Source organism: Cannabis sativa, chromosome 8 (genome assembly GCF_029168945.1).
Source record: "Cannabis sativa cultivar Pink pepper isolate KNU-18-1 chromosome 8, ASM2916894v1, whole genome shotgun sequence".
Taxonomy (NCBI): Eukaryota; Viridiplantae; Streptophyta; class Magnoliopsida; order Rosales; family Cannabaceae; genus Cannabis; species Cannabis sativa.
The window spans coordinates 45,959,548-46,082,076 of record NC_083608.1 but is presented as its reverse complement, the minus strand read 5'-3'; the positions used below and the strand labels follow the sequence as shown (position 1 = coordinate 46,082,076).

Here is a 122,529-nt window from a genome sequence, read left to right as displayed (position 1 = left end):
TGGGTTTTAAGATAAGCTTTGTACTTTTAAGAAGTGATTTTTTTAATGAAGAAAAGAATATCATTATTGGAAAATTTTTAAATAGGTTTAGAGGAATATAATATGGCACTAATCTCATCTCACAAACGAGAATAGATAAAATTAAAAAGATTTAGACAACGTACTCCATCATGAATATGAATTTTGCCCTAAATGAAAGATAAAGACTAGAGATATTCATATAATTCGTAATTTGTGGTTGCAAACTTTAATTAGTTCGACCAAACTATTTGAGATCAGATCAAATAAATTTGGTGTGAATAATTTGATTAATCCGAACCGTTTTATATTTTTTAGTTCGGTCACGGTTTTAGAAATTTCGATAGCAGTTCAAACCAAATAAATCTATATAATTATTATATATATACTTAATATATATATTTTTTTAATAAAATGTTGATATTTGAGTACAAATTTAAGTAGAATATTAATATTGAGTTTATATTATTAAGATAATAATTTTTTATTGTTATTTATGTATTATAATAAACTTAAGTATAAAAAAAACAAAAAAAATGAACAATTATTGTAAAAAAAAAAAAAAAGTAGAACAACTACGAAATACAAATCATAGTTCGAACCAAATCAATCTGTGAATACCCCTAGACAAGATAACACAAAGAATTATGGATAGTAATAGTGATACCTGATTAATTCTACGTATATCAAAATAAGTTTTTTTCGTTATAAAATAATATTTTGAAATATTTTTTAACATATAGATAAAAAAATTTATTTTAATTTAATATTAAATTGTGTATTAATTAAATTTTATATATTTATCTTATATAGGTGCATTTTTATTTCACTCACTCGATCGTACTAAAATACAAGAATTTCAAAAGCTATCAACAAATAAAAGGTATTTTGTAATGAGCTGGAAGTGTTGTTTGAGATTTTATAGCTTTATCATCTAAATTTTTGGGGGTAGTTTTGTCTCAAGTGGCTCGCGATTAGATTTCTGCAACTCATGGTTTGGCAAAGCATGTCCTTCGTTCAAACGATGAGCTATCCTGATTCGAGGAGGTGTCATCGTCGATTGTGGATTGTTGCATCATTAATCATGTGTGATTTTGATCACCACGTCAAAAAAAAAAATGTGTACTATCCTTAGAGCACCCCCAACACATTCTCTACTCTATCATTTAAAATAAAATAATTAATAATTATGCCCTCTAAACTTTCGATACTACCTGATACTAGCCTCTAAAATATACAACTTGTTAAAAATTCCTCTTAAAATATAACAACTACATAATTATGCTTGTTCTGTTAAGTTCTATTTCTTCTACTGTTAAAAATTAGTATTTTTACTCCTAAAACTTTGACCAATATAAAATTTTACCCCATTTTATTAAAAAAATTAATTTTAAAAATTATAATGTTTGAAAAAAATTAATAAAGATGATTAAAAAACCTGATAAAAATATTAAAAATATATTAAGTTTATTTAAGAAAGAAACCTAAACTATTCTAAAAAAAATTATTTTCAAATTTTATTATATTTAATATGTATCTTAAAAATTAAATTAAAATTATTGAAAATCTAATAAATAATTTAAACAAAGTAAGTTTTTTTAAAGAAAAAATCAAGCTTATTTATATATGTATATGAACTCATGTTTTAAAAACTAAAGAAAAATAATTAAAAATTCAATAAAGATAAAGATAAAAAATTATTTTGAAAAAAATTTAGAAATCAAACTAAAAAAATTATTATATTTATTTAAACAAATTTAGATTTTGAAACAAAATTAAGCTCAAACTTGTTCACGTAAAATATTATTTTTACAAAAAATGAATTTTTAATATCCTTTTTATAACTAAATGGATTTTTTAATAAAAAAAATAAATGGTTTTTAAATCCCTTAATTAGTTTTAAAATTTTAATTTCTTTTTTAATTATTTAGAATGATTTTTTTAAGATCTAAATTAATTTTTTTAAAATTTTCTAAACAAATATTGAATATTTCTCTTTTTTATTTTGAGGGGTACGATTTGACAAGTATTACTAATTTATGAAAAAAAAAATAAACAAAAAAAAAACTTTCTTGAATGCCAATATAAATAGATGGTCTATCTAAACACTCCTTTAAGGGGTGTCTTGTAGATTTTTCCTAAATTATTTATATTTATAATTTTATCAAATTTATAATTAGAGGAAATATATTAGTAAATATTATTGATAGTTTGATAAATTTTTGAAAAAGATAAAAGGAAAATATAATTAACTTGATTTAGTTATTTCTAGTGTAAATATTAAAAGATATAAAAGTATTATATTTTTCTAATTAATCATGCATTTTTATTAATATAAAAATATTATATTAAAAGTGAGATAAATATAAAAATGAATAAAAATTGGTATAATTACTAGAAATGGTATTAGAAGATATTTTTGCTTCATTGCTCTTTAAATTTCCAAAGAATCTTTATTTTAATTTTATCATCTTCTTTTTATTTCAACTTTGAAAGAACACCCAAAATTAACAAGTGATTATTCTTCAGAATCTTCACTAATTTTATTATTTGAAAAAAAGAAAAGAATTAACAACAACAACAACAACTCATAGTACTGAAAAGTTGGTTTGTTCCTGTAGAAGTTGTCGGTGGTATGGATAACATTAAATGCTTTTGTTAACTCATTTAGCACTAATAAGAGCATCACCAAGGAGGCATCAAATTTGGTGATGCAGTAGAATTAGCCCTCCAACGTAACATCAAATTTTACACTAAATTGCTGTGTGTGCTACAGTGCACGGCATATATGCCGTGCACTGTTCACACGGCATTTTTTTTTTTTTTTTTTTTTATAAAACTAATTTTTGTATATGTCTATATTATTAATTGTATTTATTAAATTACAATGTGTCTTTTTAGTCTTTTTTTTTATTAAAAAATTAATATAATAATAAGGAATATTTTTTTAGTGTAATTTTTGGTGTTGTGGTTGGAGTGAAGATAGTTTTTAACATCAAATTTGGTGATAGTGTGACACCATATTTGATGAGCTCCTTGGAGATGCTCTAATTCCTCATAGTTTGGCTCTAATCTTAGTTTGTTTATTATGTTGTTTTTATTCTTCACTACCTAATACCCTAATACCTATTATTCCTTGTCTTCTTCTTTCTCTTCTCTCATGTAAGAAGAAGAGTTTCATTTCAAAATAATGAATCAAATTCACTTTTCAATTTAAACCGTTGATAAGAGCTAATCTAATAATTAATTCCCATAAGGGTTTTTAAAATTAAAGTTACTCAATACAAATTTCTTAGTCAAACCCATGATTAATAAATAAGTTATCTCTATTGTACCTTTTATCTTTGTGTTATTATATTTAAAACGTATCATATTATTATTCATTTCATTGGATCCTAGCATAAAACCCCAAAAAGCATCCAAGAGAAACGAAAAATAAAGCCTACAAAAAAAAAAGGGTAAAGAGTAATAAATGGCTGAAAATGTTTAGCCAAAAAGGGAGAATTGAAAAGGAAATAACGGCCATATAAATTGAAATGTGCTTAATAATCATGATCATCATCATTATACTACTTTCTATTGATATTAGACATAGTATGTGAAAGTATTAATTACCTACTTACTAAATCCAATTATAGAGTTTAGTATTAAACTTATTACCATTTTGATGAATCAACTCTAGAATTAATTGAATGACTTAAAGTAAAAGGAGATAGTAATTTACAAATTTCATTTACCCTAAAATATATTTTAGGCGGCTACTGCTAGTGTTTGGGTTCTTCGAACCAAAATAATAACTCTTACTATATCGAAAGATGTATCTTACAATTACCAATTCGAATACAAATCATAAGCATTACAAGTTTTTATAAAATACAGTGAATCTTTACCCTAATCAATCAAATCCCTTAGTTATATATATCCCATTATGTTAATGACGAGCTCACTTTAATACTTCTCTTCAATTTGAAATCCCTTTATATCTGATGATGAAAACGTAACTAAAATCTCTTTAGTCTGAACTCGCGATCTTCAAGTCTTCATCTGGATCAACACCACAAAATTCATGAATCATACATGCAAAATTAATAGAACAAATAAAAGGAAGAATACAACAATCAAAGCTCAAAGTTCGATAACAATAATCACGAAATGAAAAATTAGTTATCTCCACAAACAGTAACAACTCATATATACTGAAATAGCTAAGTAGTAATAAAAAAATAAAACGATGAGAGTTGTTAACAATAAAGACCTAAAAATAACTGACATAGATAATATTAATACACACATTTCCAGTTACAACCGACAAACACCCTAGACACAATTGGACAAAATCTGACATAAAAATACTTAGATCTTACAGTATCCAACACGAGATAGTACATCAATTCAGGAATAGTTAGCAATTTTTCACAATAAATATTAAATTAAAATATATATATATGTTCAGATAATTAATTATATCAATAATAATATGATATCTTGTAAGGGATATTGGCGGCTAAACCACCTGAACTTTACGGTTTGTAACACTTAACCACAAAAACTGAATTTTTGGCGGCTAAACTACCTAAACCCTGGTTCCGTTTTGCTCTGCACACTTCCGTCCAAAAATCACAGTTAAATGCCACGGTGGACTGTACACGTGTACACACTTGTACACGTGGCAAATTTTTAGTGGTCCACGTAATATTAGTTTTAAAAAATAATTATAAATATATTAAAAAAATAAAATTAATTTTTTTTTCTTATTTAATTTTTTTAATTTAAAAAAATTAAAAAATTAATTTTTTTTTTTTTACTTTTTTTTTTTTCTTCTTCTTTCTTCTTTCTTCTTTCTCCTTTATTCTTTCTGCAAAAACCCTCCAACGCCAAACTAACCCCAAAATCAGACATGATCAAATGAAATACATGTTCAAACACAAAAATTACAAATAAAAATCAAAGTGGGAAAATCCTAACCAGGGAGGGCAGTCATGGTATAGGAGGCAACAAGCTTGGAGACTTCTCTACTTCGACAAGGCACATCCGACAGTTATCGGTAATGGAAAGGCGGCTATGGTAGCAGAAGCGTGGAATGTCAACGTCGGCAACCTCGCAGGCTTGCAAGACAGTGAAGCCCTTGGGAATCTTGACTGGGTAGCCATCGACGAAGACCTCGATAGCGTCTTCCGGGTTGGGTAAATGGACTCGGGCACTGCCCACCGGGGTCCGCAAAGAAAGATCTGGAGTGGGCTCAGGCTGAGCCTGGGCGGCCGCCAATTGGTCGGTATTGTGGAGCTACGGTGTGGAGGATACGGCCCTGGTGAGGAAGAAACCATTTTTGTGGGAGTTGAGTAGCCTAGAAGCTGAGGGTCTTATGACTCTCGAAGCTAGCAATCCCAACCTGGTGAGGAAGAAAGAAGAAAAAGAAAAAAAAAAAGTAAAAAAAAAAGAAAAAAATTGAATTTGTTAATTGTTTTAAATTAAAAAAGTAAATAAGAAAAAAAAATCTAATTTTTTAATTTTTTTTAAATATTTATAATTATTTTTTAAAATTAATATTATGTGGACCACTAAAAATTTGCCACGTGGACAATCCACCGTGGCGCTTAACTGTGATTTTTGGACGGAGGTGTGCAGAGCAAAACGAAACCAGAGTTTAGGTAGTTTAGCCGCCAAAATTTTGATTTTTGTGGTTAAGTGTTACAAACCATAAAATTCATGTGGTTTAGCCGTCAATATCCCTATCTCGTAATAATATTCATAATAAATGTGCTTATAATAATCATCATTGTAGTATCCAACACAACCACATAATATCAATTTAAAGATAGCTAATTATTCTTTACAATAAATATTAAATTAAATATAAGTAAAATCAAATAATTAATTGTATCTACATAGTATAAACACAACTAGTAATACTACTACTAGTATTCTTTAGCATTTACTCTATTTTTTTGGTACATTTGAAAAATGTGTAATAATTTTGATTGGTAGGAGAGGGTGTCCTTTTGTAACTATATAGGCTTGTACATTTGTCACACTGAGAAACACAAACTCAATCAACTGTCGGCCAAGAGTGAAGAAGGCTTGTTTTGCTTTGCTTTGCCTTTTGCTAGTTTTGGATTTTGTGTGTGCAACAAAAAAAGTCACATTTCTTCTTCTTTCACTACTCAACTTTGTTTTTGAGCCGTTTGAATTTTGAATATCAAAATCTTTCTTTTTTGAACGTTTGTGTGTTAATTAATGAGTCAAATTGGTTGGTATATGTGGTCCATATTCATCTACAACATTTTTGCATAGTCACACACACTAACCATGGTCACTAAAAAGTACTGAAAAGAAAACATGTTGAAGTGTCTTTTGTAATAATTACGAGATTTAACTCTTAGTTTAGTGATTCTAATCTATGAAACACTTATTTTTTAAAAAAAATAGTATTATTTTATATTTTAGATTTAATTTAAGTACTTAAATTTAAATTTATAATAAATAAAAATTTCACTTTCAGAACTATAACACTTATTAAATTTTGACCCCTGAATTATTTTTTATTTTTTTAAATTCCTTCAAATTATAGAAATAACTACAAATTTATTTATTTTTTACAAACAGTTTTCTGATATAATGACACGTTTACTATACAGTATTCAGAATTAGAATAAATTAATGAAGAAATGTAACTGAATAAATGAAAAATAATCAGAATCAATATTTATAATATGTTGTTTACTAAATTTTTTTAGAAATGGAATAATAGCGATTTATCTTGTTTACTTTATTAGAAAACGCAATCGGAAAGCTTAAATTGACTAAATTGCCCTTTTGAGTTAAACTATAGTACATGGTAATTATTTTGTAAGACATATTTTAAAGGAAAAAAATATCATTATATATTTAATATTAAAAATAAATAAAATTCATTACCCTGAATGACATTTCTTACAAAATTAGTGAAAAAAATATTCCTTTGCTTTTATCTCTTATTTAATCAAATTCTCTATTTCTTAATTTTAATAATGTAAGTAAATAAATATAAAAAAATAATTACTTACCATTAATTCACATTACTTGAAGTACTGTAATTACACATAATCATAATATTTTACAAAATTTAGACATATGATTTTTATTTTATTTTTCTTTGAGTGTAGTCTCTTCACATACAGTCCCTTTATTCAAATTTCTTCTTCATTGACTATAGAAGAAAAATAGTAAAGAAATATGACTTGCTTAATTATTCCTTTATTTATTATAATTAAAATAATGTCTCTATAATATTTATTTATACATTAGTGCAAGTAGACTATGTATATGTAGATATTTAGCAAAAACTCTTTTGTCATTATATTAGACTATGATATTTTAAAGATATTATTATTTATTTTTTTGATTAACTATTTTAAAGATATTATTGATTTTCTCTAGTTAATATAAAAACAATTATAATAACTAGAAACTAGAAGAACCCTTAACAATTTAACAAATAATAACTTAATAAGGATAATGTCTTGGTTCTTATATATACAATTGCAAGTATATTATAATTTATAAGTACTGCTATATCATACTATTTTTAACCAATACCCACTTTATATATTTTTAAATTCCAACTTTAAACTATTCTATAGAACATTTCTTTTTGTTCTTAAACTATATTTATTATATATTTATACATATTAAATGTTACATCAACTACTATTTAGTAGCATGGATATTCTCTTACAGATCCTATTAATCCCATTATTTCTCTTTAGCACGTTTCAAACTCTTTACTCTTTACATCATATTCTTACAAAAAAAAAAAAAAAAAAAAAAAAAAAAAAAAAAAACTCTTTAAATCATATATATTTATGAAATAATAAAATGTATTTCTTCTTATCCAAGCTAATTGAAAAAGAAAAAAAAAACTTGGTGACTACTCAAACAAACACAGCCCAGGGCAAATATGTAAATCCAACATATATAATTAAAGAAAGAAAGAAAAAAAAATTGAAATTTGAAGGTTGGCTTAAATGCCAATTTTTCATTTGAAAAAAGTAAGGGCATATCAAAATTGGCTGGCATATCACTTTCTTCATAAGCTACAATGTCCATATCCATTGTTTTACTATGAAAATCAAAGCCTAAACAATCACCCTTAGGTAGCGATCGATGTTGGTCGGCGTAAACATTAACATTGTTATTACTATTTTCGTTCCTTTAATATAGAAAGATTTAACACTTTTTTTTTTTATAAATTTCTGATAAGTTGTGTCGCGTTGAAAAGTTATAAATACAATTAAGAATCACTAAAATAAAATTAAGATGTAATGAAATTTTAAAAACCCAATAACTATGAATGATTACAATACTCCTCTTATATTATATGTAATACAAGATTATGACTTGTTATTCTAAACCCCTTCTAATTAAATTATTATTAAGAAGAAAAAAAAAAGGAAAAGAAGCAAGCAAGTTGTGAAATTGGTTTGGATATGTAATGTGATATATGGTTGGTGAGATTGGTTGTAATTATAAGTTATGGAATCAACATCATCATCACATTTGAGCTTTTTGATGAATTTTCACATGTATATTGTTTTGGGGGAAGGTTCCTAATTTGCTTATATATGCATGGATTATGTGTGTGTGTGTGTAGAACAAAGACATGTGATTCCCAAATATTTAAATTTTGCTCAAGGCATATATAGTAATCAACTCAATTAAAGGCCAATAATAATAACACAATAATCATACCCCATCATAATCATTCTTATTGATTTCCAACAACCATTTTTATTATTACTGTAAAACAAATTATGGCATGGTATGGCTTCTTTTTTTTTAAAAAAAAAAAAATATGGCACAATTAACTTTATTTATAATAAGCTTGCATTAATAATATGTGAAGCATGGTGTTTTTGTTTGTATGCTTATTCAGAAACGGTCTAGGACTATGTTGGAGTAGTCTTTAATTAAGACAATTAACACGAAAGTGGTTGAATACTCTGCTTTTGGAGTAGTCTTAGATGACATATAGCTAATCTTTGCAAGAAATTTATTGATGTTTCTTTTGTACATTGTATATGTTAAAGAAATTTATTTATTTGGGATTATAATTGGATATGTAAAATATGTATTAGGTTATGTGTTTTATTTTGAAATAAAGTTTTCGATTTAAGGACATGATTTTAATATGTAAATTCTAATTTGACAATTTTTGATTTAATGAGGTGTCAAATTAAAAATAGTTAATATAACATTTGGTAATATAATGGGTGATGTTTTCTATTTTTTGCATCCTATTTTTTTGGATTCCTGAATCTTTATCATTAGAAAAATAAGGCTTCATAGTTATTTGATGCAAAATTGGAAGATTATACTCTTTTTACAATTAATTAGTACGCTTCCGTTATTCTTTTATTTTATTGTTAGATTTATTATAAATTAATTAGGGTTTAGATCCAAATTACAGTATTCTACATGTGATATTAAGAGCATCTCTAAATTAATTTTTGAGAATTAATAATAATATTGATTTTTTATTAAATTATTTTTGCATTTAAAATATTCGGTTAAGTGTTTATACTAAATATATATATTTTTTTTTTACTTTGGTTGTAATTGTTTAATTACTTTGTGCTGCTGAAAATTTATTTCTAGTTCAATTGTTAATTGCAGCATAAAGTGTATATGCTATATTAATTTTGCATTGTGTAATCTTTTAAAATTCTTCAAATTATGCGTTATTAAATTATTACATAGAGCTTTTATCATGTGCGTTAAGCGATTAATCTCTTTTGGAAGTGATAGTATATTCTCGTTTTCGTTAGTTGGTTCAGGTGAGTTTGGACAATAAGGAAGGTATTGGTGACTCCAACCCTAAAGTGATGGATCCATGCCAGCCATAATCATAATTTGTTATATCATTCAACAGATTTATTACGTCATGACCTCTCCTTAACAAAGGCCCTCCAGTTACCTTTGCTCCATAATCAACCCAGTTAAGTCCATTATAAAAGAATAGAGTAAAACACCCACTTGAGAAATTAGAATAACATCTCTCTCCAAGCTCCTTAAATCTTCCCGAGCAAAATAAAATGATTCATTGTGTTATTGGACAAAATTCACAAAATATAGCATTTGAATTTACCTTGCAGGTCAAACACATTCAAGTAAATATTAGTAAAATTAAATAAAAGAAAACCAACGTAGAATATAATTCAACTATATTGATATAAACTAAAATAGTCCCTGACAATGACGCCAAAAACTTGTTGTGATAAATCCAACATGCAAGTATGCGTATCGTTTGAATAAGTAATACTCAGATAAGTGAGATCGTTCCCACGAGGACTGTAGTCAAGCATCAATCAATTGAATTCTTGTTTCTATTTGCAATCGAATTAATACATTTTGAAACTAATAAACTAAGCAAAACTAAATAAAACAAACAAATAAAAAGGTTAACAATGGATGTGAAATTAGTGATATAATTTCAATTACTTTCATTACCCAATTGTTAATACTAATTAATCATTCTTCTTCAAAATATAAATTAACCTAAATTCTTTTAATATCATAAAGGTCCTAACTTGCATGCTAACTACTGCATCTCTGAGATAGAACAACATACAATTCGTATTAAGCAATAATCTAACAATTACATAAGCAATGTTAATACTCCCGTCTCACATCAAAACCTATGTTTATTAATTTAGAGCATTCTCAATACTCACTTTTCAAATTTTGTATTGAGATCATAGATCATGCATAAGGTGGCTAATCAAACACATGTAATAAGCAAAAATATGAATAAATTACAATACTAATTCATGGAATATTCTTAATTAATATCCATCAAATCCCTAAATAGGGAGTTTAGCTCATAATCAAATCTATAATTAAATTAAACACAAATAAAAACATAAAAAATCAAGAGAAGGGAAGAAAACTAGATGGAGGATTGTCATCGATTGCCCACACTTGCTCCAAGAGCATTCTTCTTGTATTTCTAGGGTTCCATTATTATCTCTCAATAATTTGCGATCCCCTTTCATTAAATAAAGTTTTTTTAACCCAAAAACGAGAAAAGATGAAGTTCTCCTTGACCTATACGGAGTCGGCGCTGCGACGACGGTAGAAAAGTAAAAAACGAGCTTTTTGTAGTCCCTCGTCGTGGCCACCGAAAGCCTCGCCGCGGCCACTGGATATATATTTTTTTTGGCTTCGACCTCTCTCAGTAAAATATGCATAACTTTTGCATACGAACTCTAAATGAGCTGATTCAAGATGTGTTGGAAACCTAAAAAAGATATCTAAAACTTTTATGTTTTGAATTTTTCCAAAATCTAATCAGAACATAGTCGAATTTAGGCTTAAAGTTTTAGTTTTATTTAATTGTAAAATTTTCTCTATTCTATAGATCACTATTTTTTTAAAATTTAACCAATTTATATATTTCAAAGTGTCAAAATCTGAAACTAAAGAAAACAAGCATAATTCTATTCCAAAAAGTAATAATAAAGAATAAAATTAACTCTAAAAATGACCTGAACAATAAGCTAAAAATAGCCTAACAGACACATGTTCCAATCCTGACACTAGTGTTTCAGACTCGAACCACGACCCCAAACCCGAACATAGACCCGCCTTAAGTAAAATTAACAAAATAAAAATGAAAATGAAGTTATTGAACACATTTTTATTTTTTATTTTTAAAATTAAAAATAATTATGAAACACATTATTACTTTTTAAAAATATAATATATTTTTTTTTTTGAATAATGATTAAATTTCATTAAATTAAATCATCCAAAACTAAGGATTCAAAAACAAAAGGTAAGGAGTCCCTACTAAAAGTCCGGTCAGCCTCAAAAAGAGAAGATCGCACCAAGGCATGCGCAACCTTATTAGCAGACCGCTTAGCAAAATTAAAAGAAACAAAATAAAAATCAACAACCAAAGTCATACAATCATAAAGAATATGGCCATAAGGAGAAGCCATATGTTTGAACTTTTGCAAATCATTAATGACCCTTAAACAATCCGACTCAACAACAACCTATGACCTTCCATTCGCTTTACTCCAAGGGAGAGCTTCCTTGATACTAATGGCTTCGACGATATGAGGTTGCAAAGAGCCATCTCTAGATAAACTTCTGGCCCCTAAGACCAACCCCGCAACAGACCTTGCAATCAAGCCCAATCCATACTGCCCATGGGCAGAAAAAAGTGCACCATCCACATTAACTTTGACCAAAGGAAAATCGGGAGCTGTCCATCGCTCCACTGGTAACGTCATCGTCCCGGTTAAGCATGCATCTGTGACATTAACTTTTTGAGCATTAAACCACTCAACATAATTTAACTTTGCCATTGCCACTACCTCACTTGCATCAGGGTGCTTGAAGGTCCAAACCAACTCATTCCGACGATTCCAAATCGACCAACAGACCATACCAGCCTTAAGAGCCTCGGCCGAGTTCCACAATACCAACCCCGCTTCTAACCAACTCGAGAACAACATTGCATCCGACGCCACCCCAGTAATTGGAACCTTGCTCCAGCAACTGCTAGCAAAAGAGCACCGCACCAACACATGCAGAATCGTCTCAGGAGCAGCAAGGCAGAATGGACACGTTGCAGCAATTGGAACATGTTTTATGGAGAGATTAAACCGAGTTGGGAGACTGTTGGTAGAAGCTCGCCATAAAAAATTAAGAACCTTTAGAGGGAGCTGCAGCTGCCATAATATAATATTTAGTTTCATTTTTATAATTAAAAAATTAAAAATGTTACCAAAACAAAAGCCCTAATTATTTTGAAATAAAAACCACAACACAAATAAAACATAATAGGAATCGGGTCGAATAGTCCAGTTTGTATGTGGGTTTCTAATCAAATAGCCCCCCAAACCCTTTTCTTTCTTCTTCTTCTCTCTGTAGCAAAAGCCCTAGCCTCGAACCCAACCCATAACCAACTCCTCCAAGTGTCCGTACAGAGCGAGAAATCATACCCATGGATTTACAGCAGAGCGACTTTGATCGTCTTCTCTTCTTCGAGCACGCTCGTAAGACTGCCGAAGTTGCCTACGCCCAGAATCCTCTTGATGCTGATGTTCGTATCTCTCTCTCTTCGTTTCTTATTCATTCATTCTGTTTTATCTTTTATGGCTTCGATTGCTATTTGTATGGATGATATGAGTCATATGACATTTCCCATTTGTTTTGGAATGTAGAACTTGACTAGGTGGGCTGGAGCTCTACTGGAGTTGTCTCAGTTTCAGAGTGTTCCGGAGTCGAAGAAGATGATTCAAGGTATTACTTTTTAATTTGTGCTGATTTGTAACTTGCTGTAGTTTAATCGTTAACGCGTTTGAAGATTGAAAATAATAATCGACTTGTCTATAATATCGTTCTCGATCGTTGTCCCTAATTTGGGCTTTGAAACTTGTTTGGTTCTGACTTCTGAGAAATGAAACGTTTTTTTTAAGCTCTTTTTGAAATTTGGGTCATGAGTTTCTGATTGTGGGAAACGAACTTTGATTGCTCAGATGCAATTACAAAACTTGAGGAGGCATTGGTGATTAATTCTAAGAAACATGATGCCCTTTGGTGCTTGGGAAATGCTCATACTTCCAATGCATTTTTGACCCCTGATCTCGATGAGGCAAAGGAATATTTCGATAAGGCTGCAGTGTACTTTCAGCAAGCATCCGATGAGGTTTTTCTCCTGCCAAAGGCTATCATGTGTTTCTATAATGATTTGCTGCTCTTATATATGGTTTGTAATATAGGCTTGTTTTTCGATAATAGGAACCAGAGAATGAACTTTATCGCAAGTCTTTGGAAGTGGCTGCTAAGGTACGCTCTACTGTTATGTACTATGGGAAACTCCTTGTGCTTTTTGCTGTTGACATAGGCGTTTTAAATTTTTATTCTTTTACAACGGATATGAAAGTTGGATGGTTATATTTTATTCTTGTGGATTTAACAGTGGTACTAGAATGTAGCTGAAGAGAGGTGATGGTCATGTCTTATCATTTTAGAACATTTGGCATATTGAATTAGATATTGAGGTCATAGAGTGTAGGGAAAATTGAAGATGTCTTCACGTTTACAAGTGTGGTTGTACTTTTTTTTCTCCAAAGGTTCATTTTGAATGTTTTTGATCTAGTTTTTCTTGTAGATATAGGTTGAATTGTTGGACAGGGTTGCTGAATGTTACTGGACAGTATTTTTTCCTGTCCAGTAGAGCATGAAATGTCATAGTTTGGAGGCACTTTGTAGGGAATTATGTTTGTAGTCCATTTTGATTCCCTAGTCAACCTTTCCTTTGGTTATAAACACGGATTAAAATTCTTTCTTTTAACACTTTCTAATATGTAGGCCTTCCATGCTTCTTGATTTGGAATTTACTTAGGGAGAATTGTTATTATTAACTATGTACCATAACTGAAGAAGGAATGGTTAGCAGTTCTGCCAGCAAGCCATATATCTTCAAAGTGGTTGAGACTTGAGACCTAGATTTAGCCTCGTGTAATGTCATTCTCTAAAGTGTTTTTTTGGTAGGGACATGGCTGAAAGTTGTAGTTTTTTATTGAATCATCTATATAACTGAATGCCTTTAGTTTTTACCCCAATGACTATTGCAATCTTTTGCTGTAAACTATGGTTTTCTTATGTATGTTTCAAGCTTTTGAGAGAAAATTTCGTTTAAATATAGCAAACTCAACTTTATAACTGTTTGTTAAACTCATCAAACTTCGCTATTTGATACTCATTCTAGGCCCCAGAATTGCATATGGAGATCCATAAGCACGGTTTTGGCCAGCAGGCAATGGGAGCTGCAGGTCCTTCTTCTTCTTCATCATCAGGTGCTAAGGTAATACTTGAAACCATCGTTTGGCTTAAGCTACCATTATAATTCTTTTTTGGGAGAAGCGGTCTATTGGTGCATTCCTGATCGAAACTCTTATTTTGCAGACTGCAAAGAAAAAGAAGAGCAGTGATCTCAATTACGATATATGCGGATGGGTAATCCTTGCTGTTTGCGTTGTTGCTTGGGTAGGATTCGCAAAGTCACATGTGCCTCCTCCTCCACCGCGATAAGCCAAAGGATTTGTTTGGTCTTGACATTCGGTGCTTTGGTAGAGTGTTTTTGGAGATTGAGCACCATTCATGAGCTTTTGGAGGCTTTGAGCCCACAGTGCATGTAGAATTTAGAATCACAGTTGATTCCAAGATTTTTCACCTCAGTAAAGATTTTCACCATGTAATTGATGAAATTATATTCAGCATTTCCCATATGAAATATTGATTTTTCAACAGTAATTATATGGTTACAAAATTATATATTGTTAATCAACACCAATGTGTTCGGTGCTACTATGAATAAGATTTTATTTTGATTGGTAATTGAGATTCATTTCCCTGTAGAAAGTAGAAACTCAAGACCTTTAATTTGTTTGGTGATAATTCATTTCTTGCTTAAATGACATATTATGTAAAATTCATCATGTTATTTGAATTCATTTGTTAAAAATTCATTTGAATACTTCGTTTTGTTAGTTGAATTGGTTTATTAGTAGTATTAATAACTTGGGTGGGCATCAAATCGAATCAAATGTTTTTTATTTCGATTGTTATAATCCAATCAAATTATTAATAATATTGCTATTGTTATAGACAAATCAATAATAATTAAATATAAATTATTTTCTTAATATATGTTATATGTAATTTGATTCCATTAGTTTTTAGTTGAATTTTGACATCATTTGCTATCCAATCTAATGCAATCAAAATTATTTAAAAAAATAAATTAGATTTGTTTAGTGTAATTAGATTAATTTAGGTGCCGTTTGGTAACGCTTTTGTTTTTTAATTTTTTAATCATAAAATGAATGTAAAATTTTTGTTTTTAGAAAACAAAAAGTACGTTCTGTAACTATTTTTGTTTTTCAATTTTAAAAATAAAAAACAAAAGTGTGTTATGTAAAGTTCATTTTTATATTTATTTTTTTATTTTATTTACGTCGGGTCTATAGGTCCGGAGTCAGATTCGGTTCAGGTCAGAGGTCGGGTTTTGTGCTAGGGTCGTGGGGGATTTGGGTCTGATCGAAGTCCAAAATATTGATTAAGAAAAAAAATGTTTAAAAAAATATTGAAAGTAATTTTTTTTTGTTTTTGAAATTTTGATCCTCAATTAAAAAATTGAAAAGTAAAAATATTTTTATAAAACATATTTTTGAAAAATATTTTTACTTTTTTATTTTTAAAAACAGAAAACTGATTAAAAAAGTGTTACCAAACACCACCTTAAACGTTAAATGTTGACTACTACTACTAACAAAAAGCAACCTACAAAAGTGAAGGGGAAATCAGACATTGGTGGACTGAGACTGTATTAACTCGGGCTCGATTATTAAGGCCCAAACCCAAAACCCCATCTTCCGTTCTCCACCAACTTCCACAAAACGACGTCGTTTTCCCAAACCAAGAAAATCCTGGAATATTCTTGCGGAGTTGTACGTGGATGATTATCATCATCATCTTTAAGCAGTGATGAAGCCGAGTCGAGTTGAGTCCGTGGCCTGTGCTTTGCTCAGCTCTGGCGCCAAAAGCTTCAGCTGGGAGAGAGAAGAAGAACAAGGAGATGGCGTCGTTGGATACCCAATTGCACTTTCTCAATCACACTGAAGCATTATCATTCTCCTCCCTATCTACGCTCTCCACGCGCCGTCTTTACTCCAACTCATCTCAATCTCAACTTTCCTTCTGCACCAAGAAACTCCCTCGCCTCAAAGTCTTAGCCTTTTCTGTTAAGAGAAGCCCTAAGCGTCTCAAATATGCAACTCCTCGTTTTACCAAGGTCCTTTCTCTTTCTCTCCACCTCCCATTGTTAATTTAGTATTTTGCTCCAATTTTAATTTTCAGCTCAGTCGAAAGTTTTGAATGTCAGATTTTGAAATGCTCAGAAACAAAGTTGCAGTGATCATTGATTGTTTTTAACTAGCTTTTGTGATAAGACTCATAGTTGTTGAATTGGAATTTGGGAGAGAAAGTATTGTAACTTATATAATTGGATATATTAACTTGTTCAGGAAGATGAATTGGTGTATGTTGAAGTTGATCCAGCAGGAGCTGATAGCTGGAAACTGGAACCAGTTGTTGATCTTTTAAAAGGGGGAGCTGTTGGGGTCATTCCTACTGACACTGTGTATGCTATACCTGTTACTGTTACTTTCTTGCTTACTTTCACTCTGTTTTCTACTTAAGGGAATAAATAATGGGGGATTGGAAATTGGATGCCCTTTATTCATGTGTGACAGACCCAAATTATGATTTTTATTCAAGCATTGCTGGTGCCTAGCAACTAGAGGTGGCCCCTTGTTAGCGATATTCCACAAAAGTCAATTTTCTTTTCTAATATAACTAAAATGTTACCAATTTGCAGATAGTTTCTAGCAAAAAAAAGAAAAGAAAAAGTGAAAAATGTAACTAGGTCTAACACTTTTGAATCAAGAGTATTGCTATGTTTTTTTCAATGAAGATTATTATTATGTTACATTTTGAGATCATGGTACCATTATGTGCCATTGAAATACTCAGGTCAAATTGATAATTTTGATAACTTTTTGCTAAACACAAGATCTAAAATGGCATTGACCTTTTTTATCTTTCAGTTCTTTGTTATTTAACATTGAATTTAAGTTCATATTCAATCTGTATGTGTTTTTTTCTCTTTACTGTTTTCTTTATTTCATCTTGAGTTTGAGTTAGCAAAATTATTGGTTTGTAGGTATGCCTTTGTTTGTGATTTGAGAAACCACTCTGCCATTGAGCGACTTCGAAGGTAGATCTTATAGTAAGACACTAAGACAGATTGATCCTCCGATTTTTCTAAGTCCTCTTTTGTTTTCTCAAACATCATAAACCCCTTCTTGACGAGGCTCTTTCGTGTTTTTCTCTTGCAGAATCAAGAACATAGAACCTCTGAAGGCAAGTTTCATTTGCTTCCTTTAATAAGTGTTCGAAAAAAATGTTTCAGCATGGAACTCAACCAGACACCGGTCAAAAATGTGCTGTCAAACTTGTAATGTCACAAAGTTGCTGTGTAATAAGTTCATGATATTAATTTTGTAATGGTAATGCTGCCTGCCCATTATCTCATTATTTATTAAATTTTCATGAACATGGTCTACATTATTTGCGCAGCCCCTTAGCATTTTATGCCACTCCTTTCGAGACATAGATACATACACAACAGGATTCCCTCGAGGTGATGGTCAAGGCCACACAAGCGTATTCCGGGCTGTTAAGCAGTGCTTACCTGGACCTGTAAGTGTGCTCTTTCATTGTTTTCTAATTTCATTGTGTAGGTTCAATTCAATTGGTTCATTAGATCTTTTGAAATGGCAAACTTTGATTATCTAAGGCAAGTTTGTTTCTTACAGTACACCTTTATCTTAACGGCTAGCAAAGGTTTACCTAAACAGTGCATAAGGTTTGGGACTACAACTGCAAAATATGCTTCGAGGAAAAACGTAGGTGTTCGTATACCTGATGATGCAATATGTCAAGCAATACTAGAGAAGATGGAGGCTCCATTGATATCTACAAGGTAGGTTGATACATTTATATTGTTACATAGGAAAGATAGGTTGGAGACTAGATATGTTTTTATCTTCACTATCATTGTATATAACTATATGGAGCTTTTTTTTCTTGTATCACATATGCTATTCTCCTTTAATGCTGAATGTGTGCTGCTTGTGCCAGTGTGAAGAGCTTAAATGAGAATGAATGGATGCTTGATCCAGTTGCTATTGCTGATACCTATAGGCCTGAGGTATATCTTTTATATAAATTTTGGGTTTTGCAGTGAAACTATGTAATTAGTTTATCTTTAGCTATGTGAATCCTGCTAATCTTTGTATTTTCTCTTATTAAAATAGTATAACTTACTTATGTAAGAACAACACGAAAAGGAAAGAACAAAAGAACATGTGAAAATAAAACAATAACCAGTATTTCTTGGCTTTCACAATAACAATGGATGAAGAAACTTGTTATTTTGAAGACAAGATTCATTTTTTTCCAATCATAAACTTTTGCAACTGTATTTAATTACATGTCTTGAACTGCTAAATCACAGCTAGACCATAGACTAGGTCCTTTTATGTTCATCATCTGTTCCGTAATATTGCTCTCAAGTTGTGGATTAAAAATTCTATCAGGGTCTGGATTTTATCGTTGATGCCGGGTTAAGAGTTGCTGACCCCTCAACCGTAGTTGACATGACGGTTAACCCTCCAAAAATCATTCGGCAAGGAAAGGTAAACTAGAGTTTCCAATAGCAAGGGATGGTGGTACTCGCTTGGCTCAATTGTTAAAATGGAAACACATTATGTAAGAGCAAATTCAAATCACTTTCACCATTTCTGTTTTCTTACGTGTGTTTATCTTTCCAGGGACCGAAATTATCGTGGATGGCCGCAGAAGATTACGATGAATCGGATGAAGAAAAACCATAAATCACCTTTTCAATCTGTGTTTGAAATTATAAACATTCATACCGATAAACCCTGTGTAAAAATTCATCATATGTACAGGGGGAAACTGTTTAAGAAAGAGAGAAGTGTAAATTGTAAATACAGATTGGTCAATATTATTGTACCGGTAAAAAACCTTGTAGTTTAAGTAACCCCATAAGACAGAAGGGTTTGAGTTTGAGTGCACATATGAGGTTTCCATTCAAGAAATATGATTTCTTCTCATTGTTACAGAGTTATCTTTGTAACTTGCAAGTTAGATTACTGCTACCGTCATAGTTATGTCAATAAGGTCAATAGTTTCCGCACTAAAATTTTCAGTCTCTAACACTTTGTATGGGCAGGGAAGAAGAGTATTTGGTAAAAAAGAGACATCTTTTAATGCTAATTTGCAAATTCATTTTCTGTTGATAATGATACTTTTGGACGGTGTTGGGAATGTTATTTTATAGAAAATTATTAAATTAAGGAAAATGGTCATTATGCTTATTTTGCCAAGTACAAGTGTACAACATTTTGCAATGGTGGAATAATGTCGTTTGTTAAGCATATTGTCGTTTGGTAGAGAAGATTGAATACATATTGTCCTCTTAAATGAGTGGTCTTATTCATGATCCATCTAATAGTTATGAGCATCAATTTCGAGATTATATGTTGGAGAGAGAGAGAGAGCATTACATTTACATCATTATAAAGAAAAAAATATGTAAAGAAAATTTATCCAAAATAATAAAATTTACAGCTAGGTCGGCTGATGATAGTAAATGGGGGTATGTGAACATCTTTAAAGGAGCAGTTATTAGACTGACAAGAAAAGTTGGTTTGGTGGTTGTCTCCTGAGATTTTTACTCTGTAGCTCTTCAGCTCAAAAACCACACAACACTTCACATTTAATGTCACTCTTGGTAGACTCATTCTTTTCTGTTTTTGTTCATAAACAAAACCCAACAACACCTTACATTCTTTGGATTTTGCCCTTTTTATTTTCTGTTCTTTTTTAAATGTCAAGTTCTTCTAGCCACATTCTAAAATGGGCACTCTCAAGATTCAATTTTTACTGCAGTATACCTATGCTGCTGTTATACTGATACATGTACTATTATTACTTAACTCAGTTGAATCAAAGGTCCTCATTCATTTTGCTCAAGCTCCTCCACCAAGATCAAGGCACTCCTATGCAGTTTTCAGATACTCTTTTGAGACTTTGGATGGTTCAAATGCATGCCACAATAATACATGTTCTGTCTACTGTCAGGTACTATGTGGAAATATTAAAATGGTTCTTGACTTAAAAGCTTCTTTATAGTTCTACTCTACATTAATGCCATTTAACAATGTAGGAAGTTTTTAAGGCATTTATAATGGCAATTTGAAACTATAGACTTGGAAATTCATACATGTAGTAATGTATGTAAACAGATTGATGACCAAGTTTTGAGTCCATGTCCACATAAATTGTTAGTACTCAAGAATTTAACTGTGAACCATCACCATAAATTTCTTCTCAATGTTACAACCTGGAATGGCAAGAGAAACTCATCAGCTTATTCTTGGTTCATTGGTGAGAACTTTGCATCTTTATTACAGTTTCATTTTCAAAAACCAGTAAATGTTCTTTAAGTCTTTTACTGATAAAGTCTTTTACTTTGTTATTGCTGTTTATATCTGGTAGATACGATACCGCCAACTGCAACAATTTCAAGTAAGCAAGACTATACCAATGCTAAAAGAGTAGCCATTGATATCAAATTCAGTGAAGCTTGCATGGGAAGGGGTGGCTTCAAGTGTTTGACCTCATCAAACTGTGATGTAATTGCAATGTTTAAAGAAACTTCATAGCAAACTCCATGCTTTAGTTAATACAATATGTTCTCTTCTTCTTATAGGTCATACTCAAAGGGCCAGCCTCTATAAACCCGAAATCATTGCGAATTATTAAGCCAGCTATTCATTACAAGCTTGACATAGTTTTCTCCACAACGAGCATACTTGGACGAGTGGTAGTTAGAATGGCAGAGAATATTTGTACAGATCATGCAGGGAATAGCTTTACAAGAACAAATGGCTCCTCTATAACCATTCACTTTGGTAAGCCTTAGCATTCTTCTTAGGACTCATTTGTTACCCTATGTTTTCTCGAAGAACATGTTTGGTACTTTATGTTTTTAATAATGCTCATCTGGCGGTATTTAGTATTTTGAAAATGTACATGTTTAAAGTCAAATCTCACTTATATATAATTAAATAACTAAATGTAAATTTGGAACTCATATAATTGAAGACAGTTTGATCATATTAATAAAATTTATTTGATCAAATCTGAGTTCAGAGTACTAAATGAGCATTATTGAAAACACAAGATACTAAACTTATATTTAGATAAAACATAGAGTATCAAATGATTACACACCCTTCTTTCAACTTTAATTCGCCTTTTTAAATGTCGATAAATTTCACAGATAGAGGGCCGGTTTTAGTGGATTTCTGGACTGCAGTTCCATCTTATGAGCTAGTGCTTAATGGGGTCCCAAGAACTGTCCTTGCAACTAACAAAAAAGAGGATTTGAAGATCTTTTTAGACTTTAGAATTCCCATAGTAAATACTACAGACCAGATTGCTAATGCATTACAAGTGAACATGGGTAACTTAGTACCTATTTATAGTACTAATCAAGCGAACCGACGATTCGCTTTTCATGTAAGCAACAAAATTCATACTTATGTTCACTTTGTTAAGCTATTATTCTTTGGATGTAACTTGTAAGCAAAGCATTTGGAATTTTGATTTTGTAGCTCAATGTTACAGTAAGCACTGTCATCATCAAAGTTGAATTTCAATCCCATTTGATAATTAGTAAAACAGGAACTCCTGTCTCACCTGCTGACTTAATCACATTTGTTTATGGTATGTCATTCCACAATTTTCCAAAAATAAAATAAAAAATTCAGTAGCTTTGTGGGATCATCATCACTCTTTACTTTTCTTTCTTCTTAGATTCAATGGAGCCTGGTGTAAAGCTAAGTACTAGTGCTCCAAATGTTACAAAGGATTCGAAAATCAACATAATAGTTGAGTTTACAAAGCCTGTTTTCGGTTTTAAAGCTTCTATGGTAGAAGTGACTGGTGGTAAGATAACGAGGTAGGCGATTATGTTTGATAGTAGTCACTTCATAACAACCTGATAAACCTTAACTAATGCTAAGATGGTTTATTTTTCTTCATGTAAGGTTGAAGGAACTTTCGAAAGCTCTGTACTCGATGGATGTCCTCATGGAAACACATAATATCGTGTCAATTATCGTTCCTGCTGGGAAAGTAAATGACATTTCAGGAAATCTAAATTTGGAGTCTAACAAACTTGAAGTGATGCACTGTATGAAATCATAAAATATAGTTTCTTTCTTACTTTTCTCGATCTTTTTTCTTCCATTTTGTGTACTATAATGTAACTTTCTTTCTTAAAGCAGATTTAGCCCCTTCACTATCAGTAGCATTACACTCATTTGTAACTGCTGGAATATTGACAACATCATTTGCAACTGCTGTTCTTTCAATTTCTCTTGCAAATCTTGGAGCATTAGACACTCTTGCTTCTGGTAGTACAAATCTTATTGGTACTGACACTGCAAGGAATCTTCATGTAAGTTTTCAAAGTACTCTGCAGTATCGAAAACATTAAGTATTTATTATAATAAAAGTATCTGATTAATCTTCATGCAGGGTATGGTTGGACATCTTCAAGTGTTTGTCCTTTCAGATTGGCTTTCAGTTAATCAACCAGTTGTATTTTCTGAGACTGCTAAAGGTCTAAGGTGGCTTATACCTCATCAAAAGCTTCCATGGAAAAAGGATAGTGCTTCAGTTTGGCCCAGTCATGTCTACTTATCAGGAGGGGAGCTTGGAATGAAGCTTAGCACCATTTCCGGGGCAATAGATTCTTGCTTGACCAATATATCTTGTGCGCGGTTAAATGACATAAAACCAAATCCTGGTTGGATTTATGGACATTACAACATAAGCATGAAAAAAGAACCTTATGGACTAGCTCTTGATTCCAAAGAATATTTCATTTATTTCTTGGTGAGTATCTAATTTGTCACTTGTGTTTTCGAATAAGAACTTTTCTTACAGTTGAAGAACTTGCCTTGTAGAGAGGAGAGCCACTTTCAGCTAGAGATGTTGTCAAGAGAATGGAGAATTACAAAGGGTAGCTATAATTTTCCTTTTCTTGAAATTTTAGCCAAAACTATATGACACTCTCTCCTTTGCAAAGAACTAAACTATGTTTAATATTTTATAGGTGGCAGGACTTGGAGATGAACTTGTTCTGGCTTGGAGTTGGGGGAGGAAGTCTAGTCATAGCACATGTTCTCTTATTACTTTTCTTAAAATGGAGAACAGGAACACCAGTTCATGGCATTCTTTCAGTACCCCGATTCGAGCTTTTTCTTCTCATTCTTATGCTACCTTGCATATCCCAATCATCAGCTTTTGTAATAAGAGGTAAATAATTTGATATACTCTTTCCAAATTCTAGTTTCATTTTGTCATGATTTTTTTATAATTTTAGTTCAAATGGCAGGTGGTACAACAGGTGGAATAATCACTGGAGCTCTACTACTAGCAATCCCAGCAGCCTTTATTTTATCAATAATCATTTTTCTCATAATTGCAGTATTCTCAGGAACTTTGGTTCAATACAAGGAAATCAAGTATGCTGCAAATACAGAACCATGGTATGCAAAGCTATGGTTCTTTTTCACAACTAGGAATGTGAAAGGAAAGTGGTTTTATAGAGAAGGCATTCCTTCATCTTTCCTTTCACGTTTCGGGATTCTCTTTGAGAGTCTCAAAGGTCCTCCAATGTTTGTCTTTGTCGATCAGAACGACTCAAACATGACTCGAAAATGGGGTGAAAGTGGCCATAATGGGATTGGGAGAATATGTACTGTGAGCTCAGATGACAGCAATGAAGAAACTGATATTCCCTTACAAAGAAGACTATTAGGCTGCACTAGATCATCATATATAGTTATTGATCTTATGAGAAGGGTCAGTTTAGGAATTTTATCTGGAGCATACTCATCAAAGAAGCCAAGCCAAAGTATCTTAGCCTTAACAATCACACTAGTACAGTTTATGTATCTGTTTATACTAAAACCATTTTTAAATAAGGGAGTTCACCTGGTTGAAAGTGTTTCTCTTTTGTGTGAGATTGGTATGTTTGGTATATCTATCAGTATGACTAACACAAATCCAATGGAAACACAAGAGTTGGGATTTGTTATGCTGGCTCTCCTCTTCATCACTTTTGTTACTCACATTATACACGAGTGGTACGCGCTTATAAGTTCTTTGTTAAGACTATCACATCCTCAGAAAAATTCTCTCAAGCTTGGATTGAAGTTTGCTGCTAAAGGTCTAGTTCTTCCTTTCCTCTCAAGAAAGCATTGGTCTGGAGTGAGAGCAGCTTCTTCACAACCCAAAATAGGCCTAGTTTCTGGCCTTCCTCTAAGTCCAGAAACCGAGTTGAGAAGAAGAGACAGGAGAGCACCATTTGCTGACCCAATTGGCGCCATGACAGCAACGGTAGTACCAATGCTTAGTCCTGGTTCACCATGCTCGATTGCAGAGAGAAATGTCGGCTTGCAGAGAACGGGAGAGGGAAAACAGCCGAAGGGATATGAACAAGAGTCGAAAAATGAGATGAAGAAGTTAAGGGCATTGGCAAGGGCTAGCTTTGCTGGAGACTCAAGTGGTAAGGAAGCTAGCACTAGCTACACATATAGGTAGTGAAATAGTGATCTCTTAGTTTGTTTAAAACTTTAAAATTTGAGTACTAATATGTATAGAATTCTTAAGATTCACAAAGTTTCTGCAGAGTTATAACATAATGTTAGTCTCTTCTGAAACTTTCTAGCTTAATATATAATCCATCTGATTTGCACAAAGCACCTTTAGCAAGGTTTTTATTCCTCTGTGAAATGAGTTTTTTAGTACAAAAATCTCTTAGTTACATGAATGACAAAGTACAAATAACTAACTTAACGGTCAATCATGACCAAAACTAATAACCTTTACTGAATCAAATGTCATCTGATAATCATGAATCTTACAATGAAAAACAAAACAAAAGAACAACCTAGTGGATATTATTATCCATGAGAATCATCACCAACAAATCCATTAGAGAAAGAATCTTGATTCCATTCTTGATCAGTGAAAGGCTTGAGAAACCCATTAAGGCCATGAACAATCAACCGTTGACTTCGATATATATCTCGAAACACAACTGGTGCATCGTTAAGCATAGGAATACCATCACTTGAAACCCTCACCTCGATCATAAAACCCCTTGAAAAAGTCGGAAGCTTTGTCCCAACAACTTGGCTTCCAATCAAATCCTGCCACGTCATCATTCTCGGCACAACATGTCGCCGGAAAATCAAAGCGTAATCGCTTATATTCGATGCATAGTAATCGAAAGTTCGGTCCACCGGAGCAAAGATGGTCAGTTTGGTCCCGTCACCGAGCCCGGTCAATTGGGCATCAAGAAGCGTGGCCATTATATAGTAACCTCTCGACCTGAGAAACTCAGCAACCGAAGCAAAAGAATCTGTCTTGCCGTGGAACGGGGCAGGCGCCGGAGCCGGAGCTGGGGACGGCGGCTGATCAGCCCGGAAGAAAGATGAGTCAATGAACTTGTCTATACCGTACAGAGCTACGAACCCATCACCAAAAACGGCTTTCTCGTTGATCCTGACGTCGTTTATGGAGATGTAGCCGTCGCCGGAGAGAGAAGCGGTGACGATTAGAGGATGGTCGGGGACCATGGTGGGTATTACTGAGCCACGAGGAAGAGTCTTGAGTGTTTCGAGGGAGAGTTTTACGGGGGACACGTGGCGGCGAAGGAGAAACAGGGAAGGTTGGCCTGACTTGACGAAAGCTTGGTCTGCCGGAGCAAAGACGGTGGCGGTCGGTGAATCGTGTTTAATGGTTTGAGAGGCGATTTTAAGGGTCAAGGACATTGAGAGGTAGCCGGAGTTTGAGAGAATCTCGGCGGCGTTTAAAAGGGTCAAGCAAGAGCCGAGAGCAGAGGAGGAGAAGATAGAAAGAATGAAGAAGAAGAAGAAGAGAGATTTGGCCATGGTAGTGGGAGAGAGAGAATGGTTCTTGGCTTTCTTTGCCTTAGTCGAAGAAGATGTCTTTTACAGAGTTTAAACTTAAAGCTTTGATTGTTGGGCGCCAAACAATTCAGTTGGTAAAGTTCGTTGATAATCTACGACGTGTCGTTTTATTTTTTCTAGTAAATATAATTAATTAAAATTTGAGATAGACTATAAAAGTGTTTTTACAATACACTCCTTTAAAAGAGATGTACTGATGCACTTTCTACTTATTTCGGCATCAAAAAAATTTTTTAGTCTAATTTTTTTTCATATTCATGTAGTTTATATCTATTTAACATATCTTACAAAATTTTAAGAAATTTGGAATAATTTACAATATAAAAAACAATGTTTAAACAGTCTATTTTACACGACTATAAAATAAAATAGTCACGCATGTAACGCACTGTTTGAAGGTAGTTTTTGGTATGTTAAACTTTTCTGAATTTCTTAAAATTTAGCTGGATGTCTTAAATAACCATGAGAAAAATTTTGATTAAAAAATTACTTCAGATACTAAAATAGATAGAGATGTATCGGTACATCCTTTTAAAGGGTATATTATAGAATTTTCCTAAAAGTTATAAGATAATTTACAATACACCCGCTTAAAAATTATTTTAGATACTAAAACGGATAGAGATGTATCGGTATACTCCTTTTAATGAGGTGCATTATAGAACTTTTCTTAATCTTTCTTTTTAATATGAATCATTGTGATAATGAATAATGTTTTGACAGCTCCATTATAGATAGAAAAATAAATTGAACAAAAGTTATTCAGTAGTTATTAAAATATAGGAAAATTTTATGGGTGGGATAAGGGTTGCCAAAATGTTCAGTTCCGTAAAATTTGTTGAGAATCTACGACATGTCGTTTGAAAGTGAATAAAAAGAACAATTAATTTTGTCGTTTAGGATTTATTCTCCGAACTCTTTTTACATAATCTTTCCCATAAAACGACTATATTGATAAAAGCCATAATTTTGTATAAATTATGTAAAAACTCATAAAATATTTAGTGCATGTTTGACATCATAACTAAAAAACTATTTTTTGTTTTTAAAAACAGAAAATTATTTTTTGAAAACAATTTAGCTTGTTTGGCCTTGTTTTTTTAAAACAGTTTTCAGAAAACAAAGTTACAAAAAACACAAATTTTGAAAACAACAAAATATTGTTTTCTGTTTTAAAAACCAATTCACTTTTAGTCAATATTGTTTTTAAAAAACACTAACCAAACATGACTTGTTTTTAAAAACTTCAAAAACTATTTTTTATTTTCATTTCTAAAAACAATTTTTTGAAAACAAAAAACAATACCAAACATGCTCTTAATTTTCCCACATATATAGTAAGGCATACTTTGCAAAAATATGGTAAATACCATTTTGGACCCTGTGTTTTGTAAAAGTTACAGATTGGACCCTGTATTTTGTTAAATGACAAAATGGACCATGTATTTTCTAAAATAGTAAAAATAGGACCCTGAGCTTAATTTTTGACAACTTTTTTTTTAATACAACCAACTTGAAGACAATGCTTAATACGAACAGATACAAAAAATGTAAACAGTTTTGTCATAGCACTTTTAGATTGGATTATAATTAAATTTTATTTTGACAAAAAATCAATTCAGGGTCCTATTTGTACTATTTTAGAAAATACAAGGTCCATTTTGTCATTTAACAAACCACAGGGTCCAATTAGTAACTTTTGCAAAACAGAAGGTCCAAAATGGTATTTACCCGTAAAAATAACATACTCAAAATAAGTCAGATAAATATTATATATATTCAAATAAAATAGCTTATAAGAATATTCGAAAAGCATATTCTTGTTAGAAATAACAAATGAAGGTTAGTACTTATCTTGAAGATTATAATTATGGTAAAAGAAATTAAAACTTACCTTCTATTATAAAACTGACAATAAAATTAATTACCAATTTCAACATTGGCGTTACCATTTCAAAATAGCCAAACAAAAAAACGTTACAAAAGAAAAAAAAAAATCACTAACCCTAGCTATAACCCTATATAAAGGCTTCATAGTTATAGAGAACCAACCAACCACAAAAGCAATAATAATATACAAAGTGAATTTTTTTTTTTTTTTGAAAAGATACAAAGTGAAAATTTATATTCTATATCTTCTATATTTTTAGTTATAGATATGGCCAAGTCTCTTCATTTATGCAATTTTCTCTTAATCACCATGCTTGTTCTTATTGCTTCAAGTAATAATATCTCTCTCACTCTTTTATATATATTTTAGAATTATTATTAGTAATAATTTGGAGTTTGTTATTTAATGATGCTATTATGTTATGATTTTTGTGTGAAGGTAATAATAAGGTGGATGGAAAAATATGCAAGATTGAGATAGATTATTGCCTCAATAAAGGACATGATGATTTATGTGAACAAGAATGTACTAAGAATTTCCCTCAAAGCAAGTCAATATGTGAAGTAGTACCTCCTCCGGCTAAATATTTAGCTTGCAAATGCATTTATCAATGTTAAATTATGTATTATTATCAATTTAATAATAAGATTTATTTATTATTTTACCTAATATATATCAATTAAGTGCCATTATCAATATATATTGAGTGACTATTTAATGGTTACGTCAAATATATAACTACGATAGTTACGTTAATTTTGACCATTCAATTATTATTAAGAGTGTGTTTGGAAGTAACTGTGTAATTACTAGGTAAGGTAATTACTAGGGTGGTAATTATACAGTTTAGTAATTACACTATATTTTAAAATGAAAGGTGTGTTTGGATATGATGTGGTAATTACATATGAATTCCTAATATTGCAAAATAGTTAGTAATTACATGGGAAAATAATATTTTCTAGTGACTAATGTTTAATATGGAAAGTTTTTAGTAATTACACAATGTAATTACTTCTAATTCTCATGGGGGCTATGAGAATTGGAGAGTGTAATTGGAACTCCTCAATTACATCTAATTACACAGTTACAGTGTAATTACATGATCAGACAAACATGCCAAATTGTGTAATTACCTCCAATTACACACAAATCCAATTATATTGTGGCTTTCCAAACGCACCCTAAATGGTTATGATTAATATATTACCTATAACCTACCTGAAACTACTATTCATTTCTTATTATATTTTATTTTCTTATAAAATGCTAATTAAGATTAATTTATTCAAAAATTAAATTTAATTATATTCACTAATTAAATTTTATGATTAATTATTAATTAAGGTTCTCTTAGCAATTAATTTTTTAATTTATTTTTTTGCATTCAAATTATTAATATATATTTGCAACAAAACCCAGCCCCTTGATACATCAAAAAATTTGGACATATGACCTAAATTGAAAAAAATTAAAGATAATAAAAAATTAATAATTTTTTTAACGCCTTACAAAATAATAAAAATAAAAATAACTTTTTTCTCTTTTCCCATTACATCATCTTTTTTTTTTTTTTTTTTTTCTCTTAATACAAAGACGCATGCTCACTAGAGAGCTTCTTCTTCCTCTCAAATACACAGATCCAACCTCCAAGAACTTTCTCCTCAATTCCGAAGCCTGATCCTAAAAATGGCTCCCACTATTCATGAACTTGGACAAACTGGTATATAGTTATTATTTTAGTACACTTTAGTGCGACAAACAAATGGGCAAATTGAGTTATATGATTGACAGGTGTAGTCGACGGAGGAATGTGTGCCCATCCCACCACTCAATGAGATAAATTAATTTACTATTTTATTCTCAGATTTTTAAAATTATTTTATTTTAGCATAAATCTATTGATGTCGTTGTGCTTTTGAAACCGTGGATTCTAAACATTCATCTTCTTCTATATTGTTATTTCGTTTAAGATTTTTTTTTTTTAATGTTCATATTAATTGACGTGTTTTGATGTTTATTTAATTCTTTTTAAAATTATTTTTGACTAAATAATATTTTTTTTTTTTTTTTTGAATGAAAGTAGATAACTTCATTAAGATAGAATAGCCAAATCGGCCATTACAGCATTGTTGATAACATCAGGAACATTGCTATCAACAAAATTACAATCTGACCAAAAACAAGCGCCACGAGCAAGGCAATGAGCGGCGTTGTTAGCAGATCGTTTGACAAAACAAACTTGAACAAAAGGCAAAGACTTTAAAATATTACGACAATAAGTTATAGTGGATCCAAACAAAGATTGCATGGCCACATTACTTTGGAGAGCTTGAACAACCACAAGTGAATCGGTTTCCAAAACAACATGTTCCCATCCTTTCGTTTTTATCCAACTCAAAGCTTCTTTGACACCAAAAGCCTCCACTAAACTTGGTTGAACACAACCCGGTTTGTGCAAACAAAAAGCTTCAATGAATTGGCCATTAGCATCACGGGCGAGACCCCCTAAGCCGAAAGAATTAGAAGCAGAAAATAGAGCACCATCAGTGTTTACCTTCAAAAAACCAGCTGCAGGTGGCGTCCAATTGTTGCTGAGATTGCTGGTGTCGTTGATGACAGCAGGAAGTGGAGAGAATCGGTTTGCAGCAGCTGATTTCCATTGGTTCAACACAGTTCTTGCTGAATAATAATATTTTAATTTGTCTAATATTTTTTCCTTGTAAGGAATTAGTCTAATGCTCATGTTGATTGATGATTTGATTAAGTTTCTATTTAATTTTTATTTTATTTTAAATTAAATGAGTAAATATTTTTGTCATGATTTGATAAAAAAGATTAAAAATTTAGTCTTTTATTATTTTCAAAAAATCTTCTTATACTATTGTAATATATTAAAATATATTGGAAATTTAATTTTAAACATAATAAAAATTAAATTAAAAAAATATTTATAATTGATATAAGTTTAACTTTTGTGGCAAAATATAGATTTTTCCACATATTCAAATATTATTGTTAAAAAATTTGTGTTATATTAAATTAGGGATTTAAATTTATAAATATAAAACAAATCTATATACATATCAATTTTTAAAAAGATCTTAATTTAATAATTTGATTAAAAAATTAATTTTTTTGAATTGCATAATTTTTTATGATTACTACAATTCTAAATATCAAATTTTGTTTTTAAAATATATATAAAAACTTATTTACATAATGACCTGTTACAACATATTATAACAGATAATGACAAAATATAATTATTATAGTTACATTAAAAATATAACTATTGAAATTTATCCTGAGCAATATTTGAATATTCCTAATAAATTTAAATTATTTTAAATATTTATTATAAAATGATAAGAATTATTAAATAAAATATTACATAATATTAAGTTATCATATAATTACTAATTATTTTACTAAACATAATAACAGAAATTTACATATAATTACTACTTCAAATTTAAATATATCGTATATTTTAAAATATAAAATAATTTCAAAACTATTAGTAAATTAGCAAAGAAAAAACATAAAGAAGATAAGGAAGAAAAGTAGAAAAATGTGTGGATGTACATTGTACAGTGCGCCTAAGCATGGCGTGTCCTTGTACACCACACGTGGTAGAGTGTGTCACGTGTGTGTCCTTCCTTCTAAAACCTTCATTAAACTCGTGCTACTAACTAACTCTATTTTCTTTTTTCAACAAAATTTAAGCTCCAATTTTCTAAATAAAGAAATAAATTACAAAGAGAAAAATAATAATAACAAAAATTTATTAAAAAAACAACTACATGTAATTTTCAAAATTTTAATTTTTAAAAAGTATATTAAATTGGAACCCAAATTTTCAATCAACGCGCGCTACTAAAAACTCCCGCCAATTTGAAACCCAAATCTTCCCTCACAAGCCTCCCACTTTTTTACAATCAAAATTACCGAAATAGCCCTCCAAACAGCCACCTAACATCAAGGAAATGACCATTATATCCTCCTCTGACAACTACTCATAGAGCCGATCAGAAGGACCACACTGTCAAACACACAACTTGAAATCCCCAAATTACCCTTCTTCCAGTTCAGTCTCCAACAAGCTTCTGAAATTTTTTAAATAACCCGCGCCTCAATTGAATATTTTAAAAAGAAACGTTTCTTTTTTTGCAGACCAAAACCCTTATATATAGCCACACAAACTCTCTCAGTCTCCATAGCCAAAGACCTTCAAAATTAACCTAATCCCCAAATTCAACTCTTCCAATCTTTCTTTTCAGTTTTTTCTTCATTTCCAATCGAAAATGCCTGCTTACCCAGAAGAGCCACTTCTCGCTCCCAACCCCGACAGATTCTGTATGTTCCCAATTCAGTACCCTGAGATTTGGGAAATGTACAAGAAGGCCGAGGCTTCGTTCTGGACGGCGGAGGAGGTAGATCTCTCTCAAGACAATACCCAATGGGAAAATATGACTCCCGATGAGAAACATTTCATTTCCCATGTTCTTGCTTTCTTTGCCGCCTCAGACGGCATCGTTTTGGAGAATCTCGCCGGAAGGTTCATGAAAGATGTTCAAGTTGCGGAGGCGCGTGCCTTTTACGGTTTTCAAATCGCTATCGAGAATATTCACTCTGAGATGTACAGTCTGTTGTTGGAGACTTACATTAAAGATCCGGCTGAAAAGAATTGTCTCTTTCACGCCATCGAAACCATTCCTTGTGTGGCCAAGAAAGCTCAGTGGGCCATGAGATGGATCGACGGCTCAGAAACTTTCGCCGAGCGTTTGATTGCGTTTGCCTGCGTTGAAGGAATCTTCTTCTCCGGAAGCTTCTGTGCGATATTTTGGCTAAAGAAGCGCGGGTTAATGCCTGGTCTCACGTTTTCAAACGAATTGATCTCGCGGGACGAAGGGTTGCACTGCGATTTCGCGTGTTTGCTTTACACGCTTCTGAAAAAGAAGCTGAGCGAGGAGCGAGTCAGGGGAATCATTCGCGACGCCGTTGAAATCGAAAGAGAGTTTGTCTGTGAAGCTTTGCCGTGTGCCTTGGTTGGTATGAATGGTGATCTTATGAGCAAGTATATCGAGTTCGTCGCCGATAGATTGATGGATGCGTTGGGTTACCCCAAGATCTACAATGCCCAGAACCCCTTTGATTGGATGGAGCTGATTTCGTTGCAGGGTAAAACTAATTTCTTTGAGAAGAGAGTTGGAGAGTACCAAAAGGCCTCTGTGATGTACAGCATCAATGGCGATGGTGGTAACCATGTTTTCAAGCTGGACGAGGATTTCTAATCTGGGTTTATGCTGATAATGATAATCCTTATAGTTGATTTGTAATCTGTTTGTGAAATAGGTGTTAAATTTTTTAGTTTGGAATTTTATCATATATATTAGTTTTTTTTCCTATTTGTTGTTTGAGATATTTAATTAAAGAAAAGGAAATAATATCAGTATTATCTAGTTCGGTTTAATTGTTTGGAGTTTGGACCACAAACGTTGCTTTCTTAATTTTCTTAGTAAAAAATTAAAAATTGAAAGAGGCAAAAGATAAGAGGGGCATTTGGTTTTGGTTTGTGAATTTGGGAAGTTAATTTTTCAAAAAGAAAGAAACAAACTTGAAAAGTGGTACTTGCACAGTACTCGATGACCTAATGCAAATTTTCTTTTCTTTTTTCTATTAAAAAGAAAAAAAAAGAGTTAAAAGGGGTTTGGCATAAAGACAAGACGTTTATTTAAAGTGTCAGAATTGAAAACTTTGATTGCAGAACAACAGAATGTTGTCGAGGGAACAGTTGCTCCATCTCTTCAATCGATTCTCTTACCTCACTTCTCAGTCTGGTACTAATTTGTTTTTCCCATTTCTAATTGATATCTTTACTGCCCATGTTTTTTTATTTTTAATAATTTATTTGATATTATCATTAATTACAGATGTTAAGAAAAGGATTGCAGATGCTGTTCAAGACCAGCAGGTTAATAATCTCTTCTCTAAATTTGTCTTTGTAGTTTTTTAATCCACCACCATTGTGTAACGAAGTTCTCAAAATGTGACTCTTTTAGTGGAAGTAATTTTTCAGTTTAAAAGTTTGTCATTTCAGATCTGGTGATGTAAATGTGTAATCTTTCATTCACAAGTTTGAAATTGATACAAGGGTTTCTGCCAAATATGTTACTCTGCCTGTCAATTGGTTTGATTAATGGTCTGAATTTCGGTATTCATATCACAGGAACCTGTAGCTGTAACCACTAACATACAGGAAGAGATATTTTTGGAAATGGGAATCGGTAAATTTGTCCTATTTACCCTCAGATGCTAGTTTGGCCTGTTATATCTATATTTAGTATTCAATGTTTGAGCTTTTGTTTATGGCAGATCCTAGTTTTGGCATATCATGCCTGGGAAAAGTGAATACGACTTATGAAAGTGATCAGGAATTGATGATTCAGTTTTACAAATTCGTTTCAAAGTAAGTAACCGCTTTCTCTTAGTTGAATTTTGTACTTATACTTAAATCTAAGGCTAAGGCTAATTTTACAAGTGGAGCTATTACTGACTTGTGAGGTTGTGAAGATTTGTAGTACTTTTGTTAACAATTCTAAATTATTTGATCAATGGAATAACAGGGAAGAAATGGTTTGTGATGAAGCACAGCTTGGACCAGATGAATATGCTGAAAGAATGCGTCGCCAAGAACTACTACAAGAGCAGGTAAAGACAATTTTGTTTTGACCGTACTGGTTAAAAAGATTGATTTCTGAAGTAGAGGGAATCTTATTGCAGCAACTTGAGATGCTGAAGCTTATGCGCAAGTTTGATCTTGATGATCAATCTACAATTCTCCAGAAGGTGATTATATGTTATTACGTAGTTTAGTAGTGACTTTATCATAAACCAAACTTAAATCTAAGTTCTCTATTATGTTCTCTACAGTTGCATCAACAGATGGAAAATGCTGACTTTGATTTTGAGGTATCAGTTTTGTCAGCAGAGCAAATTCAGGATATTGTTCGGCGGAGGGTCTCGCCTTTATACAAGCCTAGGTAGATCAAAAACTTGTAACTCAGGGAAATTGTGTATTTGTTCAACCGCAAACATTTTCAGGCTTTCCCTTACATCTGTTGCCTGTCTCAAAACAAATTCTTGCCTTATGGTTGATGAACTTTGTTTTTTGTTCTATGTATTCAGTCACTCAGATTTCAATTTTTTTAATGGGAAATCACACTGTTTTCTTTTACTGTCATGATATCACATATAAAAAGAAACACAAATCAACCTTATTTAGAAGGAAATTCATAAAAGAAAGCCATTTACTTTAAGGATTCAAATAAGTTCATGAATTCATCACTTGACAAAATTTAAGTCACTACTACATTTCCCTTGTTGTCAAGACTAACAAGAATTGCATCCCCTTCTTTAATGTCTCCTCTCAGAATCCTCTCAGCCAAGGTATCTTCTAAGAGACTCACTATTGCTCTTCTCAATGGTCTAGCCCCATAGATTGGATAATTTCCTTCTTTAACCAACTTCTCTTTGACCTCAAACCCCACTACCAGGGTAATGTTCTTTTCTTTAAGTCTTTGAATAACTTCTTTCAGCATTATGTTCACTATCTATTTTAGCTGAGCAGATTCAAGTTGCATAAATACCACCACATCATCAAGCCTATTCAAGAACTCGGGCCTGAATGTTTTCCTCAGTTCATCTGCAACTTCCATTTTCACTTGCCCAAAACCAAATTGATGCCCTTTAAGAATTACATTGTTGCCAATGTTTGAGGTCAATATGATAATAGTATTTTTAAAATCCACAGTTTTACCTTTACCATCTGTGAGCCTGCCGTCATCCAAAATCTGAAGAAGAATTTTAAAAATGTCTGTGTGAGCCTTTTCAATCTCATCAAAGAGGATCAGAGAGTGCGGCCTGCGACGAACAGCTTCTGTCAGTTGTCCACCTTCATCATGGCCTATATAGCCAGGAGGTGATCCAATAAGCCTTGCAGAACTATGTTTTTCCATGTACTCACTCATGTCAAGCCTGATAATGGATTCTTTGGACCCGAAATACTCAGCTGCCAATGCATCGGCCAATTCTGTTTAGCCAACCCCAGTTGAGCCAGTGAACAAGAAGCTTGCCACTGGCCTGCTGGGGTCTCTTATTCCAGCACGAGCTCGGCGAATGGCACAGCTAATGACCTCCACAGCTTCATGCTGTCCTAAAATTCTTTTGTGTAATGTTATTTCCATGATAAGCAACTTGTTTGAATCTGATAGTGAGAGTTTTTGCAATGGAATTCCTGTCCAGGTTGAAGCCAAATGTTGGATATCTGCCTCTGTAACCATCACTTGACCTTTTGTAGCTACTTCTGTTTTCTGAAGCTGAGTTCGGGAACCAGCATGGTCAATCAAGTCTACTGCTTTATCAGGGAGAAATCTATCACTGAAAGCAAATATTTGAAATGAAACCACAAAACAAGGAAACAAAAACATCAGAAAGCCATCCCTACACTTGAAAATGAAAAACAAATTACCTGATGTACCAGTTTGACAAACGAGCCGCTGCCACTATCACCTCTTGCGAATACTTAACACTATGGAAACTCTCATATTTGTTTTGTAAACCATTCAATATATCGATTGTTTCTTCAATAGATGGTTCAGGTACTTCAACTGTTTGAAACCTTCTTTTCAAAGCTGAGTCTTTTTCAATATACTTCCTATATTCATCCTGAGTAGTAGCACCAACACACTGCACCAACCAATACAAGATTTTGTATGTAATCCTGAAACAAACATGTATACATGTGCTTAAAACCTTAAAAATGACAAACCTTAAGGACACCTCTTGCAAGAGCTGGTTTCAAGATGTTAGCAGCATCAAGAGCTCCTCTTTCTCCTCCAGCTCCAATAAGAGTATGAAGCTCATCAATGAAGAGGATTATTCTCCCTTTGCTACTTTCAACTTCTTGAACAATCTTCACCAACCTCTCTTCACAGTCGCCACGATATGTAGCACCAGCAACAAGTCTACCAATCTCCAAAGAAAATACCTGCATCATAGCAATTTTCTCAAGAAAAATGACAACTCTAATGTTTTAACTCCCAAATGTATAAACTGTTTATACCTTATTGCCCTGAAGTTTATTTGGAACTTGAGCATTAACAATGGCCTGAGCTAGGCCTTCTGCAATTACAGTCTTTCCAACACCTGGGTCACCAATAAGGCAAGGGTTATTTTTTCTTCTCTTGCATAGTATCTCCACTATGCAAATATCAAGTTAGAATACTGAAATTCATTTGGGGTTTACCTCTTGGGCCATTTTGGTCAAATCTAAACCATATTGCTGAAGAGTTGGAACATAAAACTGCTGCTGTTGTAAACAAGCTTCTCCATTTCACATACAAGTTGATATTTGTGTTGTGTTTTGTAAAGATTTATCTGGTATAGTACTTCTTTTATACTATGATATTTACACATTACTGTCTCTTGGGATACATTGGTACCTATTTCGAAGAGGGGCTTTGTTTTATCATAGTGGTTGAGTTCAAAGACTTTTGCTTATGTGACTTGTGGTGTTTCAGTATTCCAAACTAAGAGATTGGATTCATAATAGTATAAAGGGGGATTGATCAAGCATTAATAAGGAAATAATGATTGTACGTTGTTATACTAATAATTGAGAAAACAAACTCATTTAAACTAAATTGTATCATAAATGTTCCCAAATATCATTTATTTTTATTTAAAAACCTAAAAAAAAATTACAAGAAATTAAGATGAAATTTATCTTAATATATATTTTCTTTTTCAAAAATAGAACTTCATTCAACCAACAAACAAATTACCTATTTTATGTCTAAAGATTTAATATAAAAAATTTAAAAATGTTATTTTTCTCTAATCAGTGAATGAGAATATGGAATCTGTTATAGTTTATTTACGTTAATTTTTGGGCTTATTAAAAACATTTTATTCGGGTTTAAATGTGTACAAGAATTCTTGTTTTAGGCAAAAAAGGCTAGAAAAATATATCTATATCTTTATATATTAAAAGTGCATTTCTTGGTTTAACATTCTTGGTTTAACAGAATATACTTAAAAATAAAAGAATATTCTGTTAAATTTAACGATTAGGTTTGATCTCCCGTTAAAAAATAAACCCAATAATTAAACCAAAAAATTAAACAATCTTTTAAATAAACAATCTTTTAAATATTAATAATCTCTTTTTAAATTAAAAAAATCATCTTAGCCACATATCTCTCTAACAAACCTATCTTGGGAGAATATTAATAATTTTTTTATTTATTTTTTAAAAAAGAAAAATATAGATAAAATATTTAGAAAAGATAATATAAAAGAAGATTGATTGTGTTGGCTTAGAGATTTTTGGGCTTGGGCTTAAAAAAATAATAATAACAAAAAAGATAAAATGAGCTGTAATTAGTATTTACCTTATATGTTTGTGCTTATTTTTAGTTTTATTTTTAATTTTACCACCAAGAGGAGAAGGTTGAAAAATATTAGAATATGAAAATATTATTGGTGCTTATTAGTAATTTGCAAAGAATGTGAAAGTCTATAAATATATAGTTGTGTAGCTATTATTAGATATGAAATGAGATAATAGAACTTTTTTCAATTAGAAGATTAATGTACATTTTACTATTAATAACATACATTATTATAACACAACTATATTTTACTTACTAAATATACTGACACATATTTTATTTTTATAAAACAAATCGTTCAAATAATTATACTATTTTAATTATTAATTTAAATAAAAAACTAAAATATTAAATAAAACTAACACTACGTGGCTTGGCACGTAACAATCACCTAGTATTTATATAAATATAAAATGTAAAGCGGTGACGTAACATACACGATTTAATATATTGAATTTAAAATTAAAATTTATAATTTTACGAAATTTCAATATGAAACCCTTTTAATAAATATCTAACAACTCACCTATATATGAGATTAATGTTATGTGTATACTTAATTATATTTTTAATTTTTATTTGAGTTAGGTATACTTTTAATTGTATAATGTGTCCAAGAAAAACAAAGACTCTGATTTATAGCACTTCTGCTAGCATTACTAAACTACCAATAATCAGTGGAATAACAGGGAGGAAATGGTATGCCACCAAAGAGCAGCTAGGATCCAATGAATATGCTGAAAGAAATGCATCCTCATGAACTACTATTAGATCAGGTAAACTCAATCTAATCTTGCAAAATAGTTGTATATAAGATTGATTTTTCTGAGGTAGAGTGATGATCAATGTTCTTACATGTTTTAGTAGTACTGTATCATAAACCAAATTTAAATTTTAAGTTCTCTACTACAGTTGCATCAGCAGATGGAAAATGCTGACTTTGATTTTCAGGTATATCAGTTTTGTAAGCCGAGCTGATTGAAGATATTGTTTGGTGGTGGGTTTTCGTCTTTGCACAAGCCAAGGTAGATCAAAAAATTGTAAATTCTAGCATTTAAAAAAACAAAGAAGTCTTTAGAAGGAAAGTAATAAATGAAAGTCATTTACTTTGAGGATTCAAACAAGTTAAACCAAAAAAGAAAAGAACGATTCAAATAAGTTCATGATAATAGAATTTCCGTTAAGTAGACTAATTACCACTAGACAGAATTTAAGTTGCTACTATATTTCCCTCCTCATCAACACTCACAGTTACTGAGTCCCCTTCTTTAATGTCTCCTCTCAGAATCCTCTCAGCCAAACAATCTTCTAAGAGACTCACAATTGCTCTTTTCAATGGCCTTGCTCCATAGGTTGGAGCAGTCCCCTCTTTCGCCAACTTCTCTTTGAACTCAGATGTTACCTCCAAGAAAATGTTCTTTCTTTCAAGTCTTTCAATAACATCTTTCAGCATAATATCCATTATCTGTTTCAGCTGAACATCATCAAGTTGCTTAAATACCACCACATCATCAAGCCTGTTCAAGAACTCAAGCCTGAATTTTTCCCTAAGTTCCTTTGCAACTGCCACCTTCACTTGTCCAAAATCAAACTGGTCCCCTTTAACAATCACATCGTTGCCAATGTTTGAGGTCATTATGATAAAGGTATTTTTAAAATCCACAGTTTGACCTTTACCATCTGTGAGCCTGCCATCTTCCAAAATCTGAAGAAGAGTATTAAAAATGTCTGGGTGAGCCTTTTCGATCTCATCAAAGAGGATCAGAGAGTGTGGCCTGCGCAGAACAGCTTCTGTCAGCTGTCCACCTTCATCATGGCCTAAATAGCCAGGAGGTGATCCAATAAATCTTGTATAATTATGCTTTGACATGTACTCACTCATGTCAAGCCTTATAATGGACTCTTTGGAGCCAAAATACTCAACAGCCAATGCATTGGCCAACTCAGTTTTGCCAACCCCGGTTGGACCTGTGAATAAGAAGCTTGCCATTGGCCGGCTGGGGTCTCTTATTCCAGCTCGAGCTCGACGAATGGCACGGCTAATGGCGTCAACAGCTTCATCCTGTCCTATAATTCGTTTGTGTAGTGTTTTCTCCATGTTGAGCAACTTGTTTGATTCTGAGGGTGATAGATTCTCCAATGGAATTCCTGTCCAGGATGAAATCAAGTGTTGAATATCTGCCTCTGTAACCATCACTTGACCATTGGTAGTTACTTCTGTTTTGTGAAGTTGAGCTCGGGAACCAGCTTGGTCAATCAAGTCTATTGCTTTATCAGGGAGAAACCGACCCCTGATTCAAATATTTGAAATGAAACCACAAAAACGTCAAAACAAAATAAAAAACTATCACTGATGTTGAATGAAAACAAGTACCTGATGTACTGGTTTGACAAACGAGCAGCAGCAGTAATAGCCTTTTTCGAATACTCAACGTTATGAAAGCTCTCATATTTCTTCAGTAAACCTTTCAATATTTGGATCGTATCATCAACTGATGGTTCAGGAACTTCAACTGCTTGAAATCTTCTTTTTAAAGCTGAGTCTTTCTCAATATACTTCTTGTATTCATCCCGAGTAGTAGCACCAACACACTGCGCCAACCAATACAAGAATTCTTATGTAATCCTTAAACAAACGTAGAAAGTTCTTATATATATATATACATGTGCTTAAACCTTAAAAAAGACAAACCTTAAGGACACCTCTTGCAAGAGCAGGTTTCAAGATGTTAGCAGCATCAAGAGCCCCTCCTCCTCCTCTTCCAGCTCCAATAAGAGTGTGAAGTTCATCAATGAAGAGGATTACTGTCCCTTTACTATTTTCAATTTCTTGAACAATCTTCATCAACCTCTCCTCACAATCGCCACGATTAGTAGTACCCGCAACAAGTCTACCCATCTCCAATGAAAATACCTGCATCATAGCAATTTTCTCAAGAAAAATTAGCATATTTCTGCTCCCATTATTGCGTTTAAACAAACTGTTTATACCTTATTGCCCTGAAGTTTATTTGGGACTTGAGCATTAACAATGGCCTGAGCCAGTCCTTCTACAATTACAGTCTTCCCAACACCAGGGTCACCAATAAGGCAAGGGTTATTTTTCCTTCTCTTACATAGTATCTGCACCACACTTTCCACTTCCTTTTTTCTTCCAATTAATGGCTCCAGCTTACCCTGAATGAGAAACATTTATATACTAACTAAATACTATAAAACACACTAAAGATTATAATGCTGAGAATTACCTCGTGGGCCATTTTGGTCAAATCTGAACCATACTCCTGGAGAGTTGGAATCTCGTGATATTGCTGCTCGTTTTTGTTATAAAGCTTCTCCATTGTATTTGCACTTTCAAAAGTTGAAGTTTGTTGTGTGTTTCTAAAAGTTTCATCATGTAGTTCTTGTATATATACTGTGATAATTACACATTCCAAAATGTCTCTTGGAATACAATGTTACGTATTTCGAAGAGTTGAAAGAATGACACTGACACATTACATGATAACAACAGAGTTCAAGGCATTTTTGCCTTATTTATGTGACTTTTGGTGTTTCGTTTTCTATCTTGGATTTCGAAATAGAGCAAACTAGCAAAGATATCTCTGATTGAGTATTGTTATTGTCCAACACCATTTATAGTTGACGTTCGGTAAGCGATATTTTTTAAAAACTATTTTCTTAAGTTATATGAAGTCCGATACTTAATTACACAAATATCGGTATAACACCGAGGAAGGTACTAGACACCAATAGTGCATTTTAGTAAGGGTAAATTGCAGCATAAATACTTAATGTTTCAGATTTTATACACTGAAATACCTAATGTTTATTTTTGGAGGCAAAAATACCTGATGTTACAATTCTCTAACACCGTTACTACCACTTCCGTTAACTCACAAATATAGACACGTGAAGGGTTCAGATGCATTATATTTATTTTTATTTTATTTTAAAATTTAATATTTTTAATATCAGAAACTAAATGATACTTGTTTCAAAAAAAAAAAAAAAAAAAACTTGTTCTCATAACAACTTTTACATGATATATACTATACTGGTTACTCACCTATAGTAATTTAGTATTGCATCTTTCTTATTTTTTTTTTTAAAAAAAAATAAGTAATATTTAATTTTTGATATTAAGAATATTAAATTTTAAAATAAAATAAATAAATGTAATGCATTTAGGCCCTTTACGTGTCCATATTTAATTTATAAATTAATAATGGAAGTGGTAATAACAGTGTAAGAGAATTGTAACATTATGTATTTTTGCCACTAAAAATAAATATTAGGTATTTAAGTGCATAAAATTAAAAATATTAGGTATTTATGCCACAATTTACCCTTTTAGTAATTCTCATTCTGCTTAGAGCATTGCTATTGGGCTCCAGTGGTGCCCACCACCTTTTATAGGTGACGATTGATTAGCGATATTCTCTAAAAAATTACTTTTTTTAAATTATATGAGACCCAATTTTTAATTACACCAATAACAGTATGATATTGAAGAGTGTGCTAGACACTAGTAATGTTTTTTTAGCAAATCTCTTTTGCTTAAGATATGTCAAAGTAAAAAGGAAGGCATGCTTTTTGTGATAGTGATAATTGTGAAACTCAACTCATGTAATACAGTCAAAGGTTATTTTACGTGGAATTTGTAGATACGGGTTTTTGGCCATTTAACTCTTTTTTTTTTTCATTGATGGAAGTTTGTTTAGATAAATTTGAGTTGTTATAATGGGAAGTTATTTACATTTTAATAAAGTTTTGAGAAAATCAAATTAGCTGTTGACTTTTAAAAGTTAGATTTGTGAGAGTATCTCCAATATAGTATTAAAAAAGTAGTGTATTGTTATATTTTAGCGAGCATTATTATTGGATAGGGCAAATGTATCACTTACACAAGAGCTTGCCTGAGTTAATTTCTACAAACATTTTATTGGGATTAGTGATTGAAACTCCCTATTTTGGATTGTACACCCAGACAGGTGGTCGTGCCATTCTAGATGAGATTGAGGCTAAGTTGGAGCTAGAGAAAGAAAAGATGGTGGACTCACGTCACGTGCTGAGTGAGTATGGGAATATGTCGAGCCCGTGCGTGCTTTTTGTAATGGACAAGTTTGAGGAAAAGGTCATTGGAGGAAAGGAAATCCACCACTGGAGATGGATTGGAGTGGGGTGTTCTTATAGGTATTGGGCCTGGTTTAACTGTGGACTCGGTAGTCTTACGCAGCATGCTCAACAAAGTCTAATTGTGTGTTGCATATACATTAAAACTTTTATTTAAGAATATACTTAGGGCTAAACTATTATATTCTAATTGAGAGAGATTACAACTAAACAAAAGTATATTAGTAATCCTTAGCAAAAAAAAAAAAAAATATATTAGTAAAAAAAATACCAAAAAACGTTATATGTACCAGCAATAACAATAAGAAATCTTTAATACCTATTATTAAAAAAAAAATTATATAATATTGTTTATGGTTTGATAAATTTGCTCAGTAAATATAATAAGAGTTTAAATGCTCACATAGATCATGTTGTTTTTAGTTTGACTGCTCGCGGAGATCAAGACGATGACGTCTTTGGTTATAATTACTCACGGACTTAGTCCTTGAGTAACTTTCAGATTGGTAACTATATAGTTACTCATACTTTCCCGATCATTAAAAGAACGTTGTGATCCACCTTCATCTCTCATATTCCTATGAGCTTCGGTTAACCTACTGTGCCTGCGTGTCCTTGATCTTGATTCTCCTGAATTCGATTGAGCTAATTTCACGCGACTCTTCTTTCATTAGCCTTTTTCTTCGAAAGAGATTTGACACACGACCCCTACTCAAATATGTGTGTGTGCTTTATCTATTGTTGCGAGTAGGCTTTTGTGAATGCCTTGGGGGTCGACCTGTCCCAAGTTGATTTCCAGTATTTCTCCCTGTTATATTATTTATAATAATATAATGTATAGATTAAATATGTGTAATAAACTAATAATATGTAACATATGACAATGTATATTAGTTGTCATCTTTTTGTAACATTTGGGAGTTACTTGTTACTATGAGTAACCTCCACCATCATCACCAACATTAAGAGTGTAAAAAGATGTTACACCTCTTAATTTGAAATTCTTAATGCTATAGGAGTTATGGTGTGTGTAGGAGTTACATTTGAGTCCATAATATCTATGGGGTTATGAGTTTGAATTTCAAATGGTGATGATATCCTAAACACTATATAAAGAGGTCTAAGGTGCTCATTTTGGAGATGAAGTTTTCTATCAAAAAAGCACATTGCTAGAAAACTCTAAGGCTTGATAATTCCTAAAGCTATTTCCTAGAGAGTTCCCTTAGTGCTTAGAGATAGGGGGAAATAAGCTTTTAGACAAAGGTGTAATACCTTGTTCAAGTCATGGTGATCCCCACTAATCTACACTCAAGGTTGTGAGTGAGTGTTTATATATATATACATATTTTATATTGCATGTGTTCTTATCTTCTTCTACATTTCTTATATATAATATATATAGTGTATATATATTGTATATTATGTTGTTGTAATATTTATTTAATCTCTTTGTTGGTCCTTGTATTGTATTACAATAGAGTTGTAATATTTTGATTTTCTTCCATTGTAATAATATCTCTAACAATCAAAAGCTTATTCCTTTTCAATGGAAGAGGTGATAAATCAAGATTGTGAGAATACAAGGATAAGAGATTTTATGTGAAAGTCATTCATGGGTGAGCATGATGGTGAATATTATGTGATTTACTATTATATATGATAGTAATATATATGATATATATATATATATAAGTTATATATATGTGACATATATGTGATCATGTGTTTATATCATATTATATATATGATATTTGAAATTTATATCATGTTATTTTATGTATTTATGTGAGATATATAATATATAACATGTATATATATGAGTAGTATATATTATATATATGTAGAGCATGTGATATAATATATATTAGTGAGATTAAATATGTAGAAATAATTATTTTTATGTATTTATATGAGACATGCATACATAATATATGTTATATATGTGTATATAATATATATCATGTATATTAATGTGTATATATATGTTATATATGTGTGAGGTATGTAACATATATAGTTGTGTAATTAATGTATATATTATGTGTATATGATATATATGTATATTATAGTATATATGTTATATATATATATATGAGATATGTAACATATATATTGTGAATTTAATATTGATCTTATGTGTATGTTACATATGAGATGTTGATTAGTAACATACATATTATATTAATATATGAGTTACATAGCATGATAATAATATTGATAGTAATAAAATAGTGTTTATTATTATTGTGAGAATTATTATCATTTATTTTGTGAATGAAGAATATTTTGAATTTTTATTCAATTTGGTGGTGAACATCTCACTTTATGAGATAATAAAAGATGGATTTTGAGAAGTTACATCTTTTATTGGATTATAAGAGATAATCATCTCATATTATGAGATAAATAAAAGTAAACTATGAGAGTTACACTTATGAGAATTGTCTTGTCATAGCAAGAACAAATGGATCAAAAGTGGATCCAAACTTGTGAAATGAGCCATAAATTGGAAGAGCAATTTTGGACTCAAAATAAAATGAATCAATGTGGATTCAAAAATAGTGAAAAGATAACAAAATTGGAGAAGCAATTTTGAATCTTAAATGATCAAAGTTGTGAACAAAATTGTTGAGAATTTTGTTAACTTTGGTATAATTTTGGGTTAATTTCAATAAGGAGATAACCATAAATTATGAGTAAAATAATCACATTATTTTGTAAGTGGAGATGTGAGTTTGATATTTTAGTTTTGTTGAGAAAACTAAAATATCAAATGGTATTTTCAAAGTGACCTTAAAAAGTCATTTCAAGAGGAAAATACAAAAATGTGATATTTAATATACACTTTATGGTAAAAATGTGGGGGTGTACCACAAATTTAATCAAAATGTGATGAGACATTGTTGATATTTTTGATTTTGAATTCAAATTCTAAATCAAATTGGGCTATGTGTATATGTAAAATTTTGACATATTTTGGTGTCAAAGTTAAGTGAAAATAATTTCAAGAAGGAAATTAATTAAAAGAGTTATAGAGACAAAGTGGTCTTCTATATTTTAAAATCAAGATATTGTCTTGATAATGAAATGTGAAAGTGTGGGGGTGTATACTCTAATATGAGAAAGTTTAGACATACTTGGTGTCTAAAAATAAAATATGAAAATTTAGACATGTTTGGTGTCTAAATTGGTGTATTTTTGATATGTTTGGTATCAAAATTATTGAGAATTTGAGTTGTGTGAAAATTAATCTTTTATGATTGAATTTTCAAAGCTTAAGTACTTAAGGAGAAAAGTGGTCACAAAGTGAACACTATATTTTGGCATGCATGATTCACATGGAATCAATAGTGAGAGGTTATAACAAATTGCTTAATCTCCGTACAAGATTAAAGCATGAATTTTTGAGGGATGAGACCTAAACTCCCTTAGTGTTTTGCTCATTGATGGTAACCTATCTTAACACTAGTAAACATCTAGTCTTAAGTTCAATAGGTAATAACAAGTCAATAGAGTAAATATGGTACTCAATTGTCTCATCTATGAATGAGTACATGTGGTGAAAATTGAGGGTTAAAACCGAAAGGTTTTTTAATGGAGCTTAAGCTTAAGAAAACTCACTTAAGCTTAAGAAGTGTCTAAACAGTGGTGAGACACTAAAAATCCACCTATATGGACTAGAGGTGGTGCCGCCTCTTATGAGAATTGGGAGTTATTCTCTAGAGAGTCCATGAATTGGAATTTTGCACATGGCCATTAACGGTGCAAGAGCGAGACATGCGGTCTCAAGTGAGCATTAGCGAGGGTGTGTGTGTTATCACCGGTTTGTATTAAAGGAATAATGGTTCAATGCTACGGCAACCAAAATTTCATCAAACTTTGTGGTAATTACACTAAAATAAAATTCAAGTCGAAAGACATTTTATCTAATGCACCTAAGCAAGACTTCTTAAAAGTGTGTATTTAGTCAATCAAAGTGGGGGAATGTTATATTTTGATATAATATTTTTGATTGATTAAATAAATGTTACAAAAGTTACAAGTTTGTTACTAAAGAGATAATATTTAATCTAGTGGGGGATTGTTATATTATTTATAATAATATAATGTATAGATTAAATATGTGTAATAAACTAATAATATGTAACATATGACAATGTATATTAGTTGTCATCTTTTTGTAACATTTGGGAGTTACTTGTTACTATGAGTAACCTCCACCATCATCACCAACATTAAGAGTGTAAAAAGATGTTACACCTCTTAATTTGAAATTCTTAATGCTATAGGAGTTATGGTGTGTGTAGGAGTTACATTTGAGTCCATAATATCTATGGGGTTATGAGTTTGAATTTCAAATGGTGATGATATCCTAAACACTATATAAAGAGGTCTAAGGTGCTCATTTTGGAGATGAAGTTTTCTATCAAAAAAGCACATTGCTAGAAAACTCTAAGGCTTGATAATTCCTAAAGCTATTTCCTAGAGAGTTCCCTTAGTGCTTAGAGATAGGGGGAAATAAGCTTTTAGACAAAGGTGTAATACCTTGTTCAAGTCATGGTGATCCCCACTAATCTACACTCAAGGTTGTGAGTGAGTGTTTATATATATATACATATTTTATATTGCATGTGTTCTTATCTTCTTCTACATTTCTTATATATAATATATATAGTGTATATATATTGTATATTATGTTGTTGTAACATTTATTTAATCTCTTTGTTGGTCCTTGTATTGTATTACAATAGAGTTGTAATATTTTGATTTTCTTCCATTGTAATAATATCTCTAACACTCCCATCATGCTGTGGAATTTCCTGATTTCCTAGTAGCGACTGCCTAGCATTTGTATTCATGAGAGATAATTTCGGTATATCAGGTTGTTCATTCCCCTAATTTACGAATCCATGGGAAGTTCCTGGAATGTCACGTTGATGCTATTGATTTCTCGTATTTCCAATCTTTGGTGGATTTTCTCTATACATTGGGGTATCTCTCTCATTCCCAGGTTGTTCTTCCTGAGCATTTGTAGGATTTCCCTAATTATTTTTTTATCTCTTAGTCCTAGAACCTCGAGGCCTTCCCTGTGGTCGCCTTGCAGATGTATCAAGCTGAGTTTGAGGAGTTGCTCCCTATGTAGCCTTGGCTGCCTCTGTTTCTCTATCTAACTCGGCATTCCTCCAGTTTGTCTCAGTCAGGCATTGTCGAAGTTGCCTATTTTCTAGTTCCACCAATGAAACATATCTAGTTGGATTATATGCGTCTTCACTTCGCCTTTCTGGAATTTGTTCACCAGTTGGGTTGAAATCTCCACCGTTCTTTCCAGAACAAGGAGTTTCAGTTGCATTGGTTCTTTGTGATCCCTGAGGTTTCTTTCTAGAGCGATGGGTTGTCGTAAAAAAATAATATTACAAAACACGTGCAAAAAAATATAATTACACAATTCTATACAATTTTATAAATACTTACAAATAATCATCATATATTCACATTATATAATAAAAATAAACATAAATGTTTACAATTTTAACATGTCGATTATCTTCAATTACTAATTTTTTGAAAAAAAAAATGTATAAAGTTAAATATAAAAATACATAAGTCAATATTTATATTTTGATATATTCTTAAAATAATATATTTACTAAAATTTAATACAAAATTATATATATACAAACATATTTAATTTTTTTTTATATTTTAAATAAACAACATATATGTATGTTTATTAAATATTTAATTATTATTAATGTTTATAATACTAGTATTGATCTAATATGTTTATTATAATAATATTTTAATAGAATCAATATAATTTGTTCATTAAAAGTTCATAAATAAGTTTAAAAATAAAACATTTATGTTTATTTTGTTTTATGAAACAAAGCTATAACCAAATGTGAAATTATGTATAAACATTATATTTATATTTTATATTGATAATGTTTATAAATTATTAATCTAATATATTTAATATATAGTTTTATAAATAAAATATGTATATTAATTTTATTTTACTTTTTTTGTTGTAAGAAAAAAATATGTATGTTTATTGCTTATTTATATAAGACTTAGGAAAAATTAATTACCTCATATAGATTGTACAGAAAATTAAAATTATGTTTATGTCTCTAATGTAGAATGTATAATTAAATGTAAATAAATTATTTTATATTATATAGTATAATAAAATTATATAATGTATACAAAATTATAAATTTCTCATATCTTTTCTTCTAATTTTTATTTATTTATTTTTTTAATGTCAATATGTATAAAGTGTTGGACTCCAATATAAACACTTAAAGTTAAACTTAAATTGAGTTTAATTAATTCAAATTTTTTGTCAAGTTGTATTTTTTAAGTAGTTTGTTTGTGCTCGTGGCTTGTTATAAAACATGTTATGCCCTAATTTTGTATACATGACACTAAGGTGGCGTTTGGTTGAAAGAAATGAAAACATAAAAATAAAAATGAAATGAAATAAAATTTAAAATGTATAAAAAAGTCATTAATTTTTTCTCATGTTATATTAGAATGATCTTTTATTCTATTTTAAAATAGAATAGTCATTCCACTAAAATAGTGTAAAAGACATCCCATTAAAATAATATTCTAATACTTTAAAATGTAACCAAATAGATGAATAAAATAAAAATAGTTTCTTTTTCATTCTATTCCAGTTCATTACTCATTTTCATTCCATTCTAACAAAAATGATAAATGAACATTTTTGTTATCTTGTAGTAGTACAAACTACAAATAATAGGAAAATGAAACTTTAATATAAGGAGACAAAGTCTATTATTTACCTTGGTGATCAAGTTTTATATACAACTTTGAAATCAAGTACTCTCTTTCTCTCTCTTATTAACATAATCCTACTTGAGTTCCCACTTGCATTTACCTTAATATAATACTATGTCAACCATGTGTATAATTAGATCTAACATCTACTTCAAATCTAAAGAACTTGTTTACCAACTAATTAAAATCAAATTATGTCTCTCTTACCCCAAAATTTTCCTTACATTCCCATATGGATTTCAATCATTCTGATCATCATCACTATATCATTTTTCAGGAACAAATTCAAAGCCACCCAAAGAAACAATATACCTCCAGGACCATGGAAACTTCCCATAATAGGAAACTTACACCAATTGATAGGTCCATTACCCCATCAATTATTATCAAAATTGGCAAACAAATATGGTCCCATTATGCATCTTCAACTAGGAGAAGTATCAGCCATAATAATCTCTTCCCCCGAATCAGCCAAACAAGTCCTTAAAACCAACGACCTCAGCTTCGCAAACCGGCCAAACGGGGTTGCAGCCGAAATCATGTCATATGGTAATTTAGGCATAGGCTTCACACCTTATAGTGACTATTGGAGACAGATGAGGAAAATTTGTGTGTTGGAATTATTAAGTGGTAAAAGAGTGATGTCGTTTAGATCAATAAGAGAAGAAGAGGTACGAAATTTTGTTGACTTTTTGACATCTGGGGTTGGTGTTGGAGTAAATCTAAGTGAGAAGTTGTTCACTTTGTCAAACGACATCGTAGCTAGAGCAGCTTTTGGTAAGAAGTGTAAAGATCAAGACGAGTTGATGTCGTTTGTGAATGAAGTGAGAAAAGTTTCTGGTGGATTTGATATTCCTGATGTGTTTCCTTCACTTAAGTTTTTTCTTGGGTTTGTGACTGGGATGGTACCTGCTTTGAAAAAGATTCATGGGAAACTTGATAAGAATCTTGACAACATTGTAAATGATCACAAAGCTAAAGCTAATTTTAGCAATAGTGATGATCATGAGGATGAAGAAGACATAATTGATTTACTTCTCAAGCTTGGAAAATCTGGTGAGATTGACTTTGATATTACAACTACTCACATCAAAGCTGTTGCCATGGTAAGTAACATTATTAGGATATTATTAGTATTATTCAATATAAAGGGTCTTCATTTTTCTTTTCTTCTTCAAAAATTAGACTGTTTTACTTTAGTTTCTTAGATTGTTGTTGCATTAAACTAGTAAAGCAAAGAACTCTAAAAATTCATATTGATTTTGGTCTTAAAGGCCTACATGATCAAGTTCAATCATTATATCTTAAAGCTCACAATAATGTATTTTTCAGGATATATTTTCAGCAGGGAGTGAAACTTCAGCCACAACAATAGAATGGGCAATAACAGAGTTGTTAAGAAACCCAAGAGTGATGAAAAAGGCACAAGAAGAGGTTAGAAAAGTTTTTCAAGGTAAAAGCAAAGTAGAAGAGAAAGATATAGAGAAACTAACTTATTTAAAATTAATCATTAAAGAAACTCTAAGGATTCACCCTCCAGTACCTTTAATCCCAAGAGAGTCAAGAGAAGAGTGTGAAATCAATGGTTACAAAATACCCAATAAAACCAAAATACTCATAAATACATGGGCAATTGGTAGAGACACTAGTCATTGGGGTGAAGATGTTGAGTCATTTAGGCCAGAGAGATTTGAAAGTAGTACAAAAGCCAATATTGATTTCAAAGGGAATAGCTTTGAATTGGTCCCATTTGGAGGAGGTAGAAGAATTTGTCCTGGGATTTCTTTTGGTGTGGCTGTGGTTGAGCTTGTTCTTTCTCAATTAATTTATCATTTTGATTGGGAGTATCATGGAGAAGATGTTATTGATGATGCTGTTGAGTCTTTTGGTATTACTTGTAGAAGAAAGAATGACTTGGTTTTGATTCCCACTATTCCATTATTTCTCTAAAGAAAATGGTACTTATCACCAACTAGCTATGTTTATTTTGAGGCTAAACAAAAAGGGGCTCTTTCGATTTTAGATAATTTTGGGAATCACAAGACTCATATCACATCATTTTTTAGTTGGATAGTAATGTCTATTTTTAGTTTTTATGTGATGTAATGTAATATTTTTTCTTTTTGGAGGGTAAGATTTTAATGATATAAAATGTACATCATTTTCATCCAAGTGCTACGTAGTGTATTGAATGACATCTAACCATTCTTCACCTAATTTTGTTATTATATATTTATTCATTCAAAAATTAGGCAGAAAATATAAAACAGGAACTGTGCAAATATAGTGCACGAGTTTTAAACAACTTATAGCATCTAAATTATGTAACTTTACCCACACGTAAAAATAAATAAATATCTTGCAATTCTGTACTGAGTGTTAATTATATTAAGGTGTAGCATTGGGTAGTAATTAACTCACTTTTAAGTGAATGATATAAAATTAGAGGGTAAAAAAAATCCTAAGAAATTGTTGGTATTAAATGGTAGATATAACTTCTTTATAACACACCATGATGCACACTGACATTGGTTTCTCTATCTCATCATATTCATGCATAAATGCTTTCAAGTGCCCATAATTATATTGAGATAAAGGCACTCAGAAAATGTATTTAAGACTCCTCTCTACATTTCAAATAAATAAAATATATCCTTAAAAATTAAACATAGCCTGTGAAGAATATTTCAGAAAGGGAAAGAGTACTGATTGTTTATCATTAGATTGAAAGAGAGAGATTACAAGACTAAACCAAGATAAGCTGTAACAGAAAACAGAAAACTAACTCTCTAACCTCTCTAAAATTATGTTTTAGTCAAAATAGACAGAAAGATTTTGCAAATAGAAAAAAAAACGAAAATACATGTCAAATTTAAAATAATACCATAAAAACAATAAAATAAGTTTAAATTAATTTCATTTTGTCATTATATCATAAACAATTCAATCAATTTCTTTCCCTGTTATATATTTAGTTCGTCGAAGGAAAATATTATAATGTGATCAATACTAATAATATTAATTGACATTAGAACATTTTCTTTAAAAATAAAAAATAATAACAAAAAAATGTTACTAATTACCTTTCTCTAAAACACACAGCACACAAGTCTTTGTATAATTTACCTAACCATTTTAATAATCTGATAGTACACCTTCTTTTATTATTATAATCTTATTATCACTATGCTGATCATAGAAACTTTTTGAAAAAATACATTGATTTTTCTTTTTCCTAATTGAAAAATTATACCATATATTAATTTTCACATTAACAGAAGGTAGTAGCATTGCTGACGTCAGCAGCAGCGGGAGGAATGGCGAAATGCCAGAGCCTCCCCACGGCTCTAACCCTGTACTTCCCACACAGGAACTCCTCCGCAAACATCTTCTCCACTCTCCTATTCACGTCGTGAACAAACACGTGCGTCAGCCCAGCCCCAACTCTCGCACGTGCCATAACCGCCGCTGAGTAAATCGCCGCCATTCTCCCCGGCGCCTTCGCAAAATAACCTCTCGGCGCGTCGATCATTATCAAATCCCACTCCCTATCGTACACCTCGCTAGGCAGCTCAGTCAGCGCCAATCTGCACCGGCTACCGGGACTGAGCCGAGCCGAAGACGGCAAACAATCCGGCTCGGCTTTGTAGCTCGAAATTAGCTCGTCGGCTTCGGATAATCGAGTCCTGTATTTAACCGGGTGTGCTCTCAGAATCGGAGCATCTCGGAGCACCGTATTGACCCAAACCGGATCTTCCTCGAGGAATAAGGTAGCGCCACGTGGATTTAGGGAGGTCCACATTAGAGAGTCGCGTCCGACGCCGAAGACGAGGAAGTTGCATGGTCCGACGGCGCGTAGAACGTCGAACGACACGCGGATCTCGTCGATCGATTGCTGTGGAACGGTTGATGACGTGGCGTAGTGGATTATGGCGAGGAGCTGAGTCGGCTTCGCCTTGTACTCGGCCGCCTTGGCCATCGCAACGGGGTCCGGCGGAGGACAGGGCTTGCGGTTGAGGAGTGAGGAGACTTTGTTGTAGTTGATGTTGGTCATTGTTTTGGTGGCGGCGAGTGTGATAAACGCGGCGGTGGTGATTATGAGGGCGAGTAGGCATGGCCGTAAGCGGTGGTGAAGCCTGAGAGTGTGAGTGTTGGCATTACTGTTGTTAGTAGTACTAAGCTTCATCATGTCTGTGTATAGTACTCTTCTTTCTTTCATGGAAAATTGATTTTGGGTTATATTTGTATTTATATAATTATTGGTTATGTCCACGTGGATTAATAGAGGATTGAGATTATGTCCACGTGGATTTAATTTTTGGGCACTTATCTAGTGTACGTATGGGAGGTAAGGTTTTGAATAGTTTTTCTTTAATATATATGCCGACAGTATATTTATATTTCATTATGTTCCATATTAATTTTTATGGTAAGAGTAAGTAGAGGCATTAAAATATGTATGAAGATCAAGTAAGTGATGTATAGTTAAAATAATAATATGTTATAATAAGGTGTCAAATGGTAATATAAATTTGGCAGATAGAAAATGTTAAATAGGGAAAAAAATATATTGCTTATTTACATTATCATAAATATATAATTTTATTATTTATTAATAAATTAAGTTATATCATTATTTATGAATTGATTATATTTTTTATTACCTTACATAAAAAAAATTAGAAGAATTACCCTATATATTGTTTTTTTAATTTTAAATTTACGGTTTGGATTTCTAAAGTGGTTTCTCTGGCAATTTCTATGTGGGTTGCTATACGATTTTTTGTTGCGATTTAAGTTGCAGCGCTAGTTGCAATATGAGTTTCTATGTAAAATTCTGTAAAAATACAAAATAAAAAAAAAAATTATTTTGAAGTGTAAAAATAAAAAAGTCCCATAAAATTAAAGATATTATTACTATTACACTTTTAATAATAACAATAAATTTGTATCAAGTTTTATAATATTAAAAATTTATACAGATATATTATACTCTTTTTTGACAAATATAATATATTATATACAACTTCTATTAGAGATGGTCTAATATACATAATATATTATAGCATTTCAGTTATATTTATACTTAAATAAAGTTAAATTTTTATCAACACTAAAAAAAATCCTTAGTTCAATACCTATTTAATGCCAGTTTGGCACCATTGTGCTTTGAGGAAGAGTAAATATAATTGTGCTGTGAGAAAAATGAATTGCAGCAGAATAGTGAAAAAAACTTAGCAACTGAGCCGAGTATTTGATTATTATAAAACTTAAAGTGTTGTGAACTGTTAAAATTTTATTATAGTTTACTTAATTATTTTTTGATAATTAATAAATTGTGTTCTCGATTTAATAGTATGAAATCGGTCCATGAAAGCTCAAATTGAATGCAAGGAATGAGCGATACAATAAGAGAATTGCTAAAAGTCATCACTATTCTTTTCCTCCCCCAGTACTTACTAGAAGGGGTGGGGTAGAACCGGTTCAAATCAAATATTTATTAGCCGCTTTCGAGTGAGCTCTTGGAGTGGTGGAAAAGGAAAAGAAAAACAAGGCATTTTTCACTCGTTTACGAGACCAGTGTCAAAGAAAAGGATTTTCCAGTCTCTTGTTTGAATGAATCGATATTTGTAGATAGTTGTTCATTCAGGATTCTTCCTTCTATATTTAAAACATAGAAGGAATTGCTAAAAGTCATCACTATTCTTTTCCTCCCCCAGTACTTACTAGAAGGGGTGGGGTAGAACCGGTTCAAATCAAATATTTATTAGCCGCTTTCGAGTGAGCTCTTGGAGTGGTGGAAAAGGAAAAGAAAAACAAGGCATTTTTCACTCGTTTACGAGACCAGTGTCAAAGAAAAGGATTTTCCAGTCTCTTGTTTGAATGAATCGACATTTGTGGATAGTTGTTCATTCAGGATTCTTCCTTCTATATTTAAAACATAGCACCTTTCTTAGTGTCATAATATTATTAGTATAATTAAATAGCGGGTTTTAATCTTTCATATAATTTAAAAAAAATAAATTTTAAAGAAAATCGCTAAAAGCTGCTGAGACATGTTTGCTGACATGGACCATCCCAGATGCAACGTGGCATGGCCTCATTCACAACCCAGAAAGACCGTTTATTACACGCGCTCTATCTTCCTCCTTATCCAGACACAGACCGAGCTAAAGGTAACATTCCCTTTTATCTACACAGAACGTAACCACGAAACCCTAACTCCTATTTCCCAAAATCACCATATTCATGCTCACAACCTTCGCAGAAATCTGAATTCTACTTTCTTCTAGTCTCAAATTTCACAAAGATGGCAGCTGCATCTATGAGTTTCAACCTAGTCGGAGCCTTCGGAGGACTATCCATGACCTCAAGCTCTTCATCGTCTTTCTTCAAAGGGGATTTGGGTTCCATCAAAGTGGGTCCCAAGCTATCATTCTCCTGTCCGCAAAAGTTCCCCTTGACGATTGAAAATGCTCACAAGAAGGGAGCCGGGAGTACCAAGAATGGCCGTGATTCTAAGGGCCAGAGGCTCGGTGTCAAGATTTATGGCGATCAGGTTGCCAAACCAGGCGCCATTATAATTCGCCAGCGGGGTACCAAGGTATGTTTGTTCGATTTTAATTGCGGATTAAATTGTGGGCTTATTCAGCTATGTAATTTAGAAGCTAATCAGTGAACTGTTACTGAAATTGAGAATGTATTATACAAATGCATAGTTTCTAGTTTGAATGTGGCATTGTTACCACTAATTAGGGATTAGTTGAAGAAAATTGAGGTGAATTTTTTTGACAGGGATTGTTTATCCTTATGGGGTTTCAAAAATACTGATGGAATTGCACAGTTCAAATTCAAGTTGGCATATATTAATCATTGATATATAAAACTAGTATAATCAATCTACTTCTCTCTCCCTCGCCTCATTTAAATGTATCTTTTATATTAAATCAACTTTAGAAATGAAGTTTTGGGGTCAGCCAAGCCAACCACATCACTGACATATTGTGGTTTGATTCTGGAATTTTTATGGTTGGAATTTACATGCTCATATGAACAATTTATCTTTAACTGTTTGTGAAATGAGGCCATTGCTTGAGGTGCTTTGATTCTGGAATTTTTATGAAAATGAAATGATTTTATTTTATGATAGCTAAATTGCTCTGGTTGAATATTCAGTTCCATGCAGGAAAGAATGTAGGCCTTGGGAAAGACCATACAATATTCTCATTGATTGATGGACTTGTAAAATTTGAGAAGTTTGGACCTGACAGAAAGAAGGTTCTTATCTCTTATAATGCTGGTGAAACTTACTTATAGTCGATTAGATTTCTAAACTGATAACAATGGTGTGTTTATTTTGTAATTGATAGGTGAGTGTATATCCAAGAGAAGTGGTGCCTGAGAACCCTAACAGCTACAGAGCTAGAAAGAGAGAGAACTTCAGGCTCCAACGTGAACGCAAGAAGGCCCGAAGGGAAGGCTATGTTCCTCAACCCCAGCTAGTGCTTGCTTCTGCTGAAGAAGATGCTACCGATAAAAATCCAGTTTGCTGATTCTTAGAAGATGCCAACTCTTTTTGGGTTATATTGTAATCAGAAGGTGCAGATAGGGAGAGTTCAGTTGGTTCCATTCCTTTGTTTCTCTTTTCTCGTATAGTCCCAACTGAGATATATTTTCAACTCTTTGATTTTGTGTATCAATTATGTTCATCACAAGCTGATGTTCTATTTCTTTATTGGTTTTTTTTTTTTTTTGAGGTTCTATTTCTTTATTGTTAAAAATGGAACTTGGTATGGTTTTTGGTAAGTTGAACAAATGTAATTCCCTTAAATCAAGTAAACCTATACCATTCACAAGATTCCCTCTAATGCATTCTAATCTCTCTTACAAAAGTTTCAACTTCGATCAAATTAAGCGAACTCCATAAGAACACAAAGATCAAGACAACCCAACTGTTATTATTTTTATTATTTTTCAGGGGTGATCACTCTGATTTTCAAAAAACAAATCAACCCCTCCTGTCAAATTTTCAGGTTTATGAAGGAGAAAGGAAAAGATAAACTTCCTCTCGATTGAGGAATTAGTTACTCAAAAGTCAAAATAACTCCTATGTTAAATGTCAAAAGATTAGAAGGTCTGTGTTACAAAACAAAAATTCACATTACAAAGTACCAAACAAAACAAGTACTCTCCTAAGAGAAAGTAAAGAACCACCATACAAACAAGCAACTAGTTTAATCAGTTAACATGAAAATGTAGCTAAGATCTTTGATCAATGTAGTCGTGTTTCTTGACAATTCCTTCCTTTCTTGCACCTAACAAAATGGCCACTGCAATTCAACAAAAGGAAAATAAAAAACATTCAGCTTTTGCATCCCACTAACTAATAATTAAGAACAGATTAAGAACAAATCAATTGAAGAAAATATTGTGTATCAAAACGGCATTCGATGAACACCCATGTATGTATTGTTTTTGTAATTGGTTATAGACAAAAACAAGTCAATATTAATTATCCAATTATAAACCTAAATTGTCCAGAATCTTAAGCAATATACAGATAATTTTGAAATCTACCTTATAATCTTAGTTCTCAAAATCAAGATCAATTTTTTTTTTTCAGGTAACTTGTTTCATCTCAAAATCGGAGACCGAAGCCCAAAAAAAAATAGGTAGAATTAAAGATTACAATCGGCGGAGAAAAACGAAAGAAAGAACGGCATGCAGAGCATACCTAACCAGATCCAACGATGATATTGTTGATGGGAATGAAGATAAGCTTCACAAAGAAGCCCACAAATCCCATCACCACAAACCCAATCGCCGTACGGAGTGCAACCTTGGAGAATTCTGAAATTCCCAAAATTAAATTAATTAAACGAAAGAAGGAAGTAATCGGAGAAGCAGAAAATTATGAATCGAACAGAGAAAAGAATTTACCTTTGCGATCGGGCTTGTGGCAGCGCTTAACGAGACGTATGCTATCCTTAGAGAATTCTCTCAGAGGATCGAAAACTGAGTCAATGGCATCCATTCTCTCTCTCTCTAGAAAATATTAGATCTCTGAAAATATGACGATGAATAGTAATCAATGGGGGTTACCCCTCGTATATATTAGGACAATCTTTTTTTATTTACATATATAACCCTGCTTTCAATTTTTTTCTTACTTTCGACCACTTAACCCAAAAGGAGACTTTTCCTTCTCATTTGATTAACAAAAAGATAAAGGATATCTAAGATTTTTTTTCGGAACTTTGACATGTATCAAATTATGTCTTTTGAACTTTATTGGCTGTTAAAAATTTTCCTGAATTATTGAGATTGTTAGATTTAAGGACTTTTTTCTAATTTTAGTACATGTCAAAGTTCAGGGGCATGATTTGGTACATAATTTGGCAAAAAAAGTTTAGGGGCATGATTTGGTACATGTCAAAGTTCAGGGCATGATTTGGTACATGTCAAAAAGTCCTTAAATTTAACAATCTCAATCGTTTAGGGACGACAAAAAAAGTTCAAGAGCATGATTTGGTACATGTCAAAGTTTGGGGAAAAAAAATCCTAATTAGCAAAGATAAAATAGGGTTAAGAAGGAAATTTAGGATATGTTAATGTTACCTTTCTTTTTTTTTTGTTAAAAACAATATGAGAGCACAAAAATGTTTCTGAAATTTTCAAAAAATCATATTGTTTGTTTTTTTTACACCTCTAAAAATTCGTAAAACTCTCTATTTTAATAATTTTTATTTTATATAAAATTTATAACTTTAATTGTATTAAACTTTTTTAACTTTTTTCTTTCAAATCATATACTTAAAAAATATATCTATTAAATAAAAATAAATTATATTTTAAATATTATGACCAAAAAATTAAAATAAAAATTTATACAAAATTTTTTTAGAAAAAAATATACATGATTCAAAAAAAAATATATGAAAATAAAATCAAAATAAGTATCAAAATTAACATAGAATTATGTGAGGAAAAAAATTTAAAAAGATATTAAGAGTAATTTTTAAAAATTATTTAAGTTTATTTATTTTTTAATAATAGGGTATACTTATTATTTTATAGGGTATAAATAAAACCCCCTTTTTTAAATTAGTTTTAGGGATTTCTTATTTTTTTAAAAAAAAAAATAATAATAAAGCTTCAATAAAAATTTATTAAATTTTTCATAGAAAGATGAATTAATTAAATATATTTATTCTTTCTTAATATTTAAAGTTTTTATTTTTAATTTATGACTTTTTTATTAAATAATTTTGCTTCTATGGAGGTAAATCTTGCTAATCCAAGTAATGTTCTTTTCTATAGTTTCATTCTAGAGATATTGCATAACATTAACACTTCGGAGATGGAAAAGCTTCTGATGCTTCTATGGAGGATTTGGTAATGAAAGAACATTAGAGTTCAAGAACATAAATTGCTCTATGATGGTATGACTCTTCCTTGTACATTAGAAAATTTAACAAAATTTAATGAAGCTTGTGTTCTCATTTAGGTTAAATTGTTCTTACAGGTTCTTCAGTGTATCCTTTTCTTTTTTCAACTTTCAAAGTAAATGGAACATAAATAACTTGTAGATGGTAAAATCTGCAGAGCAAAGTATAATAAGGGCAAAATGAATTCCATTCACTTAATCAAATGCCATAATACAATTAAAGCAATCTAATATGCTTGCTACAGACATTATAAGCAAGGAATGAGAGTGCCAAAACCAGAACGAGCTTTATACTCTAATGTACAGGACAATGTCATGAACTACAGCCCCAAGACATCTCAAGGGAGATGGTTTGGTGGAGAAGACACTCATGGATACAAAAATTGAATTGAATAGTATGTATGTTTTCTAGCTGCTATGTCTTTGTTTCAGTTGACGATGAGCCTGGTCTCTTGTCACGTTGAATAGCTCGAGGGACAAAAGTTAAACCACGAGTGTTGCGGCGGCCAAAGCTGATGGATGAAGGAGATGAATCTGAAGTACTTAGTTTGGATACAGCAGAAACAAGATTATCAATCGTTTCATTTTCAACTTCCATGTTCGAAGTATCTGTCTTCTTATGAATAGCTTGTTTGCGTTGCTGTTTCTGCCTCAGCTTTTTGGATGCATGAGACTTTTTGAAAAACTCAAATGAAGTGGGGAACTTGTGCTTGTCCACCAAATGCTGATGCCGACTTTTGTAGTTCTTAAACTTAAGAGTGCAGCTTTCAACAAGGCATTCATACTAAACACCAGCAAATAAAGCTTCAGAATCAGATACCAATGATGACAAAGTGGAGATCATTTAATATTTGAACAAGATAAAAGTAAACAAACATACCATGGTATAGCCTCGTGCAACTTTGGCCTGGAAGAAAGAGTCATGTGCTTCAGATATGTGTATGCTGAGAAGTCGTGATGTAGGGTAGACTCTAGAGCACACTGAACATGATGCAGTATGCCTTGCATTGTAATGATCTTCAAAATCCTCCAATGAAGTCAGATGTGCACCACAACCAGCAATGGGGCATGAAACACTCCTGTACAATCCATTAGATTTGAGTGACTTCAATAGTTAGGGAAAGCAAATACAAATATATAAAAAAAGGCTCATAAGAGATTCTATTATCTTATCACACATTTATCATCAGTTAACTAAACCAGAGAACTTGCACATTTTACATTTTGTCTCAATTCAATGTATTCAGTCACTAATCACTTGAAACAATCCGAAAATACAGTTCAACAAATACCATCTAAGATTTAAGCTTTCTGATGCTGCTCACATAAAAAAAAAAAAAAAAAAAAAAAATCATTCCTCAATACTCATCATCATATTCATTAAATAGGTTCTTTACCTGCTATCTTCATCTACCCAGCTCCTAACATAATGTTTCTCGTCTTCAGTTAAATCAAGGGCAACCTGCAAAAGTTAGTATGGTAAGATTATCGATTGAATGTCATTACAAGACTTAAACAAAACCATACACAACTTCAGCTAAACCAACTTATAGCTTGATTTTGGTTCCTCCATGGAAATGAAACAACACCCAAAACGGAAAGATTAAATTTTGGTTTAATCCAACTATAAAAGCACACATAAATATGTAGAGGTAAAAAAAAAATCATATTTTTAGGGTTTGCAATTACTGTGATTGAAAGATAATTCATATACCTGTTTGGCGAGAAGTTCCCTTTCAATGTTTCCAGCAGCGAAGAAAGGAGAGTCGGGATCGAATTTTCTAAGAAGGGGCTTCCAGTAGGGGAAGGCTACCTGTGATTGTTCCACTTCCATTGCCATGGCCTTGCTAGAGTAGTGAATTTGAATTTGAATTACAGAAATTTTGGCTTTGGAAGGAAAGAAAGGGAATGAGGATGGGATTGCCTTAATTGGGCTTCTTTCATTAATTTGGGCTTGTCGTGGGCCCATGAAATAACGGGTTGTGCGTGGCCCATGATTAAAGTTTTATACCAAGTTTATGAAATATTTCACAAATAATATTTCGAACATCAAATATAATTATGATTAAAGTTTACCAAAATTTTTTAATTTTTTTCAGAAATCATAAAATAAAAATAAAAAATATATTTTAAATTTAAAAGCAAAAATTTAACGAAATATAGTAAATATAACAAGTGGGAAAAGAAAAATAGAAAATGTAAATTTCATTTTTCTTTAGTTTTGTCCTTCATTTAGCTTTGATAAATAAATTATAAATTGTGAACAAACTTAAATACCTTGAATTAACCACATCAAGAGCTTAGTCTAACATACTTTATTTGTATATAAAAATAATAAAAAAGAGTCTCTCAATTAAGTCATCACTAAAAAACATATTCTAATGAAATGATTTTCATCTTCTTTTTTTGTTTAGTTTTTTTTAACAATAATTTTCATTTTTAAATGTATATTCTAAATGAAATGATAATTTAGAAAAGAAATACTCACATATATAAAGAGCCAAAAATGAAAATTGCATTTATAAAAGAGATTTTTACACTGCATACTGAAATTTTAAACTTTTTTTTTTATTGTGCGCGAATTTCTTTTTAAAAATACTGTATAAACGTTTATATATGCCCTTTTATTTAATATATGTAACATTACCTTTAAAACTAAGTTAATGTTTTACAAATCAAGCTGCACAAATTTGCCTTGATGAATTTGTACATGGGCAATTTGAAAGCATTATTATGACTAAAAAATAGCCTTACTAATTAAAGTCATATAAAGTTATTAGAAGGAATATTTTCTTATTAAGATAATTAAAACAAAAATCATGGTATCATTCTTAAAAAAGTCTTATCTTGTGACAAGGAAAAAGTGTACAAAGTAATTTCACATTTAAAAAGAAAAAAAAAAACAGGCATAAAGCATTAATTTCTTCTTAAACTTATAAGTTTTGATAATTGTACATGACCGATTCAATACTATACTCAATAGAGATTGGTTTAACCTTTAGCCATTTGTACTTGTGCATACATCTATATAGGAAAATTTTGTAGAGCCTATCACTTTTTTTTCTCTTTGATAGAAACATTAGTTTCGATAATTAGAAAAATTAAAATTAATTTTTTTAACATATAATGATTTACATTATAGTTTATCATACATCTTTTTAAAAAATTTAGAATAATTGATCATACAAAATAAAGTTCAAACTTCAAAATAATCAATTGCATATGTATATGAAAAAAATTAAAAGTTTACTATTTAATCTTTATTTTTTACATTGTAAATCTTTAAAAAAAAAAATTAAAAATTGGTAAAATGCATGCTAAGTTTATAATATAATCATATTAAAAAAAAATGTATATATATGGGTGACTATTTAATGGTTACATTTTTATTGTAAACTTATGGTTACATTTTTCTTTAACCTGTAACAGCAGGTTACTAATAGGTAGACTTTCTTTTTTAGATTTAATTAATTATAATTAACTATTTTCTTAAAATAATTAATTAAATAGTAGACATTTCTTTTTTAGAATTATTTAATTATAATTAATTATTTTCTTAAAATAATTAATTAAATATTTTAATAAGACCTCTTTTAGCAATTAATATTTATATTTAAATCCTTACTTGAATTATTTTAATAATTAAGCCATTTAAGTATAATATTTACAATAAATTTTTTTTTTTTTTACAAAAATTAAACTTCTTTTGACACAAATTAAAATTATCTTCTTATAATAATTTTTCAAATAATTAATTATTTTTAAATGATATTTAATTATTTTGTTACAATTGTATGAACTAAGTATGAGGCCTCAGGCTAATCAATCGATAACAAGTGTAGCCATTTTTTTTCTAAAAAATCCTTCAACTTATTTCATTTTTTACTTTTTAAATATTTAAATAAAAAAATTAAATAATTAAGTGTAATAATTTAAAATTAAGATTACAAGTATAATAAAATTTAAATTATGAAATTATATGTGTATAATTTTAAATTATAAAAAGTTTTGCTATAAAATTTTAAATAATTTAAGTATAAAAAAATAAATTGCTAAAAGATCCTTATATAGTAATAAATTGCAAAAAATTAATTAATAATTATAATTAATTTAATTTTAAAATATAATTAATCTTAATTAAAATTTTATAAGGAAATAAATGATTAGGTCACTTTCAGGTTACAAGTTATTTATTATTTATTTTTATTTAATTTCTAAATTAATCACAACCATTTAATAGTAATCTAATAGCTTAAAAAAATATAACCATGATGGTTACAATAAAAATATAACTATTGAAATCTCTTCCATATATATATATATATAAAACATTTTTATCAATAGGAACAAATGTCCCTATTATAATCTTGTCCAACTTATATATATCATTGAAATAGTCGTCAACATGGGGTTTGAATAATTGGAAGATGAATAACATATATAAGAAGATGACTAATAATAACTACTCCAATTTGTTTATGTAGCTCCCTTTTGTTTAAAGTCAATTAACAATAGACTTCTATATATATATATATATATATATATATATATAGTAATTCATTAATATACTACCTTTTCTCTTTGTAGCATCATGTATTAAACAAAAACTCTAGTATATATATATACATATATATTGCAATTGTTAATATATATTTCTTACTGGTATGTATTAATTAATGGGGTTCAATTTTGGTGTATAATGAGACTTAATAATGTCATTTTGAGGTCTTATATATTGTACCATTTTTAATATTATGTATTGTCCACGTACACTGCCACCCCAAACTTTTAATTTGCTCATGTGAAATATAGATAAATATATCACACACATACATATATATATATATATATATATTGAAGTACATAGTAGTAGTATTTTATTGTGATACGCCATAGGTATAAATTTCAAAGTCTGACTAGTAAATGATAGGGCCTCCATTATTTAGAGACTTGTGGAAAAACTTTGGTACGTAATTAAATTTAAACTGCAAATAATTTTATATATATACTCGGATTTGTTGGTTTGTCAATTTCATCAAACACTTGCAAGTAATTAATTTAATAATTTCATTTTCAGTACATGACCCTTTCATCCACGCTTATAAAATTACAACTAATTAATGTATACATATATTATATATGTTGAAACATTATCACACATATACCAATTCAATATGTGTATACATATATTTTAATTCAAAAATAAATAAAACTCACCAATGTTATTAAGACCTATACGCATAACCATAATTTTGTTTATTATTTATATATTGTAGCAGTTACAATTATTTTTCTATGTGTTTGACTAATATTATTCCAAAGTTTGATCATCAACACCAAATTAATATAGCACTGTTATCTCATTCTCAGCCGTCGATTAAGATTACAATTAAGGCAGCTCACCTAGACCATATAGACACATACAAATTTCTTGTTCACAACTGGGATTTTAGTGTAATACAACATCAAACATTATATAATATATTTATTTATAGTAATTGAGTTTCCACGAAAATGACACATATATGTTACTAGAACAAACGCTCTTAGACCAAGTTTATTTATTTATTTGTATAAAAGGGTTCTCATCACCATTCTCTTATTCCATATATTATTATTCTCTACTGGAATTTTCTCATAGAGAAGAAAATGGAGATGAGAAATATGAGAGGATTGTTGATATTAATGGTTTTGATTGGTATGAACATGGGAAGAGGAGAAGCTCAGTTGGTTGAAAACTTCTATAGTGGGACATGTCCTAATGTTGAATTCATAGTTCGACAGGTTGTGTCTACTAAGTTTGCTCAGACTTTTGTCACTGTTCCGGCTACTCTTCGTTTGTTTTTCCATGATTGTTTCGTTGAGGTAATTAACATAACATATATACATACACATGTTTCTCAAGTTTTGATTCAATAATTACTAGTAATGAGTGTCTTAATTAATTTGTTAACTAGTTCTGATTATCATGATCATTGGTTTTGAACTTTGAATGTAGAGGGAGAGTTTTCATTAAGTTATATTACAAATTATTTATTGTGTTTTTCTTTTCTCTTTTTTATGTTAAAAAGTAGACACAGTCACTAATGGAGGCTATTCTATTTGGAAATTTAATCAGCAGCCAACCTAGGAATAGTTCAAACCAATTATTATTGACTAGGCAATACATAACAACATAAATCAGAACATGAACCCTGGTCAAATTACGTTGGTCAACAACATTTTTTGTTTGTTTTATTTTCAAACTTTTTGTAGTAGCCTATTCCTAACATCTATGTTTATGTTGTGTGGCAGGGTTGTGATGCATCTGTAATGATTGCATCGCCAAATGGCGATGCAGAGAAAGACTCAGACGACAACATCTCCTTAGCAGGAGACGGTTTTGACACAGTCATCAAAGCCAAACAAGCCGTTGAAGCTCAATGCCCCGGCATTGTCTCCTGTGCTGATATTTTAGCTCTTGCAGCTAGAGACGTCGTTGTTTTGGTAACTAAAATTTAACTCGACTCTGATACCATATTGTTATGTTATGTCAGACTCTGCTTTGTGTTAATTTGAGGTATTTTTTGTAGGCAGGAGGCTCAACATTCAATGTGGAGATGGGACGCCGTGATGGACTAATATCAAAAGCGTCACGAGTTAAAGGAAACTTGCCAGAACCAACAGCTCATTTAGATGAACTCAATGCCATGTTTAGCAAAAACAATCTTAGCCAACTTGACATGATAGCACTCTCTGGTGCTCACACTGTTGGGTTCTCACACTGCAACCGTGTGGCCAATCGCATCTACTCATTCACACCTTCTAACCCAATTGACCCTTCTTTGGACTCTGCATATGCTCAGCAGTTAATGGCTTCTTGTCCTAGAGATGTTGACCCAACTATAGCCATTGACATGGACCCTACAACTCCCCGAGCTTTCGATAATGTGTACTACCAGAACTTAGTTGCCAACAAGGGACTTTTTACTTCTGATCAGGTTCTTTTCACTGATGCTCAATCAAAACAAACAGTTCTTGATTTTGCCAACAATGCTGGTGTGTTTAATGCGGCCTTTGGCTCGGCCATGAGAAAACTCGGCCGAGTTGGTGTCAAGACTGGTGGTGTTGGTGAGATCAGGAGAGACTGTACTGCCTTCAATTCATAAATATTAAGTTATTTTTAACAAATCATTTTTAAAAAAGAAAATAAAAAATAAGAACACCTGCAAATATGATTGTTTTTTCCTTTGCCTAATTCAATGTAAATGTATACATAACATGTGAGAATAATTTACAAAATACAGGTGTAAGATTCTATTTACCTTAAACTATGAATAATATTGCAAACACTGTTTTTGGTTGTCTTTTGCTTCTTTTGTAGTTTTCAATGTGTTAAATTATAAATGACTGTATTTAATTAATCAGTGGGCTGAAATAATAAAGGTGTGGAATTTAGCTGAAATAATTATAAAATTATTAACAAAAAAAAAAAAAGAAGAGATAAGCACAATTTTGTTTTGAAGTTATTCACACAACAAAAAACAAAGGGATGTTACAAAATTTGAGATGACAGCTTTGAATTTGACAAGATAATGACACTGCACCTAACTATAACAATAGAAGAAAAGGTCTGAAAAAGGCAAAAACACTTGGTCCTTAATTAATTAATTAGTATTAGTATTAGTATTCAGCCAACACATAAAAGAAGAAGAGTCACTCTTTCAAGTGGGTTGATGTTGATTTAATTGTTTGATTTTCACATGTTGTGTATATATGTATAAGGAAGACCTTTAACTTAAAATTACCTTCCAAAGTCTTCAACTTTAACTTCACCCAACTCATGTTCATCTTTGTCGCCTAGTGATTTTAGAAGATTCCTCACTGCAATGAATGCTTGATGATAAAAAAGCTACCTTTGCCTCTACCCATTAAAGAAATAACAATCATACCATTAATTCTCTAATAATTCTTTTAATGCACACTATCTGTCATTCATCCTAAAAACAGAGAAAAGTGAAAGCTTTGATGGTGTTTGTTCAACATTGATTGCTTTTGCTTTAAACATAAAGTGCAAACTTGTATGATGTTTTATCATAAAGTTCAAAGCTTTAAAGAGTAAAATTGATGATCTTACTGAATGTTTTGTTTAGAATAATATGAAGAAAGCGCATTGTTTTTTGGTGGTTCAAGTCAAGTGTACCATTTCACCAACATAAGGGTAAAAAGATATGAGCACTATTTCACTGTGAGAACTAAAAATATGAAGAAAATATCAATCTTTTTACTTACTCATTCAATATATAATGGATACAGCTATCATATGAGCTCAAGAGAGCACAAAATTGAAATGGAAAGAATACCAAAAAAATTGAAAAAGACTCAATAATGAGTTGTTTAATCACTGAACAAAATAGACAAAAGGGAAAAAACTGTATTGGTTTATGGCTCCCACTTCTAGAGGAAAACTTTTTTAAGACTATATCTTCCCAAAAACATCATTCTTTCTTCTGATATAGTCTTAACAAACACATGGAAACATACTCTAGACAAATTATACAGACAAATGATAAACCAACCGATTATGAAACTGGCGCTGAACGGGAGTTCCCATAGAGGTGTGTGTATACTGCCTTAGTTCTATACACAAGAATCATGCTTAAGGCAACTCCAAGAATACAGAAGCCAGATAGTATTACCAAAGTTGTGAAGAAACATACTGAACCTTCACATGCTGGTGGATCGTTCGGTCCAAGCACGCCTGAGAAGATTGATCCTATAAACTGTTGCTGGAGGTTTCGCCCATGAGCTTGCTTCTCTGCTTCGCGGTCATATAGAGGGCCAGCAATGAGGCTAGAGAAGATTAGACATCCAGCAGGGTTTGCCATTGTGAGAAAATTGTACAAAGCACCGAAACTTTTCAAGCCAAACAATTCTGAGGCTGTAGCTGGTACAATTGCCCAGTGAAAACCATAACCAGCACCAATTACTATGGTTCCAACATATAGTGCTCCAGGCAATGCGAAAGCAACATAGAGATGGCCAAATGCCATAGCAAATTGAGCCATAGCCATTACTACTGGTCTTGGATAAGCATAATCCCTGTGAAAATGAGATCACAGTGACTAATTGTAACTCAAAGTCAATATGGATATGTATATTCAATGAAAATCAGTTTGTACCTGACTACAATCTCAGAGAAGTAACCACCTGCAACTCGGCCTAAGAAGTTCCAAATACTGATCATGGAAACAAAAATATGTGTGTTGTCATAATTGAGAGACTGGCTCAACTGACCCAAGTTGTCAATTACTGTCAAGCCAGTTCCAGAACCTAACATAAGTGACACAAAAATAAGCCAAAAGTCAGCTTTAATAATAGCTTGCGTCAAGGTGAAGTTTTCCCCTCGGTGTGGACCTCTCCTCCTCTTGATTCTCACAGCTCCTTCAGCAGCTGCTTGTAGTAATTTTGTTTGCAATTGAGCTATTCTCTTTTGTCTTTCTGATCTTGGAAGCAAGTCCACTTCCTTAGGCTTCTCATCTTCAAGCTCACTCAATATCGCCTCACTATCACTAGTAGCACCTGAATCAGTTCCCTCTTTCTTAGGCCGAGCTAGGAGTGCCTCTTCTTCCGGTACTCTTGAGTCTGGAGAGAAACTCAACCACACAGGAATGACAATAGGAGCTAGGAGAATGATGAACAAGATCACTGTAAATATAATGATCACTTTATGGCTCACATCAACTAGATCTTGAACTAGCATGACCCCCAACAAATAAGCAGCCACTAGTATGCACACACTGTAGATTATTGTAAAGCTGGTGCCATCCGATGCTCGAACCTGTTTATGACCTCCAACAGGTCTAACAATAAACATTAAAGCAATACCAACCAAGGTTGGACCAACTGCAACCATGAAAACAATAGAAGCTTTGTCTGGTGAGTGGATCATAGTGTATATTTGAGTCAAAATTGCACCACTTAAGCCTGCAAATCCCTTCAAAATACCCACCACAGGACCCCTACTTTTCGGGAAGTTTTGAACACAGGAAACCAGAGAGGCTGTATTGAAGTATGTCTCACCATTTGTCCCAATAAATATAAGAACACAGATCTGCATAACATATTGATGTTTGTGTCAAATTCTTAGACAAAGACAAGAGCCCAATAAGATTGGTTATTAATGTTTTCTTCTACCTAATAAGACAAGTGATTAAAACTACATTGATAGCTAACCAAGCAAAAAAAAAAAAAACATCTCTTTGGTACTAATTAGAATTTTAAGACAACTATAAAAACTGTTTATACTTTTCCTAGAAGCTACAAAGGAACAAACTTTCTCAAACATGTATAAACAACAAAACCCAATTCCCATATTTCACTTCCAAACACCTTTAGATTGTCTTTGGATCCTAGACACTATTCTTTCAACTAAAACTATAGTAGCATATAAAAGGAAGGAGCAAAACCACCTGGTTTTACAAAAGTCCTCGTATCAAACACTAGTAGTGGATACTAATTACACGTGGAAATCTAGATGGTGGTCACCTTAGAAGGGAAAAAAAACTCAAGAGCATTTAAAGATGGGAACTTTCAGAAAATGGATGAAAGGGAAGTATTCTTAATCTACCCAAATAAAATCCTGAGTGAGAAAGAGAGATGCCCAGAAGGAAAAACATGGAAAAAAGAACTAGATCCCAGTTGTAATAGGAAACCAAATATGAAAAGAAATCCAAAAGAGATAGATTGAAAAGTTGATAGAGATACATATAGATACTTACAGCCCACAAAGGCAAAACAGGAGCTCTTCCAGTAACAATTAGCCAAACCCAACCATACCCAAAAAAATTCTTTAAAGCCCCAACAAGAAGAGCAGCCCACATGGGCAACATCTCACTCAAGCTTCCAGCAAAAAACCCAACAGAATCTCCAAGATCCTTAGCCACACCAAGCCTGGCTAGCTGTCTTTGATTATAATTCAAAGAGCTCTTTATGACCGGAGATATGCTCCCAAACAAATATCCAATCCCAGCCGCCGATTGTAACCACATTGCAGCCACAAAAACGAGCCATCTGTTGTTTGTAAACCCTCTCAGCTTCTCCTGTAAATGACCCATCAAACAAAATCAAAACTTTCTCTCCAATTCCTCTGTTTGGCTTCTGGGAATATTTTGTTGTCTTCTTTCTCGTGGTAGTATACTATATCCTTAAAAGGGTTCTTCTTCTTCTTCTTTTTATCTTTTTTATGAAGAAGAGAGAGTATATGAGGTAATAAAAGGAGCGAACTTGATGATGGTGACGCTAATGAAATATGTTCTGCCTCTGGTCACCGATCATGGAGCTGTGGCCGGTTTTTAATTTGGCAATATATAAATAACAATAATATATATCAGATTAAAAAACAAAAACAGTTTACAAAGAAAGCAACTGCCAATGGTTAAATTTACGGCTTTTGCCACTTTCCCAGATCGAGTTTAGCCACATGCGAGCAAAAGCTTGATGCTTTATAGTTTAAAGTTTATATATATAATATAATACAATATAGAAAACGACGAAAGAAGAACAGTGAAAGAAACAACAATAACAACGTAACAAATTAGTATACTACTTTCTCTATCTTATATAGCTGAGACTAATACAATCATAAATTAAAAATATTTATAACAAAGAAAAATTAGATTTTGTTTGGTAAAAAAGTAGGAAAGATAAACTCCATGAGCATGGATGATTGATTGATAGATAGGGCAATGTGGTGGTGGTGGTGGTGTGGTTGTGAGTTGTGACACCCTGTTTTTGAAGAGGGTGACAATGAATTTCTAGTTTAGGCGTTTGCACGTACAAAATCTAAATTATATCTCAACTAGGTCAACTTGGGCCTAATTAAAAAATATATATAAACGATAAAAAAGAAAAAGATGGTCCAAAAATGAAAAATCTAATTAGATTATTGTTCCACCTCAGCTTTTTTATTTTTGGCAGACAAAATATGAGCTGACCAATCATATCATCGTTATCAAATGTTTTCTTTTATTATGTTTAGAAATTATTACCCTTTTTTATTCAAAAAGAAATTATTACCTTTTATTACTTTCTATTAATATTATTAATACTAAATGTATCACTTTGAATTTTCTTTATTGAGAAAAAATAAAAGAGAAGGAAGAGTGATCACCCAAAAACTACCGAACATCTTGACTAATTAATGGTTTCATGTGATTCAATTACAACCGACCCAAATTTTAAAAATCTAATTAGAACATATCGTTGTTGGTTGTTGGAAGAGACATCTAATTTAATAAATAATTAAATTAAATCTATCTAATTATCATCCAATTATATTTATAAATTTCTAAAATATATATTATTACATGGGGTACTATTTTTTTATAAAATAATTACATTTTTACGTTCAAAAAATGTTTTTTTTTACATTTTTACAGTTTTCTAAAAAATAACACGAAAACAACATAAAAATAACATACAGATAACAAAAAATCAACAACAAATTAACAAGATTACAACATAAAAAAACCGTATTTTCTGTAAATAAAATCAAAAAAATCGTAAAAATATTCAAAATTTCGTGAAACCGCATTTTTATAATTTTTTTTGTTGTTTTTATGTTTTTGTGAAATAATTCCTTTATTTTATGTATTTATTTACTTTATTAAAAAATATTAATTAATTTTTTTAAGAGAATTACTTCATATACTAGTTTTTAAAATTTGTTTTTCTATTTTTATAGTGTGAGTTGTTCCGATAGTTACTGGGTTTCTATGTGGATTTAAATTGCAATTTAAGTTACTCAATTGGTTTAAAATGTGTAAATAAAAAAATTATTTTATTTTTAATAATGAGAATTATGTTTTAAATTGTATTTATATATATTTTTTCTTTTTAGTGAAATTCATCCAAAATGATAGACCAAAAATGTTGAGTGTATTCAATCCAATTTAATAAAAAAAACTAGTTAACACATTTAATAGTTGGAATCGATACAATTTAATGTATCCATCGAACCAGTTGACTCAATTTGATTATATTGAATCAATTGACAAAATTTAATATCCAATAAATACTTGTGCTAAATAGTTAAATTAGATTGATTGGATTGGATCCAAATCTATTAGATGTGATCTAATTAACACCTTACGACTACCTGTCTTTATTTTTTAATTGAAATAAATAATTATAAAAGAATTTATTTTGTTTTTTAATCAATACTTTTATTATTTGTTTTGAAAATTTATGTAATAGACCCCATTTCAAAAAGTTCGGGTAGATCTTTAATCTGTTTCACTGTTCAACATTCATGAGAGCTTTCTAGTCTAATTTTTCTTTCAAAATCATATATGTTATAGCTATTTAAGACCACTTGTAAATTTTTAAAAAATTTTGAATAGTTTACAATGTTGAAAATAAGGTTTAAATAATTATTTACTACGTGTATAAAAAAAAAAAATCACACGTGCAACAAAATATGTAAATCTTATTTTCGTTATTGTAAACTATTTGGAATTTTCTGAAAATTCACAGATAATTTTAAATAAATACAATATATGTGATCATAAAGAAAAATAAACTAAAAAACTTTCCTAAATACCAAAAAAATAAGAAGTCTAATGAAACACCTTTTTTTTTTTTTTTTTTTACAAAGTGATTAAAATCACTCGTGAATTTACGACGCCCACGTCCGCCACCGGCGCTGGAACCTCCTCGAACCAGGATAGCTCATCGTCTAACCGCAGAGCATGCTTTGCCAACCATGGGCCGCTAAAATCTTAGAGCAAGCCCCATGAGACAAAACTGCCCCCGGAAATTTAGACAATAAAGCTATAACATCTTCAAATAACGCTCCTAACTCAATAAAATACTGGAGTTCCACCTGAAAAAAAATCAAAAAACAGCATAAAACTTTAATTAGAAAACTATTCAAACTGAAGAGAATCAACCAACCACCAAGACTAAGCAACTAGATCTCCCTAAAAAATACTAAAACTAGCCTTCTTTGGCTAGTAACAACTAAATTATAGCATTCTACTTCATAACCTTCATAGGATCCCTATTCCTTACTTTTACCCTTTTAAAATCAAACATAAATAAAATTTTCCTTTTAATACCCATTATTCCTTAAATATTCAAAATATTATATACTATTTATTTCATTTTATCTCTTAAAAATATTACTTATTTATAGATTAAAACATGTCAAAATCCTTAATAAGTCAGATTATTTATTATTTTATTTATAGCGTAAAACACGGTATCTATAATCTTTATTCAACCTAAATTAAACCAAAAATTGTATTAATATCCTTAAAACTTAAGATTGCACTTTCACATTCAAAAGTACCAATTTCCTAATACCACTTCATCATACATTTAATTAATAATATTAAATTAATATTAATTAATCCAATTCGGTATTATGACATAATGCTTCCTTATTTATTATTTAAATAGATAACCTCCTAATTATTATACCATTCAAATTATTATAAAAACTATTCATATTAGTATCTTCCTATACAACTAATAAGGCAATAATCTCAATACTTCATTAGCATTTACTTCTCATTTATTTCAATATCTTTCCAAAAATAAAAAATAAAATAAAATAAAGTATTCTCAATTCACAATTAATGTCCCTACCTCCAATTTATTACAAAATCTCACATTTATAATTTATATACCAAAATTAATATTATGTTATCTATAATAAACTCATATTTATAATTTATATACCCAAAATTAATATTATGTTATCTATAATAAACTAATAAGGCAATAATCTCATAATTATATACCATAATTTTTAGCTATTAAATTTTATAATATTTTTACAATTCATGATATCTTGTAATTTTAACCAATTACCCTAAATAATTAGGGGTCAGCCATAAATCATGAGCGAAAACCTTAAAAGGCACCAAAGCCATAAACAATGGCACAGCTCATCCATCAAATTTGTACTTCCATTTCTTCCATAAAAAACTAATACCACTCATCCAGAAATTCTTTAAAAATACAAATAATATAATAATTTTGGTACATTCCCATAATATTGAGAACAAACCAAATTTTCATAATAATTTGACTTCCCACATATATCTGAACCAATATATTCTCATTAGACCATTAGTGTTTCCACCTCCCTTTATTACAAGATATTATAATATTAGAATCTGAATACTAAAATTCTAAACACTTTCCTTTTATGCTGATAATTCCTAAAAAATTATAAACCAAAACATAGCTAATAGGAATTAGCGTTTAAAGTAAACCCTCTTAAACCTTATTTCAGTTAAATATATTCTTTAAATCATACCTTAACCAAAATAATCCTTTTATTCCGACTAATAAATCTGTATAGTGCATAACTTATTAACTTTAAAATATTATTGTGTCAAATTTTTTTATACATTCAATACCGAAAAACGTGAAAATTTAAACAAACTACCCTAAATAATTAGGGGTCAAACTATATAATAGGTGCTAAAGCCTTGTAAGGCGCCAAAGCCATAAATAATGGCGCAAAATAGAACAAAATCAATATAAAACAAACCTATAACAAAAAAGAAAAACATTGAAAAAAGAAAGAATAAAAAAAAGAGTTGTTAAACAAAAAAGAAAGAAAAATATTGAACTCATTTACAGCAACAAACGATAGACAAAGAAAATTAAAATAGAAAACTCTTAAGGTAGCTTGAACAATGAATATGATCAAGAGGTATTAAACTACATAAAAGTTGCTTCAAAATCATGATCACAATTCACATAATATAGAAATACGACTATATAAAATGGAATGAATTCAGTCTACAAAAAAGAAAAAAAGAAAACAGAGAGAGATATTTACCGTGATAGTTTATTGGAGGATCAGAACGATGGAGAATGAAGTACGATCACGAACAACGATGAAGAAATAGGAAGGTTGTAATGAAACACCTTTTTAAATTAATGCATTATAGACTAACCCATCTAATTTTAGTTTAGATAACTTTAGTAGCTAGTTAAACTATATTTTATTATTATTTTAATCATACATCAAATTATTTAATTAAATAATTGTATCTTAACTTTGAAAATATTATATAATAAATAATTGTATCTTAACTTTGAAAATATTATAATAATTATATTAATTAAAATAACAATTTTTTGACAAAGATGATACAAAAAATACTAGTTATATAACATTTTAGTTTTCTTGGTTACATTTGATCTAAAACATAGAAAACACTTTTGAAAATACTCAAGTTTTGCCCACAAAACATAAACGGGCAATTATTAAAACCATTTTTTGTTCTCATATTTTTTCCAAAAAAAAATAAATAAGAAAATCTTTTATATTTAAAAATATATATATTCTGGGAAAGAAAAAGAGAAAAAGAAAAAACAAGTCATAGCTTTAGCCTTGTTGCAATAATTTACCTCAAAAATTGGCCATTCATGCACTAGTGGCCTTCTACATCATCACCCACATGTCTCTATTAATAGAGAAAACAATAACAACTTACATAGGATTTTTTTCATCTAAAACATGAAATATGTCTCTCTCTCTTTGTCAGAATGCATCAATAAATACTGTAACAGAATATTATAAATATAATAAATTATTATATTAACCACAGGTGTGGCTGAGGGCCTGAGGCATGAAAACACCATGGATCATATTAAAATATATTTATTTTGTTAGTGGGTGGCCATTATTATAGTAATGAACAATTAACAAGTATAATTCGGTCACAAAAGTCTTATTAAAAGAGTTAATCCAAATATTTATTATATTTGTTACATAGTTCCATTCAAAATTGACCAAAAAAATAAAAAATAAAAAGAGTTATCTAAAAGTGTGACTGTGTTAGTTTCAATAGAAAGTTTTATTCTTTTTCAAAAATAAATAAATAAACAATAGAAAGTTTTATTCTTTATTATAAAATTCTCTATTTTGAACATAATCTAACAGAAACTTGGGAATCATAATCTTGAGAAGCCTCATTAAAAATTGGATATTTCGATTATGAGACTGGCTGCCCTGATCGAAAGTTTCCATAGAGTTGGGAGTAAACAGCCTTTGTTCTATGCACAAGAATCATGCTTAAGACAAATCCAAGCACAGAGAAGCAACACAATATGACCAAAGTCAGGAAGAAGCATATGGAGCCTACACATGCTTGTGCCTCATCCACACCAAGAAAGCTCGAGAGGATTGAGCCTGCAATGTGTTGCTGCAAGTGTTGTCCACGAGCTTGCTTCTCTGCCTCGCGATCGTATAAAGGGCCAGCAATAAGGCCAGAGAAGACTAAACAACCAGCAGGGTTTGCCATTGTGAGAAAGTTGTACAAAGCACCAAAGTTCTTCAGGCCAAACAATTCAGAGGCAGTAGCTGGTACAATTGCCCAGTGAAAACCATAACCAGTGCCAATCAACACTGTTCCAACATATAGTGCACCAGGTAATGCAAAAGCAACATAAAGATAACCAATTGACATGACAAGTTGAGCTATAGCCATTACCACTGGCCTTGGATAAGCATAATCCCTGAGAAGATGAGATCATAGCAATGTTAAAATAATATATGAATTTTATAATAATATTCATTGAGCATTTAAAGAGAAGCAATCTATCAGTTTTTAGTTTTACCTGACTACAATCTCAGAGAAGTAACCACCTGCAACTCGGCCTAAGAAGTTCCAAATACTGATCATGGAAACAAAAATATGTGTATTGTCATAGCTAAGAGATTGACTCAGCTGACCCAAGTTGTCAATTACTGTCAAACCAGTTCCAGAACCTAACATAAGTGACACAAAAATAAGCCAAAAGTCAGCTTTAATCAAAGCCTGCATCAAGGTGAAATTTTCCCCTCTGCGCGGCCCTCTCCTCTTGATCCTCACCGCTCCTTCAGCCGCTGCTTGTAGTAATTTCGTTTGCAATTGCGCTATTCTCTTTTGTCTTTCTGATCTTGGAAGCAAGTCAACTTCCTTAGGCTTCTCATCTTCAAGTTCACTCAATATCACCTCACTATCACTAGTAGAACCTGCTTCAGGTTCCTCTTTCTGTGGCTGAGCTAGGAATGCCTCTTCTTCAGGATCTTTTTCCGAAGACAAACTCAATGATACAGGAATAACAATAGGGACTAAGAGAATTATGAACAAGATTGCTGTAAAAATTATTATAACAGTATGACTAACATCAACAAAATCTTGTACTAGCATGACCCCTAACAAATAAGCAGCTAATAGTATGCATACACTGTAGATTAATGTAAAGCTGGTGCCATCCGATGCTCTAACCTGTTTATGACCTCCAACAGGTCTAACAATAAACATTAAAGCAATAGTCACCATGGTTGGAGCAACTGCAACCATGAAAACAATAGATGCTTTGTCTGGTGAGTGGATCATAGTATATATTTGAGTCAAAATTGCACCACTTAAGCCTGCAAATCCCTTCAAAATACCAACCACAGGGCCCCTACTTTTTGGAAAGTTTTGAACACAGGAAACCAGAGAAGCTGTATTGAAATAGGTCTCACCATTTGTCCCAATAAATATAAGTATGCATATCTGCATATTTGATGTAATGTGTGTCAAATGTGATTATTTTAACTAAACATAAAACCAAACACATGGAAATAAGTGAAAAGAGCTAAATAGGAAAGTAAATACTCACAGCCCACAAAGGCAAAACTGGAGCTTTCCCAGTAACAATCAGCCAAACCCAACCATACCCAAATAAATTCTTGAAAGCCCCAACGAGTAGAGCAGCCCACACGGGCAGAATCTCACTCAAGCTCCCAGCAAAGAACCCAACCGAGTCTCCAAGATCCTTAGCCACACCTAACCTTGCGAGCTGTCTCTGATTGTAATTCAAAGAGCTCTTTATGACCGGAGATATGCTGCCGAATAAATATCCAATCCCAGCCGTCGATTGCAACCACATTGCGGCAACAAAAACGAGCCATCTGTTGTTGAAAAACCCTTGGAGCTTCTCCTTCGACTGACCCATTGACAAAAAAAAAAAAAAACTTCACTTTAGCTTGATTCTCCTTTGTTTGGCTTCTGGGATTTTCTAAAAAAGCTTCCTTTTGACCTTTTCTTTTATGGAAACATGAGAAGAAGAGCTTGAAAGAGATAAAGGTTAGAACTTGATTGATGATGGTGAGGGTAATGATTTGGTTATTTCCTTCTGGAATAAAATATATATATACATATATATGACAATGCCGCTAGTGCATTCGAATTTGGAGATAATACGAATAAGTACATAAGCAGCAGCGGTCTCTGTTGACGGTTTGTTGTATATTTATTTTCTGAGATTACAGTCGCTGACAGAGGTAGAAGAAGACGAAAAACCTCAGTAAAACAAAGTAATCTTTATTTATTTATTTAAAAAAAAAAAAAAATCTCTTTTTTTATTATAATTTTTTAATAGTAAGGCTTGGTTTAGAATTCGAAAATAGTTTTACATTTTTTAAAACTTTAAATGCGGGATAATTTTTTTTTTAATAGCTGCTGTGAGTTTTTAAAAGTTTACGAGTTAAAAAACAAAAAATACAACTTGAATAACTCAATAAAAAATTTAAAAAAAATTTAAAATCTTTTTTTTTTTTCTCCTTTTGAAAATCAAAATTGTTAAAAAATTATATTGAGTGAATTATAAAGAGTATAGACTAGTCTCGCCACGATTTTATTTTTGTCTCCTAAGAAAATTATTTGTGTATATTGTAGTTCAAGATTTATCTCTTGACTAAAATAAAAGAAATTGATGTATTTTAGTGTGATATCGACTCTAAAGTAGCGTTACTAAGTTAAGTCATGAAATTTGAAATAATAAGTCACACTCACACAAAGTGAACTTAAGGTGTGATTGGTTTAAGATTTAAAAACTATTTTATGTTTTTGAAAATTAAAATGGTGGGGTCCACTTAAAAATTCTTGATTGGTTGAGTGTTTTCAAAAATAAAATTTGAATACTATTTTGAGTTTTAGGCTGAAAAATGAAAACACCATTTTTATGTTTTTTGTGTTTTCAAATCATTGAATCCAAAAACTCTCCAATTATTCTCTTACTTTTTTATTTTGAAATTCCCAACCAATCACATATTCAATTTTTTAAAACTCAAAAACATTAACACTACAACCAATCACATATTTAAAAATAAATTTTCACTTACAAAATTTTAATTTTTGTTTCCAAAACACATTTTTAAAAAACACAATTTTTGAATCACAAACCAATCAAATTTTAAGCTTCCACGTGGTTAGTTGTTAGCTTGACCAAACAGTGTTATTTTATATTTTGAAAAGAAACTATGAGATAAGTTTCAAGATTATAAAGATTGAGAATTGTATCATATGCTCAATGAAATTGACTCGATACACACTCTAAGGCGGCGATAAGTGAACTTAAGCTTCCATGTGGTTAGTTGTTAGCTTGACCAAACAGTGTTATTTTATATTTTGAAAAGAAACTATGAGATATCTAAGTTTCAAAATTATAAAAATGAAAATTGTATCACATGCTCAATGAAATTGACTCGATACGCACCCTAAGGCGGATAAGTTGTCAAAGAGTTTTATCGTAGAATAACTTAAACATTATTTTATATATTTTAATTGTATGCGCTCATGTATCACGTTTACAATATTTTTAAAATGATATTTATTATTTAAGTATATTAATTTTGTTATCTTTACGAGCACTACTTAAAAAATTGAATGGTGAAAATTTCATGAAATAAAAATTTAATCTGAATTTGATGTTAACGAAATCTTCAGTTATATTGTATATTTATTTTATTTTATTTGTTTTTATTTTTATTTTTATTTTTTTATATATATATTTTTTTTTAAGATATATCCACTTTTATAGATAATATCCTTATTATATTTCTTAAATTAATGTAAATTATGTATAGTGAGGGTATATTTAACAACCTATTTATAAAAATAAGTATATTTTAATAAAATATAATGTAAGTGTAATTTTTATTAATGAACAGAAAAAAAAAAAAGTATTTCTTCACTTATTCTTATATTTAATGTGGACAATAATAGAGACATTTTTTTTTTATTTTTAAAAATACAAATACCAATTAATAGAGACGTGAGCAATAGATCTAGATAGGGCACAATCTCACAATGCATATATACAAAAACATATTGTGGCTTTCAAAAAAGAAAATAAAATAAAAAATAACATATATTTGTGTATAATGCATATACCTACTATATAGTATTATGTAACGTATTTAATACCTTTTTGTCATTTTCATGTGTGGATGGATACAATCATTGTAAGATTAAGATATTTGTTTTTCTCAAATTAATTTATGACCTCGCCAGAAACATGCATTATGGTGGGCCGGGCTTAACATAATTGTCAATAATGCCACTTTTTAGTTTAGACCGTTCGGTAGAATTTTTGTTTTTTTTTTTTTAAAAAAAAAAAAAATTAATTATGAAAATTAAAATATATTTTTTTTTTTTACTTTTGTGTTTTAATTGTTTGGTTATATTTTTTTTTTTTTATGTTCAAAAACAAAAAATGGTGGTACCTTTTATATTATGGTCAAAGTTTGAGAGAAAATAATCGAGAGAAAAAATGAAGTAAATATTAATAAAAGAAGTATAAAATAGACTATGATCAGAAGATTATTTAAATAAATTGTGAAAGTATCTTATTTTATATTTAAGATTTCTAAAATTTTCTTCTTGTTTAAATTAAGTAAAAATTGAAAATAATATTACCTAACATATATTTTTTGAAAATAATTTTATTTTTAATTAAAAAAATAATATATAAAAAAAAAACTTGTAACAAGATGTACCCTTAATTATCCAAATTGACCATTATTATTAATTTCCCAACTAAAATTCTCTTATTGATCTACTGTAAAATGCCTTATCCACATAACATAGTTTCATCATCTTTATATAAGTAAAAGTAATACATATAATTAATAGTGCTATAAGTACATCCCACCCATTGTTATTATTGTAAAAAATAAATAAATAAATAATTGATAGCAAAGAAAAAGAAAAAGGGATTCTATATTCACTTACTAAAACTGTGTATGTAGTTCAATTTTTCATTAGAATATTTTTCTAATATAATTATTTAATTTGTTTTACCAAAAAAAAAAAGAAAAAGAATAGAGTACAAATTAAGTACTCCCTTATCTCAAAAAAATTAAATAAATTAATTAATTTAGTACTCCCTTAGTTTATTTTTGTCATAATTTATTTTAATAAAGTAATAAATTATATATTTTTTTTTTACCTTTTTTTGTATTTCTAATTTTCATAAAATCTTTAAATATAGTATAATTTTATAACAATATAAATTAGAAAAAAGATGGTAAACCAATTCTATTAAACATAATTAATTGCAAAAGTTATTTTTTTGAACCATATATATTAGTAAGAAAAAGTTTAGAAATGTAATCAATAAAAACAAATACTTACACAAATATTTGATATAGGATACACATAAGGCTCTGTGAAAAATTAGAGAATTTAATGGCCCAACCTTATAGAAAATGATAAACAAGAAATGTGAGGATATACATGAATACCAAAAATGACAAAGACAAAAAGAAATATATATTAGAGATGAAGACAAAAATAAAAAAAATAAAAAACAAACAATGTAACTTGTTTTATCAATTCTTCAATATTATAGAATTATATAAATACTTATATAATTCCCCTAAAAAAATATTAACATAGTCCTCCATATTAAATAATATTATGCTTGGATCCTTAGGTTAGTCAGGCAAAGATCTGGGGACATCAACAATGGAATATCTTCGAGCATATTATTATTATGTTCCCATTTATCATATGTAAGAAAAAGAATATATATATGAAAATAGAGCATGCCTTTAGTATAGAAAAAAAATTATAATTTAAATATTTTTATATCACATTATATATTGTAATAATTAAAATTCATACACAATTCTTTTATAAAATTCTAATAATTTAAGGTACCGAATACAAATTTTAAAATAATTAATTTTGAGTGTATATAAAATAGTTTTTAAAATAATTGGTGCAAATATTTATATTTAGGATTATTTGCGGTGAAATTTTATCATATTTTGATTTTTTACATTTAATTAATTTTTTTATTATTTTTTTGTAGTAAAATTTTTTTATATTTATTTTTCTTTACAAATTTGAGATATCAGCTAGATAACTTAAATTATTGTTATATTAGCTTTAAAATTTTACTTTTACATATATACAGTGATCATTTAATTTAATTAATATTAAACGATAATAATTAGCTAATGGCAAAGATTTACAAAGAAAAGTAAATCTTAAGTTAATCAACTACGAATAGTATTTAGTATATCACTCTTAATATTATTTTAAGCTTTTCAGTTTTCATTGGTAATATTCTTAATTTATGAGTTATGAGTTATGACATATATATAAAACTTGAAAATTGCATATTGTGGTGCCAAGCCAAAGAGTATTTAAGTGTAAAAATTGACCACGTGACATGGTTTGATTATATAATGAATGAAGTTTGCCAAAACGTCTCTTAGCCCTATCAAACCGTCATATACATATTGCACTTGTTCCCTCTCCACAACACCATCACTATCTACATCTAATACTCCTTCTAGTTCTCTTCTTATCCATAATATATAATCATACCTTTTCTTCATATTATAATATTGTTTTGAACTTCAACATAAGCAAGTTTATAAATATGAAAGATTTTAGATGGCGTTTGGTTGGGAGTAATAAAAATATAGGAATAGGAATGAGATTGGGAATTGGAATAGGAATGGAATAGAATAAAATTTAAAATGTATAAAAAGTTTGATTAAAAAAATTATTAGTTTTTTTTCAAATCTTGTATTAGAATGGTCTTTCCTTCCATTTTAAAATGGAATAGTCATTCTGCCAAAATGATGGAAAGACCATTCTATCGAAATGGTGTTCCAATGATTTTAAATGCAACCAAACAAAAGAATAGAATGAAAATTATTTTCTTTCCATTTCATTACCTCTAACCAAGTGCCACCTTAGTTTGTGAGAAATTGGATGCAAAGTCTATGTAATATCATTTAAAATATATAGAATGGAAAGTATTAAAATGAAGGTTTGAGGCTACAACTAGAAGTAGAACCCCCACAAGCTAAGAGAAATTTACATGGTATACTAATTTTTGTCATTTTTTTATAAAAATACTGTTAGGCGGTATTTTTTATTTTTTTTACTGTGTTTTTTTATAAGTTTCATACTACAGTATAATGTGTGAAGTTTTCACTGTTGTTCTACTGGTATTTTTTAGTTGTTCTACTGTTGTTTTGAGTTTTTCTGTTTTGTGTTCTACTTGTGTTTTATAAAAACAGTATTTTTGAAAAGATTTCCCTGTGACAGTATTTTTATAAAAATTAACCCAAATTCTAGTATTTTGTAAGTTTCCTTAAGTTAATTTGTTTCAATATAATCAACTTGGCCCAAGCCACTTTCCATAAAAAAATTATAATATTAGTTGAGTGTTTTTTTAAAGGATTTTTTAAAAATATATAATGATAGAAATTTAAAATATTATATTTTTTTAGAAATTAATTGGATTTATTTCCTAAATAAAATGTAAAATATAGGACAATTTTTATTTTTGTTGGGCTTTTTCATTTTTTTTTTAAAAAATATTTGTAGAAAAAATTCAAGAAAAGTTAAATTGATATAATATATAAAAAAAATGATTACATTTTTTAGTATATAATAATAAAAAATCCTTTTATATATATATATTTATTTAATTTTAATTTAAACTGTTTTTTTTTTTGGGCCAAGGTGTGGATCCACCACCCTTAGGCGGGCCTAGCGTGAGTTGAAAGCATGTATTGTAGTTGTTAGTTGTTACAAATTTAAAGCAATAGCCCTTCATGGCCTACCCTATCCCCTCTTGTTTAATAAATACATTTTGAAACAACCATGGACAGACACAGGTCTTAGACAAACCGTACCCTTCTAATTTTCATACCATCACTTATATCTATCCACTCATCCCTTCTTATCCTTAATATATAATCACACGTTTTTTATTCTTAGGTAGGTTACAACTTCCAATTTAAATACTACACTATTAGAGGTGACCACACATATTCATATTCATAGTCATATCATATTGAGACTTATATATTACATACAAATATATGTTTGATTTAAAATACAAATATCATCTGATTATAAACAGATTAACACGACACAACTCGTATAATATAAATATATTTTATTTAAATATGTCAACTTATTAATATATTAATAATATACGGGTTAGCTTATAATCCATTTATTAAAAGGGTCAGATGGGTCATGCCCAAAAAAGAGAGCCGAACTCATTTAAGGTAAGTCCAAATCCACAAACTCTTATGCTGATTTCAAATCGTTTTATTGCATCAAACCCCGCTTTGCTGCATATACATGAAGATAAGAATCATATATATAATCCTACAATTTTTCATTAATATAGGATGGATCATTTCACAACTAACATGGATACAATTATTGGTCATGTTCACCTATTTTAGAAGACTTTTTTTTTTTTTTTTTAATTATCTAATTTTGGGTTGTAGATATTATCTACTTATTATTAAATTTTGAATTTCGATACTCTTTTTTCCATGTGTGATCCTGCCCTGGTAAGCTGTGTTGGATTAGAGAACTATAAAATTGAGAATTTTTAACATGTTATGAACTATAAATATATACGTACATATTTTGTAACATGAAATTTCTATCAAGTTTACTTTTGTACGAATTAAACAAATTCATATGGTATCTATCATGTCATGTCTATAAATTTCTTTTTTAATAATGAATGGCTGACCCATAATTTTCTGTAGGCTGAACTAGGCCCAACATTGGTAGAGCTGGCCTGATAAAAATGGGCCTAACCAACCGGTCTATTATTGCATAAAAAAAGTAAAAGATGGAAACTTGTCAAATTTTGTCAAAAGTCATCAAATTTAATATTTAATTGTGATGAAGTAAAGTTGTTAGATTTGAAAGGAAAAAAAAAATGCTTTATAGAGGCATTACTGGTTTATTTAAACAAAGTGGAGCTTTTTAATCTTTAAATCAACTTTTAATCACAACACCCGTGGAATGGACTATGAGTCATTACTGGAAAATTTACATCTAGAGTCTTAATATACATTTCAATTACATAAATAACGTGATTTTTAAATAATCAAAGTTATTCTTGTATTTACAACGTTTTCATTAATATTAATTTTATTTTTAGTTCATACATTCTTAGTTATTTTTGTGATGTACATTATTTATTTTTTTTAAAATATATCTCTTGTCTTATACACTTAGTTTTTTTACTATACATATATTAAAAAAATATTTAGATTTAAAATTTTTACTCTTTTTTCTCTTTTTTTATATTTAAATATTTTTTTTGGCAACACTAATAATTATTTGGTCTCTAAAATTGCACATTGTGATCTACTCTTTAAGATAATCATTTTAATAACATATATTTTTTTGCTAACCAGAATAAAAGGTAACATTTTAGTTTCTTTCAGTTTTTTTTTTTCTTTTTTTTCAAAAGTTTTTTTTTTCTATGTTTAGTTTACCAACAATTAAGCAATATTCAAACTATGAAGTATACTAAATAAAACTATTTCATATTTATGCTTACTTCTTATACTATATATATGAAAACTAACTAGTTTCTACAATAAACTTAAAAAGTAACTAAAAATGTAATTTTAAAAGAAATAATTAATAATTTAAATGTTTACTAATTTTACTAATAAGTTATGTGAGTTTTTTTTTTTTTTATTATTATTATTATAATTTATTAGTTTATTAAATAAACTTGAAAGTAACATAAATATTGTTACAAAAGAAAAATAAAAAAATAACGTAAAAATTTAAAATAACTGAATAATTTAATATGAAGTAAAAATAAACACATAGATATCAAATTATCAAAAAGGTATACAAAATAATTGGTATATAAAAGTGGTAGTTTATTATATTACATAACAACTCATTAGTTTTAATAAACTTTAAGGTTACCAAAATATATTTTAAATAATAAGATACTATAATATAACATAAAAATAATTAATTGATTATTAAGATGTTTATAAATAAATTTTGGAGATGAACAAATTGTATCTCAAATTATATGATATAAAAATGAAGTTTTTTTTATATAAAATTAACTAATTAGTTTCTTATCAACATCATAACTAAGTAGCCATATAATTACTTTTGAAAACGCAGGTAAATTAAAAATAAAAAAGTAGAATTTGAGATTAATTTCATTTCAGGCATATTAATTTTGAATTAAGGTATTTTTTGAAGATGTAGCAAGGTATTATTGTAAATGATATTTGTTAAGGTATTTTTGTAATTAGTTTGTATTTTAAGTATATTATTGAAATAATCCCCTTTCTTTAATGGTTTTATTTTGAATAGTAGTGCTTTCTATTTGTGTAGGCTTGTCTTAAAAGTTTATGGTACTATTATTATTGGGCTTGTACCTTAAAGTTTATGTTTCTCTTTAATTTTTTTTAGGTCTATATCCCTTATATATTGTCCTCTTTATTTTTACCCACTTTTTTTAAAGTCTATCATTTTTATCTCTTTTTTTTAAACATTGTACCAATTTTTCCCATGTCACTTTAAAATACTCTCCATGTGACTCCCTTATGTCAGGATAATTTAGGCGTATGTTTCAATTAAATAAAAATTAAAGGTAAATTTGGTTAATTGATAAATAAAAAAAGTATTTTTCAACTTACCCCGCAAATTGAATTAATCAATCTCGACAATCTTAAAACATCAAGAAAGGTCTAAAAATGTGCCAAGATTGAACTTATCTCGACAACCTTGAAAAAGAATGCCTGCCCACTTGCAAGAACCGCTAAGAGAGACCCTCCATTCTATTTCAAGGGGAAAAACTACCGAAATAGATTATTCTGGAGAGGTCAGGTCCACCGAGATACTATTTTTTAATAGTAAGAAACCAGTCAAGAACGTGTATTTTTTTTGTTGGAATTTTTTACTCTCTGTTTATTCTTGATCCCTCCTTAGCCCAAAACACCCCATTCCTATTCTCTCTTACTCTTCTATTTATCTTTTTCTTTTTCCTTTAGGCGTCAACCAAACAAGGTCTTATTCAGACATGTGTCCATTACTTTTTATGAGGTGTCTTTACATACTTCGATAAGTGTCATTTGTTCCCTTTTCAGTATCCATACTTTATATCTCTCCTATGCAAGATGTGTAACTTCTTATCAAGAATATTTAAGCATTCCGTCCTGTATATGTCTTTTATCTTGGACACAAGTCATCTGTTTTAGATGTATCTTTCATCTTGGATGCAAGTCATCCGTCTTGTTTATGTTTATGTCATCCCATCTGAGATTTGTCATCTTATCCGAGGTATGTCATCCCATCCGAGATATGTCATCTCATCTGTGGTATATCATCTCATCTGTGGTATCTCATCCCATCCGAGATATGTCCTCCCATCAGAAGTATGTCATCTCATCCGAGATATGTCACCCTTCCAAGCTAAGTTATCCCATCTGAGATATGATATGTTATCCAAGATATGCCTTCTCATCCGCGATATATCATCTCATTTGTGGTATCTCATCCCATCCCATCCGAGATATGTCATTCCATCAGAGGTATGTCATCCCATCCGTGGTATCTCATCCCATCTGAGATATGATATGTCATCCCATCTGAGACCCATCTGAGATATCTCATCCCATCTGTGGTATCTCACCCCATCTAAAATATGTCACCCCAAGTTAAGTCATCCCATACGTGGTATCTCATCCCATTCGAGATATGATATGTCATCCCATCCATGGTATCTCATCCCATCCGAGATATGTTAACCCAACTGATATTTCTCATCCCATCCCATCCGTGATATGTCATCTCATCCGTGGTATCCTATCCCATTTGAAATATGTCAACTCATCTAAGATATGTTATCATCTCATCCGAGATAAGTCATCCCATTCATGGTATCTCATCCTATTCGAGATATGTCATCTCATCCGTCATATGTCATCCCATCTAAAATATGTCACCTATGTAGGATGTAATCCTTCCACTTGTATAATTATTTCATTTAGGATATATTTTTAATAAAATATATAATATTTATTTTAAAATGGGCCTTTGGGCTTCTTTATAATAATTGGGCTGACAAATTTTATCCCACAACAACTAACATAATAATCATGGTATTTTTTGCGATTGTACTGCTACTGTTATATAATGTTACCACAAAACATAAGACTATAATAATTTACTATAAACCAAAGTGATGAATGTGTGTAACGGTAATATTTGGCAGTTGGTAAGTACAGGTGTGAACATGACCCAATGAAGCTTCCTGCAAAAAGTGGAAAAATGAGGTGTAAAAATGTGAATAAGAATAGCTTGATTCCATTACCCTGCTCCTCCTTATATTTTTCTTTTTTTTTTCCTAGTCATCAAACTTTGTCTCTTCCTCTAAACCAAAGTAAGTCCACAACTTTATAATCATGTCCCCCACATCAAGAAAAACTGTGCAAAAGAAAGAAAGAGATTGAGATAGAGAGAGAAGAAGAAGAGAGAAGAAGTGGAGTGAATTAGGGGTGAAGAAGAAGAAGAAGATGTCTGATTGGGGGCCAGTTTTTGTGGCAGTTGTACTGTTCATATTACTAACACCAGGGCTACTTATTCAGATCCCAGGAAGAAGCAAATTTGTAGAATTTGGTAATTTTCAAACCAGTGGGGTTTCCATTTTGGTTCATTCTCTTATCTATTTTGTTCTTATTTGTATCTTCTTGTTAGCTGTTGGTGTTCATATGTACCTTGGAGGTTAATATTTAACTATAATATTTCTTTTAATTCTTATAATTACTACTCTACTCTACTTCAATCTTTAATTTATTATAAGATCTGTATATATCTACACAATCTGTATTCTCAATTCTCATGCTATATCTGTTGTTTAAATTTTTTTCATTTTTCATTTATTTTCTTATAAAGGATCTGGGACCATTTGTCTAACAACAACATTATAATAACTTAATATTTTGTATATTAATTAATCATTTAAATAATATTGTTCCATGTATAAGAGATTTCATATTTTCTATCAAATAAAATTAAAATTAAAAAAATGAAATATATACCAAACAATATAAATTTGATAATTAAAAGAAAGTTATGTTGTGTAAATAATTTTTGTTTTATATAATAAGAATGATATGTTCATAAACAATCAATGTGGGAATTTAGCCAAGATATTCCATTTTGAATAGTATTTTTTATTTTTTCAACCTTACCAAAAGATTTATTTTATGGTTCTCAAGGTGTCACCATAAAATCTATCAAAATTCAAAACTATTCTATGTACTTTTTATTCGACTTTTTTTAATTAATGATATTATTTATTAGTTAAGGAAAATTATAATAAATATCAATTAAAAGAAAACAATCAATTATTATATTTATAATTCTCATGGGTTTATTATAATTATTATAATAAGTATTAATTAAAAATATTTAAACTAATTTAACTTAATAAGGTCCCATTAATTTAAACATATGTATTAATCATATATGTCCATATACCAAATTATTAATTTTACTAAATTATCTTTTTCACTTTATAAATACATTTATAAGTTATAACAACTTGTAACCAAACTATCTTTCTCTCATATCGATATAAAAGCAACTGAAACAAACAAAATTGATATGAAATGAGAAATTTTACTTGAAATAATAGGAATAGATTTAAGTATGAATCAAGTTAAGGGTATGAGAGGAATGTTGAAAAAAAGAAGATAATTTTTGTGATATGAATAAATGTAAGGGCATGATAGCAAGGAATTTTGAATTAGAAAAAAAAGAGATAATTTTTGCAATATATAACCTTTTTTACAAGGACTATTTTTCCACTAGAAAGTACTCTAAACAGAGTAAAGGAGTAATTAATTACCATTATAATGAAACAAAAAGCTACAATACAATCCTCATGAAGTAAAGAAATAATCCCAACTAATTAATAGCAAAAAGAATAAGATCATACATAGAACACAAAAAACTAATTAATCAAAGCTAAAAAAGAAATGATGATTCACAACTTTATTAACTATGATCGATCTTGTACAAATTAATATTGTTATGCATAGAGGTGTAGATCAAGAACAACAAGAAACAAAATAAGAAACAAACCATAAATAACGGTATGAACAAACATGGAGGCCACACTAGTCTTCATGTTCATAAATTGGAAAGGGTATTCTTTGCCCGGCATTTGAAAGAGCGATCCCGGTGACAAAAATGCAAACAACGCAGTGGCAATGAGCGGAGCAGCCCAATCTCTCATTCTAAAATAATAAAATCTACTTTGATTTGATTATATGAAGTTGAAGTTGAAGTTAGAAGAAGAAGAAGTAAAAAAGAGCCAAAGTAAAGTGTATATATAACACTACATACAAGAAAATGGAAAAAAGTGGGTTAGAATAAGGTCTTCTCAACTCCTTAAAAGAGGGAATACGAATCCCATAAAGCTAAGTAATCTACACCATATGATGATATGAATGATCAAACATCCCACTTTATTAGCCCTTTTTTAAAATTTTATGTATAAACAATTCCCATAGTGTTGGTTTGTATTGTAGGGATAAGACTAGGGTAGGCATCATTTTCTATTGTGATGAAGACCATGATTAGGGTTTGAAAGTGGCATTTATATATGCTTTTGGTAGTTAACTTCTATTATTGATCGCAGTCGATTTCATCAAATTAAGTGTATAAATTGACAATGCTCGTGTCACCATTTGAGTTTAATACAATACGAGTCAAAAAAGGAGAAAAGAGGGTCCCATAATACTAATAATATATATGTGTCTTTAGAGGAAAGAAATTAAAAGTGGGTTGCTTTTGATGTCGTTTTGTTCTTTTATTCGTTTATTCTGGGATGAGAATAGTTTTGAGATTGGCCATGCTTTCGGTGTACAACAATCAGATGAAGATGCCATAAATATATGAATTACCATATTTGCCCTCAATTTTATAAAAAGATGATTCATTTCATTTTGCCTCTAATTATTATAGCAACACAACACTATGTCATATATGTGTGGGTTTTGAAATTATGTAACGCTTGCTTGACTTTGGTAAGCTGTGAAAAAGAACCTTCATTATTATATTTTTTGACTGTTAGTTTACTATCGTGTTCTCGATCAATGGAGATTTCTCAACGGAAATGATTAAGGTAGATTAATCAAGTTGTTTGATACAAAAAAACAACTAAGTTTAGTGATAATTTTTTAGTCACAATTATAAATTTTTTGTAACTAAATGTGACTTTTAGTCACAACAAAAAATTAATTGTAACTAAAACATAGTATTTAGATACAAGTTGTCACTAATTTAGTTTTAGTCACAACAATTATTGTGGCTAAAAACTATTTAGTTATAACAAATTGTAATTTTTGTAACTGATACTTTTAGCCACGAACTTTTTAGTCACAACATAAAAATGATAATTTATAATTAGTCACAACTTTTTTAAGTTATGATTAAATCAGAAATCATATCACACTGTTAGAAGAATATAAAGTTTTTGAAATTTTTGTAGTTTACCATCTAAAGAGTTATTTTGATAGATTCTTTATTTGTTTCAGAATTTAGAATAATATTTTAGTTTATTTTTGCGATCGCATATTTAAAATTTTTTAAAATTTTACAAGTGGTCTTAAATAACTATAACGTACGCAATCATAATTTTTTTTTGACTTAAAAGCTCTTTTATATGTCAAAACAGATAGAGAGTCTATCGAAACACTCCTTTAAAAGAGTGTACTGTAGACTTATCCAAAAAATTTTAAGATTTGGAATAAAATTAATTTGAGCAAAATTAAATTTAACATATCATTATATTTTATTTTGTAAAATACAAGATCCAAATTGTTCATCTTTCTTCTCCAATGGGTGTTGCCGGCCAAATCTGGGCTAGTGACTCTCGGGGGCTTTGCTTCTTACCATTTTCAAGCGAAAGGTGGAGGTCTATCTGTTGGGTCTCAGTGTTGGAAGGTTTTTTTTGGTCATCAAACCCTAAATTTTGGGGCTGGATCCATGGCACCTGAGTTTTTCAAGCAAGCGGTCACTGACCTGAGTGGCTAGGCATCTCTTTTGAGAGGTCTCATGCCTCTAGTTTGGGGTTGCAAATGGCTTTGTCCCCGTGAGTTGTAGGGTCGCGATGGTGGTGGGTTTCTCTTGGTTCTCTCTCTTTCAATTTCAGGGTGCGTTGGCCCTTTTTAAGTATGAACTTGGACTATGGAGTTGTGTTTCTCTTCCATTCTTTTTTTCAAATCTCGGTTGTGCCCGTGGGTTTCTATTCAAGCATCCTGGCTCCGATGTGTAATGGCTCGTAGTTAGTTTTTAGAGTGTTGTAGACATAAAGGAGGGAACTTGAGTTTTACCCAAAAGGATGTGCTTCCATTGTCCTAGCACCTTCACCGTTTAGAACCACAACGAGTGACTAAGTGTGAACTATTCTCGTCGAAAGATGGCAGTGCTCCTCTACTTTTGTTCTGCTCGTTTTGGGCTTCTGTGTTGCTTCCTTTACATTAGGTTTGTTTGTTTTTTTTTTTTTTGTCTTTTTTTTTAATTTTTGCTTTAGTTTTTTTTTTAACTCTTTCAATATTGTGCACTTTATGTTTTTAATGGCGTTGGTGTTAAATTATTTTTAGGGAGTTTGTCTCTCCAGATACTCTTGTGTGAGCTTTGAGCTTATTAGTCATTACAAATCGGAGTGAGTGGCCGAGAGTTGTCATCAAGATTGTGGTTTTTCCACTAGATTTGTAGGACGCTTGCTCTTTGATCGAATGAAGTTTTCATTTTAAAAAAAAAAGGTAAATACCATTTTGGACCCTGTGTTTTGCAAAAGTTACAGATTGGACCTTGTGTTTTGTTAAATGACAAAATGGACCCTGTATTTTCTAAAATAGTAAAAATAGGACCCTGAGCTTAATTTTTGACAACTTTTTTTTAATACAGCCAACTTGAAGACAATGCTTAATACAAACAGATACAAAAAATATAAACAGTTTTGTCGTAGCACTTTTAGATCAGATTATAATTAAACTTTATTTTGACAAAAAATCAATTCAGCGTCCTATTTGTACTATTTTAGAAAATACATAGTCTATTTTGTCATTTAACAAAACACAGGGTCCAATTGGTAACTTTTGTAAAACAGAGAGTCCAAAATGGTATTTATGAAAATGTTATTTAAAAAAGAGGGAAAGAAACTTTCAATTTAGATAAATTAATTAAAGTCTTTTTATATTAAAAAAAAATTAAAGTCTTTTTAATAAAAAGAAAAAAGAAAAAGAAATTGCAAGAGTTTTGAGATTCCCAAGTATAATTTAAGTAGTGTGTGTGTGAGTTGGATGCAGTTACACATGTCTTCAAGGTAATACTGTAATTAATACTAAGCAAAGCAACCTCCACTACACCTTCACACCCATCTACCCTTTTCTTCTCTCACTCACTCTCTCTCTCTATCTCTCTTTCTACTACTTTACTCTTCTTCTTCTTCTTCTTTGTTCTTTGTATAGAAGAAGAAAATGGCAGACTGGGCCCCAGTACTGATCGGAGTTGTTCTGTTCGTGTTGCTTCAACCAGGCCTGCTATTCCAGTTACCAGGCCACAGTCGACCCATGGAGTTTGGTAGCATGAAAACCAACGGCAAAGCCATAGCTGTTCACACACTCATCTTCTTTGCCATTTATGCCATTCTAATCTTGGCCCTACACGTACATATCTACACTGGCTGATCTCAATCTCAATCTCAATCTCAACTTCTTCTTCTGGGTTTGTTAATTTAATTAGTGTTTGATTGATTCTATGTTCTAATTCTAAATATCACAACTCTCTGTACTCTGTTTCAAGTTGTAATATGAGCTCTTTCTTTTTTGTTTGTTAGTTCAGATCCTATATAGATAAAGAAAGAAAAGCTTTATTAGTCTTTCTTGATTTGCGTTCATTCAATAATTCATAGACTCATCATAGTTCAGCTTTTTTCAGTTCAGATTAAAAATGGGTTCAAAAACTGTGGCCTTTCTTTTTTGGTGGCCTAAAAAATGTGGACATGTTAATATATGATATCACACTCATGGCCATTAATTAGTTGTGTCATGTCATGTACATTCTGACCCACATGACAAGTATTTCTGCATTATTTCTTTCGATTAATTAGTCTAGACTCTAGAGAAAGTTAGTGCTAATTAATAATTATGCTTTTTAATTTTGCATAATAACTACATAAAAAGACTTGCTTTCTCACATAAATTAAACGGTTAATCACATTAATAAAACTAATTGGGCGGTTTCTTCAAGTTTTTGTTTTTATATTTTGTAATAAAAGATTTTGGAGACTGTGCTTTTGTCGGTGTCTCGTACTCTCATCACGTGTTAAGCTTTGAATTTGAGAATTTGAAGTAATTTTTGCCATAAATTATGCATACATACACTATGATGATGTACTATATATTATTTTTTATAATTGACAAATATTAATATTTGTTACAAATTTTAGAACAAACTATTATTAATTTCATGTTAGTATCGCCAAAATAGTTTCTGACTATAGCTAACTCTCTACAAATTTGAAACTGATTAATTAAAAGAAGGAACGCACAACAATACAGAATTCAGAAAACATTTGATAAAAGTTGGCCGTTCAAATATATGGATCTCAACAAAAATAAAAAGAGAGTATATAATAAAAAGATGTACACATATATAAATATAGAGAGATTGGATGATGATGATGATGATGTTATAACTAATTTATTATTATTAGTTAACATGTATGTGAATACCAATAGCAATGATCAAGATGGTGAGTATGCAGAAATATATAACAGCATGAACTAGAATAGCAATCCCACTTGTGTTCATATTTCCAAACTCCATGACTCTTGTTCTTGCTGGTAATTGGAATAGTAACCCAGGTGAAAGTAAGATGAATAGCACCACTGATACCACCACAGGTCCCCAATCAGCTCCCATAATTAAATTCTCTATCTCTTTTATTTCTCTCAGCTTGTCTCTCTCTCTCTCTCTCTTCTCTTAATAATGATAATAATATACTACTTACTATGATGATGATGATGTTGATTTGAGAGGTATATATATGTATAAAAGATGTGCTCTTTTATATATATAAGTAAATTTTGCTTAGTGAAGAAGGGAGAGAGGGGTTTTGGGATGCTAAACTTGATGAGAAAGAAGAAGCACAAAAAGGGTTTCAAAGAGAAGAAAGGTATGTTATTAATTGTTAAGCATGGTGGTATTGTTGTTAGACATGGTGGGGTGGACTCACTTTTTGGGAATTGAAATAACAAAAACCCTTTTTTCCTTTTCTTCTTTTTATTATTTCATTTACATTTACTACTTAGCTAAGCTACCACTTATTGTTCACAATTGGTCTCTTTTTGCTAGCTTTAGAAATCGATATGGAGGTGTGTGGGAAACTTTTGAAAAACTTGTCTTTTCTTTTGTTATTCAATTACATAAAAAATCTAATTATGCAAAATGAAGTGTAAAGTTAGTTAATTTTGTATTGTTGTATAAGTAGGTGTGTTTTGCTTTCATTGTTTGTTTTCCTTAATTAATGTGTATATAGTAACACCTTCAAATGGGTGCAGAAAAGAATGTGGGGTTGTAACAAATTAATCTAAAATATTCAGATAAAGAGAATTAGTATATGCCATATATATAGAGTACATAACATGACTTGGACTAGAATTAATGTGAGACAATGGGTTTGGAATATTTAGGTTCTAAAATATAGTAACATATATAGAGGGAATAATGATTTACAACAACAAACATCTTAATATGTAAGAAGCGCATATATACGTTGTGAGAGTTTGAAGCAAGTGCTCATATATATTAGACAGCTAGTTGTGTTGTTTGTGTTGCAATATACTAATGTTCATGAGGCCATGCATATATTGCATGCCATGAGGTAGTGCATTAAATTAAATTAATAGTAATTATTAAATTAAAATATGTAAGAATCTATAAATAAATTTAGGTAGCGTTGCGGTCAAGGTAATATTTTTATAAAATTATAAAAACCAATTTCAATTTATAAAGTGCATACTTTATCAAATTGTTAAAAAGGAAGAAAAATGTCATTTATCAAATTCTTAATGTGATTGTGAAGAACCCCACTAAGTAACCTTTCCGGAAAAGAAGATGATATGTGATCTTCATTTCATGGAAGATAAACTAAATAATAAATTAGTATAATTAAGGAATTAAAAAAAGGTGTAACATTAGTATGACAAATTAGTGTCTTTTATATCTTTAGGGGTGGTTGGAGTTTCCAATAGAGCAAATAAATTTTCTATTTTTAAAAAAAAAAATTCAGATAACATCTTTCTTTTAATGAAAGAGGAATTACTACATCTCCATCATAGGTGTTCAATGTGTTAAAACACATGTATGTGCTATATATTCAATATATTATTAGGAGGTTTTAGCATATACCTCTTTAGTTCTAAATCAGCCTCTAATTCCTTAAAAAAAATCAGCCTCTAATTAAGCCATATTTAGTTAATTTTTAACAAAATTCTAAATTTATTTAAATATTATAATGATCCAAATTACTTTAAAAAAATTCATTCAAAACTAAATAACTCAATTGCTATTATTTATTTATTATTTTTTTTTTTTGCAAGGACTTGCTAAAATATTAAAACTCAAAGATATAGTAAAAAAAGAAAAAGATAACTACATAATTTTTATTTTTTTTTTTTTGTAAATTTTTTATATTTTTACGTTTAAAGATTTTTTAAAAAATATTTTTACAGTATTCTATAAAAATAATGCGAAAATAATAAGAAAAATATATAAAAATAAAAAAATAATACCCAAATAATATTAAATAAAAATAGCATATAAATAACAAAAAAAAAATCAATAATAAATTAACAAGAATACAATATAAAATTACATCTATATTTTTTATAAATAAAATCATAAAATATCATAAAAATATTTAATATTCAGTACAATCATATTTTTTTATTATTTTTGTGTATTTGTAAAATAATTTCTAAGAAAATTAACATTCCCAAACTCGATAAAACTCATGGGAGCGTTTATGTTAGGAGTCCAGTTTCCAAACGAGCCTAGCAAGAAGTCCAACAGAAGGCCCAGTTGGCAATGCTGAAACCGGACAAGGCCCAAATGGAAGCCGTCCGTGGACTCCGTGTACTCGTGTAGTCTAAAGAAAAGGACGAGAGAAGCGAGACGAAGCCGTCCGAAGTGGATGCCGTAGTTTCCCAAAGAAAGAGTTAAAAGTCACAATCACATGGCCCTTTAATTTGTTTTGTCAATGTCATTATCAACAAATAACACCCCTTTTAAGTTGGACTCTGCTACCTAGGAACAAGTGCTCATAATCATCATCATCATCATCATTATCCACCAATAAATAATAGCATTAACATTCAAGAGAATTTAGTAAGAAAGAAAGGAAATGGCGGATTGGGGGCCTGTTCTAATTGCGGTGGTGCTGTTCGTGTTGCTCATGCCGGGACTGCTGTGTCAGGTGCCTGGGAACAGTAGAGCAGTCGATTTCTGCAACAGGCAGACTAGTGGCCTTTCCATCTTTGTTCACTCCATTGTCTTTTTTGGACTCATTGTTATCTTTTTTATTGCTATTGGTGTTCATATCTATATTGGTTAATATTTCTTTTTATTCTCATATCTCATAATATTATGATTTTTGTTCTTTATTAGTATTGTTATATAATTAATAAATTAAAAAATTATAATTTCTTAATATAAAAAAGTTTGTGTATGATTTGATGATGATCTCTTGATTTTGTTGACTTAAAATGTAAGTAAAATACATTTCTTAATACGTTGCATGTGAAAAAAAAAAAGTCCAATTAAAATGCTTAAATTATTCTTAAAAAAATATTTTTAAATTTTATTTTATTTATCCATACAAATTCATATCTTCAAAATAAGAAAAATTATTTGAAAATTTAACAAAAATATAAAATTAATTTTAAAAATTAAACTAAAAAAATATTATGCTTACTTAAAAAACTCAAACTTATACTATTTTTACACAAATTAAAATTTTAATGTATTTTATTATATCTAAATAGGGTTTTAATAAATAATAATAAATTTTTTAAATTGTTTAATTAGTTGTAAAATTAATTCTTAAACATTTGAAATAATTTTTTATTTTTAAGATTTAAATTATTTTTTAAAATTTACCAAAAGAAATATTAAATATTTTTTATTTTTATTTAAAAGGGATAAGATTTGATAGTTATTAAAATTTAAGTGATAAAATTGCTAATTTATAATGATAGATTACCCAAAAAAAATAAGTTTCAAAACTAAGTTTCTGTAAATTGTAAAAGTTCAAAAAAAAAAAAAATTAATAATTGGTATACTGTAAAGGACACGATCGTGATAAGTTCAGGCACAATTTTATTTATTTATTTTTATTTAGGGTAAATAGTGGCATAAGTACCCAAAATTTTATGTTTGTAAGCGGCATAAACTTAATGTTTATTTTTAGTGGCATAAGTACCAAATGTTTGTAAAACTGTAATTTTCTTCCAGTTTCGTCAGTATAGACTTTGAATTTATTAAAAAAACATTTAGAAGTAACTGATACTACATATTTATATCTAGACTTAATGATCAAGAATTTAAGTCTTATATGTGACCTGTTTAAGACAATAACAGAGTTTGTATAGACAAAATTTGAGAAAAATTACAATTTTACAAACATTGAGTACTTATGCTGCTAAAAATAAACATTAAATTTATGCCACTTACAAATATAAAACTTTAGGTACTTATGCGGCTATTTACCATTTTTGTTTATTGTACATAGGGATAGGGTGCCGTTCACACAGGACAAACGACAATAAATTTGAGAAGTTAAAACCGACATAGATAATGCCATATCATTTTTTAGAGAAAGGATAATGCCATATCATTTTCATTAAACGACAAATTCGATGAACGTATCAAAAAGACCAAAATCTTCTAAAATCTTCTTCAACTTAAATAAAACCAAGCTAAACGACATGTCATTTTATTCTTCAAAAATTATACACGTCCTCTTACTCCTTCACCCAATTCCATTATTGGGGAAGAACGATTGAGATATAAGACAGCAATACAAAACTACAAATATCAAAAATTGACGAAAAAGTTTAACCCTTTCTTGGTCACCATTGACGAATAGTGAGCCTATGGCATATGGATTATCACGGTATACACAATTGGGTTGGTGTCACTATCACTAAAAGCATTTCTTTTTGTGTAAAACAACTATCACAATTGAAAGTCTCAAAAATAAATGACCACGTCCTATTCTTCTTCTAGCTAGCTACTTGTGATAATCCTTATCTAATAATAACTTGACCAAAATCCATATATAGAAAGGTTGATTTGATAATAATGCCAAAATGAATTTATTGAACATATTATAATTAAGCTCAACAAGTTGACACTAATCACTATTCGGAGTTTCTCTTTCTCTAATATTAAGACTAAGAAAGTAAGAGACTTTCATAATCTACAAACAAAAATTAGAGAAACCCAATTCAAGTTTTTACATAATCCATAGTTGAGAACAGAAAATACATAACAATTAAATAAACATATCAAAATTAACACAATGGTGTTAATAAAGTGTATGAACTTCTTCCATAAACGCATGATCTAACCTTAACAACGACAAAGATCACTTCCCTTCAAGAAAAATTCCAATCTACACATTGAAAAGATTGTCAGAACCAATCAAAATCTAAATTTTTTTAAGTAATCGAAAGAAATTGAAGAAGAAACTGACCAGGGACATCGCGGTAAGAGGAAGCAGGGCAAAGAATGGAGCGACCCAATTCGGACAAATTGAAAAGAACCTCAACGGCGTAGAATAGCAAGACCAAACCCATAACCAGAGGCATCAAAAAGAAGCCAATCACAAATGTCACGGATCCGAATAGCATCAGAGCCAACGAAATCCCTAGAAACAGAGAAGCGAAAGCTGTTGGGCTAGAGACTTGCGAAAACGTCGATGCTTGTCTCGATGAGGATGTCGAAGCCACCCGCGATGATGATGATGATGATGACGATGAAGGAGAAGACGACGTCGTTCCGATTCTTCCGTTGGTGAAGGGATTGGATAAAGGGGGGGATTTGAGGATGTGAAAGATCATAGAACTGAGCTCGTAGAAAACCCTAGATTGGTTATGATGGTGCTGTTGGTGCTGATCTTGGCTCCTCATACTGAATGGGAATGGAAAATCGACAACTTAGATTTCAGAAAGAAAGAAAGAAAAAAAAAAATAATACAAAAATGGATATATAGATAAATTAAGCATAGATATTAAGATAAGGTCAAAAAAAAAATGACTGTTGAATTATGGAGACTGAGATCGAAGAAGAAGAAGATTGGTACAGAAATCTTGGGATTCGCGCCAGAATGTGTGTTGTGGACCGCCTACCAAGCCAAGGCCCATACTAGCCCAATTTCGTCTTTAATTGGGCGTTGGGCTCATTTGTACATCCTCCACGGCCATAATAAGGGTTTTTTTTACAAAAATACTGGATTTTGGTCAAAAGTTTATAATTTTACTGCTACACAGATTCTTTTACAAAAATACTCTTTTTATAAAAGTATTAAACTTACACAGTGAAAACTTAACACAATACACAGTATATATAAAACGTACACAGTATTTTTGAAAAAAATTCTACCCATAATAAAAAAGAAAAAAATTAAAAATTTCAATTGTAAAAACCCCAATAATAATAGGACTGGTATTATCTTATATTTATTTGTTGTTATGTTGTCAAAAATTATGGTATCATTTTTTTTTTAATTTCGAATTAGTACTAACCCTTCCTGGTAAAAGAACAGTTGTTATTATTTTATTTTTAAATAATTAGATAAGGTACTATTTTTTATAAAAAAAAAAAGTACATTTTTTACATTTTTACAGTTTTTTATAGAAATAATATGAAAATAACAAGAAAATTACATAAAATTAACATGAAAATAACATCTAAATAACATACAGATAACAAAAAAATCAACGATAAATTAACAAGAGTACAACATAAAAAGACTGTATTTTCTATAAATAAAATCATAAAAATATTTAAAATTCCGTAAATTTTTTTTTTAATTTTTTATTATTTTTTGTGTATTTGTGAGATAATCTCTTTTATTTATTTCATTGAAAAATGCATACCTGTAAGACATAGTGTAGTAATGATACATTAAAATATTACACACAATAGTTTTTTTTAAAAAAAAAAATTAAAGGAGCAAAATTTTATTAATCAAAACAGAGCAAATGTTATAAAAATTAGTATTCCAAAAAAAATAAAAAACAAACTTACTTACATGTTACAAATAAAATCAAAGATTTGTTGGTCTCTCTAGAAAAATTTCTTCTATTAACAAGTAATAATCTTGCTTTACCATAACTCTAATTAAATTATTCACACATAAGAAACTAAAAAATAATCTTTTACTCAAAGATATAAGTATTCTGATTCAACCAAATAAAATAAATTGTTGCTGCACAAATAGCTACAACAACCTTATGAAGTAGACTGCAATCTCAATTAGCATTCAACCATAAAAATCAAATAAGACTCTAGCCAAATAACATTTGTAGTTAAAATAAAAGATGTTTTGCTATAGAGAAAAAAATTAGTAGTTAAATTGGTATATATATATATAGCTAAACAAAATTATTATAATGAGTAGTTAATAAAATTTTGCCTACTAAATATATTTTGGTAGTAAAAATATTTGGTTTTATTAGTTTAGAATTTGCTACTATATTTTGGTAGCAAAATGCTATTTATTTACGACCAATAAACTTTGGTATAATTTGGTAGCTTGAAGATAATTTTCATGTATTGACATTTAATTTAGATAATAATAAGAGTCATTATTTTAAAGGAAAAAAAAATATCCTATCTGTATCACTATGCATTATATGCAGCTGGCAACTTCAAGATATATTATTATTATTATTATTTAATCTTTTAAAAAGAAAAGAAAGAAATATAAAGTGAGGAAGGCAAGGGTAGCTTGACCACGTAGAAGATCATCAATTTATTTATTGGATATATATATAAAGTTATCAACAGAAATAAATAAAGTTGTTCAAAGCTATATAATAGTCCGAATATATGGGGCACTACTAATCCTTTTTTGTCTTTTTATTTTACTTTTATTTAACATATAATTTCCAATACTTTTAATTATTCAATTATTATTCTATATGTTCATCATTGGTCATGTTTGGAATCCTTTATTTATTCCTTTACTATATATATTTTTGATAACCAATCTAACAATAAACATTATTCAGTTTGCTTTATTAAAGTACCAATTCCTCCATTTTTTTTTTTTTCTTTTCTCTAAAGCTTCTCAGCTGATTTTGATGTTTATAAATTTTAATTTCATATATGGGATATATATATCTTGAAGAAAAAGAAAAAATTAATAAAGAAGAAGAAATTAAAGGAATCGTTTTATAGGCTTTTTTAATTTTATATGGGATCTGTCTCAGTCACATTATCATCATAATCTAATATATATCAAATTTCAGGTACAAATTAATTTTCATGAGTGGATAATATATAAATAAAAGTCGACATTTTCATTTTGAAGATATTTTTCAAACTCATCCTTAAAATATCTGAATTTTTTCATACACACCTAATATATATATTTATATGCATAAATAGTATATACTAGTCCATAGAAAATAATGAAAATACAAGGGAATAATATAAACTCAAGTTGGGTACTTATTGTAATGTGACATATTTTTGTAGTAGGGTTTTTATATATAATAAATTAATATATGGAATTAACATGAACAGTTAATATATATATAGTGCATGATAAAAGGAAAAATTAATTAATTAATTAGTACAAATTTCTCATATAACTCCAATCAAACTCTTTTAACAACTTGATGATGATGGGTTTGCACTAATTAACTATAACAATTAAAAAAAAAGAAAAAGAAGAAAGCAAAAGTACTAACACATTCTCATGATCTCTCTCTCTAGATCTACTGAACTACTTATTATATTATTATATATAATATAATATATATATATATATATATAATTATTCTAGACGTACCAAATATAAAAATATAATCTTACTTTGAAGTAAATGTAGTTATGTCATAATAATAATAATTTATATATTATGATCATCTGATCAACTCTTGTCTTGGCACTTGACTCGTTCTGAGTTGACTCGTTCAAGCTTAAAACGTTCTTGAACCATAGATATATAGTTAGCAGCCTTTGAGTCAACACCCTCGTCAACAGCCACACCACCATAGAGCTTTTCAAGTTGAACCACCGAGGAGTCACGGCCGCCACCGCCACCTCCACCGCCGCCATGTGATGACATAACAAATGAAACTTTTGGCTTTGGCTGAGTGATGAGATAGTCTTGGTGCACCAAAAACCCTACTGAGGCTGCCGAAGGAGAGGACTGATTTGGCTTATTCATAACCTTGTATTGCAACGTATTACTACTACTATTATTATTATTATTATTATAATTATTAGAAGAAGGCTTTGAGCTGGCTCTGTAGAATGGCATCAGCTTACTCTTCATGAAACTCCTTCTCTTACGGTTTGACTCCATTTAAATAACTATATATACTTGAGAAATATATGAGTAGAGATATATAAATATATATACTAGTATGCTCTCTATTGTTTTTGCTTGTAGAAAATGTGGCAAGTATATTTTTGAGTACAACTCATGGTCTATATATATAGTAGCAGCTAGTACAACTTATTATAATATTACGAATCTCTTGACTAGGGTTTTTTTTTTTTTTTTTTTTTTTTTTATGTTGAGTCGATACACTTAAAAGTTCTATATGATTTATGGATAAGTAGTCATGTGGTGTGGTCCCCCACATATATCCATACAGCTAGAAAAAAAAGATTTAGATAATTTTTTTGTTTGATGTGTATAGCTAGGGTTAATTTACTTTTACTGTATTTGAATATCTAGTACTATATATATAGCCAGTACCTTAGACTTAATAGATATTTATTAATATGATTCCCATGATTATTATTATCAGATGTAATAATAAGACATAATAATATTATATACATGATATATAATTACTTTTTAAGATATGGGGAACATATACTACTTCCCGAACTTGTAGAAATAATTAATATTGCATGCATGGTACGTACGTATACATGATGTGACAAATTATTATTACAGCTTTGAACAAGAATAAAATTTATCAGAATGAATAATATATATTGTAACTGTTTTAGATAATAGCTAATTATAAGCATGTTTTTTTATATGTTACACAAATTAAGAGTACTTACTGGTTGGAAACTATATACAGTAGAACCTCTATTCAAGAATACTCTATTCAAGAATAACCTCTAATTTGTTATAAAAAATGAAGTCCCAATTTGGGTCAGTTATAAATAAGAATAACTTCTATATTGTAATTAATTATACATTTTTTAAGTCCCGTATTAATAAAATATACCTCTATATAAAAATAATTACATCTTAAAAAAATATATACATATATTTTATAAATTTACTTATGTAGAATTAATAATTTTATTTCAAATTATAGTACATATATAAATATTATATATACTCAAAAATAATTTTAATATGATATAGTATTAAGAATTGTTTATTGGTATTTTTGTTACATTGATATTTTTTGATATTTTGATTTTTTTTTTCAAGTGTAACTCTATTTAGTTATAACCTCTCAATTAGAATATTATTCTCTTAGTCCCAAGTGTATTCTTGGATAGAGGTTCTACTGTATATATATAGGCCCCTCCTCCTACACGTACTGTTTGTAATTATTATATATATTCACAATTTCAATCTAAATAGCGAGTGTACATATAGACTTTTACAATTCAACTTTTTTTTGTTTCTGAAATTTTACAATTCATTCTGATATATAAATTGCCAAAAAAAAATAAATTAAATCCATGTTATATTTAATCTGAATATTAATTTCCTCCTTCTGACAGTAACCACGTGAATATAAAATTGAAGATATATTAAATTTATTAATTTTGTAACTTTAAAGTAAACAGAGGTTCCTTCTAAATAAATAAATAAAACAGAGATTCGTATATTAAATAAAAAGGTATAAGTAACCAAAAAATTATGTTTGATGCAGTTTATTTCTTAACTTTGAAAATTAATAGTAATAGTCTTCAATATTATAGTTTTCTAAGTCTATTATAATTAGTCCTGTTCAGATTATAATTTTAATCAAAAATAATTTATAATAAAAAACTAAAAAATCATAATTTTTTGCCCTTTATTTTTCTTTCTTCAGTCTTCTTCACACATCTCCAACCACACCCTAATTTCTCTTTGTCTTCAATCTTTCTCTCTCTATTTCTCTTCCTCAGTATCAAAACCCTAATTTATTTTTTCAAACTTTTCATCTCTCTCTCGGCACTACTAGCTAGGTCGAACGACATTGGGACGAACAAATGTGGGGAAGACGATAGGCTGGAACTCTGGCCAATGGGTGACTGAGAAGAAGCTTCAGATCTCGACTCAAAACACCTTCATAGTCGCCCCATGGTTCTCTCTCTCCTGCTCTATTTCTTTCACTCATCAGCGCCCTACCCTCCTCCAGTGGCTCGTGGTTCTCAATTGTTCTAATTCGACGAGGGCTAGAGATCTTGGCTATGGGTGACTAGGAATGAGCTCCATTTTCAAGTATATTTCTTAGATTTTATTTGTCTTGTTTTTTTTTTTTTAAGTGTAATGGAGATCCAACTGGTTCTCTCTCTTATTTATTCTTATTTTGTGAATATATATACATATTTATATATATGTAACGTCCCCGCTTTAAGTTTCCATTGGGCTCTTACACCTACAGAATGATGGCTCTTATATACGAGTACGTCACTTTGGCAGCTTAATGGAATGACGACTGACCCTATAAACCAGCACGAGTATTTCCAACGTGCTTTGTCCTCACTCGCACACTTTCTGGGAAAACTTTCCAAGAGGTCACCCATCCTGAAATTATCCCGTCAAGGATGCTTAACCGTGGAGTTCTTTCGTGATGGGCTTCCGAAAAACAAGATGCACCTTGTTGATATAAGTAGTACCAATCAATCCCTTAAGCCCTCTTTAACTATGTAGTCCCATACCTACACAGTCTCAGAATCATTACACATGACCTTTTGTTAGGTTACATCTAGCCTATGTTTCGGGTCTGAAAAGTAAGCATTTTCTCGTCTATTGGTGTCTTTTGGAGCGGTTTTACACTTGATTTTCCTTGTTTAGGTTCTCGGGGTATCGAAAGTCAAATTCAGTCAATTGATGAAAAGACGGGACAAAACTGGTGAAAAATCGGAGAAATCTGCTCCTCGGGTGTCAGTAGTCGCGACCATGGATCGTGCTAGTCGCGACGCTTTTCTATGGTCGCGACCACGATCGCGACTTGGAGTTTTGGCAGAACCTATGATTTTCGAGGTTTGCCTGTAGTCGCGACCAGCCTTTAAGTTGGTCGCGACCAGGTACACAAAACGCAGTTTTTAACCTAATTCAGATTTTTTCCCAATTGGAGGCACACTTTTCATTCCTATATAAGAAACACGATTCAGAAGATCAAACAAAGCAAGAATAGACCTGAAAAGTGGATGAAAGTGGAGAGGAAGCTATCCTGAAGACCCAGAGCGATATCACCTTCTAGTTTCTTTCTTTTACCCTTATTCTTTCTTTTATGTCTAGTGTTGTTTCAGATTTAATCATGGATGTTTTTATTGTTTTTATGAACTAAATTTCTCATTTAGGGAGGATGATGAATGTTGTTTAAGTTTTTGCCTAGTTAATAAATAATTGCCATTCCTCCATCTTGATTGTGAAAACTATCTATATTTGTGTTTAATTCCATGTGCAAGATTGATCACCTTTTACATGTTTTATGATCTCAATTCGAAATCTGAAAAGTGAGAATTGAGAATGCTAAAATTTGATAGTCTAGGTTTTGATGTGAAACGAAAGTATTTACATAGCCTTTGTGACAAATAGATTATTGCTTAATGCCAATTTCATGTTGGTTTAATTAAGAGATTAATTAGAGAGCATGAGATTTAGAACCTAAAAGATCTGAAAAGAGTTAGGTTAATTTATAATCTGTCATTCACTTTTAAGAAAAGGATAGCAATAAGGCATTAACATTGGTAACTTAACAACAAGATTCTCCTCCCTAATCTCTCATCTTGATTAATATTCATTTGTTATTTTAATTTTCTGAATTGTCTTACTAAATTCACAAAAAGTATTGTTTTGCCAGATAGAATCATAAGTATAATTTAGTAGTAATTAGTCCAATTCCCTGTGGTTTGACCTCACTTGCGTGAGCTACTACTTGACTGCGTATACTTGCGTAGTGTTCATAATTTTTGTAACACCTTTCCCAAATGATGTGGGATGGTACAACTCCCGGTCTTTCCCCTTCGGCTCACGAGACTCTGACTGTCACAATCATCCCCTTTAGGAGCCCAACGGTCCTCGTCGACCATACTTCAGCTAGGTCAAGACTCTGATACCATTTGTAATATCCTCGCTTCAAGCCTCCATTAGGCCCTTACACCCACGAAATGATGGCTCTTATAGACGAGTTTGTCACTTAGTTATTTTATGAAATGACGACTCACCCTACAAACCAACATGAGTGTTTTCAGCGTGCTTTGTCCTCACTCGCACACTTCCTGAGAAAAATTCTTAGGAGGTTACCTATCCTAAAATTACCCCAGGCATGCTTAACCGTGGAGTTCTTTTGTGATGGACTACTGAAAAATAAGACGCACCTTCTTGATATAGGTAGTACCAATCAATCTATTTAAGCCATCTTCAACTATATATATAGTACCATACCTACACAGTATCAGAATTATCACACATGACCTTTCCCAGGCGATGTAGGATTGTATAACTCCCGGTCTTTCTCCTTCGAATCACGGGACTTTGACCGTAATAGATGTTTGATTTTCTTTTTTTTTTAGGTCAAAACAGTAATCGTGCTCTGGTTATTTGTTCTCATTTCAACTTACATAGATCCATCACCTCAAATTAATCTACGAAAAGAAAAGAAAACTTCTCTGGTAAATGTCATTGTGCAGGTGGACGTCGAATCTCTAGGTTTTTTTTTTTTTTTTGAAAAATAGTACTAAGATAGGGTGTTTTGGGTTTTATTTGCTTAATTAGATTTAAGTGTTCCCTTGTAAAAAAATATTTAAGTTTTCGTTGGAGATTTGTTCATGGGTGTATAGAAGACGGGGGCTTTATTTTGTTTTCTGGTGGTCTTCGACCTTGACAGACGGCGACTGTGGCTGGTAATGGGGGTGGGGTGAGAGTCGTGGCTGGGATGGGGTGGGGTGAGGGTTGTGGCGGGGTGAGGGGTTGTGGCTTGGGATGTGTGAATAAGACGAAGAAGAAAAAAAGAAAAAGAAGAAAGAGAAGAAAAAAAATAAATTTATAGTTTTAAAATAATTTTTTTAGTTTTTTTTTATTTTAAAGTTATTTTTAATTAAAAATTATGATTAGAACCAATAATAAGTTAATATGTGGCATTTTTATTAGTATATATCGAATGGATTCGTTAGAAATGACTAACAGATTTGCAAAAAACATGACCTTAAGGACGATTATTGTCAATTTTCAAGATAATTAAAGACTTATCTGCCACTACAAAAAAATTTACTTTTTGTCACAGTAAAATTTGTGACTAAAGATAAAATAGTTGTGGCTAATTATAAATTATCATTATTGTATTGTGACTAAAAGGTCTGTGACTAAAAATATTACTCACAAAATTCACAATATTTTATTGTGACTAAATGTGTTTTTAGTCACAATATTTATTGTGACTAGCTAAAACTAAATTAGTTAAATACTATGTTTTAGTCACAAGTAATTTTTTGTTGTGACTAAAAGTCTTATTAAGTTACAAAAAATTTATATTGTGACTAAAAAGTAATCACTAAAAGTAAATTTTTTATAGTGTGAATCAAATAAGTCTCTATAGACTTATGCCCTAGTTTTCCTAAACAAAATAATATTAATTATAATGGGAGCAAACCCAACAATTGAATATGTATTCATATAATTAATATATAACACATAGGAAAGTAAAATTTAAATTGTTGACTCAAACGGATAGGAATGATGTCCTTTTCCTTAAACCTTTGGAGAACTTTTTAGTTGATGAATATATACTATATAGCTAGCTAGCTAGCTAGTAGTATAAATAGTACTATAAGTTCATGAACATACCAAAATTCACGTAATAATGGATAAGTTGATAAGCTATACACACGCACAAATATATATAAATCGATCGATATACATTATATGTTACGTAACCCTAAAGCTATATATATTTATAGCATGTTATACTATTATGAACAACTTAGTTTTTGAAGTAGAATAATTATATATAAAAATGAAAATGAGGTATATATATATACGTATATATAGCTTAGTACTTTTGTTGTGATGGAGCAAGGTACGGTTAAAGAAAGACAGTTGAGTTATATATATATATATAGTCGTATATATAGTAGAAATATATGCAAGTTGGCAATTGTTTGCTTTAGTTGGACAAAAACTAGACATAGAAAAAGTGCCCCAAAAAATTCAACATATATATTTTAGGATAAGATATATTCTACTTGTCGATTATTATACCTTTCCCTCCAATCAAATACTAGATGCTTATAATTTTCCAGAGAGGATAATTCTCATTATATTATACTCTCTTCTCTTCTACCTATATAGCTACAGAAGTAGCTAGTAGTATTATAATGTATAGTAAATAATTTATCAAAAGTATAAAGTTTAATAAATTTAATCACCATTTATATATAGTTATTGCAATTTAAGAGCGTATTGGTTATAGATTGATTTAAAGGAATACATCATCGATATCTAAGCTATAAATAATATTTCAGCCCTGGCCATATAAGTTTGAGATTATATTTATATGTTTATATATTAACTAAAGATTCCTTGAGTTGATTCATCTAACTGTTATCAATTAAAAAGAGATATTAATCATCTATATCAAAGTATAATAAATATCCAAATAGTCATACCAAAAACACCACGTACATATACCTATTTTTTTTTTTATCAAACTACAATATTATGTATATATAATATTAATATATTATATATTCTCATCCAATCCATAACAAGCATATGCTATCAAATCTCTAACTTATATTATATATAGAATTTGATATAGTGATCATGATAGCAACAATGTCCTCTTCGAGACAGGACTAGTCTCCTAATCAAACTATTGCAATTTCATTCAACAAAAACCAGAAAAAGGTTCAGCCAATATTTATATGTTTCTCAAAACAGAGCAATTAGGGAATGAAAATTACATCTCAAAGAAAATAACAATATGGCTCAGCCATCAAGCCACTCAACTCTCTTCAGCCACCACGTAATCCTTAAGCCACTTGGGTCTCACACGGCTTCTTTTTCCCTGCGCTGGAGGTTCACGATCAGCCACTGCAGCTCCATCTTCTTTGACAGCTGAAGCCGAAGACTCCCCTTCTTGGTCTCTGCTATGTTGTTCAGCCCAATTGTCAATTCTTTGGTTCATTAGCTTTGGATCAATTGGTATTGGGCCTTGAACTTGGGCTTTGGTAACATTACTCCCCTCCTCGAAAACCACCTTGTCCTCAAGGTGGGAAAGATCATATAATGCTTTGAAGGCAGAGAAATCTTCCCATGTCGCATCTTCGGGAGAGCTCAAAGTCCACTGCACTAATACTTGTTGTATTGGTTGGGCATTGACCATCTTGGTACGGGTGGCCAAAATAGCAAGGGGAACCATAAGGGGTTTATTGGTGATGCTGAACTCGGGCAAAGGATAGTACGTGGGTGGAGCGCGACCATGGAATGGTTTGAGAAGAGAAACATGAAATGTAGGATGAATACGACTCCCAGCTGGTAAATCCAAGGTGTAAGCGGCTGTACCCCGACGAGCAATGACTGAAAAAGGACCAAAATACCGTCGACAAAGCTTGGTATTAAGGCGTTTGGCTACCGTAGATTGACGATACGGCTGTAACTTGACTAAGACCAAGTCACCCACCTGAAACTCATGATCTCTTCGCTTCTTATTGGCTTGTTGTCGCATACGGTTTTGGCTTTGATGTAAGTTTTCTTTGAGCTGCTGAAGAATGGCATCACGGGATAAGAGGTCTTCTTCAACTGCTTGTATGGGTGTAGTGCCACGGCTGTAAGCAGGGATTGAGGGTGGTACTCGGCCATAAACTGCTTGAAATGGTGTCATTCCAATAGCTGAATGATGGCTGGTGTTGTAGTGATACTCCGCCCAAGAAAGAAATTTGCTCCATTGTTTCGGGTTGTCGGTTGTAAAAGCACGCAGATACTGCTCCACATATCTGTTAGTAACCTCCGTTTGACCGTCGGATTGAGGATGGTAAGCTGAACTCATGTGTAAAGTAGTGCCCATTAGTTCAAACAACTTCTTCCAAAAAGCACTTGTGAAAATGGGGTCACGGTCTGACACAATAGTGCGTGGCATCCCATGAAGTCGGATCACCATGTGAGTAAATAGATCAGCGACCTTGGTAGCTGTATACTGATTCGGTAGTGCTCCAAAATGGGCATATTTGGTGAACCTGTCAATGACCACAAGAATATTAGTGAGCCCATAAGAACTTGGTAGACCAACTATAAAGTCCATAGCCAAATCCTCCCAAACCCGTTCCGGAATTTGCAACGGTTGTAACAATCCATATGGAGCTTGCGTAGATGCTTTAACCGTTTGGCACACTAGACAAGATTGGACATATTTGCGTACATCCTGGCGCATCCCTTCCCAAAAAAAATTTGCACTCAGGCGAAGAAAAGTACGGTCAATTCCCGCATGACCTCCAATGGGTGAATCATGGAACTCACGGATGAGAATATTCTTGAGGTGAGAGTGCTTACTGAGGACAATTCTTTTCTTAAAATACAGCAACCCTTCTCGCGAGTCGTAGTGTGGCAAGCTATTGCTTTGAAGCTGAAGTTGGTCGTGAATCAAGCGTAGATCAGGGCTAGTGACATTTTCTTGTCGAATTTCTTCCAAAACATCAAAACAACCTGAGGACAATGCCGTTTGCAACCACGAAAGTGTACCATCAGACACTCTAGAAAGGGCATCCGCAGCCTTATTTTCCTTACCCGACTTGTATTCGATCGTGAATTGGAATCCCAATAACTTCTGAAGGAATTGTTGCTGGTCTGGGGTTTGAATGACCTGAGTAAGGAGCTCCTTCAGGCTCTTGTGATCAGTGCGAATCACAAAGGGCCGCCCCAATAAATATTGGCGCCATTTGGTTACGGCTTCCACAATCGCACGCAATTCCCTCATGTAAGCCGAAGTACCAACAAATCGAGGCCCTAACTTTCGGCTGAAAAAAGCAATAGGGTGACCCGCTTGCATAAGAACTCCACCAATTCCAGCATTGGAAGCATCCGTTTCGATCACAAATTCTTTGGAGAAATCCGGTAAGGCAAGAACTGGCGTGGTGGTCATAGCATGCTTGAGTGTCTCAAATGCTATGGTAGCTTGGGAAGACCAACAAAAATTATCCTTCTTTAACAAGTCTGTTAGGGGAGCTGCAATGGTTGCATAATGAGCAACAAAACGTCTATAGTAACCTGTGAGACCAAGAAAACCTCTAAGCTGTTTGAGGTTTTTGGGTTGTGGCCAATCCACCATTGCTGCCACTTTTTGAGGGTCAGCTTTGACACCTTCAGCTGAAACCAAATGACCCAAGTATTCTATAGAGTTCTGAAAAAATTGACATTTACTACCCTTAGCAAAGAACTTATTCTGCTGTAACAATTGCAATACCTGTCGCAAGTGTATCAAGTGATCTTCCCATGACTTGCTGTATACCAGAATATCATCAAAAAAAACGATGACATGGTGCCGTAGGCCCTGTTGAAAGAGGCGATTCATCGTTGCCTGGAATGTGGAGGGCGCATTAGTCAAACCGAATGGCATCACCGTAAATTCATAATGGCCCTCGTGAGTACGGAAAGCCGTCTTGTGAGTGTCCCGGGGATCCATTCGTATTTGGTGGTAACCCGCTCGTAAGTCCAGCTTTGAAAATACTTGTGCACCGCCCAATTCATCTAGTAATTCATCAATGGTGGGTATAGGGAAACGATCTTTGATGGTGATGTTGTTCAAGGCTCGATAATCAACACAAAAACGCCATGTTCCGTCTTTCTTTTTGACCAATAGAACCGGGGAGGAGTATGGGCTTGTACTGACCTTGGCAAAACCCCATGATAGAAGATCACGTACCATCTTTTCAATGACATCCTTTTGAAAATGGGGATATCGATAAGGTTTCACATTCACAGGGGCCGAACCTGGTTGAAGAAAGATTCGATGATCCACACTTCTATGCGGTGGTAAATGTTTGGGCTCTTGGAACACCTCCGAAAATTCCGAAATCAATTGTTTCCCCATTGGTGGTAAATTCTCTTGCCAACTGCTATCTTCACTCTGATTTGGACATGTCTCTTTTGTCACTGTAGTTAACTGATATACTTCTCTGATTTCCCCTTCATGAAGCAATGAGTGAAATTGGTGAAATGTGAGTTGATGTACTCCCAAGTCAGGTGAACCAGCCAACTTAACCGCCTTTCCTTGCCACTGAAACTCCATTGTCAAAGCCTTGTGGTCATGTAAACACGGACCAAGAGTTTGTAGCCATTGCATGCCTAACACAACATCAAGACCCCAAATCGGTAGCACATACAAATCAACAGTAAATTGATGTCCCTGCAGCCACAAATCCACTCCACAGCACATCTTTGAACACAACAAGGAATTACCATTGCCCATGTAAACCTTGAAACATTTGGTATCTTCACATTTCAAACCCAAACGGTTAGCTAAAGCTTCTTGAATAAAATTATTATTGCTGCCCGTATCAATAAGAACCTCCAATGTTTCTTTACCATGCTTTGCACTCAATCGAAAGATTCTCGGATTCACCGAGTTAGATAAAGTATTAAGACTTACCTCATCAACGGGTGAGTCTTCTGATTCACTGTGGTCCGGCTCAATGGTGGGTAATGTATCCGAGTCATCCTCCTCTTCCATGCCGCATAAAACCAGCATCCGATTCTTACATCGATGACCGTAACTATACTTCTCATCACAAGTGAAACAAAGTCCCTTCTCGCGCTTTTCGCGTATTTCAGCCGGAGTTAACTTCTTCATAGGCAGCGGAGTGGCACCAGTTTTGAACGATTTTGGCCCTGTAGTTGCTGTTGGTGTAGACCCGTAAGAAGAAGATCCTCCCATACTTTGAGCTGTCGGAGGTGAGTACGTAGCAGGACGAGTGAACCAACTCGAACGTGCTCCTTCGCTTTTGGATCGTCCAACTAACTCATCATTTCGATCCTCAAATAATTGAGCCTTAGCCATGGCATCAGCAAGATCCACGGGTTTAGCCAACAACAATTCCCGTCGTATTTCCATCTTGAGACCCCATACAAAGAAATTCAAAAACAAATGCTCAGAAATACCTGTCACTTTAGTCATTAGATGCTCGAATTCGGATCGAAATTGAGCTACACGACCCGTTTGAGTGAGTTTCGAGATACGACCCAGGGGGTCATCATACACCGAGTCTCCGAACCGCAGACGCAAGGCGTGGAGGAAGGCATTCCAATCCACAAATGAGCCACTCTTCTCCATCCATTGAAACCACTTCGACGGTACCCCATCCAAATGAAATGGAACTACAGTCAAACGAACCGAATCATCAATGTTATGAAGATCAAAGAAGCGATTGATCTTGTAAATCCAATCTTCAACCTCTGCGCCATCAAATCTAGCAACCTTCACACGCAGATTTTTTAAAATGCCATTGATATCTCCAGCCCCTCTATCTGTCGAAGCACGATAGACTGTTGGGCGAGGTTGTGCCATTCCTGAACTCGCACCTGCTTCGGTTGGATGAGAATTCGCCATATGCGTGAACATCGCCGGAATCTGAGCGAACCTCTCGTCGTTTTTAGCTTCGTGGTCATTCAACAACTGGGTATATCTCCCCAAATGAGCATCAGAAAATTCTTTGAAACTTGCCTTCATGTCTTCGAACAGAGCAGCGATCTCATCGTTCTTCATTGGATGAAGAGCAATGAAAGCACCAATTGATAGCAACAATGTCCTCTTCGAGACAGGACTAGTCTCCTAATCAAACTATTGCAATTTCATTCAACAAAAACCAGAAAAAGGTTCAGCCAATATTTATATGTTTCTCAAAACAGAGCAATTAGGGAATGAAAATTACATCTCAAAGAAAATAACAATATGGCTCAGCCATCAAGCCACTCAACTCTCTTCAGCCACCACGTAATCCTTAAGCCACTTGGGTCTCACACGGCTTCTTTTTCCCTGCGCTGGAGGTTCACGATCAGCCACTGCAGCTCCATCTTCTTTGACAGCTGAAGCCGAAGACTCCCCTTCTTGGTCTCTGCTATGTTGTTCAGCCCAATTGTCAATTCTTTGGTTCATTAGCTTTGGATCAATTGGTATTGGGCCTTGAACTTGGGCTTTGGTAACAGATCATGTTCATGTATACATCAAACGTTTTGATAATTAATATGTTAAACTAAATAAATGAAAATCTATATTTATGTACGTACTCTTGGAAAAGCCAATAAATATCAAAATCCAATCCATATATATATATATATATATATATATATATATATCCCATTTATGGGTCAGGTCAGCATGTATACAACGTCATCCAATTCACTCATATATCCTCTTTTTCTTAATTAGCTAGATTTTGCTGATTGTATTATAAGTATGAGAGGAATATATATTGAGATCGAATATATATATATATATATATATAAATATATATAAATAGTCTAAGAGAAAACACCTAATGAGCTTCAACCAAAATAAAATTTTTGATATACAACTTGAATAATCAAGCCACCATTAAATTTAGTATTAGCAAGGAGCTTCTAATTGAGAGTTACTATATTTATTGATAAATGGCTTCAGTTAAAATAAAATTTCTGATACAACTTGAATAAGCTAACCCACCAGATTCTATATATATAGCGTATTATAACTACTAAATATATCATACTATTATAATAGGGAAATTTGATTTTCTATACTTAAACATTTTCAAAATTTCTTTTTTGAACCAATACATTTTACACTATGAAAATTATGACTCTTTTTTCAAAACTCCAAAAATACCCCCTCTATCTACTTTGTCTCTCTCTCTCTCTCTCTCTCGGACCGAAAAAAAAAAAAAAACATATGGTCCGATGGTCGGACCACATGGTCCGATGGGGTCCGACCAATCGGACCCATCGGACCATGTGATCCGACCATCGGACCATATGTTTTTTTTTTCCTGTTCGAGAGAGAGAGAGACGAAGAGAGTGAGAGGGGGCGGTACAGTGGGTGGGTGGTGGAGGTGAGCCGTGGTGGTGCATTTGAAGGTGGGGGCGGTGAAATGGTTTGAGCGTCGACGGCGTGGGTGGTCTGCCGTGGGTGTGTGGGTGCGGCACCGAGAGAAAGAAAGAAAGAAAGAAAGAGAGGCGAAAGAGAGAGAGGGCTGATGGTTTCAAATGGGGAGATATTGTGGGAATTTAGAAAATGTTATCTCATTTTACCAATATTCCCCATTTTAAGTTTAGGGAAAAAATTATTCCTTAATGTAAGCATAGAAATTCAAATTTCCCTTATAATATTATAAAAGTGTAGTAATAGTATTTATAATAATGTACCACTTTTACCTTTATAAAATTATTGAAATTACAATAAATAAAGGATAAAATGTAAAATTTGATTATAACTTTTGGCATATGACAAAAAAATTGTAATTTATCACTTACTCTATAATATTTCTGGATCGATAATATATTAAGGGCTCGTTTGGAACGCCGTATTAGGTCGTATTGTATTGTATTGTATTATATTGAATTGTATTTTATGCAATATTTTTATGTAAAACTATATGTGGTATTAACTTTTATGGACACCTAAATATATAATATTTTAGTATAAATTAAAGTTTAACATAGTATTATATAAAAATATGATATATAACTCAATTCAATATAATACAATACAATACAATACGACCTAATACGGCGTTCCAAACGAGCCCTAAGAGATATCATATATATAGGATATATGGTATTACATATATATGCCATTTATGATAAGACAAATTAAGAAGAAAGAAAGAAAGATGATCATGAGAAAGAGATCTTAAGCTGCTACATATATGATTATATACACATTAATGAATCAGCTATAAATATTAAACAAAAAATTTGTTATTATACAACTCACTTAACGAACTAACAGAATAACTAACTCTAACTACCAAATTAACTAACTCTCTTTAATAATTTATACTCTTTCTTATTCTCATATGTATAAATCTGATTATTGGCAATTTTTATTATAACTATATTTTAAAGTAACCAATTTTTATCATAATTATATTTTAAAGTAACATAATAATAAATTGATATTTATAATTATGTACTAATTTCTCAATTATAAATGAGTAAATAACAACAAAAATTTAAAATATAATTTAGACTATATAATTAATTAGTTAAATAGTTAAATAAATATAAAATTATTTCATTGAGTGCCAAATTTAGATAGCTATTAGTAATGGCAACAAAATAAATTTTTTGAATAATGTAGTGTTTAAATTAATAAATATTAATTCTAAGATGATAATTAATTTTTTTGAATAATTAGTTAGTTTTAAGACATTTAAAATCATGTAATCATACTTAATTAAGATTATATTTTATTATTAATTAGTTTGTTAAATCAAATTCATAAAAACTGTTTAATGATAGTTCTATGTTTATTTTGGGTTAATAATGAAAAGATGTAAAATAGAATAAAAATGTCATTATTTTAAGTTATAAATTAGCTGTAAATTTTATTTTTACTATATTATTATTTTACAATGGGCATAGTATGCTTCTTCCACTAGTGTATATATATATATTTTGTGGATGGGAAAGATCAATATGTACTTTTTTTTTTCTTTAACTAACTTTAACTAACTCTAACAGTTAATTATTTCGGGTATTATGAGCTTAGAGTTAATTATTTCGGGTATTATGAGCTATTCTTTGTTCCTGTTTTCAGTGTATGCTAGGCCAATAAATAGATTTCCTTTTTCATTACTTTGAGACAGAGAATTGAAGGGAGAGAGAGTGTATGAGAAAATGGTGTTAGAGCTGTGTAATCAAGTTCTTGTGGGGTCAAGAACTTAAGGGTGTACTCGGGGTTGGGTGTGAGAGCTGTGACTGTTCTTAGGGTGTAATTCTCGAGTTTCAGATAGAGTGTTGTATGCTCTGCCATTGGTGCTTGTAAATTTTCTAATTCTCCATTAATGAAAACTTGATGGTGTTTCTCAACTGGAGTATAACCAAGGATCATGTTTGATCTTGAGGACCAGAACCAGAATAAAAATTAGTGTTCTTACTCTTGTTGTTTAAGTGTTTTGCAGATTTAGCTAGCTCAAGAATATCTTGCTTTTGTTACTATCAAATTAATAATAATGTCGTTTACAAATTTAAAACTTTGAGTACTTATACTATTATTTATTCTAATTTATATCAATATTAGTTTTTTTTTTTTTGACAAATTATTATCTTAATAATTATATATATTTATATAACTATGTATGGAACAATGTTTTTGTGGGTCTTGTAAGAATATCATTGGGTCCCGCAGCCATGTATACTTGTATAGGATGTCATCTTTGTTTAGAAATTCTTCATGTTTTGGCACTGTCATTAAAAAAAAAAAAGAAAAAAAAAAAGGAAAAGATTAGATCAACTTGCATGTACGACCTTCTTTCTTTCTTTTTCTTTTTTGATCGATGAAGAATCTTCACTTAAGATTGGATATTCGATTTTCACAATTTCACAAACTATCTAACACATTAATTTATATTACATATACAATAAACATTGTTTTCTTCCAAAAGTTAAAAGAGGTTTTTTTTTTTTTTTTTTTTTCAATTGTACGTTGATATGATTTTTTGTTAATTAACGCGCGCAATTAAGAAAATCATAAATAATAAGTAAGATGAACACAAGTATCCGTCAAATCATTATAAACCGTTAATCGAAAAAGATTTAACAAAGATGAACATGAGTATTTTATAGTAGTTCATTATCTTTCGTTGGTAATAGGTTAGTCCACTTGAGTTGTTATCGGTCTCAATACTTGAAGAGAGTTCTCCAAAGCTATGTTCACCAAAAGTTCGTTTAATTAGCCGTATTGTATTGTATGGGTTCGTTTGGTACGCTATATAAGGATCTTATTGTATAAAATAATAAATAACACTATGCTTAGATAAAACAATATATTATATTAATTATTACGATCAAATTTTTTAATACAATGTATTATTTAATACTTACACTACAAGGAAAATTAGAAATAGGGGCGGGCATATTACCGGCGGAGCATGTCGGTCCCTATTAGTAGGGTTATTATCGGCAGATACCAGTAAAGTTAAACGATTTTTTTATTTTTAAATAAAATGAACAATACCAAGCAGAATGTCCCGTCGATATTGGGTGGTGTGGATTTGTGCGGGAAAATTCTCATTTTTTTTGGAAACAATCACTACAAAATTTTTTACTTTTAGTCAAAATAAAATTTGTGGCTATAAGTAAAATAGTTGTGGCTAATTACAAATCACTATTTCTATGTTGTGACTAAGAAGTCCGTGGCTAAAAGTATTAGTCACAAAAATCACAAATTGTTGTGACTAAATGCTTTTAGTCACAATACTTGTTGTGACTAAA

General features: G+C 30.8%; 23 protein-coding genes and 2 long non-coding RNA genes across 28 annotated transcripts; 12 read left to right on the top strand and 13 right to left on the bottom strand.

Moving 5' to 3' along the window:
• Nucleotides 1–12,053: 12,053 nt before the first annotated feature.
• On the bottom strand, nucleotides 12,054–13,011 carry LOC133030649 (uncharacterized). The gene is made up of 2 exons (XM_061103458.1): nucleotides 12,908–13,011; nucleotides 12,054–12,681 (listed from the first exon to the last, which is right to left on the bottom strand). Exons 1-2 carry the CDS (start codon nucleotides 13,009–13,011, stop codon nucleotides 12,054–12,056), a joined length of 732 nt encoding a protein of 243 aa, XP_060959441.1.
• On the top strand, nucleotides 12,834–15,408 carry LOC115701113 (mitochondrial import receptor subunit TOM20). The gene is made up of 6 exons (XM_030628808.2): nucleotides 12,834–13,108; nucleotides 13,230–13,308; nucleotides 13,545–13,714; nucleotides 13,807–13,854; nucleotides 14,780–14,875; nucleotides 14,977–15,408. Exons 1-6 carry the CDS (start codon nucleotides 13,010–13,012, stop codon nucleotides 15,100–15,102), a joined length of 618 nt encoding a protein of 205 aa, XP_030484668.1. The 5' UTR covers nucleotides 12,834–13,009; the 3' UTR covers nucleotides 15,103–15,408.
• A 1,135-nt stretch (nucleotides 15,409–16,543) lies between these two features.
• Nucleotides 16,544–19,757, top strand: LOC115701458 (uncharacterized). The gene is made up of 9 exons (XM_030629264.2): nucleotides 16,544–16,864; nucleotides 17,097–17,212; nucleotides 17,795–17,848; nucleotides 17,970–17,994; nucleotides 18,211–18,333; nucleotides 18,450–18,616; nucleotides 18,775–18,844; nucleotides 19,233–19,331; nucleotides 19,467–19,757. The coding sequence occupies exons 1-9, from the start codon at nucleotides 16,649–16,651 to the stop codon at nucleotides 19,527–19,529; spliced, it is 933 nt and encodes a 310-aa protein (XP_030485124.2). The 5' UTR covers nucleotides 16,544–16,648; the 3' UTR covers nucleotides 19,530–19,757.
• Nucleotides 19,758–19,893: 136 nt separating this feature from the next.
• Nucleotides 19,894–26,742, top strand: LOC115701432 (uncharacterized). Of its 2 annotated transcripts, none has more exons than XM_030629233.2 (13): nucleotides 19,894–20,802; nucleotides 20,967–21,108; nucleotides 21,220–21,356; nucleotides 21,434–21,635; nucleotides 22,007–22,245; nucleotides 22,341–22,452; nucleotides 22,543–22,687; nucleotides 22,776–22,921; nucleotides 23,016–23,188; nucleotides 23,269–23,628; nucleotides 23,700–23,755; nucleotides 23,849–24,051; nucleotides 24,131–26,742. In XM_030629233.2, the coding sequence occupies exons 1-13, from the start codon at nucleotides 20,578–20,580 to the stop codon at nucleotides 25,339–25,341; spliced, it is 3,351 nt and encodes a 1,116-aa protein (XP_030485093.2). In that variant the 5' UTR covers nucleotides 19,894–20,577; the 3' UTR covers nucleotides 25,342–26,742. The 2 variants fall into 2 exon arrangements, with proteins under 2 accessions (XP_030485093.2, XP_030485092.2); XM_030629232.2 differs by having other exon boundaries at nucleotides 23,013–23,188.
• LOC115701433 (putative fasciclin-like arabinogalactan protein 20) lies at nucleotides 25,490–26,696 on the bottom strand. Its single transcript, XM_030629234.2, has one exon. The coding sequence runs from the start codon at nucleotides 26,694–26,696 to the stop codon at nucleotides 25,704–25,706; it is 993 nt and encodes a 330-aa protein (XP_030485094.2). The 3' UTR covers nucleotides 25,490–25,703.
• Nucleotides 26,743–28,821: 2,079 nt separating the features above from the next.
• Nucleotides 28,822–29,350, top strand: LOC133029986 (uncharacterized). Its single transcript, XR_009683909.1, has 2 exons — nucleotides 28,822–28,957; nucleotides 29,065–29,350. It is a non-coding gene; the product is annotated as an uncharacterized LOC133029986 (long non-coding RNA).
• Nucleotides 29,351–32,691: 3,341 nt separating this feature from the next.
• Nucleotides 32,692–34,099, top strand: LOC115699054 (ribonucleoside-diphosphate reductase small chain). The gene has a single exon (XM_030626262.2). The coding sequence runs from the start codon at nucleotides 32,934–32,936 to the stop codon at nucleotides 33,921–33,923; it is 990 nt and encodes a 329-aa protein (XP_030482122.2). The 5' UTR covers nucleotides 32,692–32,933; the 3' UTR covers nucleotides 33,924–34,099.
• A 70-nt stretch (nucleotides 34,100–34,169) lies between these two features.
• Nucleotides 34,170–35,866, top strand: LOC115699056 (uncharacterized). The gene is made up of 7 exons (XM_030626263.2): nucleotides 34,170–34,469; nucleotides 34,563–34,603; nucleotides 34,859–34,916; nucleotides 35,005–35,098; nucleotides 35,256–35,340; nucleotides 35,413–35,478; nucleotides 35,563–35,866. Exons 1-7 carry the CDS (start codon nucleotides 34,406–34,408, stop codon nucleotides 35,674–35,676), a joined length of 522 nt encoding a protein of 173 aa, XP_030482123.2. The 5' UTR covers nucleotides 34,170–34,405; the 3' UTR covers nucleotides 35,677–35,866.
• Nucleotides 35,867–35,916: 50 nt separating this feature from the next.
• LOC115700318 (ATP-dependent Clp protease ATP-binding subunit ClpA homolog CD4B, chloroplastic) lies at nucleotides 35,917–38,106 on the bottom strand. Its single transcript, XM_061103457.1, is given in 5 exon segments — nucleotides 35,917–37,068; nucleotides 37,160–37,377; nucleotides 37,460–37,678; nucleotides 37,754–38,013; nucleotides 38,103–38,106. Coding segments are annotated over 5 exon segments (1,782 nt in total). The 3' UTR covers nucleotides 35,917–35,987.
• A 2,187-nt stretch (nucleotides 38,107–40,293) lies between these two features.
• LOC115700317 (chaperone protein ClpC1, chloroplastic-like) lies at nucleotides 40,294–42,424 on the bottom strand. Its single transcript, XM_061103456.1, has 5 exons — nucleotides 42,332–42,424; nucleotides 42,075–42,260; nucleotides 41,776–41,997; nucleotides 41,458–41,675; nucleotides 40,294–41,374 (listed from the first exon to the last, which is right to left on the bottom strand). The coding sequence occupies exons 1-5, from the start codon at nucleotides 42,422–42,424 to the stop codon at nucleotides 40,294–40,296; spliced, it is 1,800 nt and encodes a 599-aa protein (XP_060959439.1).
• An 8,570-nt stretch (nucleotides 42,425–50,994) lies between these two features.
• LOC115699052 (premnaspirodiene oxygenase) lies at nucleotides 50,995–55,248 on the top strand. Its single transcript, XM_061102077.1, has 2 exons — nucleotides 50,995–52,135; nucleotides 52,362–55,248. Exons 1-2 carry the CDS (start codon nucleotides 51,224–51,226, stop codon nucleotides 52,977–52,979), a joined length of 1,530 nt encoding a protein of 509 aa, XP_060958060.1. The 5' UTR covers nucleotides 50,995–51,223; the 3' UTR covers nucleotides 52,980–55,248.
• Nucleotides 54,142–55,248, bottom strand: LOC115701492 (arabinogalactan O-methyltransferase 1). Its single transcript, XM_030629304.2, has one exon. It carries the CDS (start codon nucleotides 55,246–55,248, stop codon nucleotides 54,301–54,303), a length of 948 nt encoding a protein of 315 aa, XP_030485164.2. The 3' UTR covers nucleotides 54,142–54,300.
• Nucleotides 55,249–57,045: 1,797 nt separating this feature from the next.
• On the top strand, nucleotides 57,046–58,885 carry LOC115699444 (large ribosomal subunit protein bL27c). Of its 2 annotated transcripts, XR_009683908.1 has the most exons (4): nucleotides 57,046–57,633; nucleotides 58,206–58,307; nucleotides 58,400–58,750; nucleotides 58,787–58,885. XR_009683908.1 is itself a non-coding variant. In XM_030626857.2 (3 exons), exons 1-3 carry the CDS (start codon nucleotides 57,340–57,342, stop codon nucleotides 58,580–58,582), a joined length of 579 nt encoding a protein of 192 aa, XP_030482717.1. In that variant the 5' UTR covers nucleotides 57,046–57,339; the 3' UTR covers nucleotides 58,583–58,885. The 2 variants fall into 2 exon arrangements, 1 of the variants encoding a protein (XP_030482717.1); XM_030626857.2 differs by having other exon boundaries at nucleotides 58,400–58,885.
• A 239-nt stretch (nucleotides 58,886–59,124) lies between these two features.
• Nucleotides 59,125–60,132, bottom strand: LOC115699445 (protein transport protein Sec61 subunit gamma). 2 transcript variants are annotated; one of them, XM_030626858.2, is made up of 3 exons: nucleotides 59,970–60,132; nucleotides 59,764–59,879; nucleotides 59,125–59,359 (listed from the first exon to the last, which is right to left on the bottom strand). In XM_030626858.2, the coding sequence occupies exons 1-2, from the start codon at nucleotides 60,061–60,063 to the stop codon at nucleotides 59,764–59,766; spliced, it is 210 nt and encodes a 69-aa protein (XP_030482718.1). In that variant the 5' UTR covers nucleotides 60,064–60,132; the 3' UTR covers nucleotides 59,125–59,359. The 2 variants fall into 2 exon arrangements, with proteins under 2 accessions (XP_030482718.1, XP_060958059.1); XM_061102076.1 differs by having other exon boundaries at nucleotides 59,323–59,879.
• Nucleotides 60,133–61,646: 1,514 nt separating this feature from the next.
• LOC115698759 (uncharacterized) lies at nucleotides 61,647–63,387 on the bottom strand. Its single transcript, XM_030625929.2, has 4 exons — nucleotides 63,191–63,387; nucleotides 62,874–62,938; nucleotides 62,357–62,555; nucleotides 61,647–62,260 (listed from the first exon to the last, which is right to left on the bottom strand). Exons 1-4 carry the CDS (start codon nucleotides 63,314–63,316, stop codon nucleotides 61,892–61,894), a joined length of 759 nt encoding a protein of 252 aa, XP_030481789.2. The 5' UTR covers nucleotides 63,317–63,387; the 3' UTR covers nucleotides 61,647–61,891.
• Nucleotides 63,388–66,886: 3,499 nt separating this feature from the next.
• LOC115700705 (peroxidase 55) lies at nucleotides 66,887–68,822 on the top strand. The gene is made up of 3 exons (XM_030628334.2): nucleotides 66,887–67,341; nucleotides 67,771–67,962; nucleotides 68,049–68,822. Exons 1-3 carry the CDS (start codon nucleotides 67,126–67,128, stop codon nucleotides 68,622–68,624), a joined length of 984 nt encoding a protein of 327 aa, XP_030484194.2. The 5' UTR covers nucleotides 66,887–67,125; the 3' UTR covers nucleotides 68,625–68,822.
• Nucleotides 68,823–69,719: 897 nt separating this feature from the next.
• LOC115700703 (protein NUCLEAR FUSION DEFECTIVE 4) lies at nucleotides 69,720–73,333 on the bottom strand. Its single transcript, XM_030628332.2, has 3 exons — nucleotides 72,237–73,333; nucleotides 70,638–71,569; nucleotides 69,720–70,557 (listed from the first exon to the last, which is right to left on the bottom strand). Exons 1-3 carry the CDS (start codon nucleotides 72,570–72,572, stop codon nucleotides 70,038–70,040), a joined length of 1,788 nt encoding a protein of 595 aa, XP_030484192.2. The 5' UTR covers nucleotides 72,573–73,333; the 3' UTR covers nucleotides 69,720–70,037.
• A 4,986-nt stretch (nucleotides 73,334–78,319) lies between these two features.
• Nucleotides 78,320–80,825, bottom strand: LOC115700704 (protein NUCLEAR FUSION DEFECTIVE 4). Its single transcript, XM_030628333.2, has 3 exons — nucleotides 80,134–80,825; nucleotides 79,102–80,027; nucleotides 78,320–78,999 (listed from the first exon to the last, which is right to left on the bottom strand). Exons 1-3 carry the CDS (start codon nucleotides 80,467–80,469, stop codon nucleotides 78,477–78,479), a joined length of 1,785 nt encoding a protein of 594 aa, XP_030484193.2. The 5' UTR covers nucleotides 80,470–80,825; the 3' UTR covers nucleotides 78,320–78,476.
• A 5,408-nt stretch (nucleotides 80,826–86,233) lies between these two features.
• On the top strand, nucleotides 86,234–87,614 carry LOC133029985 (uncharacterized). The gene is made up of 2 exons (XR_009683907.1): nucleotides 86,234–86,839; nucleotides 87,338–87,614. It is a non-coding gene; the product is annotated as an uncharacterized LOC133029985 (long non-coding RNA).
• Nucleotides 87,615–88,882: 1,268 nt separating this feature from the next.
• LOC115698847 (uncharacterized) lies at nucleotides 88,883–96,515 on the top strand. Its single transcript, XM_061103455.1, has 2 exons — nucleotides 88,883–91,345; nucleotides 96,104–96,515. The coding sequence occupies exons 1-2, from the start codon at nucleotides 91,136–91,138 to the stop codon at nucleotides 96,320–96,322; spliced, it is 429 nt and encodes a 142-aa protein (XP_060959438.1). The 5' UTR covers nucleotides 88,883–91,135; the 3' UTR covers nucleotides 96,323–96,515.
• On the bottom strand, nucleotides 92,594–93,212 carry LOC115700757 (uncharacterized). The gene has a single exon (XM_030628398.2). The coding sequence runs from the start codon at nucleotides 92,860–92,862 to the stop codon at nucleotides 92,656–92,658; it is 207 nt and encodes a 68-aa protein (XP_030484258.1). The 5' UTR covers nucleotides 92,863–93,212; the 3' UTR covers nucleotides 92,594–92,655.
• A 508-nt stretch (nucleotides 96,516–97,023) lies between the features above and the next one.
• LOC115698912 (uncharacterized) lies at nucleotides 97,024–97,682 on the bottom strand. Its single transcript, XM_030626115.2, has one exon. It carries the CDS (start codon nucleotides 97,557–97,559, stop codon nucleotides 97,347–97,349), a length of 213 nt encoding a protein of 70 aa, XP_030481975.1. The 5' UTR covers nucleotides 97,560–97,682; the 3' UTR covers nucleotides 97,024–97,346.
• Nucleotides 97,683–99,784: 2,102 nt separating this feature from the next.
• On the top strand, nucleotides 99,785–100,312 carry LOC115698913 (uncharacterized). Its single transcript, XM_030626116.2, has one exon. The coding sequence runs from the start codon at nucleotides 100,042–100,044 to the stop codon at nucleotides 100,249–100,251; it is 210 nt and encodes a 69-aa protein (XP_030481976.2). The 5' UTR covers nucleotides 99,785–100,041; the 3' UTR covers nucleotides 100,252–100,312.
• Nucleotides 100,313–101,989: 1,677 nt separating this feature from the next.
• LOC115698587 (uncharacterized) lies at nucleotides 101,990–103,250 on the bottom strand. The gene is made up of 2 exons (XM_030625694.2): nucleotides 102,394–103,250; nucleotides 101,990–102,312 (listed from the first exon to the last, which is right to left on the bottom strand). The coding sequence occupies exons 1-2, from the start codon at nucleotides 102,827–102,829 to the stop codon at nucleotides 102,296–102,298; spliced, it is 453 nt and encodes a 150-aa protein (XP_030481554.2). The 5' UTR covers nucleotides 102,830–103,250; the 3' UTR covers nucleotides 101,990–102,295.
• Nucleotides 103,251–105,467: 2,217 nt separating this feature from the next.
• On the bottom strand, nucleotides 105,468–106,355 carry LOC115700765 (uncharacterized). Its single transcript, XM_030628405.2, has one exon. It carries the CDS (start codon nucleotides 106,237–106,239, stop codon nucleotides 105,802–105,804), a length of 438 nt encoding a protein of 145 aa, XP_030484265.2. The 5' UTR covers nucleotides 106,240–106,355; the 3' UTR covers nucleotides 105,468–105,801.
• Nucleotides 106,356–122,529: the final 16,174 nt, after the last annotated feature.

Excerpts from the sequence above, each read along its gene's own strand:
- LOC115700757 (XM_030628398.2), bottom strand. The coding sequence starts at position 92,862 with ATGAGAGATTGGGCTGCTCCGCTCATTGCCACTGCGTTGTTTGCATTT.
- LOC115698587 (XM_030625694.2), bottom strand. The coding sequence starts at position 102,829 with ATGAGGAGCCAAGATCAGCACCAACAGCACCATCATAACCAATCTAGG.
- LOC115701113 (XM_030628808.2), top strand. The coding sequence starts at position 13,010 with ATGGATTTACAGCAGAGCGACTTTGATCGTCTTCTCTTCTTCGAGCAC. Across the intron at positions 13,715-13,806 it reads TTCAGCAAGCATCCGATGAG|GAACCAGAGAATGAACTTTA; the intron begins GTTTTTCTCCTG and ends TTTCGATAATAG. Across the intron at positions 13,855-14,779 it reads CTTTGGAAGTGGCTGCTAAG|GCCCCAGAATTGCATATGGA; the intron begins GTACGCTCTACT and ends TACTCATTCTAG.
- LOC115698847 (XM_061103455.1), top strand. The coding sequence starts at position 91,136 with ATGTCTGATTGGGGGCCAGTTTTTGTGGCAGTTGTACTGTTCATATTA. Across the intron at positions 91,346-96,103 it reads TTCATATGTACCTTGGAGGT|AAGAAGAAAATGGCAGACTG; the intron begins TAATATTTAACT and ends TTCTTTGTATAG.
- LOC115699054 (XM_030626262.2), top strand. The coding sequence starts at position 32,934 with ATGCCTGCTTACCCAGAAGAGCCACTTCTCGCTCCCAACCCCGACAGA.
- LOC115700705 (XM_030628334.2), top strand. The coding sequence starts at position 67,126 with ATGGAGATGAGAAATATGAGAGGATTGTTGATATTAATGGTTTTGATT. Across the intron at positions 67,342-67,770 it reads TCCATGATTGTTTCGTTGAG|GGTTGTGATGCATCTGTAAT; the intron begins GTAATTAACATA and ends GTTGTGTGGCAG. Across the intron at positions 67,963-68,048 it reads CTAGAGACGTCGTTGTTTTG|GCAGGAGGCTCAACATTCAA; the intron begins GTAACTAAAATT and ends TATTTTTTGTAG.
- LOC115698912 (XM_030626115.2), bottom strand. The coding sequence starts at position 97,559 with ATGGGAGCTGATTGGGGACCTGTGGTGGTATCAGTGGTGCTATTCATC.
- LOC115701492 (XM_030629304.2), bottom strand. The coding sequence starts at position 55,248 with ATGAAAGAAAGAAGAGTACTATACACAGACATGATGAAGCTTAGTACT.
- LOC115701432 (XM_030629232.2), top strand. The coding sequence starts at position 20,578 with ATGGGCACTCTCAAGATTCAATTTTTACTGCAGTATACCTATGCTGCT. Across the intron at positions 22,453-22,542 it reads CTTAATCACATTTGTTTATG|ATTCAATGGAGCCTGGTGTA; the intron begins GTATGTCATTCC and ends CTTTCTTCTTAG. Across the intron at positions 23,189-23,268 it reads ACACTGCAAGGAATCTTCAT|GGTATGGTTGGACATCTTCA; the intron begins GTAAGTTTTCAA and ends ATCTTCATGCAG.
- LOC115698759 (XM_030625929.2), bottom strand. The coding sequence starts at position 63,316 with ATGGCAATGGAAGTGGAACAATCACAGGTAGCCTTCCCCTACTGGAAG. Across the intron at positions 62,939-63,190 it reads GGGAACTTCTCGCCAAACAG|GTTGCCCTTGATTTAACTGA; the intron begins GTATATGAATTA and ends TAACTTTTGCAG. Across the intron at positions 62,261-62,356 it reads TTGCACGAGGCTATACCATG|TATGAATGCCTTGTTGAAAG; the intron begins GTATGTTTGTTT and ends GCTGGTGTTTAG.
- LOC115701458 (XM_030629264.2), top strand. The coding sequence starts at position 16,649 with ATGGCGTCGTTGGATACCCAATTGCACTTTCTCAATCACACTGAAGCA. Across the intron at positions 18,617-18,774 it reads GCTCCATTGATATCTACAAG|TGTGAAGAGCTTAAATGAGA; the intron begins GTAGGTTGATAC and ends TGCTTGTGCCAG. Across the intron at positions 19,332-19,466 it reads AAATCATTCGGCAAGGAAAG|GGACCGAAATTATCGTGGAT; the intron begins GTAAACTAGAGT and ends TTATCTTTCCAG.
- LOC115699445 (XM_030626858.2), bottom strand. The coding sequence starts at position 60,063 with ATGGATGCCATTGACTCAGTTTTCGATCCTCTGAGAGAATTCTCTAAG. Across the intron at positions 59,880-59,969 it reads CCACAAGCCCGATCGCAAAG|AATTCTCCAAGGTTGCACTC; the intron begins GTAAATTCTTTT and ends TGGGAATTTCAG.
- LOC115699444 (XM_030626857.2), top strand. The coding sequence starts at position 57,340 with ATGGCAGCTGCATCTATGAGTTTCAACCTAGTCGGAGCCTTCGGAGGA. Across the intron at positions 57,634-58,205 it reads TTCGCCAGCGGGGTACCAAG|TTCCATGCAGGAAAGAATGT; the intron begins GTATGTTTGTTC and ends TTGAATATTCAG. Across the intron at positions 58,308-58,399 it reads TTGGACCTGACAGAAAGAAG|GTGAGTGTATATCCAAGAGA; the intron begins GTTCTTATCTCT and ends TGTAATTGATAG.
- LOC115700703 (XM_030628332.2), bottom strand. The coding sequence starts at position 72,572 with ATGGGTCATTTACAGGAGAAGCTGAGAGGGTTTACAAACAACAGATGG. Across the intron at positions 71,570-72,236 it reads CTGTTTTGCCTTTGTGGGCT|ATCTGTGTTCTTATATTTAT; the intron begins GTAAGTATCTAT and ends TATGTTATGCAG. Across the intron at positions 70,558-70,637 it reads TTCTCTGAGATTGTAGTCAG|GGATTATGCTTATCCAAGAC; the intron begins GTACAAACTGAT and ends TCATTTTCACAG.
- LOC115700317 (XM_061103456.1), bottom strand. The coding sequence starts at position 42,424 with ATGGAGAAGCTTTATAACAAAAACGAGCAGCAATATCACGAGATTCCA. Across the intron at positions 42,261-42,331 it reads TGACCAAAATGGCCCACGAG|GGTAAGCTGGAGCCATTAAT; the intron begins GTAATTCTCAGC and ends TTTCTCATTCAG. Across the intron at positions 41,375-41,457 it reads TTGTCAAACCAGTACATCAG|GGGTCGGTTTCTCCCTGATA; the intron begins GTACTTGTTTTC and ends TATTTGAATCAG.
- LOC115699052 (XM_061102077.1), top strand. The coding sequence starts at position 51,224 with ATGTCTCTCTTACCCCAAAATTTTCCTTACATTCCCATATGGATTTCA. Across the intron at positions 52,136-52,361 it reads ACATCAAAGCTGTTGCCATG|GATATATTTTCAGCAGGGAG; the intron begins GTAAGTAACATT and ends TGTATTTTTCAG.
- LOC115699056 (XM_030626263.2), top strand. The coding sequence starts at position 34,406 with ATGTTGTCGAGGGAACAGTTGCTCCATCTCTTCAATCGATTCTCTTAC. Across the intron at positions 34,604-34,858 it reads ATGCTGTTCAAGACCAGCAG|GAACCTGTAGCTGTAACCAC; the intron begins GTTAATAATCTC and ends TTCATATCACAG. Across the intron at positions 35,341-35,412 it reads AAGAACTACTACAAGAGCAG|CAACTTGAGATGCTGAAGCT; the intron begins GTAAAGACAATT and ends ATCTTATTGCAG.
- LOC115701433 (XM_030629234.2), bottom strand. The coding sequence starts at position 26,696 with ATGGCCAAATCTCTCTTCTTCTTCTTCTTCATTCTTTCTATCTTCTCC.
- LOC133030649 (XM_061103458.1), bottom strand. The coding sequence starts at position 13,011 with ATGGGTATGATTTCTCGCTCTGTACGGACACTTGGAGGAGTTGGTTAT. Across the intron at positions 12,682-12,907 it reads GAAGAAGAAGAAAGAAAAGG|TCTCCCAACTCGGTTTAATC; the intron begins GTTTGGGGGGCT and ends TTCTACCAACAG.
- LOC115700765 (XM_030628405.2), bottom strand. The coding sequence starts at position 106,239 with ATGGAGTCAAACCGTAAGAGAAGGAGTTTCATGAAGAGTAAGCTGATG.
- LOC115700704 (XM_030628333.2), bottom strand. The coding sequence starts at position 80,469 with ATGGGTCAGTCGAAGGAGAAGCTCCAAGGGTTTTTCAACAACAGATGG. Across the intron at positions 80,028-80,133 it reads CAGTTTTGCCTTTGTGGGCT|ATATGCATACTTATATTTAT; the intron begins GTGAGTATTTAC and ends TCAAATATGCAG. Across the intron at positions 79,000-79,101 it reads TTCTCTGAGATTGTAGTCAG|GGATTATGCTTATCCAAGGC; the intron begins GTAAAACTAAAA and ends TCATCTTCTCAG.
- LOC115698913 (XM_030626116.2), top strand. The coding sequence starts at position 100,042 with ATGGCGGATTGGGGGCCTGTTCTAATTGCGGTGGTGCTGTTCGTGTTG.